The 144,179-nt window shown below is 38.7% G+C and overlaps 7 protein-coding genes and 1 long non-coding RNA gene across 9 annotated transcripts; 1 reads left to right on the top strand and 7 right to left on the bottom strand.

The window, feature by feature from the left end:
* The first annotated feature begins 32,363 nt into the window (after positions 1-32,363).
* LOC138906833 (uncharacterized) lies at positions 32,364-32,942 on the top strand. Its single transcript, XM_070196539.1, has 2 exons — positions 32,364-32,553; positions 32,659-32,942. The coding sequence occupies exons 1-2, from the start codon at positions 32,364-32,366 to the stop codon at positions 32,940-32,942; spliced, it is 474 nt and encodes a 157-aa protein (XP_070052640.1).
* An 8,665-nt stretch (positions 32,943-41,607) lies between these two features.
* On the bottom strand, positions 41,608-73,071 carry LOC104111819 (serine carboxypeptidase 1-like). Of its 2 annotated transcripts, none has more exons than XM_070185018.1 (8): positions 72,280-73,071; positions 43,680-43,787; positions 43,306-43,577; positions 42,974-43,216; positions 42,667-42,779; positions 42,466-42,561; positions 42,251-42,356; positions 41,608-42,059 (listed from the first exon to the last, which is right to left on the bottom strand). In XM_070185018.1, the coding sequence occupies exons 1-8, from the start codon at positions 72,659-72,661 to the stop codon at positions 41,898-41,900; spliced, it is 1,482 nt and encodes a 493-aa protein (XP_070041119.1). In that variant the 5' UTR covers positions 72,662-73,071; the 3' UTR covers positions 41,608-41,897. The 2 variants fall into 2 exon arrangements, with proteins under 2 accessions (XP_070041119.1, XP_018631697.1); XM_018776181.3 differs by lacking the exon at positions 72,280-73,071 and adding an exon at positions 44,265-44,678.
* Positions 61,818-64,826, bottom strand: LOC104121027 (serine carboxypeptidase II-3-like). The gene is made up of 5 exons (XM_009632948.4): positions 64,569-64,826; positions 62,753-62,865; positions 62,567-62,662; positions 62,354-62,459; positions 61,818-62,254 (listed from the first exon to the last, which is right to left on the bottom strand). The coding sequence occupies exons 1-5, from the start codon at positions 64,824-64,826 to the stop codon at positions 62,108-62,110; spliced, it is 720 nt and encodes a 239-aa protein (XP_009631243.1). The 3' UTR covers positions 61,818-62,107.
* Positions 73,072-73,852: 781 nt separating the features above from the next.
* Positions 73,853-84,309, bottom strand: LOC104087519 (serine carboxypeptidase-like 26). The gene is made up of 9 exons (XM_009592022.4): positions 83,600-84,309; positions 82,505-82,612; positions 76,555-76,650; positions 76,055-76,147; positions 75,633-75,721; positions 75,017-75,378; positions 74,469-74,555; positions 74,256-74,364; positions 73,853-74,130 (listed from the first exon to the last, which is right to left on the bottom strand). Exons 1-9 carry the CDS (start codon positions 84,000-84,002, stop codon positions 73,999-74,001), a joined length of 1,479 nt encoding a protein of 492 aa, XP_009590317.1. The 5' UTR covers positions 84,003-84,309; the 3' UTR covers positions 73,853-73,998.
* A 1,511-nt stretch (positions 84,310-85,820) lies between these two features.
* On the bottom strand, positions 85,821-86,177 carry LOC138898901 (uncharacterized). The gene is made up of 2 exons (XR_011410845.1): positions 86,118-86,177; positions 85,821-85,861 (listed from the first exon to the last, which is right to left on the bottom strand). It is a non-coding gene; the product is annotated as an uncharacterized lncRNA (long non-coding RNA).
* Positions 86,178-86,261: 84 nt separating this feature from the next.
* LOC104087504 (polyadenylate-binding protein RBP47) lies at positions 86,262-91,949 on the bottom strand. Its single transcript, XM_009592001.4, has 6 exons — positions 91,438-91,949; positions 89,341-89,818; positions 88,635-88,717; positions 88,392-88,522; positions 86,964-87,060; positions 86,262-86,646 (listed from the first exon to the last, which is right to left on the bottom strand). The coding sequence occupies exons 1-6, from the start codon at positions 91,768-91,770 to the stop codon at positions 86,476-86,478; spliced, it is 1,293 nt and encodes a 430-aa protein (XP_009590296.1). The 5' UTR covers positions 91,771-91,949; the 3' UTR covers positions 86,262-86,475.
* A 3,473-nt stretch (positions 91,950-95,422) lies between these two features.
* Positions 95,423-98,999, bottom strand: LOC104087496 (uncharacterized). The gene is made up of 6 exons (XM_009591991.4): positions 98,644-98,999; positions 97,952-98,187; positions 97,615-97,873; positions 96,135-96,314; positions 95,902-96,057; positions 95,423-95,807 (listed from the first exon to the last, which is right to left on the bottom strand). The coding sequence occupies exons 1-6, from the start codon at positions 98,671-98,673 to the stop codon at positions 95,634-95,636; spliced, it is 1,035 nt and encodes a 344-aa protein (XP_009590286.1). The 5' UTR covers positions 98,674-98,999; the 3' UTR covers positions 95,423-95,633.
* A 460-nt stretch (positions 99,000-99,459) lies between these two features.
* On the bottom strand, positions 99,460-100,017 carry LOC104087539 (uncharacterized). The gene has a single exon (XM_009592050.1). The coding sequence runs from the start codon at positions 100,015-100,017 to the stop codon at positions 99,460-99,462; it is 558 nt and encodes a 185-aa protein (XP_009590345.1).
* Between the last annotated feature and the right edge of the window lie 44,162 nt (positions 100,018-144,179).

Raw genomic sequence — 144,179 nt, 5'->3', positions numbered from 1 at the left:
TCTAATTTTGGAGTGCTTAGTTTTGTTGCGAAATTAGGTACACAAATTGGTCTACATTGCATATGCATGTCTCCATCAATTATAATATATTATTGTCTTACACATTTGCATTTTAGCTAAACTACACTGAGTCTTATCAATAACATTTACTTACTCCATCAATTAAAAGTTTGACGAGTTTGGGTTATGATCCATTATTTTGTTCAAATTGACCAAATCCATCTTCACTCTAACAAAGTTTATGACTCAATTTTTTTTATCAATTTAACTCAGTTTGTTTTTGTTTAAATTTAGTCCAACCCGTTTATTTGATACTCCTAATTATGATATTATATTAAGCCGTCAAAAGATTGGATAATTGTGAAAGGAGTAAAATAATCCTCCTATATGCTATGAACATTGAAGTCACGAATTTCCAACAAATAGAAGAATAAATATAACTCTTAAGTTAGGAAATTACGTACAAAACAAAGCTGAATTGGGGTTTTGATGATCCAACCCTCATCCTTTACAACTTGACTTGCGCCTTAGAAATTTTTTATTCCTACATAATGATCGTATTAAGTAAAGGCACTCCTTTGATGACCTTTATCGCAAAAGTTAACATACATCATAAAATCGTGATTATTTTAATTAATATTTAACTTCTATCTATACGTAGTTTTATTTATAATAACTGGCAAGTGATGATATTAGTCCAGCTGAGGCCACTCTTTTCCTCTTTACTTTGTTAATTAATAGCTTCAACACGTTTACTTCATCAAAAAAATTCTTAAGGTCACAATTCTCGGCTTGATTTTATGATTTTATTTTTGTCACTCTTCAATTTGTTTGACAAATAGAAGTCTTCCTCCAAATTTAAATGATAGATATTTTTTCTTCTTCTCTTTCACCCAAATATTTTCAGAAATTGGCAGCTGATCAAAAGTTAATTAATACTATGTATAATTCGGTGGTTAAACTAAGTATATTCGAGGATTACATATTAATCATAAGCAGTGGTTTACTTATTCTAACCATTGAAATATGGAATGTACACACACACGTAACAGGGAGATTAGGTTCTAAGGAATTATTTATGTTCGTGCTTTGCATGTCAATATCATATGCCCATACATTTAGCACATTTTCTACATGCTAGTCAATTATTCCTTCTATCATTCAATAATTCAATTATACTATATTGTAACGCTATAGTATTATTTTTGTTTCTCAAGGGCCAGATAGTTGCATACTTGCATAGACCAATCTTTTCGGTTTCCTTTTACTCGAATGACTTTTTTTGGCCCTCTAAACTTAGTCTTAATCACTATAGTCAAGACTAGCTGGAATGCATAATCATGAAAAAAACCTATCTATCTTGATCTTTTTCTTTCTTTTGTGTTTCTATATTGTACAGTAGGATTGATATATAGAGGTAAATGAATAAAAAATTTATATTGCAGGTTTTAACTTGTTGAGATTGAGACATAATAGTAGTTGTTATTGTCTCTAAAACTTGTAGTTAAGAACGTACTATGCATTTTAGAAACCTACAAATTTATTACTCCAGACTGTCCAAATTTCAGTGACATAATCCTATTAGATATTTTTTTTAAAGGGTTACTTTATCATACATATAATTATTACTTAGGAGTAGTAGTTAAAGGAAAATACTGCAGTAAAAAATTTCCCCATCCCAAGTTGTTTGACATTGTTTGATACTTTGAGTAGAGTTGAAATTAGAAGTAAGATTTTTACGCATAAACTAAAAAGAAGCAAAGTATTATGACTTTTGTAACGTATTATTGTATACGGTCAAAATTGTGATTGCTCGATTTTGTATGGTTAATCGAGATCGGGATGACAGATCGAGGTTCAATCCCAAGTTATATTGGATGCATGAATAAATATTGCCTAGCTCGTGATTCAGGGATCGATCGAGATCGAGACCAACTAAGGTCAAGACCGAGAAGGATATGGATCTAGCGAGATCGAAGGAAGCCTACTAAGTCGAATAACAGAGAGCCGAAAAATCTGTGACCGGACGAGGATTGTGGAGGAGATCTCGGCATATATCAAATCAAGACCGGTTGATTAACCAATCAGAAGATTTTCTTCTATATTTAGAATTGTACCATATGTAGAACTCCTCTACTATATAAAGGGGATTCCAATTATTTTGTAAGGACATACACGCATAACAAAGCAATATATTACATTTTCTCTCTTAAGCTTTCTTATTCAGTTGTTCAGTTCTTACTTTTCAATAATATACTCAGTTGGTTCGAGGGCAACCTAGCTCGAGGGTCAAAGTTGCGCGTTACATTGGTTTGCTTCATTTTACAGTTAATTTCTAACTTCAATTCTTATATTTCTCAGTTTGTGCCAAGTGAAATCACATATCCTTAAAATCACTTATGAATTTAATTGTTATTCAGTTTTAAGGGTAAACAGTTTGGCACCCACCGTGGGGCTAAGGATAATAGTAATTGCATGGTGCTAATTTTCTTAACACATACTGCTTTACACTTGTTCTTGTTAGCATTTTTGATTCCAGGATCACCATGCCAAACTCTCAAGCAGTACCCACACACATCGACAATGGTCTTGGTCTTCATGGCAAAAACGACAACGTAGCCGCCCCAGGAAACGAAGTGCCTCGAGTTGATCTCGAGGGAGTACCAATTGCAGACCCCATCGACGTCAGTTCCCATGTTGCCCTGAATGCAAATCTGGGCGTCGATCCCGAAAATAGCATCAATACAGACGTTCGATCAGCCGGTCAGAACGCACAGGGCGACGAAGAAGGCGGAATCAGCCTTCGAATAATATTTGAAATGCTAGAGGCTCAACAAGTTGCAATAGCATAACTTCAAAATCAGAACCACGCACCGAGTAGGGTTGAACCCGAGCCATCACAATAGCACAACTGGTGAGGTCAAATGTGAATGAGTCAGGGACCGACCCCGCTATCTTAAAAATGTTCGAGGAGCTGACAAAGTGAATTGAATTGAGGGAGAAGAAGATTGAAGTGAATGACAAAAAAGTGGAAACATATAAATTCCTGAGTTGATCAAATTCCAGGGGCACTACCAATTTTGAAGAGATTGGATTCAAAAAAGTTCGTACAAAAGCCCTTCCCCCCGAGCGCGGCTCCTAAGACCATTCCGAAGAAATTTCGCATGCCAGAAATTCCCAAGTATAATGGAACTACCGACCCCAACGAGCATGTCACTTATTACACATGCGCAATAAAGGGGAACGATCTAGAAGACGATGATATTGAGTCCATACTGCTGAAGAAATTCGGAGAAACTTTATCAAAGGGAGCGATGATATGGTACCATAATTTGCCACCTAACTAACTTCATTGATTCTTTTTCCATGCTCGCAGATTCCTTCGTCAAAGCACACACTGGAGCGATAAAGGTCGAGACTAGAAAGTTATACCTCTTTAAAGTAAAACAGAAAGACAACGAGATTCTCAGAGAGTTCGTATCTCGGTTCCAAATGGAGCGTATGGATATGCTCCCGGTCGCCGACGATTAGGCCGTTCAGGCTTTCACTCAAGGCCTAAATGTACGAAGTTCGGTAGCCTCACAACAGTTAAAGCAGAACTTGATCGAATATCCAACTGTAACCTGGGACGATGTGCATAATCGGTACCAGTCAAAGATTATGGTCGAGGATGACCAGTTGGGGGCTCCTTCCGGGTCCGTTTATCCAAACAGGACCATCGACAGAGTTAAAAGGGATATTGACCAGGAACCACGGTCAAACATAGATCGATATCAGCCATACGGTGGAGATCGGAGAAACAATAGGCCTGGACGTAACCCCGTTTGAATTGATAGAAGAAATGATCAAGGACAAAGCTCTCAAGGGCTCATGAGTAAGAGCGGTTTCGATAGAAATGTCGAACCCAAAGAAGCACCATGACTATCGGAATACAACTTCAACATTGATGCATCAGCTATTGTATCGGCCATTGGGCGCATCAAAGACACCAGGCGGCCCCGACCTCTGTAGACTGATCCGACCCAGAGAAATCCTAATCAAATTTGCAAATATCATGGGACCCATGGTCATAGAACAGAAGATTGCAGACAACTGAGGGAGGAGGTAGCACGTTTGTTCAACAAAGGGCATCTTCGAGAATTCTTAAGCGATCGGGGTAAAAATCACTTTAAGAACAGAGATCCAAACAGACAGAATGATCAAGAAGAGCCGTAGCACATGATTGTTGGAGGGGTCGATATTCCTCAGGGGCCCGTATTCAAATGCACCAAGGTGTCGATCATGAGGGAAAAACGGACTTGAGACTACGTACCGGAAGGGACCTTGTTCTGAAGTTCCCGACATTGGAGGGAGTCAAAACAGTGTACGTGGAGCAACCCGCCGCCAAGGAGATATTTACAGTCGATGAAGTGATGTCGGTATCGACACTCTCATCAACGAAGGGATCGGGTTCGAAGGGAAAGCAAGAGGCCAAATAGCAACCACATACCCCGACCTCGACCCAATTGCAGGAGCAAGGGATTGACGAGGATGACGACTACTGGATCCCTCGATCCTTTATAATTCCTGATGACTCTGACGCTACCAAGTCAACGGTCGAATAGATGGAACAAGTCACATTGTCCAAGCATCAACCCGAACAAAAGGTATACCTGGGCATGGGGCTAACCCCCGAGCTTAGGAAAAAACTTATTCATTTCCTTAGAGCTAACACAGATTGCTTTGCTTGGTCCCACCTCGATATGATAGGGATTCCACCAGAAATTACCATTCACAAACTGAGCTTGGACCCTAAATTCCGTCCGGTGAAACAAAAAAGAAGGCCCAGTTCGAGGTCAAACATGCCTTCATCAAGGACGAGGTTACCAAACTTCTCAAAATAGGATCCATTCGGGAAGTAAAGTACCCCGAATGGTTAGCAAACGTAGTAGTAGTCCCTAAGAAGGGAAACAAACTTATAATGTGTGTAGATTATAAAGACTTAAATAAAGCATGCCCCAAGGATTCTTTTCCTTTGCCTAATATCGATCGTATGATCGATGCCACGGCCGGCCACGAGACTCTCAGTTTTTTCGATGCCTACTTCGGGTACAACCAGATACATATGAACCCGGAGGATCAGGAAATGACCTCGTTTATCACTAAGTACGGTACCTACTATTATAATGTAATGCCATTCGGTCTAAAAAATGCTGGTGCAACTTATCAACGCCTAGTAAATCGAATGTTCGAAGAACAAATAGGAAGATCAATGGAAGTTTATATTGATGACATGTTAGTTAAGTCCCTGCGAGCAGAGGACCATTTAAAGCATTTGCAGGAGACTTTCGATATACCGAGGAAGTACAATATGAAGCTCAACCCCGAAAAGTGTGCATTCGGGATGGGCTCGGGCAAGTTTCTTAGTTTCATGGTGTCCAATCAGGGAATCGAAATCAACCCCGATAAAATCAAAGCTATCGAGGATATCACGGTAGTGGATAATATAAAGGTCGTGTAGAGGCTGACGGGGCGGATAGCCGTCCTAGGACGATTCATTTTGAGATCCTCAGATAGGAGCCACCGATTCTTCTCGCTTCTTAAGAAGAAGAGCAATTTTGCATGGACTCAAGAATATCAACAGGTCTTGGAGGAACTAAAGCGGTATTTATCGAGCCCGCCGCTGCTTCACACCCCGAAAGTGGACGAATAGCTTTACCTATACTTGGCAGTCTCGAAGATAGCGGTAAGTGGAGTCCTGGTCCGAGAAAAACAAGGTACGCAATTCCTTGTCTATTATGTTAGTCGGACCTTAGGTGAGGCCGAAACTAGATATCCACACTTAGAAAAATTAGCACTTGCTTTAATAAGCGCCTATAGGAAACTAAAACCATATTTTTAATGCCATCCAATATGTGTGGTAACAACTTATCCCCTTCGAAATATTTTGCACAAACCCGAGCTTTCGAGTCGATTGGCCAAATAGGCCATAGAAATCAGTGGGTACGATATGGAGTATCGACCCCGAACTGCCATCAAGTCTCAAATCTTGGCGGACTTCGTGGCTGACTTTACGCCGGCCCTCGTACCCGAGGTTGAAAAAGAACTATTGATAAAATCTGGTACATCTTCGAGAGTCTGGACCCTCTTGATGGACGATGCTTCGAACGCGAAGGGGTCCGAATTAGGCATCGTACTAAAATCACCCATAGGTAATGTAGTTAGATAGCCTATCAGAACTACAAAATTGACTAACAATGAGGCCGAATATGAGGCCATAATTGCAGGTCTCGAACTAGCTAGAAGCTTAGGGGCGGAGGTCATAGAGGCTAAGCGTGATTCCCTCCTCGTGGTGAACCAAGTAAATGGGACTTTTGAAGTCTGAGAAGACCGAATGCAGAGGTACTTGGATAAACTACAGGTGAATCTACATCGGTTTAGGGAATGGACCTTGCAACATGTACCTCGAGAACAGAACAGCGAGGCCGACGCTCTTGCAGACTTAGGTTCATCAGTCGAAGATGACGAACTCAACTCGGGGATAGTCGTACAACTCATGAGATCGGTAATCGAAAAAGGTCACGCCGAGATAAACTCCACAAGTTTAACCTGGGGTTAGAGAAATAAGTACATAGAGTACTTAAATAACGGGAAGCTTCCATCAGATCCAAAGGATTCGAGAGCTCTGCGCACAAAGGCAGCACGATTCACTTTGTCTGAAGACGGAACGCTGTTTAGAAAGACGTTTGATGAACCGTTGGCAATATGTTTGGGACCGGGAGATACCGACTACATACTACGAGAAGTTCACGAGGGAACTTATGGAAATCATTCTGATGCCGAATCGCTGGTCCACAAAGTAATCAGAGCAGGGTACTATTGGACCGATATGGGGAAGGATGCAAGGGAGTTCGTTCGAAAATGCGACAAATGCCAAAGGCATGCGCCCATGATTCATCAACCCGGGGAACTACTCCACTCGGTCCTGTCCCCATGGCCCTTCATGAAATGGGGAATGGACATCGTTGGCCCTCTCCCGTCGGTCCCAGGTAAAGTTTAATTTATTTTGTTTATGACTGATTATTTTTCTAAATGGGTTGAAGCACAGGCTTTCGAGAAAGTCAGAGAAAAGGAAGTCATAGACTTCATTTGGGACCACATCATATGTTGATTCGGGATGCCCTCCGAAATTGTATGTGATAATGAAAAATAATTCATCGCCAGCAAAGTAACTAAATTTCTCGAGGATCACAAGATCAAAAGGATCCTATCAACACCTTAACATCCCAGTGGGAACGGACAAGTCGAATCGACCAACAAAACCATCATCTAAAATCTTAAGAAAAGATTGACCGACGCCAAAGGAAAATGGAGAGAAATACTACCCGAGGTTCTACGGGCATACCTCACAACATCGAAATCCAGCACCGGAACAACACCGTTCTCGTTAGTTTATGTCACTGAAGCTCTGATCCCGGTCGAGGTCGGAGAACCTAGCATTAGGTTTCGATATGCAACCGAGGATTCGAATAACGAGACCATGAATATGAGCCTAAAATTGTTAGACGAAAGACGCGAAGCCGCTCTCGTCCGATTGGCCGCTCAAAAATAGCGGATCGAAAGGTACTACAATCGAAGAGCCAATCTTCGACATTTTAACATCGGGGACTTGGTGCTAAGAAAAGTCACACTCAACACCCGAAATCTGAATGAAGGGAAACTGGGTCTGAACTGGGAAGGACCATACCAGGTTCTCGAAATCATCAGAAAAGGATCCTACAAGCTCGGCACGATGAATGGCGAACAACTACCGAGCAATTGGAGCGTATCGCACCTAAAATGATACTACTGCTAAGGTACATCCCCTTCCATTTTCATTGATATTTTAAACTAACCCTTGTAGGTGTTCGACCAGAAACAACGATGGATTCTTCGACATGAAGCCTTTAGGTCTAAAAGCACGCGTTGCACTCTTTTTCCCTTAGATCGGTTTTGTCCCAAATGGGTTTTCCGGTGAGGTTTTTAATGAGGCAACCATTGATCGTGATAACTTATAACAATTCAATAGTATCCGAGGTTTCTTTACAATCAACCTCGAATACTGGGGGCATTGCCCTCGAATGTCAACTTTGATGCGAAGAAATTACTACATGGCAGCAGGGTCTCGAAAGGAAAAAATTGTAAGGGCCAAACGGTCAAACGAACCGTACCCGCGTAGTTTGCTCGAGCCTTGGCACAGAACATGTACGCAAGTATAATCATTTATAAAGAGAAGTATTTTTCTTTGCCGATATCTCATGCCTTAGAAAATTTTTTCTACTTTATAATTTCATACTCTTGATCTATTATGTAAACAAGCTTAAGGGACGACCATAACCAGAGTTCGGATAATTACCCCCACGCTCGGGGACTGCCTTCCAAAAAATAAACGAGATCGAATCATTAAAACTCCGAGATAATAAGACCTTTTAGGCAATCCTCGATTTTTATAGGCCATGACCACCCCACTCGGGGACTGACACTTCGGGCAAGCTAGAAGTAAAATGGGAAAATAAGCCCAAGGGAAAAATTCCGAACTAAAAAGGCTGCGGCCGAATTAACACGGTTCGGAGTCATCCGAATTCCAACAAAACAGGCATTCGAATTCCCTCATAAACCGGTTAAAAGGGCTACCCCGGCAAAATCATAAAAGGCTTCGATAATATCAATCCTTGAAAGCTCTAATGAGTACAAATTGTTCGAACTCCAAAACAGTTCCTTATTGCATGCTAAGGCATTACAAGTTTTGCAAATACAAATGATTAAAAACCTTTTCAAGCCGAAAAAGGGGAGAAAGCCATAAACAATCTTTTTACAAAGGCTATATTGGCCTAATACAAAAGCCTAAGGGCTGTTTTTAATTTGAGTTCGAGAGACCATCCTTTCTCAAATAAAAAACTTAAGAGATACCTTACTTTGAGTTCGAGCAAGCAATCACTCGATCGTAAAGCCTAAGGGCTATATTAGTTTGGGTTCAATCAAATTGTCTAAATCTCGGACCTTAGAATACAACTTCATAATTTTATAAGGCAGAAAGGAAGAAAGATTTATATATATATACACACGTCAAAAATCATTTACAAAGGCAACATGGCCCGATCAAATTTCTCTACAAAAGACCGAAATGGTCTTAAAAGAAACACAAAATATTAAAGGACTTAGTCTTCTCCGGGAGCAGCATCTTCGCTCTCGAGGCCTTCTCCGCTTTCAGATCCGCTCATACTCCCAGAATCATCATCATCATCAGGAAAGGCCAACACTCTGGCTTCATCTTTGAGCTCCTTAGCATTTTCGATCTCAGCTGTAAGATCGAAGCCACGAGCATGGATCTCCTCGAGAGTCTCCCTTTGAGACTGGCATTTATCATGCTCGGCAACCCAGTTTGCTCGAGCCTGAGCAGCTTCAACAACCTCCTTTGCTTGAACCTGAGCAGCTTCAGCGTCGGACCGGTGGACGGTCACCATTGCATTAGCATTAGCCGTGGCCGTTTCGACCTCCGATTTGGACGCTGCAAGTTCTGTGGCCAGCCTCTCTCGATCGGAAGTTGGTGAACCCAACCGAGACTGGAACTCCTAAATTTTCTTGGCTTGTACCAAGGCCTTCTCTTTCAAGCTTCGGAGTTGGGTCTCAACCGAGGCCAATTGAGCTCGGACATCTTCCTTTTCTGAGGCAAGGCAGTCCATGTTCTTATTCTATGCCTCGGCCTCCGCTTTCACTGCGTCCACTTCCTCACGAAGCTGCCCGATCACATCGAGCTTTCGTCGGACCTGTGGGACCGAACTGTTAGCCATCACACACGAGTCGGTGTCATTAACTTTAAAGATTCTTCTTACCTGCTCGGCCAGATCAACTTGTTCTTTCTGAGATGCTTCTACCTCAGCCCGAAGTCCTTTTGCTTATCCTTCTCTCTGCTCACTGAGAAGCGTGAAGGCATCTCTCTCCTCAGTAAGCCCTCGATTTTCAGCTTCGTACCGATTCAGCTCCCTTCGAGATCGGAAGAAAGCCTCGTGATGAAGCACATACACATACAAAAATAGAAAGAAGGAATTATACAAGGGGAGAAAAGTACAAGTATGAAAATTGACAAAGAAAATATGAACTTACCCGGTTCAGGGCCTGTTGGGCTTCGTTGAAAAAACAAGGCACTTCCACCTCGTCCATCTGGGCTTGGTCTTCTTCCGTGACCAAATATCGGAGGTAGCTAGCCACACGTATGTGGGTAGCAAGAACCCAGGCATCCTCCGGGACCGTGATAACGATTGTTCACTTACGCCCGGGATCGACACTAGGGGCCGAAAATGGATTGGTCAGTTTAAAACTCGAGGAAGCCTCGCCCGAGCTTTTCTTCGGAGCCTCCAAGTCACTCAGACCAGTGACATCTTCTACCCCAACAAAATAATCACGAAAAGGATTTTCCTCTCCGTGGGCTCCCTCCCCGTGACAAGTCTCCACGGCCTGAGCGTCGCGTATCATCGACTCGGAAAATCAAGGAAATGAGGGGGAATCCCCGATCTCTATTGCCCAAAGTGTGTCTTTTAGGGCGCTGCCTCCGTCTTGGGGAGCCTCAAGCCAGGTTTCTGCACGGGCATCCACCGCCTCTTCAACGGTCTCTTCGCCCCGAGATAAATCATCTTCGGTTCCTCTCGGCTCGGGGACTTGGGCCGAAGTCTCCTCCTCGACCTCATCAAGCCTAGACAGAGTAGTTTCAACTCCCACCGGTTCCAAAGTTCTCCGAATCTCGGTGCTAGCTCGCGCACGGACCACCAGCCCAGAATTATCTTCTTTCTCTTCTTCTTCTCCTCCTTCTTCTTCTTCTTCCCTTAGTATTTGGACTGACTCCATAGTCAGCGGGATTGTGTTCCCCTTGGGTTTACGGGCTGTTCTCTTCTTAGGTTTTTGACCCTCGGAGCTCGAGGCCCTTTTCCTCTTATTCTCCTTCACCAGTTTTGAGATAGGTGGTGAGACTTCTTTATCACCGGGCGGGGGTCTCATAGTCGCATCCTTTTCGAGACCTACAAAAGAAAAAAGTAAGTAAACTCATGTTTGAAAAGTTGCTTGAATGATAGGCAAATCGGTAAGTCACGAAGAAGGCTTACCATGAGTTCGAGCCTCCCACCGGCCCTTTGACAAATCGCGCCATGCGCGCTCGGCATATGTTGACGTCGAAACCAGGCTCCTAACCCAGTTTTCGAGGTGGGGAACCGCACCCGACATCCAAGCAACGGCTGCCTCGAGAAAAACACTAATAAGAAAGGGTGAAAAAGTAAAAACAAGGAATAGAAATTAAAGACGGAATCATACTTATGCTTCATATTCCATTTCTTAGGATATGACATGCTCTCAGCCGGGATTAGGTCCGTGGTCTTCACCCGAACGAACCGGCCCTTCCAGCCCCGATCTTAGTCTTCTTCTATACTCGAGATGAGCGCCTTGGTGGCCCGACGTTGAAGGTTTATCAGCCCACCTCGATAGAGTCATTGGCTATATAATCTTATGAGGTGGTCAAGGGTGAAGGGAAGCCCGTCGATTTTGCTCACGAAGAAACGGAGCAGTATCACGATCCTCCAGAAAGAGGGGTGAATTTCGCCGAGGGTCACCTGGTATTACTTGCAGAAGTCTAAGATGATCGAATCGAGGGGACCCAGCATGAAAGGATAAGTGTAAACACTCAGGAACCCTTCCACGTGGATGGTGATCGCTTCTTCTGGTGCCGGTATAACAACCTCTTTGTTTCCCCAGTTGTAATCTTTCTTCACCTGGTCCAGGAGGCTTTTGAGTATTGAGCATATATATCTCGATATCGGCTCGCATTGACCATGAATCAATGAGGTTTTCTCAACCTTAAAGTCGGAATCTATGACACACACCCCGAGAATAAGTTCTTCAGGTGTGGCTCCACCACTGGTTTCTTGCCGGCCGGCCGAGATGAGGATGCAACCTCTTTCTGCGGAACAGTTTTAGATGTTTAGACCATTTAGTTTTTGTGGGCAAAGAAGAATGGAGACTGAAATATTTGATATTTTAGAAAGAACAAGCAAAGAAACTTAAAGATCTGAAGATAGGAAGCTTTGAAGAAGGCAAAGAACTATGGATACTGGAATGAAAAAGATTTAAAAGTAAAGTTTGAAATAATGAAGAAAGGAGCTATTTATTGTTTTCACAACGACGGTTCAAAACTGGTAGTGGCCGACCATCGACTAACGCGCATTAAATACCTGGAAAACTGTACCGACGAGATGTTTCTGTCACTTCTACTGCTTATGTCACGACGATTACGTCGTGATCAAAGGCTCAAATCATTTGTTGTCATTACTCTTCAAAAAATGAGGGGACTATCTGTATACGGTCAAAATCGTGCTTGCCCAATTTTGTATGGTTAATCGAGACTGAGGTGGCAGACTGAGGTTCAATCCCAAGTTATATTTGATCGTTACATGAATAAATATTCCCTATCTCGTGATTTAGGAATCAATCGAGATCGAGACCGGCTAAGGTCGAGACCGAGAAGGATAGGAATCTAGCGATATCGAAGGAAGCCTGCTAAGTCAAATAATAGAAAGTCGAAAAATCCATGACCGGGCGAGGATTGTGGCGGAGATCTCGGCATATATCAAGTCAAGACTGGTTGATTAGCCAATCAGAAGATTTTCTTCTGTATTTAGAATTGTACCATATGTAGAACTCCTTTACTATATAATGGGGGTTCCAATCATTTTGTAAGGACATACACGCATAACAAAGCAATATATTACGTTTTCTCTCTTAAGCTCTCTTATTCAATTGTTCAGTTCTTACTTTTTAATAATATACTCAGTTGATTCGAGGGCGACCTAGCTCGAGGGTCAAAGTTGCGCGTTACATTGGTTTGCTTCATTTTACAGTTAATTTCTAACTTCAATTCTCATATATCTAAGTTTGTGCCAAGTAAAATCACATATCCTTAAAATCATTTACAAATCTAATTATTATCCGATTTTAAGGAAAAACAATTATATAATTGGAAGACTCCATATACGATACGCGGGCTGATTAAAAAAGAAAACAGAAAAAGGAAAACAGTGCCTGCATATGGGATTCTCTGTCAACAAAGATATGTCCACATATATTGATATAGCACTTGTTCAAGAATGTTGGGCCAACTAGCGATAATTTATCCACAGTTGAATATCATGTCACAATTGTAAAGTCTCATTTTTGGAGTTATAAGTCAAAATAAATACTATAAAGCTTCCTAGAACGATAGCTAGCTAATTAAGTATATTTCAAGATTGTTAAAATGTTTCGTATTGAATTGGAAGAATGTGTTGTCTTCTTATATAACCTTGAACCAGGAGCGGATGGATAGTTGTATTGCCAGTTTCATCCGAACCTAGTATTTCTGATGCGAAACATAAATTTATGAAAAAATATACAATAAAATTGCAACAAATAGTAGGTATGAACTATAATTTAGAAAATATGAGTTCAATGCTCAGAGTCTTAAAGATTGAACCCTTGTAAATACAACTACAACTTTTATTGTAATTATCAAAATCGAAGAAAAAATATTAGTATAATAAGTTTTACATTTGTTATTGCAATAAAACTTGCTCTTTATTTATTCAATCAATAGTAAACATATGTTATAGTGTGTTGTTTATTTGAGATATTGAGGAGGAAGCGCGCCATTAATGGAGGAGAACATGGTCAAAGCACGAGCAGGTTGATATCCTGGCACAAAATGCCCTGATCCCCTTACTGTCACAAATGTCAAGTTTTCATATTCAATCGCGTAACCACCAACCTGTAGGAAGAGAAAGTAACCAAAAAAAAAAAGATTATAAAATTTCATTAACATAGTATGGTGCGATCTAGAAATATGGTTTGGAACAAAAAAATAAAAAATATTGTTAATTACCTCGCCTTGGAAGTACCAAGGGTACCATGAAGTTTTGATCGGTGTTTTTATTTTGTCTATGGCGCATCTACTCGTTGTCACAGATACTATGTAATCTGTATCTCCGCTGCAGTAACAAAAAAATTTAGAATTTCAATAAGACTAACTCCAGTATTTAGTAGTCGTGGAGAATATATATTAGAGTAGCAGTTCAAGATTATTTAGACTTGTTCAATATTATGCAGTATTTGAATTAACGATTAAATCCAAAATAGTGTAGTATTAAGTACTATGTCAAATATGTTAGCGTTGGAAATCATTCTATACTTTTGTTTCGAGTTTGAGAATGTGCATTGGTCTAATTTAATTTTTTTTAGCAATATCTTGCATAGATGACAGAACTCACCTATAAATCCAAACTCTAATTCCACTTTGCGTAAGCTCTTGATAAATTGGTAAAACTGTGTCAGGTGAATCTTGCCAACTTGCATGTATGGATGAACTGAAACCAATTAAAAAGAAAAAAAGAGTTGGCTTATGAACCAAAATGAATCAGTTACAGTAACAATATTAATTATTATGATTGAAATCTACATTACTATAGTGCTTAAAATGAAAATAATAATACTTGCAAGAAACCCATTCTCGGGGTGTTCCTCTGACATGGAGTGCTTCTTGCACTTCAGCAGTGTTTAAGTAAGAATCCACATAGTCGCTTGTGCATGGGTCATATCCAGATATCTAGTTCCCAAAAAAAAAAAAAAATTGTATATATTTTTATACAAGATAATAAATACATATTGTCATAAAAATCAAAGTTGGTAAAAATTTCGATGTTTACACCAAACCAAACTAGTTTACCATGGTTAAGTCATAAATAAATAATTTGAGGATGAGTATTACTCCATTTAACTATAAATTAGTGAAAAAGTGTGTACGAAGACATGGTGTAAATATTGGGTGCGGGTAAATTTTTATCGTGCATACTATTCCCTCCATTTCAATTTAGATTATATAATTTGACTTGGTACAAAGTTTAAGGGAAAAAAGAATACTTTTTGAAATATGTGGTCCTAGGGGCAAATGCCATTTGTGCGGCTATAAAAACGTCTCATTAAGGATAAAGTAAGTAAAATAAAAGTTTAAAGTTAAATTATTTTCAAATATAGAAATGTATAATTCTTTTTAAAATAGAATAATAAAGAAAGTGTGTCATTTAAATTAAACCGAGAGATTAATAGGAATGAGGGGTTGAGAACTTACAGGGAGAGAAGTATTTTCAGGGGAACCGCACAATGGAGCATATATGTCATAATAGTAAATGTCACCTCGAGAAAAATCTGTTTGTTTTTTGTATTTTAAACAAGTTTCTGATAAACTCTCTGCAGAAAAATTGCAATTTAAGACAATTCCTTCATGTACTTCATCTGATACTATAGCGTGGGACCAATAATAGTCATATGAACCACTATTTTGTGTTTCAATGTCAATGTACGCATTTCCTGAAAAAAAATTAACCATATGCCACAAACGAATCAGACTTTAGATAATATATAAGGTGGAATTATATATGAATCCTGGAAAACAGAGCTTACTGCAATTCCTTGCAAATTAATGACAATATTGGATTCGGTTTTCTTATGGGAAAGGATAAGTTGAGCGAGTTGAGGCACATAATGTCCAGCATAACTCTCTCCGGCAATATAGAAATCTCTGTTTTTATATTCAGGAAATCTTTCCATCCAATTAATTAGGAAATTGTAGCTATCTTCAGAAGTTCGTTTATCTCCAGTTACATAATCTGATGATCGGTTAGAGTAGAAAATCCAACCCCAGCAGGTGATTGAAGAATTATATGTAGAGATGTCATTGTTTATAAATCCCAAAATTGTGACAATTTTTTTTATATGTATAACAGAACCACTTACCGTTATTCCAAGCAAATTCATTGAGCCATAACGTATTTCCGTCGTTGTTTACCCGAAATGGTCCTAATTCGGCCATTCCTCCATTTCCAAATGATGAACAGCCCGGACCTGTCATATTTACACTTATGTAAGAACTCGAACAAGAGAAACTAAGGTAAGTAAATGGCAAATAAGACACGTTAATTACTTGCTATAACATGTTAAAATGTATCGTGAGTGTAAAAGTTCTTTATAAAGCAGTGTATATAAGTTAATTTGTGTGTGTATATATACCTCCATTTAGCCATAAGACAAGAGGCTTGTTAGAAGGGTCCTGTGTTGATTCTGTAAAGTAATAGAATAATGCTCTGCCATGCCAGCATTAGCATCAACAGTAACATATCCTGAATATTGATCGAAATTCACACCACTTGGTTGCCCCGGTAATGCTGATATTTTATCATTTTTCTTGGACCCTTTCTGAGGTATTATCGATCCTAATGCTGAATTAATCCTTTCATTAACATTAGTCATGGGCAATTGTTTAGTCTGTCGTGCCTCGAGGAATTTCAAAAGAACATCTCCTTCCCCTCCGCGACATTGTTGAATTCTAACGAGGCATAGAAGTACAGAAAGACTCAAAATTAAGCTAACCTTCATTTTATTTCTTGTCATGCAATAAAAATGAATAACTGATGATGTTAAGAGTTAACTATAGGATAGTTTTCCTTGCTATTTAATAGAGTTTGAAAACGTTGAGAATATCGTTTGGCCGATTTTCTTGTACTTAAAATAGCATACATTGATTCCATGATAGCTATGTCCTTGTCATTATATCGTTGATTTATACGTCAACACTCAACAATGCGCGGTGGCTTATAAAAACTTGCTTGGAACAGTATTAAATTCGTGTGACAGCAATATCTATTGTTCTTTATGCGTTGATCTATGGGGTCGTTTGCCAGGATACATTAGAAAAAATAATGTATGCATTAACTTTTGATATTACTAATCTCTTATTTGGTACACTTTTTCAACCTATATATTACTAATACAAATATTAGTTATACAACATATTTGGTATTATCCTATGTATAACTTATACATAGCAAGCCATGGTATTAGCAATAACAATGCTATTAATACATGCATTAGCATGGTTAAAGATAAAATTATCCTTAAAGCTAAAGAATATGGAGGGTATTTTTGTAAACAACTAATTTTCTTAAAAATTATGCAATACATTTTAATTTTTAATACACCGCATCAAACAATGGATAAGAAATAACATATGCATAACTAATGCTAGCATTACTAACCCATGCATTGCTAATATACTTTTTTCATCATTATTCTTATACACCCTACCAAACGACCCCTAAATGTCAAATAATGCTGAGTTATTTAATCAAGGGGTTAAATACGTGTTAGGTGTTTGTCCTGATTTTCTTACCATATTTGGTTTTTCTATCTGTCGAAGGAAAGGACAACATATTTACTATAATTGAGTTTTCTTTTTCGTAGAAATAAATTATAAATCTTCCATATTTGGCTAATCTTTTTTCTTGGAGAAAAAAGTTTGAACTTCTCTAAATTGAGTATCCTTCATTCTCATTCAGTAGCATCCACAATGTAGTCATAAGGGGTTTGAGAGTCTTATTTAGGGGGAGAACTTTACGGGACAAGTGTTAGTGTGTCACTTGTGTTTGTCTCTTTGTGAGGTTGTTCTCTCGATATTTTGTGCTCTCTTTTATATAGTGGATCGCTCATCTCCGCCCGTGCATGTAGGTCAATTGGCCGAACCACGTTACATGTTTGTGTCTCTTTTGGTATATTTCTCTTTTGTTGTCTGATTTATCGTCGTTCAAGGTTTGCTTACTAGCTTACGCATGACACCTGATTATTTTGGTTTTAATAATACGCAGAGCAAATATTTTGCCAGTTCTAATATACTTGTAGGTATAGAGAAATCTGAGATGCAATAACAACAACAACAACAACAACAACCCAGTAGAATTTTATCAGTGGGGTCTGGGGAGGGTAGAGTGTACGTAGACCTTACCCCTACCCGGGAGGGGTAGATAGGCTATTTTCGGGAGACGTTCGGCTCAGAGACAATAGATCCATAACAACAACAGAAATCAGAAAAATAATATCAGCAACATGAGAGACAACAAATAAATGAAAAAACAATAACACAAATACTATGCAAAAGTGTGAAACACAACATAAACCGCTAGTAGTCTCAGACACAACACTATCAAACTAGCCGACAGAGAGGAAAAATGCTCGACTACCAAATACTAAATTAATTTCTGCATTAACTTTAACAAGTACATCCACAACGGCGGCGGCATATTCAAGTCAATGAGCAACTTTGGTCTTACAATCCCAAAAGACCATTCTCCTCCGCCGGAAGTCGGCAAGGCTAGCTCACTGCCTAACTCCAGCAGGCTAACCTTCAAGCTAAGGAAGCTTTTTGACTCCTCGGTAATGAACTAATGACCCTCGCAAGTTGAAGCCATAAAAATGGTGGGAATGGGAGGAGAAAGAAGAGGGAGTGAGGGTATTTTTCATGGGGAATCTGAAGATTCTTTAACGATCGGTCAGAATTGTGGAGACTGATGTAATAGGTGTTAGTCCCGCCAATATTGCTGTATTTGTAAATAATAATTCTGGGAAATATAAGTTATCGTAATGAAACAGTAATTAATTCGAGCCCACTGAATTCACAGTATTTCCTTAAGGAATTTAATCCCCTCCTAGTACCCAAGGTTATGGATTATTTTCTCACAGGATAGAACGAATCACACACTGGTGTAGCGGTACTTCAAACCCCAGTGTTTCAGCGAACACAAAGTTCGGTAGCAAATTACACTTACAATTGCTTTGTTTGAAGTTAAAACAATGCAGAACAAAGGAATAGAAACTCAGAAAATCGTATGAAAATGCTGAGAGGAAGGAGTGCAATGTATAGCCAAAGCTGAGCGTTTTCAGTTTTGGTGTTTGTGTGTTGTGTGTCTTTCTTCAACAACTGCTGTACATATTTATAGCAGTCAACTTTGAAGATGAACGACCCTCCACCCTCCATTGTGGAGCATGCACTAGCTTGTTTGTGGAGCAAGCACTTGGCCATGGTGGGAAGAGCATTAGGCGGCTGCTATTGCAGCTGGTGATCAATACACGGATTGAAATATATCCGTTACAAATACGGATAATCTTACATTAATATTTACTATTAACAAATAAATTTGGTCCAAAAAATTAATCAATCAATTGACCAAATCCAAATTCGAATCCGAAGCCGACGCCGAAGCCGAAGCCGAAGCCGAGCCGAGCGAGCGACGACGACGACGGCGCGAGGCTTGCTTTCTTCTTAACTCTTTAAGAGCTACAAGAAGAGTAATTATATATATACCCACTAAAAATCTTTTCCTCTTCCAATATGGGACAATGTCTCATTGTCAAGAGGAGGAAACTTAAAATTTTATTCAAAAATTTTATTTTCCCTCCATTTCCAATTCACTCTCATTTTAAGACTATTTTATCTTAAATAACAAAAACCTCAACAATCCCCCACATGAATGGGGAGTGGCTGTATCATGGAAGTATGCATGGAAAAACTGTGTGATTTGCAAGCAAGGATTAAATCATCTGGATAAGTAGGTTTCCCTTTGAACTTTTCGTAGTGAACTTATGTCGGATATACTCGGTCAATCGGTAGATTTGATATCTTTGAACCGTCGAACTTTGGTGTATACCTAGACAACCATAAGTCACACAACCGACCCTTAACCGTCTTCTACTCTCATTGTTGTGTTCATTTCAGCCATGAACACCGCCTGGTTTCATAAGTGCGTAGAGAACTGGCTTTACAAAGTTCTCCTTGAAGCGGCTAACACTTCACACTTACATAGGTGATTCCTAAACGTGTCATCCTGTAGATACACTATTTGATATACCCTGTATCAAATTTATAAATCATTAAAAAGCCTTAATGCTTTATCCTTGGTACTGAACATTGTCTCATCACGAGAACGGACTAAAATTTTATTTGACAATGTTGATCCGTCATTAATGACTTTGTTTGATCTCCTTGAACCTAGATCTTGGGATCTCCAGTCTTCTAGGTAGAGTTACCGCCACAATGACTTGTTCTCGGCCATAGCCTCATTCCCCTTGATGATTTCTCAACTACCTCTCTAGTTAGGCCTTTTGTAAGTGGATCCGACACATTATCACTTGACTTTACATAGTCAATCATGATAATTCCTCTAGAGAGTAATTGCCTAACGTTGGTGCCAACGGTTTGGGCCAAAATGGAATATCTTTCAAGAAATTCCGGAGCCATTCAGCTTCTTCACTGGCTTTATCTAAGGCTATAAATTCAGCTTCCATTGTAGAGCGGGCAATACATGTTTGTTTGAACGACTTCCAAGATACCTCTCCTCCACCAATAGTGAATACATATCCACACGTGGACTTAGAATCAGTTGAACCAGTGATCCAATTTGCATCACAGTATCCCTCAATCACTGTAGGGAATTTACTGTAGTGCAAGTCAAAGTTCTGGGTATGTTCTAAATATCCCAAAACTCATTTCATTGTCATCCAATGAGATTGGCCTGGATTGCTCGTATATCGACTCAGTTTACTTATAGCACAAGCTATATCTGGTCGTGTACAATTCATGATATACATTAAGCATCCCAATGCACGAGCATAATCCAATTGTGATATGCTTTGGCCTTTATTCTTTGCTAATACAAGATTCACGTCAATTGGAGTCTTTGCAACTTTAAAGCTCAAGTGCTTGAATTTTTCAAGTACTGTCTTAATATAATGAGATTGTGACAATGCCAGACCTTGAGGAGTCTTATGGATCTTAATTCCCAGAATTAAATCAGCAACTCCCAAGTCTTTCATATCAAACTTGCTATTGAGCATACGCTTAGTAGAATTTATGTTGGCAATGTCATTACTCATTATCAGCATATCGTCCACATATAGGCAAACAATGACTATGTGATTTGGAATATTTTTAATGTACACACATTTATCACATTCATTTATCTTAAAACCATTTGACAACATTGTTTGGTCAAATTTCGCATGCCATTGTTTGGGTGCTTGTTTTAGTCCGTAAAGAGACTTAACAAGTCTATATACCTTCTTTTCTTTACCTAGAACCACAAACCCTTCAGGTTGTTCCATGTAAATTTCTTCCTCTAACTCTCCATTTAAGAAGGCCGTCTTAACATCCATTTGATGAATTTCAAGACCATACACTGCAGCTAATGCTACTAACATCCGTATGGACGTAATTCTTGTAACTGGAGAGTATGTATCAAAGTAGTCTAGACCTTCTCGTTGTCTATACCCTTTGACTACGAGTCTTGCCTTGAATTTATCAATAGTGCCATCATCTTTGATTTTTCTCTTAAAAATCTATTTAAAACCCAAAGGTTTATTTCCAGGAGGAAGATCAACCAATTCTCATGTATGGTTGTTCAATATGGATTCTATTTCACTATTGACTGCCTCTTTCCAAAACAATAATTCGGAAGAAGTCATAGCTTCTTTAAATGTTTGAGGCTCATTCTCCAATAAGAAAGTTACAAAATCTGGTCCAAATGAAGTAGACGTTCTTTGACGTTTACTACGTCTTGGATTCTCCTGATTACATGTACTTTCTTTTGTTTCTTCCCGAGGTCGTTTAGATCCTTCACCAAACGACTCACATTCCTTTTTATACGGATATATATTTTCAAAAAACTCAGCATTATCTGATTCTATAACCGTATTATTATGAATGTCGGGATTTTCTGATTTATGAACCAGAAATCGATATGCTTTACTATTTGTCGCATATCCTATGAAAACACAATCAACGGTTTTCGGTCCTATCTTTACCCTTTTGGGTTTAGGAACTTGCACTTTTGCCAAACACCCCCACACTTTAAAATAATTCAAGTTGGGCTTCCTTCCTTTCCATTTTTCATATGGAATGGATTGTGTTTTGCTATGGGGCACTCGATTTAATATTCGATTAGCCGTAAGAATGGCTTCCCCACAAGTTCTGTGGCAAACCAGAACTTATCAACAACGCGTTCATCATCTCCTTTAATGTGCGATTCTTTCTTTCCGCAATCCCATTAGATTGGGGCGTGTAAGGGGCTGTTGTTTGATGAATAATTCCATATTCTAAACATATTTCTTCAAAAGAAGATTCATATTCACCACCCTTATCACTTCTTATCATTTTTACTTTCTTGTTAAGTTGCGTTTCAACTTCATTTTTGTATTGCTTGAATGCGTCTATTGCTTCATCTTTACTATTCAGTAAGTAAACATAGCAATATCGAGTACCATCGTCAATAAAAGTTATGAAATACTTCTTTCCACCGCGAGATGGTATTGATTTCATGTCACAAATATCTGTGTGAATTAAGTCTAAAGGATTTGAATTCCTTTCAACTGACTTATAAGGATGTTTAACATACTTAGATTCCACACATGTTTGACATTTTGATTTTTCACATTCAAACTTAGGCAGTACTTCCAAGTTAATCATTTTCCGCAAGGTTTTATAATTGACATGACCCAAACGTACATGCCATAAATCATTTGACTCAAGTAAGTAAGAAGAAGCTGAAATATTATTATTGTTTTCCACAACCATTACATTTAGATTGAAAAGGCCCTCGGTGAGGTAACCTTTTCCTACAAATATTTCATTCTTACTTATGACAACCTTGTTGGACACAAAAATGCACTTAAAACCGTGCTTAACAAGAAGTCCAGTAGAGACTAAATTCTTTCTCATTTCGGGAACATGAAGGACATTGTTCAAAGTCATGACCTTGCCAGAAGTCATTTTCAGAAATATCTTCCCATATCCTTCAACTTTTGCTGTTGAAGCATTTCCCATATAAACTGTCTCTCCGGGTCCAGCAGGAGCATAAGTAGCAAAAGCTTCTCTAACTGCACAAACATGGCGAGTGGCTCCTGAATCAAACCACCACAGTTTAGGATTTCCCACCAAGTTACATTCAGAAAGCATTGCACACAAGTTATCAACATCATTATGCTTTACTACCATGTTTGCTTGACCCCTTTTCTTGTCTTTCTTCGGAGCACGACACTCCGTAGATTTGTGTCCGATTTTCCCACAGTTGTAGCAGTTTCCACTGAACCGCTTCTTGCTTGGGTTGTATTTCGGAACAGAAGCCTTCTTCCTCTTTTTGTTATCTTCAACAATATTTGCTCCCATTATTGTTGAATTTCCACGGCCTCTCCTTTCAGCAGCTTTATTGTCCTCTTCGATTCTCAACCGAACAATGAGATCTTCAAGGGACATTTCCTTTCGTTTGTGTTTCAAATAATTTTTAAAGTCCTTCCACAACGGAGACAACTTCTCAATCATTGCTGCTACTTGGAATGCTTCATTAATGACAAGATCTTCAGCAAGTAGATCATGAATAATCACTTGCAATTCCTGAACTTGGGTAATAACAGACTTGCTATCTACCATTTTGTAGTCCAAAAATTTTACGGTAACGAATTTCTTCATCCCGGCATCTTCAGTTTTATATTTCTTTTCAAGCGCATTCCACAATTCTTTTGACGTCTCCACGCACTGTATACATTATACAGATTATCATCCAGTCCTCTAAGAATATAATTCTTGCATAAAAAATCAGAATGCTTCCACGCTTCAATCACGACAAAGCGTTCATTCTCTGGAGTTTTATCTGGCAGATCAGGAACATCTTCCTTGATGAACTTCTGTAGACATAACGTAGTTAAGTAGAAGAACATCTTCTGCTGCCAGCGCTTGAAATCAATCCCGAAAAATTTTTCGGGTTTTTCTGCCGGTGCCAACGCCGGTGTTCGGTTTGTCGATGTGTTGGCAGTCACCGTCGGAACAGCTTGGTTTTCGCTTTCAGTCATCATTTTTTTTTCCTATAAAAGAATGACACAAACAAACGTTTAATAAACGTTTTCAAACTGGAGTAAAAATCACGTAGATTTTAATCTCCAACAAAACGCCACGAAGGCTTTACTCTCCAAAACGGGAGTACACAAAACCACAAAGGTTTTAGTTTGCAGAATTATAAGAATAACACAAATACAGAAATAAATATTAAATTTCTTTGGATTTGTTAGTCCCGCCAATATTGCTGTATTTATAAATAATAATTCTAGGAAAGATAAGTTATCGTAATGAAACAGTAATTAATTCGAGCCCACTGAATTTACAGTGTTTCCTTAAGGAATTTAATCCCCTCCTAGTACCCAAGATTATGGATTATTTCCTCCCAGGATAGAACGAATCTCACACTGGTGTAGCGGTACTTCAAACCCCAGTGTTTCAGCGAACACAAAGTTCGGTAGCAAATCACACTTACAGTTGCTTTGTTTGAAGTTAAAACAATGCAGAACAAAGGAGTAGAAACTCAGAAAATCGTATGGAAATACTGAGTGGAAGGAGTGCAATGTATAGCCAAAGTTGAGCGTTTTCAGTTTTGGTATTTGTGTGTTGTATGTCTTTCTTCAACAACTGCTGCACATATTTATAGCAGTCAGCTTTGAAGATGAACGACCCTCCACCCTCCATTTTGGAGCATGCACTAGCTTGTTTGTGGAGCAAGCACTTGGCCATGGTGGGAAGAGCATTAGGCGGCTGCTATTGCAGCTGGTGGTCAATACACGGATTGGAACATATCCGTTACAAATACGGATAATCTTACGTTAATATTTACTATTAACAAATAAATTTGATCCAAAAAATTAATCAATCAATTGACCAAATCCAAATCCAAATCCAAATCCGAATCCGAATCCGAATCCGAAGCCGAAGCCGAAGCCGAGCCGAGCGAGCGACGACGACGGCGGCACGAGTCTTTGCCCTGAATTGGAGTCTTTGCAACTTTAAAGCTCAAGTGCTTGAATTTTTCAAGTACTGTCTTAATATAATGAGATTGTGACAATGCCAGACCTTGAAGAGTCTTATGGATCTTAATTCCCAGAATTAAATCAGCAACTCCCAAGTCTTTCATATCAAACTTGCTATTAAGCATACGCTTAGTAGCATTTATGTTGGCAATGTCATTACTCATTATCAGCATATCATCCACATATAGGCAAACAAGGACTATGTGATTTGGAACATTTTTAATGTACACACATTTATCACATTCATTTATCTTAAAACCATTTGACAACATTGTTTGGTCAAATTTCACATGCCATTGTTTGGGTGCTTATTTTAGTCCGTAAAGAGACTTAACAAGTCTACATACCTTCTTTTCTTTACCTGGAACCACAAACCCTTCAGGTTGTTCCATGTAAATTTCTTCCTCCAACTCTCCATTTAAGAAGGCCGTCTTAACATCCATTTGATGAATTTCAAGACCATACACTGCAGCTAATGCTACTAACATCTGTATGAACGTAATTCTTGTAACTGGAGAGTATATATCAAAGTAGTCTAGACCTTCTCGTTGTCAATACCCTTTGACTACGAGTCTTGCCTTGAATTTATCAATAGTGCCATCAGCTTTGATTTTTCTCTTAAAAATCCATTTAGAACCCAAAGGTTTATTTTCAGGAGGAAGATCAACCAATTCCCATGTATGGTTGTTCAATATGGATTCTATTTCACTATTGACTGTCTCTTTCCAAAATAATGATTCGGAAGAAGTCATAGCTTCTTTAAATGTTTGAGGCTCATTCTCTAATAAGAAAGTCACAAAATCTGGTCCAAATGAAGTAGAAGTTCTTTGACGTTTACTACGTCTTGGATTCTCCTGATTACATGTACTTTCTTTTGTTTCTTCCCGAGGTCGTTTAGATCCTTCACCAAACGACTCACATTCCTTTTTATATGGATATATATTTTCAAAGAACTCAGCATTATCTGATTCTATAACCGTATTATTATGAATGTCGGGATTTTCTGATTTATGAACCAGACATCGATATGCTTTACTATTTGTCGCATATCCTATGAAAACACAATCAACGGTTTTCGGTCCTATCTTTACCCTTTTGGGTTTAGGAACTTGCACTTTTGCCAAATACCCCCACACTTTAAAATAATTCAAGTTGGACTTCCTTCCTTTCTATTTTTCATATGGAATGGATTGTGTTTTGCTATGGGGCACTCGATTTAATATTCGATTAGCCGTAAGAATGGCTTCCCCCACAAGTTCTGTGGCAAACCAGAACTTATCAACAACGCATTCATCATCTCCTTTAATGTGCGATTCTTTCTTTCCGCAATCCCATTAGATTGGGGCGTGTAAGGGGCTGTTGTTTGATGAATAATTCCATATTCTAAACATATTTCTTCAAAAGGAGATTCATATTCACCACCCCTATCACTTCTTATCATTTTTACTTTCTTGTTAAGTTGCGTTTCAACTTCATTTTTGTATTGCCTGAATGCGTCTATTGCTTCATCTTTACTATTCAGTAAGTAAACATAGCAATATCGAGTACCATCATCAATAAAAGTTATGAAATACTTCTTTCCACCGCGAGATGGTATTGACTTCATGTCACAAATATCTGTGTGAATTAAGTCTAAAGGATTTGAATTCCTTTCAACTGACTTATAAGGATGTTTAACATATTTAGATTCAACACATGTTTGATATTTTGATTATTCGCATTCAAACTTAGGCAGTACTTCCAAATTAATTATTTTTCGCAAGGTTTTATAATTGACATGACCCAAACATACATGCCATAAATTATTTAACTCAAGTAAGTAAGAAGAAGCTGAAATATTATTATTGTTTTCCACAACCATTATATTTAGATTGAAAAGGCTCTCGGTGAGGTAACCTTTTCCTACAAATATTTCATTCTTACTTATGACAACCTTGTTGGACACAAAAATGCACTTAAAACCGTGCTTAACAAGAAGTCCAGTAGAGACTAAATTCTTTCTCATTTCGGGAACATGAAGGACATTGTTCAAAGTCATGACCTTGCCAGAAGTCATTTTCAGAAATATCTTCCCATATCATTCAACTTTTGTTTTTGAAGCATTTCCCATATAAACTGTCTCTCCGAGTCCAGCAGGAGCATAAGTAGCAAAAGCTTCTCTAACTACACAAACATGGCGAGTGGCTCCAGAATCAAACCACCACTGTTTAGGATTTCCCACCAAGTTATATTCAGAAAGTATTGCACACAAGTTATCAACATCATCATGCTTTACTACCATGTTTTCTTGACCCCTTTTCTTGTCTTTCTTCGGAGCACGACACTCCGTAGATTTGTGTCCGATTTTCCCATAGTTGTAGCAGTTTCCACTGAACCGCTTCTTGCTTGGGTTATATTTCGGAACAGAAGCCTTCTTCCTCTTTTTGTTATCTTCAACAATATTTGCTCCCATTATTGTTGAATTTCCACGGCCTCTCCTTTCAGCAGCTTTATTATCCTCTTCGATTCTCAACCGAACAATGAGATCTTCAAGGGACATTTCCTTTCGTTTGTGTTTCAAATAATTTTTGAAGTCCTTCCACAACGGAGACAACTTCTCAATCATTGCTGCTACTTGGAATGCTTCATTGATGACAAGTCCTTCAGCAAGTAGATCATGAATAATCACTTGCAATTCCTGAACTTGGGTAATAACAGACTTGCTATCTACCATTTTGTAGTCCAAAAATTTTGCGGCAACGAATTTCTTCATCCCGACATATTCAGTTTTATATTTCTTTTCAAGCGCTTTCCACAATTCTTTTGACGTCTCCACGCCACTGTATACATTATACAGATTATCATCCAGTCCGCTAAGAATATAATTCTTGCATAAAAAATCAGAATGCTTCCACGCTTCAATCACGACAAAGCGTTCATTCTCTGGAGTTTTATCTGGCAGACCAGGAACATCTTCATTGATGAACTTATGTAGACATAACATAGTTAAGTAGAAGAACATCTTCTGCTGCCAGCGCTTGAAATCAATCCCGGAAAATTTTTCAGGTTTTTTTGCCGGTGCCAACGCCGGTGTTCGGCTTGTCGATGCGTTGGCAGTCACCGTCTGAACAGCTTGGTTTTCGCTTTCAGTCGTCATTTTTTTTTTCCTGTAAAGAATGACACAAACAAACGTTTTCAAACTGGAGTAAAAATCACGTAGATTTTAATCTCCAACAAAACGCCACGAAGGCTTTACTCTCCAAAACGGGAGTACACAAAACCACAAAGGTTTTAGTTTGCAGAATAATAAGAATAACACAAATACAAAAATAAATATTAAATTCGTTTGGATTTGTTAGTCCCGCCAATATTGTTGTATTTGTAAATAATAATTATGGGAAATATAAGTTATCGTAATGAAACAGTAATTAATTCGAGCCCACTGAATTCACAGTGTTTCCTTAAGGAATTTAATCCCCTCCTAGTACCCAAGGTTATGGATTATTTCCTCCCAGGATAGAACGAATTACACACTAGTGTAGCGGTACTTCAAACCCTAGTGTTTTAGCGAACACAAAGTTCGGTAGCAAATCACACTTACAGTTGCTTTGTTTGAAGTTAAAACAATGCAGAACAAAGGAGTAGAAATTCAGAAAATCGTATGGAAATGCTGAGAGGAAGGAGTGCAATGTATAGCCAAAGTTGAGTGTTTTCAATTTTGGTGTTTGTGTGTCTTTCTTCAACAGCTGCTGCACATATTTATAGCAGTCAGCTTTGAAGATGAACGACCCTCCACCCTCCATTGTGGAGCATGCACTAGCTTGTTTATGGAGCAAGCATTTGGCCATGATGGGAAGAGCATTAGGCGGCTGCTATTGCAGCTGGTGGTCAATACACGGATTGGAACATATCCGTTACAAATGCGGATAATCTTACGTTAATATTTACTATTAACAAATAAATTTGGTCCAAAAAATTAATCAATCAATCATTTGACCAAATCCGAATCCGAATCCGAATCCGAATCCGAAGCCGAATTATTTGACCGTAATTTTTTTATATGCATTTCAAATATTTTAATAATTTATTAGTGATTTATAGTAATTTTTTTTATGTAGTTTCAAATATATAAATTTTATTTTGAAAAACATAAAATACTCAATGTCCAAATGCACATTCAAAATTAAGAAGTCTGAATCTCGTTAAGCAAAATGTATCAAATAAATTGGGACATAGGCAATATTAATTACTTTAAAATCTAAACACCAAAATCGATTGGTTAACTAACTTGAATCCCGAAATGTGTAAAGGTCTTTCATATGACTTAAACATGTGTTGTGTATCGTAGAGTCCATGTTGCGTATAGATTTGTTTTTTTTTTCATCGGTAGGTTTTTGCCTAATTGCCTTTGTTTATTGCCATCATGAATTCATATAAAATTAAGCTTCTCTTTGCCTAATGATGTGTAGCTATAATTTCATAGTTTCGTACACTATGTGCCTTGCATTTTACATGCTTTAATGATAAATTACACTTTATTTGTGCATAATGGAGTCTATTTTATGTGTAGGTAAATTGGAGATGAAAGTAGAGCAAAATGGATACTTAAACGTTGAAAGTGTGCTCGAGAACAGTGAAAAGGAGAGACCTGGTGAGGCCAGCCAAAGGCCAGGCTGGACCAGGCTTTAGCCCAGGCTGGACCAGGCTTTAGCCTGGCGAGGCCAGCCTAAGGCCAGGCTGAACTAGCAGCCACATTTTTGGGCAGCCACGTTTTTGGGCAGCTAGAGGCAAGAAGAGCTGGTGGAATCACCCCTTGGAGTTAGAATTATTATTTCTACATCTTTTCATCTTTACTCTCTATTTTAATTATGCAAAATATTTGAAATATTGTTACTATGAGTATGAGTAGCTAACTTCCTAATCTAGGGTTTTGATGGAACCTATTGAAGGATGATTTTCTTGTTACGTTAATATAGATTTGCCGTAGTATTTTCTCTATTTGTTCAACTATATTATTCTTGTGGTTGATTGAAGGGCCTTTCAATCAGCTGTGCCTATTTAGTATGTATTACTCGGGAGAGAGTGCATATTTAGGTAGTTGTTGAACAACATCACTCCTAAACGTATATGGGGGATCAATACGGAGGTTTAAAGGTAGGATTAGGGATAACGAAACCTTGGTGCGATATGAGTGAGCTGTACTTAATGCCAGCTAGCGTAATTCGGGAGAATATATCTAGTAAATTATGGTGATTACTCGGGAGAGAGTTACGACAGTTAGAGTGCTCATGATCGGTAGAGAAGACTTAGGCAAATTTATAGGAAACGTAGCGGAAAGGATTCCGACAATAGGGGAAATCACAACCTTAGATCATTCCAATTCTTGTTTACAAGCTGTTCGTAGTTAGTTGTTAATTATTACATTTTTATTACGTAATAATTAGTTAATAAAACCCAATATGTTACTTAAATATTTCTGAAGATTGATTGTGTGAATTTGTGCGAGTTTAGTAGCTGTGTTTGATAGGTTAATTCCTTGTGGGATTCGACTCCGGACTTATTAGCCGGAATATATTTGCAACGATCGCTTAGTCCTTTTTAGAAGGCATAGTTGAGCGTTATCAAATTTTGGCGCCGTTGCCGAGGAGTTAACGGTATTAATTACAGCTAAAAGAAGTGCTAGAATTTTTAGTGTAGTCAATTTTCCCATTTTAAACCAAAGACATTGAAATTTTAACGTTTGTAGTCTTGGGCGTTATAGGTGCATGCCTAGGAATTCCTCAAGAACTAGTGAATTGCTTGAAGCGATATCAGATCCTGAGAAAGTTTTCAAGGCACTAAATCATGCAAACAAGAGAAGCAAACAACAACAAAACTCGAGAGAACAAATCGAACCAAACATGGCGGACGGAATAGAAAATCCAATAAACAACAGAAACAATGAGAATGAACCAAACATTCGGGGTGTGGTGCCTCTTGTACCAGAAACAACATTATATAATTGGGCACAACCCACTGCCTACAATCTAGCAACCGCAATTGCAGTCCCTCAGATACAAGCAGAATCATTCCAAATCACAAATAACATGCTACATTTGTTGCAGAACAAGGGACTGTTCTCAGGGTCACACATTGAAGATCCTCAGCAGCACTTGAAGAATTTCATGTCAATATGTTTAACGCAAAGGCAACCTAACGTAACACCGAATGCAATAAAGCTTTTGTTGTTCCTATTCTCGCTGACAGGAGAAGCTCAGACTTGGCTTAATTCACTCCCCATAAATTCCATCACTACTTGGGAGGAATTAGTCAAGCAATTTTTGAACAAATTCTACCCACCAAATAAAATTGCCCAATAGATTGATGATATATTAAGCTACAGGCATAGATCAACAGAATCACTACAAGAAACATGGGAAAGGTTCAAGGGCATGCTGGTTAAGTGTCCACATCATGGTATTCCAGATCAGATGTTGGGGCAGAGATTCTACATGGGACTGACAGACAGCTTAAAGGCCAATGTTGATGCTTCAGCAGGTGGAGCATTTCTAAGTAAAACATTCCCAGAATGCAAGATCCTACTTGATAAGATGGCACAAAACTCAGGATGGATGACTAGAGCATCCACGATCACTCCGGTAGTTCACTCAGTGGCGTTGGACCCAAACAATTCCATAGCTGAGAATGTGGCCACTCTAATGACACAAATGAGTATCCTCACCAAAAAGATTGATGAATCAGGCCAGAGGCAACAGGTTCACATAGTTGAAACAACTAATGGGGCCTTATGTACAACATGCATTAACCAACCATATGTTTGCTTGTGGAGTGCGGAAGGTGACAACCAGCAATATCATGCAGATATGAACTATGTAGCCAACTATGGGGGACAGAGGCAAGGTGGTCTGAATTAGGGTCAACATAATCAATAATATTGACCAGCGCAACAGTAGTACAATAACAACAACAATCTTGGAGCTATGCGACCAATGGGTCAAGTTGCGCCTTACCAAAGGCAACAGAGCTACATCCAGCAAAATCAACCACTGACTTATCAACAACCTCAACAACAACAGATTATGAGACCAGAGGATGGGTTTACTAAACTTGAGGTAATGTTACAACAATTGATTGGGTCCACAGGAAAAATGCAACAGAGGGTAGACTCGCATGAATCAGCGATAAAGGGTATTGAGATTCAATTAGGACAGATTTCTATGGGCCTAAACAATCGTCCCCAAGGGGCGTTACCTGAAAATACACAAGTCAATCCAAAAGAACAGGGATCGAAACAGCTTATGGCAGTGAGTCTACGAAATGGTAGAGACCTAGATCTGGAGCAAGAGATGGCTCGTGAAAGCCGGCCTACTGAAACACTTGTGCCTATACCCATCGAGATAGATGACTCAACAGGGTTAACAGAGGTGACGGTACAACATGCGCCAGCCGAAACAAGCAAAGAAAAAGAAGTCGCGAAGGAAACTGAGTCAGAGCAAGAGAAGGCAATAGAAACAGTGCCAGAGTAGGTTCAAAATCAAACCACATTAAAGAAGCGGCCTCCAACACCCTTCCCCCAAAGATTGGCCAAATATAAAAAAGATGAGCAATATAAGAAATTCTTGGAGATGTTGAAGCAAATTCAGGTAAACATTCCATTGATTGATGCCTTAAAGGAGATGCCTGGTTATGCAAAAATGATGAAGGACTTGATGTCTAGTAAGTTCGACTTTCAAGACTTGGCCACGGTTACACTGACTCAGACATGTAGTGCTATTGTGACAAGACCCATAGCTGAGAAGTTATCTGATCCACGGAGTTTCACAATCCCATGCACAATAGGCAACTATGCGTTTGCTAAGGCACTTTGTGATTTGGGGGCAAACATAAACTTGATGCCCTTGACTATCTACAAAAGGTTAGGCATTGGAAGAGCTAGACCCACATCTATGTTGTTACAGCTGGCCGACCGAACAGTGAAGAGGCCCTATGGTATCCTTGATGACGTATTAGTACAGGTGGGGAAGTTTGTTTTCCCAGCAGATTTTATCATTTTAGACTGCCGGGTTGACGAGGAGATTCCCATAATTTTGGGAAGGCCATTCTTGGCCACTAGTAGAGCCCTAATTGATTGTGAAACTGGAGAGCTAAAGATGAGATTGAACGATGAAGAGATAACGTTTAATGTGCAGAAATATATGCGGTAACCTAGTGAGTTTGCTAACTGCTCTCTGATAGAAGCTGTGGATATGATCTTGGAGGAGGAAGATGAGACTCTGAATGCAAAAGACCCTCTAGCAGCGTGCCTCATGAACTTAGAAGAAATGAATGGTGAAAACTTGGCAGAGTGGGTTTTGGCCCTTGAAGGGCGAGGGTACTGGAAAAGAGAGCTCGAATTTGAGCCCTTACACTTAGAAGAAAGAAAAACACCTCCAGCTAAGCCGTCAATTGACGAGCCACCACAGTTGGAACTAAAACTGTTACCTCCTCACCCCAGGTATACTTTCTTGGGACCTAAATCCACTTTACCTGTTATTATCTCATCCAGCTTGTTAGATGTGCAGGCAAAACAACTTTTGCAGGTGTTAATGGAATGCAAGACTGCAATTGGCTGGACCATTGCAGATATTAGGGGGATCATCCCGACATTTTGTATTCATAATATTCTATTGGAAGATGGGCACAAACCTTCCAGAGAACATCAAAGAAGGCTAAACCTCAACATGAAAGAAGTGGTGAAGAAAGAAGTGATCAAGTGGTTAGATGCGGGAATCATCTTCCCAATCTCTGACAGTAACTGGGTTAGCCCAGTTGAGTGTGTGCCAAAGAAGGGTGGAATGACTGTAGTGCCCAATGACAATAATGAGTTGATCTCAACTCGTATAGTTACAGGTTGGCGAATTTGTATGGATTATAGAAAACTGAACACAGCACCCGGAAAGACCATTTTCCTTTACCATTCATTGACCAAATGTTGGATAGACTGGCAGGGAGGTCTCACTTCTTCTTTTTGGATGGATATTCGGGGTACAATCAGATTTGCATAGCCCCTAAGGATAGAGAGAAGACATCATTCACTTGCCCGTATAGCATCTTTGCCTTTCGGAGAATGCCGTTTGGCCTATGCAATGCACTTGCCACCTTTCAGAGGTGTATGTTAGCCATATTCACTGACATGGTTGAAGATATTATGGAAGTCTTTATGGATGATTTCTCTATGGTGGGGGATTCGTTTGAAGACTGTCTGCACAATTTAAAAAGAGTGTTAAAAAGGTGTGTGGAGACAAATTTAGTGTTGAACTGGGAGAAGTGCCATTTTATGGTACAAAAAGGTATAGTGCTGGGGCATCGAGTGTCCAGTAAGGGTATTGAAGTTGACCATGCTAAGGCTGAGGTGATTGAGAAGTTGCCACCGCCCACTTTAGTTAAGGCAGTAAGAAGTTTCCTTGGGCACGCCGGGTTCTACAGGCGATTTATAGAGGATTTCTCTAAAATTGCTAACCCCTTATGTAAATTCCTTGAAAAGGATCATTCTTTTGTGTTTTCTGATGACTGCAGGTTAGCCTTTGAGGAGCTGTAAAGGAGACTGGTGACTGCACCAATTATCATTGCACCCAGCTGGGAACAACCATTTGAGCTCATGTGTGATGCGAGTGACTATGCTATAGGAGAAGTCATAGGGCAGCGGAAGGACAAACTGGTTCACCCAATTTACTATGCAAGCAGAACGCTAAGCAGTGCACAACTCAATTATACCGTGACTGAGAAAGAGATGTTGGCTGTGGTATTTGCATTCGACAAATTCAGGTCTTATTTGATTGGTTTAAAAGTGATTTTTTATACTGACCATGCAGCACTTAGGTACCTAATAGCAAAGAAGGAGTCCAAGCCACGCTTGATCCGTTGGGTTCTTTTGCTACAAGAATTTGATTTGGAGATACGCGATAGAAAAGGGGCAGAAAACCAAGTGGCAGACCACCTTTCAAGGTTGGAGGGAGCTGAAAAGAAAGTCGAGGTAGAAGATATAACTGAGACATTCCCAGATGAACAATTGCTAGCAGTGATATTGGAGGAAGCGCCATGGTATGCAGACATTGCAAACTACCTGGCAATCGGTATTATTCCCTATGACCTTTCCTCTGTTCAAAAGAAAAAGTTCTTTCGTGACTGTCACATGTATTATTGGGATGAGCCTTACCTGTTCAGAATTTGTGTTGATAACATGTTCCGGAGATGTATCCCCGAGATAGACCAATCTTCTATTTTACAGGCTTGTCATGCATCACCATATGGTGGCCACTTCGGAGGAGTAAGGACCGCCGCGAAAGTGCTGGAATCGGGCTTCTATTGGCTGACAATGTTCAAGGATGCACACTTATGGGTGAAAGGTTGTGACGAATGCCAACGAACTGGGAATATTTACCGCCGACATGAAATGCCTATGAACCCAATTCAAGAGGTAGAAGTGTTTGACGTGTGGAGAATCAATTTCATGGGCCCTTTCGTCAGCTCATATAGGAACAAATACATACTCGTAGCTGTGGACTACGTGTCGAAATGGGTGGAGGCTACATCGCTCCCGACAAATGATACTAAGGGAGTAATTGTTTTTTTGAGAAAGAATATATTCACCCGATTTGGCACTCCAAGGGCGATAATCAGTGATAGAGGATCTCACTTTTGTAATTGAGTCTTCGCAAAGCTGTTAGAAAAGTATGGTGTACGTCACAAAGTTGCCACCCCATATCATCCACAAACGAGTGGGCAAGTAGAAGTGTCGAACAGAGAGATAAAGAGTGTTTTGACAAAGACTGTGAATGCTACAAGAACGGATTGGACAAGAAAGTTAGATGATGCACTTTGGGCCTATCGTACCGCTTTTAAAACTCTAATTGGTATGACGCCATATAAATTGGTATTTGGGAAGGCATGTCACCTACCAGTGGAGTTGGAGCATAGAGCTTTATGGGCACTGCGACAGTTGAATCTTGATATAGAAGCTGCGGGCACAAGTAGAGTCACAGAGCTGCACGAGCTTGATGAATTTCGTTACCACGCTTTTGAGAGCACAAGATTATACAAGGAGAGAATGAAAATAATGCATGATAAAAATATTCTTGAGCGGAGTTTTAAACCCGGAGATAAGGTATTGCCATACAACTCGAGGCTGAGGTTATTCCCGGGCAAGTTAAAATCACAATGGTCGGGACCATTTAGTGTGGTGGAGATTCACCCCATCGGAGCCATAGAGATTGCTGCATCAAATGACTCTCACACGTTTAGAGTCAATGGGCACAGGTTAAAACATTATTTGGGCATGGAAGATGCGAAGGTAGTGTTGGTGACTCATTTGCTCGAGCCACCAAAGTTAAGCGAGCCTTAAGTGCAATTATCTGCATTGTGCCACGACATTAAATCAGGCGCTCGTTGGGAGGCAACCCAATTCGTAGTTGATTTTTTTTAGTGTAGCTAGAATTCTTCCTTTTTTTTGTTTTGTTTTTAGGTACTAACAAGTTTGCAGGCGAGCTGGGCAAGTCGAACAGGGTTTCAGCATCACCTTACGGACACCAGGCGCTGGAGCTGGAGACACCTGGCTAACGCCAGGGTCTTCCTGGCCTTAGGCTGGCGACGCCTGGCTAACGCCAGGGTCTTCCTGGCCTTAGGCTGGCGACGTCGGGCTAACGCCAGGTACTGGGCCAAGCGACGCCAGGTAAGTTATTTCGGCCAAGTTTACGTTATTTTAACCGAACCTCCTCACATTACACGCCCTAAACACTGAACACAATACATATAACCCTAACCTCACTTAAACCAAAAACACATCAAGATTTAGAAAAGAAATTCACAAGCACACACATCTTCTCATCAACGTTGCTCTCAACCAAAAACACTGCATGAATTGCCCTCACCCACAAACACTCAACAACACATTGCCACAGTGGTCTCCCACATCCCCATTGAAGTCAAGTTTAGTCTTGCTATTGTTTCACACTAATCAGAAATTCTCAGGCAGCTTCTTCCTCTCAAAAGCTTCAAAGGTATGATTTAATCTCTTTACTTTGTAATTTCGAGAGAGGTACAGGTAATTACACACAAAAAATTGGTGGTTGTTCTTCATTGTGGTTTTGAGTTTGTGTGCCCCAACCCCATGAAACCCCATAGGAATGGTGCTGCGATTATGAAAACATGTGGTAGTGCGGAACCCCCAAGCCAATTTGGGAGGATGAGGCAATCCCTCGTGTCCATAAGAAATCCCATGGCACTAATGCATGTTAAGTGTTTGATATAATGCCTCAATGGCATTCCTTGTCCCCATTGGAGCCCGAGTCTCCGGGATTAATACACTAGTGTTATGAAGTCATACACCACGATAAAATCTCAAGTGTGGGGTGGCTCGCGGGCAGCCCATGTATTCTTCTTTGATTCTTATATTAAGAAAAGATGAGGTGAAGTCTGAGTAACCTCGAAAAGTCGGGAAAATTTTTGTGTGTAATGTGTAATGCAGTTTTATCTAACTACTGCTTATTTGTGTAGGAACAACGATGCCTCCCAGAAAAGACACTGGCCAAGCCAAGGCTACTTTCACTGCGCCGGCTAAATTAAAGGCGACCTCAGCACCTCCCCCAAAGAAGAGAAAAGGGGGGAAACTACCTCCAATCTAAGTAGAGTACAAGCTGTGGCAGCTATAACAGCTATGCGTCAACAACCACAAGGCCAACGGGAGTTTGGCATCAACAGTATACCACCACACACTAAGGATTGGTACAGGCATTGTAGGCCTAAACATGTACACCCAGAAGCAGCTATCAATGAACGCATCTTGAAAGCGAAGTATCCGGCAATTTGGAGGGGCATTCAGGATATGGGGTTGAGCTATGTATTTAAGAACACAGGGAACATTAATCTCAACTTAGTACGAGAATTCTATGCAGGGTTTGATCCGCAGAGTACTGAATAGCTGGTGCCGATTCGTAGACGATTGATAGATTTTTCACCTACGGCCATATGTAACTTCTTAGGTGCTCCGGCTGTTCCTGTGGAGCCATTGGACCACTTCATTCGCCGGCCTACATACAGAGAGTTGAGACACATGCTTTGTGGTGACAATTCTATGGCAGCATGGGTCCGGAATAAGATAACTAATCGGCACAAGAGGTTTCCCAAGAAGAAGATGAGGGCGGAGGCTCAAGTGTGGCTTAAATTGATAAATGCACAGCTCCTACCGTGTAATCATGACACACTAATTAGCCGTGAGAGGACCTGTGTACTCTACTTCCTCATGACGGGTCAAAGGGTAAATGTGGGTCATCTGATCCGCTACTAGATGTCTGTAGTCAGAACGAGTAAAAAGATTGATCGAATGCCATTTGCCAATTTTCTAACTCAGTACTTAAGACACGAGGAGGTTGAGGAGGAGACAGAGTTTGACCACACCATTGATCAGCCCCTACGACAAACGGACATCACTAGCCACCGAATGAAAGAAGAGACTGCCATGACATCGTTGACAAGTACCGAGCGCAACGCTCGGGATGATAGTTTTATGGCCCATCTCTATGGGATGATGGATTTGCAGCTAAGGATAGGAGGTCGACAGGCCACATCTGAGGAGAGGACTAAATTGGAGCACAGGTACCCGCTCAATGCTCTTGCCCAACAGCTGGCTGGGTTAGGAGATGGATAAAGACTCCCCAATGATGAAGATGTCAACACACTGGAGCAGTCTGAAGCTGAGCCAGAGCAGTCATATGGTGAGAGAGATGATGATGATGAGGAGGAGGACGAACATGATGAGGAGTGGAGAGCGTCAGAGGATGAAGACGTTGCTTGATCAGGGAGTTTCTTCACACCCTACTCATTTTTCGTGTTTTGTCATTTTGTGCATGCACTGAGGACAATGCATGATCTAAGTGTGGGGTGGGGACTTGTACATGGTTAATTTTAGTCATTTAGTTATTTAGTGTTAAATGTTTTAGTATGTGTTTTAGTACTTTAGTAATTGATTTGGTTATTAAAAAAAAAATAAAAATTGGACTCATCCCGACGATGGATCTCCCACACAGTTTTCTTGAGGGAAGTAAGTCAAAAGAAAATACCAAAAAGATTTTTTTTTATGTGTGCAGGTAGTGTAGTAATTCCCCCTTGGTTTTTCTTTGGGCCGCGGTTCTTTTCCAGGGGCTTTTAGTTGAACCGGGCGTAGTTAGTTTTAATTTTTAGGAGTAGGAACCACGAAGCTATGCATTTAATTGTAGCAATATCTCTTAGCTTTGTTATGCCTTGAGAATAGTTAGTATTATGGTTGTAACGCTTAGGCTCGGTTTTTGACTCTTGCATAAGTATCTTAAATTGTAGATTCCTAATTTTGCTTAACTGCTTTGACTGGAGTGTCACAATGAAACCAATCCTGAGTGAGTTATGTGCCATGCATGTGTGAGTTTTGTATGTATTCTGTGCATTGCATTTGATGTCTAGAACTTGCCCTGTGTGTGTGCAAAGCGAAATAGTAGTCTTGTTCAGTCTGAGAAGTGATATAGGCGTTTCTTTGTTAAGGCAGATATATATATAGTTTACCCACCTAAAAGTTATGTAACGTAGTTAACCCCTTTGAGCCTGTAATCCTGTTTCTTTGGCAACCACACTACAAGATTTGAACCTTTTCACCTCTAATGAGCACTCGAATTGTTATGAACTTTGTAAAAGTTAAAGTGTGGGGTGATTGATTTGGTTTTTGAGTGGAACTAATGACATAAGGAGAAAGGTAAACTGTTTTTAAAAAGTAAGAGCCGCTTGAATCGGAAAAAAAAAATATAGTTGCATTGCTGGGAAAAAGAATATTCTTTGAAAAGTGGCGACTCTTAATGTAATTATGCTTAAAGAAATATGGGGAATATAAATTGAAATGAAGGTAGAAAGTTATGGTTTGACATAAGTATGGGATGTGTGTTAAAGTATATGTATTAAAGTGCTTAAGGGAGGTGTAGTCACTCATATCCAAATATATCCTACCCGACTCGCAGCCTACATTACAACCAATAAAAGTCCTACTTGATCTTAGTCTGAATGAACTCGATTAGTAGAGTATTACACTACGGGCAAGCCTATGGTGCATCCTTTGTAGCATATGAATGTTATTTCTGAGAGCGAGTGAATTCTTCCTATCTTGAGTTCCTACGGTCTTAAAATTTATTGTGTGTGGAACTAATCTCTTTTGTTGTGTGAGGACACGTGATTCATAAAGGAAAGGTAATGTTGTTGACATCCATGTTAGAGTAAGTAAGTGAATTGTGAATAAGGCATGGCATTTGTGAGTCGAATCTTGAGGCGAGGATATCACACTTGTGTGCTTAAACTATTTTAAAAATTCTTACTGTAATGAGTTAGGAGAATTGCTTTAAAAGGTCGTATTTATAAGTGTAGTTTGATTGCTCGAGGACGAGCAATGTTTAAGTGTGGGGTATTGATGTGTGGCTATAATTCCATAGTTTCGTACATTATGTGCCTTGCATTTTAAATGTTTTAATAATAAATTACACTTTATTTATGCATAATGGAGTCTATTTTATGTGTAGGTGAATTGGAGATGAAAGTAGAGCAAAATGGATACTTAAAAGCTGAAAGTGTGCTCGAGAACAGTGAAAAGGAGAGACCTGGCGAGGCCAACCTAAGGCCAGGCTAGACCAGGCTTTAGCCTGGCGAGGCCAGCCTAAGGCCAGGCTGAACCAGGCTTTAGCTTGGCGAGGCCAGCCAAATTCCAGGCCTTAGGCTGGCGACGCCAGGCCTGAGGCCAAGTCCAATCCGAATTTTGAAGACTTAATTCATTCCGGGTTTGAGTAAGACTCGGCCCACACGTTTAGGGTTTCTTCTACACATATAAATAGACCTAAAAACATCACTTGGAGTGGGGTTCTTTCAGCAGCCACGTTTTTGGGCAGCTAGAGGCAAGAAGAGCTGGTGGAATCACCCATTGGAGTTAGAATCATTGTTTCTACATCTTTTCATCTTTACTCTCTATTTTAATTATGTAAAATATTTGGGATATTGTTACTATGAGTATGAGTAGCTAACTTCCTAATCTAGGGTTTTGGTGGAACCTATTGAAGGATGATTTTCTTGTTACGTTAATATAGATTTGCCGTAGTATTTTCTCTATTTGTTCAACTATATTATTCTTGTGGTTGATTGAAGGGCCCTTCAATCAGCTGTGCCTATTTAGTATATATTACTCGGGAGAGAGTGCATATTTAGGTAGTTGTTGAACAACATCACTCCTAAACGTATATGATGGATCAATACGGAGGTTTAAAGGTGGGATTAGGGATAACGAAACCTTGGTGCGATCTGAGTGAGCTGTACTTAATGCCAGCTAGCATAATTCGGGAGAATATGTCTAGTAAATTGTGGTGATTACTCGGGAGAGAGTTACGACAATTAGAGTGCTCATGATCGGTAGAAAAGACTTAGGCAAATTTATAGGAAACGTAGCGGAAAGAATTCCGACAATAGTAAAATCACAACCTTAGATCATTCCAATTCTTGTTTACAACCTATTCGTAGTTAGTTGTTAATTATTACATTTTTATTACGTAATATTTAGTTAATAAAACCCAATATGTTACTTAAATATTTCTTAAGATTGATTGTGTGAATTTGTACGAGTTTAGTAGCTGTGTTTGATAGGTTAATTCCTTGTGGGATTCGACTCCGGACTTATTAGCCGGAATATATTTGCAACAACCGCTTAGTCCTTTTTAGAAGGTATAGTTGGGCGTTATCACCTAATATTGGAATCCATATCGTTCGAGGGAAATCGACATATTCTTACCTTATTTTCGTTCTTCTCATTCACAGTACAAGTGACCACGAGGAAACCTCTGACCCAAATGCCAATTTTCCTTCATTTAGTTCTCTACGCATCAATTCAAGATTTTAAAGCTTTTAGAGATGAAACTAGACATCTGAAACGACATTTAATTTAGTGAGATTTTTCTAACCAATGAGAAACAACACATCGTCAATACTAGATTGTGTATGTCTTATTTTGAATTTGGAATATCAGATCAAGAATATAATTGGGTAGTAGATTTCTACAAAATTATTCCATGTGAAACCAACTTTCCTTCTTTTTTTTTCCCCTTCTCAATAATCGTTTATCTTCTGTTTAATTAGTGGAGACCAGGAAAGTCTAGATCAGGAGGGAGTGTGCCATTGATAAAAGATGAGAACATGGTCAATGCACGACCGGGTTGATAGCTTGGAACAAAATGTCCTGCTCCTCTTACCGTCACAAATGTCAAGTTCTGGTATTCTACTGCATAACCACCAACCTTCAAAAAAAAGGTGCATGAAATAATTAATTCATACAGAAAAGACAGTTCAGTGCACGAAATATTATGATTTTTAGAAGGCGCACTCCAAGGGGGTGTGTTTAATTAATCCATATACCTACATGATAATCCGGAAATTAAGAGAGATTGTAGATTTGAAGATTAGTAATTAATAATGAAACATTTTTTACCTCGCCTTGGAAGAACCAAGGATACCATGGCGTTTTGACTGGTGTTTTGATTTTGTTTATAGCGTATCTGCTTGTCGTTACAGACACAATATGATCTACGTCTCCGCTGAAATTGTTAAGTCAGGAAAGAAAAGGCTTGATCAGAAAATGTTATTGTTTCGAAATTTTGAATTATTTTTATGAGGACTGCTTAGTTCCTTGCTTGATTTGCTAACCTATAAATCCAAACCCTAATGCCACTTTGCATGAGCTCTTGAAAGATTGGTAGAACAGTATCTGGGGAATCTTGCCAAGAGCCGTGTATGTAATCACTGCAAAAGAGGGAATTGAAACAAGTGAAATTAAAAAAAAAAAAAGAACCTATTCGACTTGATTAACGAATTATTTTAAAAATAATCACAGTATATATGTATTACTTGCAAGAACCCCAGGACTGGGGTATGTCTCTGACATTAAGTGCCTTTTGTACTTCAACAGTGTTTAGGTAATTGTCTACATAATCAGCTGAGCATGGATCAAATCCAGATATCTGTTATAGCCAATAGAAAAAAGGTTAGGTTATAAATTTAATAAAGGGATCTAAAATGTACAGTTTTTAAAAAAATTTCTCACCTTAATTTGCGACAGTGAAATTAAATTATTTAAATCGGTTTAAATACTGGGTGCAAATAAAAAAAAATTCTCAAGAATGAAATGAGCAGTTAATTAGCTAGTGGAACTTACAGGAAGGGAAAAATAGGCAGAGGAGTTGCACAGTTGGGAATATATGTTATAAGTGTATATATTGCCTTGAGATGAATCTGCTTGGTCTGTGTACTCATCACAAGCTTGTGTGGTAAATTCTGCTGAGAAGTTGCAATTAGAGACAATTCCTTCATGGATTTCATCTGATATTAGTGCATGTGTCCAATAAAAGTCGTATGAACCACTACTCATTGTTTCATCGTCAATGAAGGCATTTCCTGTCTAAAAACCATGTCATATATAGATAAATTAGTGACTTAATAATCTAGAGAAGGATTTTGATGATCATTTGAAGCTTATAATTAGCTTACGGCTATTCCTTGCAAGTTAATTACGAGGTTGGGTTCTGATTTCTTGTGGGATAAGATCAGCTGAGCAAGTTGAGGTACATAGTGCCCAGCATAACTCTCTCCAATAATGTAGAAGTCGCGGTGTTTAAATTCTGGGAATCTTTCCATCCAATTTATGAGAAAGGTGAAACTGTCTTGTCTAGTCTTTTCGTCTCCAGTAACATAATCTGATGAAGTATTAGAATAAGAGAATCCAACACCAGCAGGTGATTCTAAAAAGAGCACGTTTGCCACTGCATCAAAGTCACAAAATTGTTCATTGTTATTACGGTTTACTGATTACTCTCAATTGTGATGACAAATTTTGCAGAAGATCTAGAGAGATAATTAAGTACCATTGTTCCAGGCAAATGGGTTAAGCCACAAGGTTTTTCCATCTTTATTGACGCGGAATGGTCCAAGTTCCGTCATTCCTCCATTCCCAAACGAAGAGCAACCAGGTCCTATCAAGTTCATACAAAAACAACAAATTAATTAAGCTGGAAACATGATACTCAAACAATAAAGGGAAGTAAATGACATTGTAGAAGAATTTTAATATTATGAGGTCACCTAATTAATAATAAACTGTCGATAAAAAGTGAGATCAGTACGGAAAATGGAAATAATTAAGACAGGTAATGAACGTGCTACAACATGTTAAAATATAAGCTGATTGTACTTTCAAAGCTTATACACACATACAGAGGCGGAACTAGGATTTAAAGCTTGTGAATTCGGTATTCTACTTCGCTTATGTTATTGGGTTCTAAATTAACAATTTATACATATTCAATGAATTATTAAGACAAATACATAGTTTGGACCAAAGTTAGTGGGTTCGGCCGAACAGGCAAGCCATATGCTAGCTCCGCCCCTTCACATATATAAACACACACTAACTTTGCCCATAAACGTGTGTGTGGTGCATGTGTATTTACCTCCATTTAGCCACAAGACAAGAGGCCTGGAAGAAGGGTCTTGAGTTGATTCAGTGAAGTGATAGAACAAGGCTCTACCAGCATTAGCATCAACTGTAACATATCCTGAATATTGATCAAAATTCACCCCACTTGGTTGCCCTGGCAGTGCTAAAATCTTGTCATTTTCCTTTGATCCTACCTGTGGCACTCTGAATTTTGACGATGATCGTCTTTGTTTCTCGGCAGCCGCGTTGCCGTGGTTAATACTAGTCGTTGCCCGTCGAGCCTTGAGAAATTGCCGTAGAACATCTGCTTCCCCTGCGTAACATTGTTGGACACTTAGGTAGCATAGAATTAGAAAAAGACTTAAAACAGAGGAAACTTTCATTTTCTTCCTTCTCATGCAAGAAACAAGAAATGGTGATTGATAAGTCAGCGATAACTCTTCTTTATTTTATAGAGTATGCAAAACGTTGAGAATGTCGTCAGATCTTTTTTCTTGTACTCAAAATCGGACTGACATATCTTTGTCCTTTGTGCTCTTTGGTTAAAACGTCATACGAATTTAACAGCTATAGATGACTTGTTCGAAATAAGTTGTTCCTGTGAAAGATTGAGAGATAGATGATGCAGAAACTTTTCTCCGTATATTTTATTCATACACAGCCTATTTATACATGTAAAATTGATGTAAAGAGAAAATGCAGAAATAAATCTACTTACAATTACCGATCCATATGTGCAACTAACCAGAGACGGATCCATGATTTAAATCCTATGGGTTCAATTTTAAAATTTTTAACATTGAACCCATTATATTTTTAAAGTTATGGGTTCATATCTACTATTTTTATAATTTTAATAAATTTTTACTCCGCGTCGAAAGTTATGGGTTCAGTTGAACCCGTAGCCAGTAAGCTACATCCGCCTCTACAACTAACTTAGATTCTTTTATTCCCTACTATATATAAACATGTGCAATTCACGTGTAGGAAGCTTTCTACTTATTTTGTATATTCAAATCAACGACTCTTGATCAACTTTTCTGATGGTTGTGATGCTCACACGTGTCAATGCCAAATGGTAAGATTAAAACATACAAGTGAGGACATTGACGCCGTATAATCCGAAGAACCTAGGGCTTTTGTCTGAAACCTTTCTTCCCCTTCTTCAATTTTTCATCAACAAATAAATCTTCTTCTGCTAAATTATCATGGGGCTTCTTCTTCTCATCATCCCCCCTCAAGTTGGAGGGGAGGGAAAGAACCCCAACTTGTTCAAAATAGTTTTGTGAGAAGCTCTAGAAAGAGGCTAGGCTTGGTGAAGAGATCGGCGAGTTGCTGCTCCGATGGAACAAAAGAGAGTGTAATTAAGCCGGAGAGGAATTGTTGCCTGATAAAATGACAATCAAGCTCCACGTGCTTGGTATGCTCATGGAACACGGGATTCCGGACGATGTGAATTGTTGCCTGACTGTCGGAGTGAATAGGAACTGGCAAAGTCGGAGTGACAGAGAGGTCAGAGAGAAGGCGAACTAACCAAGTAACTTCAGCAGTTACTCGCCGCATCGACCTGTACTCTACTTCAGCAGAGGAGATGGAAATGGAAATCTGCTTCTTGGATTTTCATGAGATTGGAGCTCCACCAAGCGTGATGAAAAAACTACTCACAGAATGACGAGAATCTCTACAAGCCGCCTAGTCGGCGTCACAAAAGGCGAGTAAATCAAAAGAGGGAGCTGCGGAGTGGAAAATTAAGGATCAGTACGTAGACACGCAGAGCTGCTGAGTAATGGGAAATGCAAAGGCGTTGCATGTACTGACTTAAACAAAGGACTGCAAAGCAGAGATCCGACCCGGTATTAGTCAAATAATTGAGCTTTCCAACTAGATGACGATAAACAGTAGGATCGTACAAAGATTCTCCTACATCAACTTGTAATTTAGAGTATGAATCGAGTGGTTAAGACACTGTTGGACCTGTGCAATCAAATTCTGTCAAAAGATCCAAAGTAAATTGCCTTTGTCCTATGATAAATCCTTGCTTTTCTCTACGGATTTCTATTCCTAAAAAATAATGAATGTCTCCAAGATGTTTAACTTTGAATTCTGTGTTTAAAAAGGTTGTGATATATGTAATTTATGCTGCATCATTGCATGTGAGTAGTATGTCATCAACGTAAACATATAAGATAGAAATGAGATCACTTGATTGCTTGTAGAATAGGGAATAATCATTGAGAGAACTAGAATAACCTTTGTAGATTAGAGCCCCAGCTAACCTAGCATATCATTGCCTTGATACTTGCTTTAGACCTAGAGTGACTTCCTTAAGAGACAAACATGGTTAGGTTTAGGAGGAGATATACCTGCAGGGAACTTCATATAGACTTCTTCTTGTAAATCCCCATGCAAGAAGGCATTATTTACATCCAATTGTGATATTCTCCGGTCCTTCTTAATAGCTACAGCCAAGAGACACTTGATGGTTGTCATTTTCACCATAGGTGAAAAGGTTTCTGAATAATCTATCCCTTCCCTTTGTATGTCCCTCCCTCACCACCAATCTAGCCTTGAGCCTTTCAATTGTACCATCTAAGTTGTGTTTAACCTTATACACTCACTTACAAGGTAAAGCTCTCTTTCCTTGTGGTAGGGGTATAACATCTCAAGTGTGGTTTAGTTCAAGTGCTGAAATTTCAACATCCATGGCCTTCTTCCACCCAGGATGTATAGAAGCCGGTAGATAACTGGTTGGTTCAGAAATAGAAGAAATAAAAGTGAGAAGGTGTTGATTATTCATAGAAAGTGCTCCAAAGGAGAATGCAGTAGGCTTGAGAGGCTTAGATAAACAAGAACTGAGGTCAGATAGGAAAATGTTGTTGCAGATGTAGTCATCTAAGTAAGGTGGTTTCTGAGTTACCCTGTCAGATTTTCTGACTGGGGGAGGAGGAACTGGAATAGGTGTTCTGGTAGTGATTGATGAGGGAGAAAATGTCTTGGTGGGTGAGTAAGAAGGATATGAAACAAGAGTGGATTTAAAAGGGTGTAAGAGTGATATTGATTGGAGTAGGGGAAGTAGGACACTTAGATGTGCTGCTGGGTGATGAAGAGGAAGGGTGAGTTGGAGATAATATGGGAAAAGGGTGATGGTGAGATAGGTCTAGAAGAGGATTCTGCTGGGGCATGAGGGAAAGTGTCTGATGGAATTGTAGTTGGTGGAAATAAGGGAAAATTAGATGTCAAAGGCGTGTGAGCAAAAGGGAAGTGATGTTCACGAAACCTGACATCTCTAGAAACAAACACCCTTTTAGTGTCAAGGTCTAGAACTTTGTATCCTTTCTGATTCTGGGCATACCCTAGGAACACACAACCCTTTGCTCTAGGCTCAAACTTACCCCTGTTGTGAGACAAAGTTGATATATAATACAGGCATCCAAAACTCTTGAGTGAACCATAGTTGGGTTGTTTACCAAGCAGAATCTCATATGGTGTTAGACCCTTCAGAACCTTAGAAGGGATTATGTTGATTAAATAGGTTGTTGTCAGCACACATTCTCCCCAATATGGAAGAGGCGCTTTAGAGTGAAAGAATAATTCTCTTGCTGCTTCTAAAAGATGTCTATGTTTCCTCTCAACCACTCCATTCTATTGAGGAGTTGTAACACAAGATGTCTCATGTATTATCCCTTGAGAGTCAAGAAAACTTGCCTTTTGTGATCCTGTTCCTAGTTCCATGGCATTATCAGATCTGATTTTCTTCACTTTCAAGTTAAATTGTCTGTCTACCATACATAGAAATGATTTCAAGACTAAAAAAGCATTGCTCTTAGTAATCAAAAGAAAAGTCCAAGTTGCCCTACTATAATCATCTACAATAGTTAAGAAATATTTGTATCCATTGTAAGTGATAGTCTTGAAGGGCCCCCAAGTGTCAATGTGAATTAAATCAAAGTTAGCAGAACTCGTAGTTTGACTTAAAGGAAAAGGCAGTCTGGTATGCCTAGCTTGAGGACAAATGTTACACACATGATCAAAACTAGAAGGAAAATTAATGAAACTCAAATTTTTCATTACTGAAAAGGGCAAATTCCCTAGCCTGGCATGCCATTGGATTACATTAGATGTAGCATTAGCAACTAAAGGTACCGGAAAAGAAACAAAAGTAGAAACAACACTGGGATTTCTCCCTTTTGGAATAGAAACTACATTTTATCTAAATGAAGAAACATACTCTATTCTAGGTGGCTGGAACAGGTACAATCCATCTCTAACTTCACCAAAAACTTGTCCCTTGCTCATTAAAGGGACCTGCAATAGACATCCACTCGAGGTTAGGTTTAAAGTACAACTGAATTGAACACATAACTTATGAACATATAATAAATTATACTTAAAAGAAGGGACAATAAGTACTCTATGAAGAATCATATCAGGCTGAATAGACACACTACTTATGTGTGTAACACATAATTGAAATGAATTAGGTAAACTAATATTTAGAGGTACATGCAGAGGGGTCAAATTTATGAAGGAACTAGCATCAAAACACATATGTTCAGAAGCTAATGAGTCAATAATCTATGTTTTAGTGTTAAAAACAGCAAGACAAGTTCATGTGTATTTGAGACTGGTACCAGCCACAACATTTGTATTGATTTCTGATGTTGTGTTTCCTGCATTTCCAATATGTACTTGCTTGATGATGTTCACCAATTTAGACATTTGTTCCTTACTGAAAAATTTGTTATGATTGCTTATGTTTCCTTCAATGCAAGTATTGGGTTTCTCTTCGTTTTCCTGTCCTGCCACCACTGCATTCCCTTTTATTGGAGATTGATAATTTGTTAATCTTGTAAATTGAAAATTATCAGGAAAACCTATTAGTCTGTAGCAATCTGCCCTGACATGCCCTGTTCTCATACAATGAGTACAACTCACATTGGGATTGTACTTTGTCTTCTTCTTAAATTTTTGTTGCATATTCTGATTGTTCCCTGTTTTTGAGGAGTTCTTCAGGTCTTCTGATTGTTGTTTCTTTGATTGAACTTCCCTGGAGTTCCAACCATGAAAGATTCCCCATCTGATAGATATTGTGGGCTAACATATATTTTTCTTTGACTTTCATCTTGCAGAAGAAAAGAGTAGGCATGATCCATGTTTGGAAGTGGGCTCATCATCATGAGGATGTTTTCTCTTGCATGTGCATACACATCATTCAATCCCATAAGGAATTGAATGACTCTCTGATCCTCTAGAAACTTGTCCATCTTCTTCTTCGCTTCACACGCACAAGTACAGGTGCACCCCAGATGTGAGTTCAAAGAATCTAACTCATCCCACAACCTCTTCAAAGTTGTAAAATATCCTACAATACTTCTATTTTCCTGAACTGTTTTGGCTATTTTCTTTTGCAGATGATAGAGTTTGGCTCCATTAGACTATCCAAACCTATGCTCAAGACTATTCCAAATCTCTCTTGCAGACTTGGAATAAATGACATTGTCTCCTATCTCCTTAGTTAGAGAGTTTAGCAGCCACGAGGTGACCATGTCATTGCACCTACTTCGTTGTGCATGATCCTTTGAACCCAAAGTAGGCTCATCACAAACCCTATTGATGAATCCCAGTTTGTTTTTAGCTGACAGTGCAATCAGAATGGATCTTCTCCATCCTGAAAATCCTCTTCCATCAAAGGGTGAGATGACAAGAGTCATCCTAGGTGTATCTGAAGAGTGAAGAAAGTAAGGATGATTGACATCATGATTCACAACTTGACTGGTTGAACCAGAAAGAAAAAGAGTAGGTGAGGAATCTATTCCAGTAATGATTGTAGATTAAACTGAGCAAGGGAAAAGAGAAAGATTAGATGATGAAATTTAAGGATCGAGCAGAGAATTGCTCTGGTACTATGAAAGATTGAGAGATAGATGATGCAGAAACTTTTCTCTGTATATTTTATTCATTGTGTACAGCCTATTTATACATGTAAAATTGATGTAAAGAGAAAATGCAGAAATAAATCTACTCTAGTCATCCGTACAATTACCAATCCCTATGTGTAACTAACTTAGATTCTTTTATTCCCTACTATGTATAAAATTCACGTGTAGGAAGATTCCTACTTATTTCCTGTATATTCAAATCAACGACTCTTGATCAACTTTTTTGATGGTTGTGATGCTCACACGTGTCAATGCCAAATGATAAGATTAAAACATACAAGTGAGGACATTGACGTCGTATAATCCGAAGAACCTAGAGCTTTTGTCTGAAACATTTCTTCCCCTTCTTCAATTCTTCGTCAACAAATAAATCTTCTTATGCTAAATTATTATGGGGCTTCTTCTTCTCATCATCCTGTAGTACGGAGTATATATTAAGGAGATAGTTACCTTTCATTTTCACGTCGTCGTTCTCGAGCAGACAGAAAAGGCTGATCGAGAAGGAGATAAAATGAAGATTTATTTTGGATTTTATTGGTTTTTAATATTTTTAATACCCTTAGTTCACACACGTAGCGTTTAATTACCTTGAGAGGAAGAGTACTACTCCATTTCTTATAGGCGACTTTCAAAGTAAGAATTTTCTATCTTTGATGATACATTTTGAAGTAATTTGGTTTATCGCAAGATAAAAAATAATTACTTAGAATTCTACATAAATTATAAGAGGTCCCTAATTAATACTTAAAATATTTGGTTGATTATATAGGATTATATATAGATGTTTGTAACACGCAGCGGAAGACAATAACAATCCTAAGAAGATCTTTTCGTGTTTAAAATTTTATTCACATGTCAAAAATCGGATCTAAGACGTACCTGGTGAAGAGAGTCTCGTTTCAAAAAAATTTCGATAGTACGAAGATTCTATGCGTATCCACACCGAGACTGATCCTTGCTATCAACCCTTTGATCAATGAAATTCGCGAATAAATTGATGAATACTTTGCTGAAATTTTCTCAAAAACTCGAAGCAATAGTAATAAGACAAGAAAACAATTTTTCTCGACTGTGCGGCACACCTCATGAATTGATCCCTTGGCCACGTTATATGGATGATATATATAGCCAATCATCAATTCTTTCCCAAGTCAATAAAGGAAAACTAAAGGAAAGTCTAGTTCTAAATTGAACTTTTCCATAACTTACTATAAATACAAGGGATCTTTATACAAATAGAATGTCATATTTATTGTTTACTTTTTCTAGTCATATACATAAATTACATATTGAATATATATAATTATATACATATAATACATAAATTATACATATATTATACATCCACCGGCCATTTTTAGTTTAAACAATTGGATAGACGGCTATTTGGGTTAATTCCTTCTAAATACAAATCCCATTCACAATGGGACTTAGTGGCCGACGAGTCCTTTTTGGACTAATACGTGAACCCAACTTTAAGTTGGATTGATTTATGACCCTTCCATTAATATTATATATTATATACATAACTTTATATATATATATATATATATATATATATATATATATATATATATATATATATATACGCCTTCACTGTAATAAATATAATTTAATATTATTTCCACCGTCAATTATGTCATTTAGAGTTTTAGCGGAATGTATAATGTATAGACCACAGAGATGCCTGATAGACAGTTTATGGATAGCATATAATAAAAAAGATACTAAATATTTTCACTCATAATATATGTGTGTGTGTGTATATATATATATATATATATATATATATATATATATATTTCAATCAAGAGATATATATATATATTTCAATCAAGAGATATAATTTATTCTATTCAAAATAAAAAACTTCAATTTATTCACAATATTAATTATATTTCTTGTGCTAGCAAAGAGTATAATAATATTTCATTTGGACTAGTAACTTTATTTATTTGACTAATTAAATTTTTTAATTCAATTGTCAAATAATAAGTTAGTTAATCCTTTAGCAAAGATCAGAACACTCGTTAGTGTGTGACCCCATAGGTTCAATACTAAACCGGTAGTAAATTAATCATATCAATATACTAATCAAGGGTGGCATCTAGCAACACTCCTTAACGACCGGATATATAAAGTATACAATTTACTCTCAAGAACCAGTAGAAGAATAAAGTAATATTTTCTCTTGTCCTTATAGCTCTGAGTCACCCTAGGATATGGTTCAACTATCAAATCCTAATAGGCGACCAACTATGTGTTCATGTCATATATAATCGATCATTGAATGACCTAAGAAACTCTTTTCTTCTTTCATTCAATCTCCCTGGCCAAGGTCTTAGTTTGGTCGTTTATAATTCATGACAACATGGAGCTTAAACTCATTACCAAGAGTCGACAGATTCCATCTTGATCAATCATTAATTCTACAAGTATTTAATCGTACCCAATATTCTTTCAACTATCGCCCTAGGGCTATATGTGTCTAGTATCAAAGCACAATAAATAACTTGTCAACTACTCTGACGATCTCCGGTCAAATGAAACTCTTAAATCACAATCTTTAAGAGAATATCCTATTGACAGTTTATGGTAATTCTAACCATTAGGAATTATCCAATGAGTCGGTTCATGATCATATCTCCATATGCATCATCTATCTATGTGATTTAGTTAATGAGATCAACTAATCTTTATCCCATAAAGAAGATCACATAAATATTGATCTAACTGGATTACAAATGTCCAAATTAATAATCCTATGATCAAGAACAAATTTAAATTAAATTGTAAGAGGCTTAACTTTCATTATCATGATTTCTATCACGATAACAAGTCTCAAAATTTAATCAAGGACCTTATTAAATTAATCAAGCAATTAATAATAACTATGATAAAAGAATATCGTCAAATGCCATATATATTTTATATGAAATAACGTTCACAAAAATATGTTCAAATCATCAAATATGATAATGGATCTAGGACATATCTACTATATCCCTAACAGATTTTATAAGCAAAGATATTAATCCCTCCATAACTTAATATAGCTTTTGATCGGTCTTATTAACGAATTGGCTAATACTTGTTAAATTAAAATTATGCGAGAATCTGTGTGTTATTTTATGAAGAAAAAAAGGAGTAACAGTCTATATTAAAGAAATCTTTACAAAAATAGTTGACCGGATTCACGGTTTACTTCGGATATATACGTAGATTATACATTGATTATATATAGTTAAACACATATTATATGTGAATTAAATATTTATTATACATTCGCCAGTTATTTTTAGTTTAAACAGTTGGACAGACTGCTATTTTAGTTAATTCTTCAATATCCTTTAAAGACAAAAAAGCTCTTAAAATAAGCAATCTCAACATAACAATTCATATGTTATCATTCATTGCATAAACAATTTATGCATTGTAATTTTTGCATAATTAATTAATCTATAAACCAAACACACAACTACATATAAGTGAAAGGAACACTTAAGTATATGCATATAATGGGGCAATTTTGCCCGTCTGGTCGAAAAAATGGGTGAAGAAGTTTTTGACTAACCTTTTTTTTTTTCAAGTTTTATAAAATTGTGCTTGTTTGATAATTTTTCAGATTAAAGCCACGTGTCTCTTTTCATCATGTTTCCTTATGACAGATATTGCGTTGGAACAGACTACGTATCAAATTCTACATGATCATGGTTTTATGTTTTGCTATATCCGGTTTCAAATTACAGTACAAGAAATTGGGCCTATCGCAACAGGTAGGATGTAAACCTTTATGTAACCGTTGCAGTAGATAATTTTGTTGCAATGGTTTTGTCCGCTGCATATAGAATTTTGACCTCTTGCAACGATCTCGGCAGTATTGAAACTTTGAAAGTACTCTTACATTAGAATTTCGATGTATATAATGCACGAAATTATCACAGCCATTGAATAAGTTCTTGTATTGCAAAAGTTATTTCAGTAAGATATTTTATAGTAACGTTTCATTAGTTTTGAATTTTCCTAAGTTCCCCCTTTCCATTATAATTTCTTTCAGCTTTTCCCCAAAATAAAACGCGCGACTCTACATCTTTTGCGGGAAAAGAATTTACTCCACCATATACAATCAATCCCTCTGAAATGTTTTGCTCGGATTTGGCTACGAGGGATTAATCTTCTGGTCAGTCTCTTTTCCTATTCAAGTTTCTATAATTTTCCTATTTTGTGGTTGTAAATTGCTAGGTTACAAAAGGATAACCAATTTATCAGCCGATTGCTTAAATACTTCCTCGTGATTTAGAAATTATCATTTCTGTTGGCACTTATGAAATTCAGCCTCCAAAATCTTCTCTTTTTTTATTTTTATTTTATGGCTTCTATGAAATTCAGGTTTATGTTAGTACTAGATATGTATCTGAGTTTCAGTCGGGTCAACCCTCAGCTTCTTTAGTTACGAGGTTTAAGGTCTCATTTTCAGCCGTAGTACCTTTTCCGCTTTATTTTCCAATTTCTTCGTATGTGCGGGATGATGAAGCCAGCGGAAACAAAATTGTGTGTTTTTTTCTTTCTTTTTGGATTGAGAAAGTTGTGTTTAATTTTGATCCATTTTTGTTGAGGCAAGGGTTAGGGTTTGCGAATGTTTTTTAGGTTACGGTTTTATAAAATTTATGAAATTATGTTTCTTCAGGGGTAGGTCAGTATGCTAATGCAATAATTCAAAACGAAGAATGTAGTTTCCTTCAACTATCTAGTGACTAGTGTTACTTTTTAATGCAAGTTTCTACATCGCCAGGATGAACTCATCATCAAATTCATTGCTTAGTGTTTCTAGTGGCTGCTTTCTTTACATTATAAGATTTAGAACATAGTCCTTGCAATGCTGGTAAATATGGAATTAGGTTCTCTTTATCTTGTGCTTGTTTCTCGTTCTTACTGTCAAAATCTTCAAATCTTTGATTGAAACCTTTATCATTACCAATACCAAATATTTGTTCTCTATTGATGAGACAATGTTAACCTCAGACCAGATGACTTGTTCGATACAAAATCAAGCACAGTAGTCTTTTCATCATTGTTTTTTACATAAGATAGTTTTCATAGTACAATAAAGTTGAATCCTTGAACATTTCTCTAGCTGTTCCCGCATTCATTCAATCACCTGCCTTGGGCATCGCTTCCAGAGGTCTCAAGAATATTTCACAAGTTCTCAATTCTTTACAACCTAACTCAAGGATTTTCTAAGTCTCCTTCAGGTTTCAAATTTCTGGATCACTGCTTGAGCTGAAGATCATTTCATTCGAAGGGGTAAAAGCAGAGGGAACAACTTTTCGGATGTGATGGTCATATTCTGTTGTATTTCTTCTAGTATGTGATATCTATTCAGGGTTTCTACTTCTAGTCTTTTCTTGTTCTTTGTTACTGATGTGTGTTTGGGTTTTGGGGGGGGGGGGGGGGGGGTTATCTTTTATACTGAGAATCGAAGAAAACGGAAGCATCCACACACTACCGACATAACAAGTTTTGCTATAGTCCGTAATGATTTGGTGAGTCATTTAAACCTTCAGTTGGAAAATTCTGATGGCAGAGTTAGTTGAGTTAATACTCCATTGAACAGATCCTCTAAAAACTTGTTCTGCTGCTGTTGCAATCTGATTGTCTTCTATTTGGTCACCCTGTTTATTCTGAATCTTATAAATACCTAATTGTTACTATTCACCTTTATAAATCTGTGAAACAACTTGGTGTTCCCCTCTCCTTTATCTAACCAACTTATATTGTCCTTTTGTATGGGATATAAATTTCTCGCATTTTCCTAATCCCGAAAGTTCAGCTTATGAAGAGAAGAAGTTTCTGTTCTAAGAAAATGGAATAGTACTATTTTCTGACAGCATAAATGATAATATGGTTTTGCTCCATATAAGGCTGGTTATGATTCTAATCATTGACACTTTATTGATATTGCTATGACTATTTTATGTAGTTTAGACAGGATGTTTGCATTTTATGTAGAACGAATACAAGCCTGGTTATGACTCTAATCCTTTTTTTGCAATGCCCACTTGGATTTCTTTTGTTGCTAGGGTGTTGTTCTGTTTTTATTTGTATTCTATTTTTAAGTTTCTTTCCACGATGAAATGGAGAAAAATTGAATCACAACAAGTGGAGATGACATTGAATCTGTAGATGCATTTGCATCTATAATGGGACCTGAACATCCAGGATGGCTGAGATTGTTGGACGAGGTTGTAATATGGCCAATTTTTCATGACATTTGTCATGACATAATATCCATTATAACAAATTTGTGGATCATGACATTTGCCATGACATAATATCCATTATTAGGCCAATGATTTCTTGTTATAAATAGAGGAGTTTCTCCTCATTTGCAAACACACCAATTCAAGAGCTTTTCACTCTTGTCTTTCTTTCTCCTCCTTTATTTCATTATAGAGTATTTTATAAGAGAGTGAGTGTTGGAAAACACTTGTGTGAACCTTTTCTTTGGAGTGATCTTGTGAGGTTATTCTCTTGGGGTATTTGGGATTAATTAGAGTATTTACTCTAATTTTGTACTCTCTTTTGTACTCTTGTTGGTATAGTGAAATTGCTCATCTCCGCTTGTAGACGTAGGTCACCTTGACCGAACCACGTTAAATTTGTGTCTTCTTTATATTCTTTAATTGCCGTTATTATCAACTCCCATTGTCTTTGTTATTGTCATTATACCGTTGTTTGGCTAAACTCCGCACTACCCTGATTCACGATCCGAACAAATTGGTATCAGAGCCAGATCTAACCGGCCAAAATGACTCTAACAAAGTCTTATGTTGAGAAATTTGACCGAAGTGCAAACTTTAGAATGTGGCAATTAAAGATGGAAGCTATCCTAATTCAGGATGGCTTAGATTTGGCACTGCAAGGAAAGGAGAAGATGCCGGATAAAATGACGGACGAGGAGTTTGCCGTCATAGACAAAAAGGCAAAAGCAGGTATTATTTTAAATCTTTCAAATGAGGTTTTGCTTGAAGTTGCAGCAGAAAGCTCAGCCAAAGGCATATGGGAAAAGCTTAAAACCCTATATATGAAAAGAACAGTAGAAAACAGACTTTACCTAAAGCAAAAACTCTACACTTTTTGTATGGCTGAAGGTACCTCTATACTTACTCATCTTGACACTTTTGATTCTCTTCTTATGGATTTAAGTAACATAGTTGCTGAAATCAAAGATGAGGATCAAGCTGTGTTATTACTTGTTTCCTTACCATAGTCGTTTAAACATATAAGAGATACTATGCTTTATGGAAAGGATAATATCTCTTATAAAGATATCAAATCTATTTTGAAATCAAAAGAACAAATAGATAGAGATATTACTGGGGAAACTAGTGGGAACCAAGGGGAAGGCTTATTCATAAGAGGTAGATCCAATAAGAAAGATTCAAGTAGTGAGAAACCTAAATCAAGGTCAAAATCCAGATACAGAAATGTCATGTGCAAATATTGTCATAAGAAAGGTCACATTATTTCTGAATGCTTTAAATTGAAAAACAAAGAAAAGCATACAGAAAAGAAAAATGAGCACAAAAATACTGACACTGCCGAAGCAAGTGTAGTTGCTGATGAGACTGAGGGAACTATTTTTTTAGCAACTAATAATAGTTTCAAATCTAACAATGAGTGGATTTTAGATTCGGGTTGTTCTTATCATATGTGTCCAAGTCGGGATTTATTTACCACATATGAATCTATTGGAGGTGGAGTTGTCTTGATGGGCAACAATGCTGCCTGCAAAGTTATTGGAAAAGGTACAGTCCGAATCAAAATGCACGATGGTGTGGTGAGAACTCTCACCGATGTTAGACATGTTCCTGACTTGAAGAAAAATCTCATCTCTTTGGGCACTCTAGAATCTCTTGGGTGCAAGTACACAGGTGAAGGTGGAGTTCTGAAAATTTCTCATGGTGCTCTTGTGATCATGAAAGCACGCAGATCTGGTACGTTGTATACTCTTTTGGGATCTACTGTTACATGTGTTGCTGCAGTTTCAATATCAGATAAATCAGATTCTGACATCACCAAATTGTGGCATATGCGATTGGGGCATATGAGTGAAAAAGGTCTTTCCATCCTCAGTAAAAGAGGTCTCTTATGTGGCCAAAGTACCAGAAATATGGAGTTCTGTGAACATTTTGTGTTCGGGAAGCAGAAAAGAGTCAGCTTCAAATCTCCAGCGATTCATAGAACAAAAGGTACTTTGGATTACATTCATTCAGATCTTTGGGGTCCTTCACGTACCCCATCAAAAGGTGGTGCCGGGTATATGTTAACTTTCATTGATGATTATTCAAGGAAAGTTTGGGTTTATTTCCTGAAAAATAAAAGTGATGTTTTCTTAAATTTCAAACAATGGAAAGTTTTGATTGAGAAGCAAACAGGAAAACAGGTTAAGCGGCTTAGAACAGATAATGGCTTGGAATTTTGTAATGATGAATTCAACGAATTTTGCAAGAATGAAGGAATTGCTCGACATCGTACTGTGAGAATGACACCTCAGCAAAATGGTGTGGCAGAAAGGATGAATAGAACTCTTTTGGAAAGGGCTCGTTGCATGATTTTAAATGCTGGGTTGACAAACGCCTTTTGGGCAGAAGCTATCTCTACAGCTTGTTATATTGTCAACCGAGCTCCTTCTGCACCTTTGAACTTTAAGACTCCAGAGAAAATGTGGTCAGGTACTCCTGCTAATTATTCTGATTTAAAGATATTTGGTTGCCCTGCATACATGCATGTAAATGATGGAAAATTAGAGCCAAGGGCTAAAAAGTGCATTTTCCTTGAGTATGCATCTGGGGTGAAAGGATACCGACTATGATATCCTGATCCCACGGCACCAAAATTTATAATTAGCAGAGATGTAACCTTTGATGAATCCTCTATGTTACATTCTAGAAAAGAGTCTTCTAGTTCTTGTAATACAGATAAAGGAAAGAGTACACAGAACCAAGTGGAGATTGAGATTGGCATTCCTTCTGAGCCAAGCTCATCAACTTTGGAGCAAAATACAGTTGAAACTCCTGAAGTTGAGACAGAAGCTGAAATTCCTAAAGTTGAGACTCCTGAAGTTGAACCAGAAGAAGAGGAGTATTCTGTAGCCAAACATAGACCAAGAAGAGAAGGTAAACAACTATTAAGGTTTGGAGATTATGTTGCATTTGCTTTTTCAGTTGCACAGGATACTGAAGAAATTGGAGAACCATCAAAATATTTAGAAGCAGTTTCTGGTGCTGATTCAGCCAAGTGGCTGATTGCAATGAATGAAGAAATTGAGTCTCTCCACAAGAATGGTACTTGGTCTCTTGTGAAGCTGCCATCAGGAAAAAGAATTGTTGGTTGCAAATGGGTCTTCAAGAAAAAGGATGGCATTCCAGGGGTTGAAGATGCGAGGTATAAGGCACGATTAGTTGCAAAGGGCTATAGTCAGGTACAAGGAGTTTATTTTAATGATATTTTCTCACCTGTTGTTAAATATAGCTCTATTCGTGTCTTGCTTGCCTTCGTTGCCATGTATGATTTGGAATTAGAACAACTTGATGTTAAGACATCTTTCTTACATGGCGAACTTGAGGAACAAATATACATGCATCAACCCGAAGGATTTGAAATTGAAGGAAAAGAAGATCATGTTTGCTTGTCGAAGAAATTCTTGTACGGATTAAAGCAGTTTCCAAGGCAATGGTATAAAAGGTTTGATTCCTTTATGTTGGGTCATGGTTATTCGAGGAGCATGTATGATAGTTGTGTTTACTTCCGGAAGTTAAATGATGGTTCATTTGTGTACCTATTATTATATGTTGATGACATGCTCATTGCTGCTAAGGATTTAACAGAAATTCACAATTTGAAAAGTTAGCTGAAAAGTGAATTTGAGATGAAAGATTTGGGAGCAGCTAAGAAAATCCTTGGCATGGAGATCAAAAGAGATCGAAAAGCCAACAGGCTATTTCTGACCCAGAAGAAGTACTTGGAGAAAGTCTTGGAGAGGTTTGGCATGAAAGATGCTAAACCAGTTAGTACCCCTCTTGCTGCTCATTTTAAGTTATCAGCTGCTCAGTTCCCGCAGTCAGAGGAAGAAGAGAGGTACATGGCACAGGTTCCTTATTCCAGTGCAGTCGGCAGTATTATGTATGCAATGGTTTGTACACGTCCAGACATTTCACAAGCAGTGAGCGTGGTAAGCCGGTATATGGCTTGCCCTGGTAAAGCACATTGGCATGCTGTGAAATGGATTCTCAGATACTTGCGAGGTACTTCAAACATATGTTTGGAGTTTGGGAGAAATACTAACACTTTGGTTGGTTTTGTAGACTCAGATTATGCAGGTGATCTTGACAAAAGAAGATCACTGACAGGCTATGTATTTTGCATCGGGGGTTACGCTATTAGTTGAAAAGCTACATTACAACATGTAGTAGCTTTATCTACTACCGAAGCAGAATGTATGGCAGTGACCGAGGCGATCAAAGAAGCTTTATGGTTGAAGGGTCTATTTGCGGAACTCAGTTTACAACAAGGTGGTATTATCATTTTCTGTGATAGTCAAAGTGCCATTCACTTGACTAAAGATCAAATGTATCATGAGAGGACGAAGCACATTGATATAAAGTATCATTTCATCCGAGAAACCATTGCTGAAAGAAAAGTCTCTGTTCAGAAGATCAACACTAGAGACAATCCTGCTGACATGTTCATAAAACCTCTTCCAGTATCCAAGTTCAAGCTTTGCCTGAACTTGATTGGCATTTATGAAGAATAATTTTGCCCATTGGGGTTTTTGCGGAGAAGGTGGAGCAAATTTACTATAAGCCGAAATTAGACCAAGGTGGAGATTTGTAATATAGCCAAATTTTTATGACATTTGCCATGACATAATATCCATTATAACAAATTTGTGGTTAATGACATTTGCCATGACATAATATCCTTTATAACAAATTTGTGGATCATGACATTTGCCATGACATAATATCCATTATTAGGCCAAGGATTTCTTGCTATAAATAGAGGAGTTTCTCCTCATTTGCAAACACACCAATTCAAGAGCTTTTCACTCTTGTGTTTCTTTCTCCTCCTTTATTTCATTATAGAGTATTTTATAAGAGAGTGAGTGTTGGGAAACACTTGTGTAAACCCTTTCTTTGGAGTGATCTTGTGAGGTTATTCTCTTGGGGTATTTGGGATTAATTAGAGTATTTACTCTAATTTTATACTCTCTTTTGTACTCTTGTTGGTATAGTGAAATTGCTCATCTCCGCTTGTGGACGTAGGTCACCTTGACCGAACCACGTTAAATTTGTGTCTTCTTTATATTCTTTAATTGCCGTTATTATCAACTTTCATTGTCTTTGTTATTGTCATTATACCGTTATTTGGCTAAACTCCGCACTACCCGGATTCACGATCCTAACAGGGGTTATGGAATAACTTTTTTTAGCGGAATACAATTTGAACCCTCTTTTAGTGTTCTGATGATCTCATGCAAAAACTAGAAGAGAGGATGCATCAAAAGCTAGAGGAAGAAAAATCAACTATGTGGCAAGAGATCGTGAGTTGCACAACGTTAACTATGCGACAAGAGAAAATTGACAAACTCATGCATTCTTTGTGTTTTTGTTTTCAGAGTACAAGTGACGAGAGGTACAGGGCAGAATAGGAAGAAACTCGGAAAGGAAAGAGGAGCTCCGGCTGGAAATTTAACCATTTCTGATAAAGCTCTCCAAGATGCAACTAGACATTTGGAATGATATCTAGTGAAGTGAGACTTTTTCTTACTAATCAGAAACACACATAGTCAGAGAGGCCATAATTTATACGTCTCTTTGTTAAGGGAATATCACAATATTCATTTGTTTTCTGCTTAGTGGAGATGAGGAGGGAGTGTTCCATTGATGAAGGATGAGAACATGGTCAATGCACGGCCAGGTTGATAGCTTGGAACAAAATGTCCTGCTCCTCTTACAGTCACGAATGTCAAGTTCTGGTATTCTACTGCATAACCACCAACCTTGAAAGAAAAAGGATTATATGAAATAATTAATTCATATGCATATATGAGATTCTAGAAAGAGATTGTAGGGATAAAGAATAATGACTACTTCGTTACCTCGCCCTGGAAGAACCAAGGATACCATGGTGTTTTGACTGGTGTTTTGATTTTGTCTATAGCATATCTACTTGTCGTCACAGGCAAAATATGATCTACATCTCCACTGAAATTGTAACAAAAAAAAAGGCTTGAGAAAATGTTATTGTTTCGAAATAGCTAAAATTTCAGAATTGCTTTTGTGGTGACTGCTCCATTGCTTGATTTACTTACCTATAAATCCAAACCCTAATGCCATTTTGCATGAGCTCTTGAAAGATTGGTAGCATAGTATGCGGGGAGTCCTGCCAAGATCCTTGTATGTAACCACTGCACAAGTGAAATTAAACCAAAACTAAGAAAATCAGCCTTCTTGATATGAAGAAGGAAAATGTTTTGAAAAATCACATTATGTATTACTTGCAAGAATCCCAGGAATGGGGTATATCTCTGACATTAAGCGCCTTTTGTACTTCGACAGTGTTTAGGTAATTGTCTATGTAATCAGCTGAGCATGGATCAAATCCATCTATCTGTTATAAACAAAAAGAAATAGTTATGGTATAAATGTAATAAAGGTATGTAAAATCTACTGGGAAGAGCACTGCTTATCATTGGGGTGCAGAATGTGCTGTTACGCATGGTCTTTTTCCCCCTTCTTTCTCACCATGCTCTGGTTAGGAGGTGTGAGCAGTTGGCTCTGGCATGTACGAGAAGAGGTAGAGGGTGGCCTAAGAAGTATTGGGGCAAGGTGATCAGGCAAGACATGGCGCGGCTTCAGATTTTCGAGGACATGGCTCTTGATAGGAAGGTGTGGAGGTCAAGCATTAGGGTTGTAGATTAGGGGTAGCGAGCGTGTATCCTCGTTGGGCAGGCTAGGCTGATAGTGTTTTGTCTAGGAGTGCTAGCAGTTTTGTTGTGTTTCACATTTTTGATGTCTTTCACATTTTGGCCTTTCTATTTGTTTACTGTCTTTTACGATGCTGATTTTATTTTTCAGGTTTATGTTGTTGTTACAGATCTACTATCTTTGAGCCGAGGGTCTCCCGAAAACAGCCTCTCTATCCCTCCGTGGCAGGGGTAAGGTCTGCATACACTCTACCTTCCCCATACCCCACTTGTGGGATCCTACTGGGTTGTTGTTGTTGTTGTTGTTGTTACTTATTAAAATTGGTATAAGTACTGGGTACTGGGTGCAAATATCTTCTTTCCGGTTATGATGGGGTTGCATCAGGGGTCGGCACTTAGTCCTTTTTTGTTTGCTCTGGTATGGACGTACTGACGCGCCACATCCAGGGGGAGGTGCCGTGGTGCATGCTTTTTGCAGATGATATTGTATTGATTGACGAGACGCGAGACGGTGTGAACGCGCAATTAGAAGTATGGAGGCAGACCCTGGAATCTAAAGGTTTTAAGTTAAGCAGGACCAAGACATAATACCTGGAGTGTAAGTTCAGTGGCGAGACTACAGAGGGGGAAGGGGAGGTGAGGCTGGACTCGCAGGTCATCCCTAGGAGAGGGAATTTTAAGTACCTTGGGTCTATTATTCAGGGGATGGGGAGATTGATGAAGATGTCACACATCGTATTGGGGCCGGATGGATGAAATGGAAACTCGCTTCCGGTGTTATATGTGACAAGAAGGTGCCACCGAAACTTAAGGGTAAGTTCTACAGAGTGGTGGTAAGACCAACGTTGTTGTATGGGGCTGAGTGTTGGCCAGTCAAGATCGCCCATGTCCAGAAGATAAAGGTAGCAGAGATGAGGATGTTGAGATGGATGTGTGGGCACACCAGGTTAGATAGGATCGGAAATGAGGTCATTAACGACAAGGTGGATGTGGCTCCTATTGAGGACAAGATGCGGGAAGCGCGACTTAGGTGGTTTGGTCATGTGAGGAGGAGCACAGATGCCCCGGTGAGGAGGCGTGAGAGGTTGACATTGGAGGGTTACGGAGAGGTAGAGGTAGGCCAAAGAAAAGGTGAGGAGAGGTGATTAGGAAAGACATGGCGCAGCTTCAGCTAACCGAGGACATGACCCTTGATAGGAAGGTATGGAGGTCGAGGGTTAGGGTAGTAAAGTAGGTAGTCTAGAGCGTTCATAACAGTAGTATTGGCACACAGTCTCACCTTAATTTGCGACAGTAAAATTAAATTATTTGAATCGGTATAAATACTGGGTGCAAATTAAAAAAATCTCAAGAATGAACGAGCAGTTAATTAGCGAGTGGAACTTACAGGAAGGGAAAAATAGGCAGAGGAGTTGCACAGTTGGGAATATATGTTATAAGTGTATATGTTGCCTTGAGATGAATCTGCTTGGCCTGTGTACTCAGTACAAGCTTCTGTGGTAGAGGTTTCTGCCGAGAAGTTGCAATTCGAGACAATTCCTTCATGGATTTCATCTGATATTAGTGCATGTGTCCAATAGAAGTCATAGGAACCACTAGTCGCTGTTTCATCATCGATAATGCCATTTCCAGTCTGAAAACCCATGTCATGTGCGAGTAATTAGTATGTAGACACTATATAATTTAGTGACTTTATCAGGAGAAAAAGAATTTGGTGATCTTTTGAAGCACTACAACAAATTTGATTATTAGTGATGAATTATTTTGTCGCCTAAAATTCATATTTCGTCGCAAAAGACTTTTTGTGACAGAATTTTTTTTGTCAATCTTTTGTCTCTAAAACACCGTCACTAATAATATATAAAGACGACTTTGCGTTTCGTTGCAAAATAAAGTTACATTAACTACAATTTTTTTCGTCCTCAAATATGTATAATTTATGACGAACTTGTTTGTCATAAGAAGTGTAAATATTTTGTAGTTAAAAATTTTGAATCGTCGCTAAAAGGGTCTTCAATACTGACGAATCTATTTTGTCACTAACTATAATTTTGATTAGTGACGATGTCGATTGTCTTTAAAGATATACATAATTTGTAGTTAAAAGAATGTGATTACGTCGCTAAATGGTTATGCTTTTATGTACAAAAAAACTTTCGTCTCTAAATATATAAATTAGTAACAAATTTGTTAGTCCAAAAAGGACAACAATTTCGTAGTTGAAACTATTTCTGTGTCTCGACAAATGGTGCTATTAGTGCTAATACTAATTTGTCGCTATATGTTGTCTTAATTAGTGACAATTTCAATTGTCGTCAAGCATTAAGTTAATTTATAGATAAAAATATAATTATGTTATAATATAAAGACCATTTCTGGACAAATTATTTCTTGTCACTAAATGTAATCAATCTGTGACGAATGAAAATGTAGCAATATGACTTACTTTCTATAGATGAAGGGGACATTTTTTGTGACGAAAATGTAGTGATCCTAAAATATATAGATATTTAAATATTTTTTATGACAAATTATATACTATATAACATTTAAAATTATAGTTAAATGGTTTGTTATTAATTACATGTATATTTTAATTTTTTAAAATTAGCTTATGTATATCAAAAACATCACGAAAAATGTAATGCCAAAATTCATACTAAACATATATTAATTACATCTACAATGAGATAACATCTTAGTACAAACTCACCGAGTAAATAAAGTGAAAACACTCAAACATAAAAAGTTTAATTGAAATACATGAATAATAGTAAACGAAAAAAAAAGTATGTTGCTTCCGGATCATGTGCCAATGCAGCGTCCCTTATCTTATAACTTCATTGACGCTTTTTGCACCTTCATATACCTGTATTAAAAGGAAAAAAATGAATATATACTTTTTGATTTCATGATTTAAACAAAATATATTTTCAAACTTAAATGATAAAACTAACATTAATTAGTGAAGAAAATAGTAGTAATAAAATCAGAAATATATAGTAACTTCTTTGCAAAATCATTAACTAGTAGATTATCACGATCAACTCGACATATATAGAAACTCATCTCCTCATCAAAAGAATGTTAAGAAATACTTCATTAAGGGATGAATCAAGGCCCTCAATTTATAGCAAAAGACAATTTTCACAACAAAATATTGTGGAATTGCTCTTGTGCTAGTCAACTCATGCATAGAGACTAATAGAGTATTGATAAAAATGTTGTTACGAACTTTTACTAGATAGAGATATTAAGTAAATCAAAACCACATGAGAGATAGGTGTTGATTTACCTGGTAATAAAAAGCTATTCATAGAAAAAGAAGAATAGGCAGAAAATACAAGCAAGATGTTTTCTTTTTTTTTTGGAGTCTGTAGTTGTATTTGAGTTGGATACTTAAGTTTATCTTTGTGGGAGGCTAATCGTGGGTTACAGGGTTTACATGGAGGGAATGAGTGAAAGAGAATTTTACACGAAAATATTAGAGGGAAGTTAAAATAATTGAAAATTAACTTTTGTTATTTTATTTCCCCCCCCCCCCCAACCCCCAACATTTTCATGTATATTTCCATGCTTAGCACTTCCATCCTTTTAATGACTCTCCATTAAAATTATTAAGATTATATTTTTATCTTTATAATTTTGTATATGAATATGATTTCAACACTTTTTTGATTGAGGGGTTTTATTTGGAAAAAATGTTACGATTGATATTATGTATACACAAGATCAAGCTTATAGGGACGTGCGTCATGATCCATAGATGCATCTATCATGCCGAGGCGTTCGTCCCGCTCCACAAGAAAGGAGACATTTTCTTATGTACCTCCGGAATGAGAGTATATTTATTATATGATAAATTCAGGAGGAAGACCAATTTCTCTTAACAATTAATTAATTTAAACAGAAAATCAAGTATATGAGATTTTCATCCTTTAATATTTTTATCTAACAATTCAGAATATATATATATCAAATAATATTAATTAAATAAAGAATACAATTTACACAAGTAATTCATGCTTTGACTCCTAAACTACCCGGACTTTAGCATTAATAGTAGCTACGTACGGACTCTCGTCATCTCGTGCGTACGAAGCCCCCACAATTAGCAATAATTATTTTATTTTAATCACCTATGAGGTAATTTTTCCCCTCACAAGATTAGACAAGAGACTTACCTCGTCTTGCTCCAATTTAATCCACTAGTAGACCCTTTCCTCGATTATCCACTATGTCTTGCTCGAATCTAGTTAAAATAATTCGATACAATCATTAAAATTTATAGGAATCAATTCTATAAGAAAATACTACATTTTTAATAAAATCCCGAAATTAATTAAAAGTTCGTCCATGGGGAACACGTCTCGAAATCCGACGATAGTTTCAAAATACGACAACCTATTCAATTACGAGTCCATCCATACCAGTTTCACTCAAATACGACTCTGAATCGATACCGAAATCTCGAAAATTCGTTTCTATGAGATTTCAAAAAAATTCCCAAATTTTAATCTCAAAACACAAATTAAATGGTGAAATCAATGATATATTTGTGTATATAGACTAAATCCGAGTTAAAATCACTTACCCCAATGTCTTTCCTTGAAACTCTATCCAAAATCGTCTTTGATCAAGCTCCAATTTGTTAAAAATGGCAAATGGGATGAATGTCCTCTTTTTATAAAATTGTCGAGACAGCCTTCGGAATTGGGCCTCGATCGTGGCTTCGATCATGGCCCTCGAGCCTAGGCCTCGATCGCGACTTCGATCATAAGCTCGAGCCTGGACCTTGGTCATGTCCTCGATTATGGCATCGAGCCTGCTCCTTTGATCATAGCCTTGATTATGGCATCGAGCCCGAGCCTTCGATTGTGACCCTCGATCTTGGGTCTCGATCCTGGCCCTCGAGCATTGCCTTCAATCATGACCCTCGAGCATTGCCTTTGATCATGTCCCTCTAGCTGGACCTTCGATCTTGGATTTGATATTGAGCCTCGTCCCTGGCTTCGCCTCAGGCCGTCGACCTTGGGCTCGATCTTGGGATCGATCACAACCCAAAAATATCCAACAGAAGAAAAAATTGCAGCAGCATTTTAAATCAAAATTTTGATCCGTTAACCATCCAAAACTCACCCGAGGCCCTCGGGACCTCAACCAAATATACCAACAAGTCATAAAATATCATACGGACTTATTTGAAATCTCAAATCACATAAAACGACGCTAAAATCACGAATCATGCTCCAATTCAAGCTTAATGAAACTTAGAATTTCCAACTTCTACATTCGATGTCGAAACATATCAAATCAACTCTGATTGACCTCAAATTTTGCACACAAGTCATAAATGACAAAACGGAGCTATGAAAATTTTCAGAACTGGATTCCGACTCCGATATCAAAAATTCAACTCCCCGGTCAAACTTCCAAACTTAAATTCTCATTTTAGCCATTTGAAGCCTAATTTAACTACAGACTTCCAAATAAAATTCCGAACACGCTCCTAAGTCTAAAATCACCATACGGAGCTATTGGAATCGTTAGAATCCTATTAAGAGGTCGTTTTCTCAAAATATTGACCGAAGTCAAACTTGGCCTTTTAAAACCAACTTAAGGAACCAAGTGTTCCGATTTCAACCCAGATGCTTTCAAATCCTGAACCAACCATTCCCGCAAGTTATAAATCATAAAACGCACATACGGAAAGTTTTATTTTAGGGAACGGGGTTCTAAAAGTTAAAATGACTGATTGGGTCATTACATTCTCCACCTCTTAAACAAACGTTCGTCCTCGAACGAGTTTAGAATTATACCTGGAGTGATGAATAAGTGTGGATATCTACTCCGCATGTTTTCCTCGGCCTCTCAAGTCGCTTCCTCGACTGGTTGGCCCCTTCACTGGACTTTTACTGCAGAAATCTTCTTGGACCTCAACCAGCGAACCTGTTTATCAACAATGGCAACTGGCTCCTCTTCATAACCCAAGCTATTATCTAGATGAACTGTGCTGAAGTCTAACACATGTGATAGGTCCGCATGATACTTCCAGAGCATAGATACATGGAAAACCGGATGAACTCCCGATAGGCTGGGAGGCAATGCAAGCTCATAAGTAACCTCCCAACTCGTCTCAACACCTTAAATGGGCCTATAAACCTTGGGCTCAATTTTCCTTTTTTCCCAAATCTCATGATTCCCTTCATCGGCGAAACTTTCAAGAGAACTTTTTTACCTACCATAAATGATAAATCACGCATTTTCTGATCTACGTAACTCTTATGTCTGGACTGCGCTGTACGAACTCTCTCCTGAATCAACTTTACCTTTTCCAAGGCATCCTTCACTAAATCAGTACCATATAACTTACCTCACCGGGCTCAAACCACCCGATGGGCGAACGACATCGTCGATCATATAAAGCCTCAAATGGAGCCATCTCGATGCTGGATTGGTAACTGTTATTATAAGCAAACTAGGCCAAGGGCAAGAAACGATCCCACTGAGCTCCAAAGTCAATCACACATGCCCTGAACATATCCTCCAAAATTTGAAGTGTCCGCTCTAACTGCCCGTCGGTCTGCGGATGAAAGGTTGTGCTGAGCTCTACACGGGTCCCCAATTCACTCTGTACTGCTCTCCAGAAATGTAAAGTAAACTGAGGGCCTCTATCTGATATGATGGAAATTGGCACGTCATGCAACCGAACTATCTCCTGAATATATATCTGGACCAACCTCTCTGAAGTATACGTAGTCACAATAGGAATAAAGTGTGCCGAGTTGGTCAACCTGTCGACAATGACCCAAACTGCATCAAACTTCTGCAAGGTCCGCGGCAACCCAACTACAAAGTCTATAGTGATGCGTTCCCATTTCCACTCTGGTATAGTCATCTGCTGAAGTAGGCCGTCTGGCCTCTGGTACTCATATTTAACTTGCTGACAATTTGGACACCTAGCTACATACTCAAGTATGTCCTTTTTCATTCGTCTCCACCAATAATGCTGCCTCAAATCACGATACAACTTCGTAGCACCTGTATGAATAGAATACCAGGAACTATGTGCTTCCTCTAGGATCTTTTTCCTCAGTACATCCACATTAGGAACACATAGACGATCCTGGAGTCGCAGAACACTATCCGCGCCAATAGTAACTTCCTTGGCACCACCCCGTAGTATCGTTTCTCGAAGAACCATTAAGTGTGGATCATCATACCGGCAAGCCTTGATCTGTTCAAATAGTGAAGACTGAGCTACAACACATGCAAGAACTCGGCTAGGCTTTGAAATATCCAGCCGCACAAGTCTGTTGGTCAAGGACTGAATATCTGAAGCCAATGGCCTCTTCTCTGCTGAAATGAAAGCCAAACTACCCATACTCTCCGCCTTTCTACGTCTGCAACCACATTTGCCTTGCTCGGATGATATAGGATAGTAATATCAAAATCTTTCAGTAACTCAAGCCATCTGCACTGTCTCAAATTTAAGTCCTTCTGCTTGAACAAATGCTGCAAGCTGCGATGATCAGTGTAAATTCACAAGATAATCCATACAGATAATGCCTCCAAATCTTTAGGGCGTGAACAATCGCAGCTAACTTCAAATCATGTACCGGATAATTCTTCTCGTGGGGTTTCACCTGACGCGTGAAGCGTCACAATATCAAATACCTAGAGTGCATAAATCTCTACATCTCTTAACCATGGAATTAGTTCATCTAACTAACACTATTTACCAACAATTTATAACTTCCAATCATCACATGTGTGACCATTCATCCACACCCAACCAACAAAATTACATCAATTAATTACCTTTCAATCTCTACAATGGTTATACATTTAAATTGGGAACTTATGTCTTCTAATCACCATACCATAAGTTCAAATACCTAGTTCATACTCATATTCCTATAATATATCCATACATGTAATTATAAGGGTGTATAGTTACCTTTTGGAAGAAATCTTGCAAAACCCTTTTTTGAATTCTTGAAGAAATTTCTTGAAGATCTAAGGATTTCATGGCAGATTGAGTTAGTTCTAGAGTGGAATTGATGGAATGAAACACCAAATTAGTAGGGATTACTCACCTTGAAGATGGGGGGAGTTGGAGGTCTTGAGAGAGTGGAGGAAAATCCCAAAGCTCGGCCAAGAAAAATGGGGTAAAGTGAACCCCGAATGAGTATATAGCGTTTCGGGCACCACAGGTGGCGTCGGGGGGCTCCGAATGAGTATATAGCGTTTCGGGCGCCACAAGTTGCACCGGGGGGCTACCTGTGGCGCTGGTTCCAGTACCTAATAGAAATCCCAACGACAGGGATAGCGCCCCATGCTTCCCTGGGCGCTGGCGACGGGAAATTATTTTTTCTGACACGGAAACGGGCATAACTCTCTCATACGATGTCCGAATTCGATGATTCTTTTTGCTATGGTTCCGTAATTTCAATACGGATCTAATACTTCAATCAAAACTGAATTTGGAGCTCGTTTTCTTAATATGATACCACATATACTCGAAGAAGTGACGTCGAAATATCCTAGGTTCGATGCCGAAACATAGCAAATCAAGTTTGATTGACCTCAAATTTTGCACACAAGTCATAATACATCATATGAAGCTATTCAAGACTTCAAATAGTAGAAAAAAGAGTAATTACTCAAAACGATAAGTCGGATCGTTACACTTAGCATCAAATTTATGGCATAAATAATTTTGTAAAGAACCAAATTAAGTGGTTCGTCTCCGACACGAAAATAAATAAACTTAATACTTTTCAATAAGAAAGTGAATTGTGCTCAAAGCTAAGTAGAAAGAAAAATATTCCTAAAATTTCTAATATAAGTGAAAATGAGATTTTAGTTTCTCGAGCTCGATAGTTTTTTCAAAAGATGGTTGTTTTAATCACAAGTTCAATTAGTCTAAAAGTAAGTATGTTTATCTTGCATGAACAAAACTACAGATTCATATACCAGAATGAATGGCACAAGTAAAGGGAAGAAAATGATAATATGCATGAAATTAGTGTTAGAAAAACAATCGTACTCTTGGCAATTGGGGTAACGGGGGAATGGGGTGTGTGTGTACTTACCTCCATTTAGCCATAAAACAAGGGGCTTGGTAGAAGGATCTTGAGTTGATTCAGTGAAGTAATAGAACAAGGCTCTACCAGCATCAGCGTCAATAGTCACATATCCTGAATACTGATCGAAATTAACCCCACTTGGTTGCCCCGGCAATGCCGAGATCTTGTCATCTTCCTTTGATCCTACCTGTGGCACTATGAATCCTGACACTGATCTCTGTTTCTCATCAGCCGCTAGGCTATTGGTAATTCTTGTTGTGTGCAAGCGATTTGCTCGTCGAGCCTTAAGAAATTTGCTTAGAACATCAGCTTCTCCTGCATTATATTGTTGGGCACTTAAGTAGCACAAAATAATTAGAGAAAGATTTAAAACAGAATGAACTTTCATTTTCTTCCTTCCCGTGCAAGAAACAAGAAATGGTGAATGATAACTCAACGATAAATGTTCTTCATTATATATAAAGAGTATGCAAAAAGTTGAGAATGTCGTCCTATCTTTATTTTTTTGGTACTTGGTATGAGATTGACGCTGTTGTAGTGATATGTTTGTACTTTGTGCTCATTGGTTAAAACGTCGCACGACACTTAACAGCTTTGAATTGTTTCTTAAGTTGTTTCAAAGGGGAGAAAACGAAGGATATATATTAAGGAGTTTGTCGGCTTCCATATTTTTACATCGTTGTTCGATCAGACAGGACGGCTGATAGAGAAATGAGATAAAGTGAAGATTTATTTAATAAAATAGATTTTTGAGTCTTTCTCAGAAGAAAATTCAGTGATGATGAATTAGGTTATTTGGCGAGACGATTCTGAGGACAGAGAAATTAGAAAGAAAAAAAAAAGAAAAAAAAAAGAAGGTGTGCAAAGATTTAAATGGTTCCTCCTTGAATAAAAAGAAATATCAAATTGGTCTCACAAGAAAAAAACGAATCAATATTAGATCCTTAGATATTCTTTTTATGTATTTAAGTAGCTCGGATCTAGTATTTCAAAATAATAGAGAAATGATGTTTACTCTTTTCTCTCAAGCTTGATCCCTAGGGGGTTTGATCTAGTCCTATGCTCTTCGTATTTTGCTTTTCTATTTAATAAAAATCAGTGTGGTTGTATAAAATAAAATGAAGATTTATCAAAGATTACTTTGTTTTGTTTCATTTATACTAGTTTACACACTTAACAACACACCATTTAACCTTTGTGAGAAACAGTATTACTCCATCTGTTTTAGTCTGATTAACTTTAAGAATGCGTCTTTTAAAAAGTTATGACGTTCAAACATAATACTTTACTATGTCTTATATACCCAATGAACTATAAGAGAAACCAAAAACTTATTATTATACAACATTAATGCTAGACAACATTCGTCTCTACGTACAATTGGAAATATTCATGTTCGTAAGTCAAAGAGTTGAACATCAAAAGCAATAATATCGGCCGGCTATTGCACCTAAAAAGTAAAGCTAGAATTGCCTCTTCCATTGTTCGGCAAAGAAGATAGAAACATATTTAATAGTACTTAATTAAGAAGAAAATTTATTGTTAAGGCTTTTCAAGTATAATCAAGAGAGGTTATAGATTGCTAGAATTTGTGTTTTATTTCCTCTCAGAGTCACGGAAAAGAAGAGACATATTTCTTAATGAGAATAAGAATTTGATTAATAAAATATGTCCAATTATTCGGATGAGTGGGAAATGAACTTCCAACGTGATCAATCCCAAATGCTAAGAATGATTGGCAAAGAACATATTCAACAAAGCAAAAGCTCGACGTGGTTGAAATTGTGGAACTTGGTGCCCTGCTCCCCTAACTGTTGCGAAAGCTAATCCATCATAAACCACCATATATCCAGCTACCTGCAGAAATTATACAAACCACCTTTAAATTAAAAAAAAAAAAAAACAAAGAACGAAACAATAAGATTTATTTCTCACCACAAATATATAAAATTATCATTAAAAAATATATTCGAAGAACGTACTTCTTGTGTGTCATCAAGCCAAGGACGCCAAGGTTTGATCACCTTAAGGTTCATAGCACTAAGGCTATAGCGAGTTGAAGTAACTGAAACTACTGCATCAACATCTCCACTGTTTCCAAACAATACAAATCCACTTGTTCTTTATTCGAACAATTAAAAATATTGTATCATGAACATAAACCAAAGTCTAAGATAAGCCCATAATAAAGTTACCTGTAAAGAAGTATACGTAGACCAGATGCAATAAGTCTCTTGTATATCGGAAACATGGTTGCTGGAGTATCCTTCCAATCCAAATTGCTACCATACCAAATGAAAAAAAATAAAAAATCATCGTATCATATCATATACACTATGTTTTATATGAGTTCAATTACCTTCTACATATTAAAAGTGACACACACTATCAACTAATCTAAAAGATGACTAAACTAACATAAAGAGTGAGATTTTGTAATCTTGAAAATAAGACATGTCATTGCCGCTACAGATTTAAATACACATGGATATGTACATTGGATGATATAAAAGAGTTTCTGTCAGGTGTCTTAAAAGATAAGTAGAAGTTATTATCTATAAAAAGTAGAATTTAATTTATAAATAGAAAAATAACGTAAATTATTTGTTACAACACATTTTACACTAACAGTGTATATATATAAATCAATACATATACAACGACAGTGTAAAAATTCTTTATACTATCGGTATATATAAGTTAAATCGATATGCTATACATAATATTTACTTAGTTGGATTACCTGCATGGGTTCCAAAGATAAGGAAGGTTAGTGAGGTTAGCATGCAAGGCCTTCTGCACATGAGGAAGATTGAGATAATTCTGAACGTATTGTTGTTCGCAAGGATCATATCCATTCTTCAGTTTCGGAGAAGAAGATCTGCTCTTTGAATTAATGGAACATTGGGGACCATATATGTTGTAAGGATCGACGTTTCCCAACTCAGCCTCTGCTATGTTCTGAAAATGTTGGCATGTTTCGGTCTCCGTTTTGCAGTGTTGTAGGAGACCTCGATGAGTCTCGTCTGAGATTAGTGCATGACTCCATAAATAATCCAATGTCCCTTTCTCGTCTGTTTCATCATTCATTATACCATTCCCTATCTGCAATATAAAGAAATAATTTATGTCATGACATAGAGTAGACTTTTGGGCTGTGTAAAGGAAATTCAAAACATAATATATAAAGGTAAATATCAGACTTTTTCTTATATATACCATGTAATTTTTCGGCGAAGGGATTCGGGTGAACACCCTTGCACCCCTAAATCCGCCCCTCATCACTAGGTATACAAGTAAGATTTGATAACAGAGAGATCAAACAAATTAAAAGGTCAACAAATTAAATGATATAATACCATGATTCCTTTGAATTGGATGTAGAAGTTTGTGGTAGGCAACATGTTCATCTTGACAATGATGTCTGCTAGCTCTGGTACGTAGAATCCTGTGATGAGCAGTCACAGCAATAATAGCTGTCATGTCAATATTAGACTTTAGATACAGACTACTTATATAAGATTGTATTACAAATATAGCCAAAATTTTCAATCAGAATGCTCATTTCGGCTTTGAGCTGAGACTGTACAGGAGGACATTTCTGTGAATGGTCAGAAATATGCACAAGCTGTCTCTGATACAGTGGTCCTTAATTCTTACAAATTTTATTGGACAGAACTCAATAATGAGGGCTCTCACTACTAGAAAGATAAGTCAAGAATATCAAAAGTTTTTGTTTTGTATTTTTTCGTTTGTTAATTACTGATACTGTACTAGATACCTGCATAGCTTTCTCCCATGATGTAGAAATCCCTGCCTTTGTAATGTGGAAACCTCTTGAACCAATTCACTAGAAACCTATATGCATCTTCAGCTGTCACCCAATAAAAAAGAATATAGTTTAAGGAAAAGAAATAAATATATAACTGAATTAATGATAAATAAAAAAATGAAAAATCTCGTTTGATAAGAAAAGACACCACCTCTGCCTCACTTTAAGTGACCAAAAGATTTGACCATGTTTTTAACGATACTCAAGTGTAGTCTTTAAAAAAAATTAAAAAATAGTTACAGACTACAAACGATAATAATATAACTGTTTGCACAATGTTTGATTGGAGTTGAGTGTTGACGAATAGAGCATGTGAAGTTGAAATTGAAGTTGAGGAGTTAAATGAAAGAGTAAAATTTCATCATTTTGACTGTTAAAATTGTTTTAAAAAAATAATAATGAAACTGACAATTATTACTATTGTATTAACGAGATTTTTCGGTGTGTACCAGTCCTCTTATCGCCTGACTTTGAATAGTCCGAGGTAGTGTTGGAATAGGAGAACCCAACCCCTGCCGGCGACTCCAGAAACATCACATTCGCAACTGTATACCATCATTACATATGTAAATAAATAAAAGAAAGAAAAAACATACAATAACTATAAGTAGTTATAGTTATTGTACAATGCATTTGGCAGCGAAATGTATTTTTCTAATACCCGTACAATTCCATTCCGGGCAAGGTACATAGTACGAGAATCAAAGTTCTTAATACCCGTTTGATCGTAGATTTTGCCAAAATAAATTTGGATATTTGTGATTGATAATCAAAGTTTTTACGAGAATCAAAGTTTTTTAATGAATGTTATTGATAATGGTACTGTTGGGTATTTGTGATAGTTTTTAGAACTTGTGGGTATAAATCATATTTCATGTTTTTCCAAAATAAATTTGGGAAATATGTTTTGAAAACTGATGTCCAAACGCATTTTCATCTCCAAACCAAACTTCACCCAAATCAGATTTTTTAGAACAAATTTGGGAATCTATGGCCAAACGCTAGCTTACTTTACACCGTAAATTTAGATACAAATTCATTTTTTTACATAAAAAGTACTATAATTCATAAAAAAATTATAATTCAAAATATTTATAAAACATTTAAGAAAACACATGATAAAGAAGAACCTCTTTGGCTCCCCAAATAGTAATGTGTCAAACATCTGTCATGGATGCTTCTAGATTAAGCTAAGAGAGATCGCAACTTAGAGAGGAAAAGAGAAGATGAGAAAATTATTTTCACTATTGTATTGAATAACCGTCTATACTCATACATATAAAGTGTAATCCAACTGACTCTAACTAACTTCTAATTGTATAATTAGCAACTAATCTAACACTCTTTACCAGCTAAGTGTCATCTGGCTTCCTACTCATGTGACACCTTTAACACTCCCCCTCAAGCTATGTAATATGAACAAATTGAACATTCCTAGCTTGGATAATAGGAAGTCATGTTGCGCCTTTCCTAAACCTTTAGTTAGAATATCTGCCAGCTGCAAACTTGTGGACACATGTTCTGTGTGTATAATGCCCTCATGTATCTTCTCCCTAATGAAGTGACGGTCGATTTCTATGTGCTTCGTTCGTTCATGATAGATAGGATTAGCAGCAATTTGAAGTGCTCCCTTGCTATCACAATATAGTTTAACAGGCAACTCCAGCTTCACCTTCAGTTCCTCACACAGTCTAATGAGCCAAACTATTTCTGCAATTGCATTGGCCATACTTCTGTATTATGCCTCTGCTGAACTTCTTGACACTGTACTTTGCTTCTTTGATTTTCAAGAAATCAAGGAGTCTCCCAGCTTGACTATGAAGCCACTAACTAACCTTCTTGTCATGGGACAATTGGCCTAGTCTGCATCACGGTAGACTGTAAGTTGTGAGGATGGCTTAGAAGGTAACAAGATGCCCAAACCAGGTGCATTCTTTAAGTACTTCACCACCCTTAGAGCCCCTTCCACGTGTGATCTCTTTGGTTTATGCATAAATTGACTCAGGTTCTGCACTGTGTATCTTATATCTGGTCGAGTCATTGTTAGGTATAGCAGCTTCCCTACTAGTTTCTGATAGCCAGTAGGATCGGACAACAACTCATCAGTATTGCCCTCAGTCTTATAGTTGTGATCAAATTATTCACTAGTGAACCTTTGATTGACCTCCGTAGGTATGCTAGTAGGCTTAGAAGCAGCCACTCATAAGTCTGCAATAAGGAGCTAGTGCAAACTTTCTTTAACATACTAGTATTCCATTGTGCTCTTTGCAATTTCAATACCAAGAAAGTATCTCATCTCCCCCAGATCCTTGATCTTGAAATGCTGATGGAGCATGAGTTAGCTGCATGAATGAGAGAAGGAGAAGAACATGTGATGAGGAGGTTATCCACATAAACTAGGATGAGGAACAGGTCATTCCCTAATCTTTGAGTGAAGAGGGACTAGTCATGATGACTTAGAATAAAGCCTGAGGAGAGAAGTGCCTCACAAAGCTTAAGATTTCACTGTCGAGAGGCTTGTTTCAAGCCACACATAGACTTATGTAGCTTGCATACTCTCCTACATCCCCCCCCCCCCCCCATGTCCTAGAAGACCAGGAGGTGGAACCATGTAAACATCCTCTACAAGATCACCCTGGAGGAATGCATTGAGTATATCCATTTGATGCAACCTTCAACCATGCATTGCAGCCAAGGATAAGATAGTCCTCACAGTGACCATCTTAACCACAGGAGAAAAAGTCTCTTAGTAATCCAACCCCTCCTGCTGAGTATATCCCTTAGCTACCAAACAAACTTTGTATCTATCCACCTCACCTTTAGCATTGTATTTGACTTTGAATACTCATTTACAACCAATGACTCTCTTTTCAGGAGGTATATTAACCAGCTGTCAAGTGTGATTGTCTTGAAAGGCTTGCAGTTCTTGTTGCATAGCTGCTACCCACTGTGGATCATAAAGAGCTTCTTCATGAGTATCAGGCTCCCTCACAGATGAGATGCTACAAATGACCTTGTAATAGGGGTCTGAAAGTGAAGGATATGACATATATACTGATAAAGGATAACTTGTGCCCATTACAGCATGTGATAGAGGCTTGGACCCCTTATGAACATAGTCACTAAGCCAACTAGGAGTCTTGGAGGTTCTGCATGACTTTCTTGTGACTGTAAGCTCTCAAGAATCTGGAGCAACAGTAACATCTGCTACATTATCATAAGGAGCCTTACTAAGAATGGGAGAATCAGTACTAGCAGCAGGGACTGATACAGTAGTAGCATTCTTAGAGACACCAGCTGTAGGGTCTCCTAAATTCAAAGAAGTAGGAATAGAAGGACTAGAGGGGACAAAGACTGGCTCAACTATAGATGAAGTCTCCAATGGAGCTGCATCAATAGTAGTTTCAAGAACAAAGGGATCATGGCGACCATTCCAATACTCCACAAGATTAGGTGGTCTAAGTTGATAGTAGGAGGACTTGAAGGGAAATATATCTTCTCTAAATGAAACATCCCTGCTGACAAAGATCAGTTTATTGGCTGTGTTATACAACCTATAGCCTTTCTGAGTGGTAGAGTATCCCATATGCACTGTTGGGATTGCTTTTGCTCCAAATTTGTCACTTTTGGCACCCACACTTATGGCATAACATAAGCACCCCTTAGGTGTTGTAGGTTAGGACTCCTCCTATAGAATGCCTCAAATGGTGACTTTCTTGCCACAGTAGTGGATGGAATCCTGTTAATCAGATACGCAGCATTCTGAACACATAATCCCCAGAAAGTTAGAGGAATGCAACCCTGAAACCTCTTCCTACCTCAAAAGGTTGTATGTGCTTTCGTTCAACAACTTCATTCTGCTGTGGAGTATGAACACATGAGTTTTGATGTACAATTCATGCACCACTGAACAAATCTATACAATGTGAGTTAAATAACTCTGTACCATTATCACTTCTGAAAACCTTGATTGAACTATAAAACTGTGTCTTTATTAGTGACATAAAATCTTTTAATACAAATGAGACATCACTCTTCAACCTTAACAAGAACCAGACCATCCTGCTACAATCGTCTACAAGTGTAAGAAAGAATCTATGACCACCATATGTACATTGTATGGACCCCATACATCACCATGAACTAGCTCAAACAGTGTAGTAGTTCCACTAGTACTTTGAGGAAAAGAAAGCCTAGTTTGCTTAGCTAAAGGACATATAGAACAAGTTCTGCCAGTATCTGTCTTGATATCTTTAAAAAAGTTCATTTGTTGTAGTATTCTATGATGAACATGCCCCAACCTCTTATGCCACAATGCTGCAGATTGAGTCAAAGTAGTAGCCAATGATTGTGGTATCTTATTCTTTATATTATTTCTCCAATAGTACAAGTCATTGTGCATTCTATCAGTCCCTTTCACCTTCCCAATGTGAAGGTCCTGCATCAGAAAAAAATCAAGATAGAAAGACATGAAACACTGCATTCTCTAGTTAGTTTAGCCACTGACAACAAGTTAAACTTGAAGTCTGGTACACACAACACATCCCTGATGTCCCCTTGTGCCAATCTACATTTACCAACATGACTAATAGGCAACTTTTTCCATCAGGTAAATGCAACAGTGAGCCTTGCTTAGCATAGTCATTCAAATCAAATAACATTTAAGGAGTAGATACCATATGATCTGTTGCTCCTATGTCCATTATCTAATTGTGCCCGGTTTTACTAGCCAGAAAAGAACAAATAGTACCTGCCATATTAGCTGATGTTTCTGGAACATAATCTTTGTTGAGCATTTGTAAGATTTGACTATACTGTTCCGGAGTAAATATAACAGTGACACCACCTGTATATCCCTAAGATTGTCCCTGAGATTGAGCATCTTCCATGTGTACAGGATTATGAGTCCCTTACCTTTGCACCTGCATATGTTGTTGTCCCCATATGATATGCCTGCATAAAGATTCCCAAAATCTACAGTCATACATGTTTCCCTTGCATTGCATCTTCCTCAATTGTTCCTTGGTGACCAATAGGTGCTCATTGGTAACCAGTAGGTGCTCCTTGTTTTCTTCTGCCTTTAAAGTCTGTCGGATAACTAATGAGCTGGTACCAATTTTCTTTACTATGTCCTTTCATCTTGCAATGTTCACAAAATATACTGTAATTCCTTTTGTTCTTCTTGATTGAACCTCATTTTACTGCTGAGCTCCACAATGTTGTAATATCATTTTCCTCGGCTATTGAGTTCAGCCCAATGTGTGATAAAGTTCCCGATGTACTCATTTGACTTCCGTCTTCAACAATTGGAGCATAAGGCCGATTCAAAGTAGGTTCTACTGATTTCATTAGAATCTGTCTTCTAGCTTGAGCATAGGAATCATTCAGTCCACTAAGAAATTGTAATAGCCTCTGCCGCTGAAGATGATCAGCATACTACTTCGAATTTGTTGAGGGTACCATTGCATCATACTCAGCCAGAGCTCCCAATTTTATAAAATACATGGACACTGAATCTGTTCGTTGGAAAATTGTAGCAATTTCTCTATGAAATTGAAAGATCCTCATCGTATTCACCTTATCAAACATCTCCTTTAGATCTTCTCATACTAGGTGAGCATTAAAAGCATACACAATTCCACTAAGTACGTAAATCTGGAGATACTGTGTTCATAATCCACGAGAGCACAATCGCATTACATGTCTCCCAGTCTTCATGTAGCTCTGACCTAAACTGATCCTTAGTGGGTGTGCCATTGACGAACCCTAACTTTCGTTTTGCCTAAGTGCAATTTTCATCGATCTCCGCCATAATTCGTAATTCTCAGATCCAGTGAGTTGGACTGGAATCAACATGAAACTTGGAGTATCTGAGGGATGCACAAACAGAGGATGAATGTGGTCAATTTTTTCCGTCGTCATCGTCGATTCGATGTTCTCGAGGGAAGGAGATGAAGACGAACGAGTTGAAGTTTCGTTCACATGAACTCAGAGGAGAATTAGACGAGAGCAATGATCGCACAAAGCTCTGATACCATGCCAAACATCTGTCGTGGATGCTTCTAGATTGAGCTAAGAGAGATCGCAGCTTAGAGAGGAAAAGAGAAGATGAGAAAATTACTGTTGTATTGAATAACCGTCTATACACATACATATACAATGTAATCCAACGGATTCTAACTAATTTCTAATTGTATAATTAGCAACTAATCTAACAGACTCTTTGCCTACTAAGTGTCAGCTGGCTTCCTACTCACGTGACACCTTTAACATAATGTTGTCACATAAATTGAAAAAGATAGAGTATACGTTATTACAAAAAATAGTTGTCTTATTTCTTGAGAAATTAGTTTCATTAATTATAAGTAGGTCTATATTAGTTTAGCAAATGAAATGTACCTTTGTTCCATGCAAATCTTCTGGAATAAAGGGTTTTACCATCAGGGTTTACACCAAAAGGCCCAAGCTCTAGCATGGCCCCGAATCCTAATGATGAACATCCTGGACCTGTACCCAATTGTGCTTTTATTCGTCATTCAATAGCCGAAGAAAATGACAGCTCTTATCTTCATATACACCAACAATTTTTTAAACTTCCTTTTTTTCTCTTCTACTTTAGTAAAGAAGTAAAGAAAGAAAAAGAGCGAACAAAACGAATAAAGTGACCAATAATTCTCTGTTGCGCGTCCCCACTTAATAACTCCATTTGTCTATGAACCACTTTCTTGCAAATGAGCGAAAATTAGATGTTCCTCGGACCATTTATACCTTTTGGGAAATCAAAATTTCAAATAATAAAGAGTTACTCTTCTAGTCCCTAATAAGTGACCATTTTATAGTTGGCACATCCATTAAAGAAATACGAACTCTTAGAGAAAAAAAATATATTCACTAAATTAACCTTAATTAATTATTTCCTTGACACGTTGGAATATGTAAATAAGGGTAAATTTTAGAAAAATAAAATTAATTCCTTATTGATTAGGTAAATGGATACTTATTTTTGACCAAAATAAAAAAGTAAAATAGTCACTTATTGTGGACCGGGGAGAGTAATGAGTATCACTATTAAGAAAAATTACAAACATAAAACGAAAGTTATTGCTCCCTCTGCTTTATTTTATACATTAACATTTGACTTGATTTAGGAAGAAAAAAGACTTCAAAAATATCTCATAGATATTTGAACGGCTACAAGAATATACTATTAAGGGTAAATTGAAATGTCTAAAGTTAAAAAAGTATTCAAATATATAAAATGTGTAAAATAGATTGGAAAAAAAAAATGTTAAGTATATAATGTGGAACACGTGGAGTAATATTCAACTTAATTTGATGCAGAATATATGTGCATAAAGGGTAAGTTAGATTAAATCGAAACAAAACAAATGAGTACTTAATCAAATTAGGTGCATGACAAAAGAATTAAGAGAAGATGAGTAATTAGTAAGACAAAATTAAGTTGAGAAAGAATCATCAACACATATAATTTACCTCCATTTAGCCAAAGAACAAGAGGTTTTGAAGAAGCATTTCCAGAAGAAGCTTCAGCAAAGTAATAGAAAAGGCTTCTTCCATTCTTTACATCAACATTAACATATCCTGCATATTGCTTAAACATCACATTTGAAGGCTGCGCTGGAAGACCATCTTTAATAAGATCATCCTCCATATTTCCGACATGTTTTTCATCGGAAAATACTAAGTTTTCTGTCTCATCCTCATTAGTAGCATAAGTAGTTGTCTGAGCATGCATTTTAGAACGACGCCAAGACATTAATGTACGTGCCTGATCCATTTGGAAGCCATGGCTAAGGCCATGGAAAGTACTTAATGTAACAAGAAAAAACAACTTCAACTTTGTGAGAAACAAAGAGTATTTGTGTTCCTTCTCCATTATTTGAGTTGATGTTATGGAGTGCGCACTTTGGGTTTTGTTGGCTGGGGGATGTTATATATAGAAAGTTTTCAGACAGGTATGACTAATTTGAATTGTCTTTTTTGAGGTATATAATAATCATACCTTATCTTTAACTCAATTATTCAAGATTCTCTTTTTTGCAACCTCATACTAGATCTATACGATTATAAACACTTACTGTTGCAATTCAGAAAACGACTCAGCTGCTTCATCATCATGCCAACTCAGCATCCTACGTTAGTATCATCAAACTTACAGCTCCATCTCATGATGAGGCATATTGCCGTCCCTGCGGTCATTGCAGTGTAAAATTAAATTATCTAAAAGATAATTACACGTATTCGTTCATAAAAAATAAAATAATCTCCTTTTTTACTATATCTAGAAGTTTTTCTAGACACAGTTACAAACAAAAGAAATTCAATCAAACCTCCTCCTTTTATATTGCTGAAATGTGAGAAATATCAATACCATTTTGGTCTTTCCTTGTTTTGTCCCTTTTTTCTTGGGGCGGCGTGACTAATTAAAATTCCAGGATGTTGTGGAAATTTTGATCTTGGAGAGAGACTGATTACTGAGTGCCGTGGAGATATATTATAGAGTTACATCGCTAACGATGAAAGTCGTAAAATAATAAATAAAATAACTATTTCTTCAGAAATTGTTCATTTGTTTCTGTCTATATGAGAAATAATCGATGAAAAAAACCCCATATCTTTTTGCACACTGTGGTTCGAATATTGAAAAGAAAAAAGCATGATGGCGGGTAAAAAAGTAAAAAATAAAAGTCGATCAGTTGTCTAAATGCATGTTTTCTATGTGATTAAATGCGACATACGAGTGTGATTTTCTACATCAACTTTTTAGCTTTTCCGATATATTTAAAAGAATAGCCCAATGTTTCACGAATTTGTAATTATTTATAATGATGCGTCTATTAATCCAATTTTGACCCATGACAGAAGATAGTGGACTAGTCAGCCGTACTTGGCTAATGATGGACATTTTAGCAATTATTGCTCAACCCCTCAACCAAATGAATAGCGGAACTCTTGCATCTGCACAGAATGTTATGTGCATACAAACTTTTAACTATTAAACATGAATTAATTAATATGTATTTTTATTCTATTAAAACACCTAAATATAATATGATTTGACGTAAACACCAGAATAAAGACTTTTATCAAATAAGTTACTGTGGCATTCTACTTTTTAACTCTCTCGAAACACAAGCAAAAAAAAAAATCTCTTGAAACGCAATACCCGAGCAAGCTTTTTCATGCACAGATGCTGTCTCTCTCTACTCTACTTATCAAAGGCAAGATATCACACAGAATCCAAATATTTTTCGAGTATTCCAACGATAATTACGTAATATTTCATATTTCAATATTAATTTAAGCAAGTGCCATGGACCTTAGAAGTCACTTCGGCAATTTTGCGCTTTAAATAACAAGGAAAGAAGGTCGATGCAAGGATAAAAATTTGAACACATTGATTTCGGCGAAAGAATGGAAAAGGCAGATCAGAGAAAGAACTTAATTCCCTACTCTCGTTTCTCATTTTTCCAATTAGTCTCTATCGACAAACAAAAGAACAAATGGAAAAACGATATGCTTGATGAATATTACGTAGTCATAGTTATAGTCTCATTTTTCCAATTAACCCCCAAAGACTAAAGATCAGAAAATAATTTGATGAATATACAGTCATCTTTTTGACGCTTCTATCTTTGCATATTTTCGCTCTGGATACAAGAATCTTTTGCTTCTAAGAAGATGCTGAACAATGACATAAAGAGAAATCGATTACGAAGCCATTTCTAGTATTATCTCCGTTCCAATTTATGTGAACCTATTTGACTAGGCACGGAGTTTAAAAAAAAATGATGACTTTTGAAATTTGTAATCCTAAACAAATCAAAAAGGAGCCCAAAGTATTTGCGTGGTTATAAAAGTTTCTCATTAAGGGTAGAATTGTAAGTTTAAACTAAATTGTTTTCAAATTTAGAAAGGGGTCATTCTTTTTGGAACGAACCAAAAAGGAAATAGGTTCACATAAATTAGAACGGGGATTAACTAGTAAGACAGGCAGATCAAACAGGATTGATAAAATGGAGAACTTATGGCGTATGTGGTTCAGCATGAATGTTTCCTCATTTCTTGAACCTAGCCAGTTGGTTTTGTGAAGTCTATCAAAAAAACAAAAAATAGATGCAGACACAGAGACAGATGGAAAAAAGCAGTAGAAAAATCGAAGTTCACCAATCATTCTAAGTTTAGGTTTAACATTTCTTGGACTCACTAAGCATAAAATAAATCCAGCTACAAAATTCTCATCAAACACTATGCTTTAAGCTTATAAGTCATATATAAATCTGATCCCCCAAAGTGGAAGAAGAGAGAGCTTTGGCAATCTCTCATTTAGCGGCAGAGTCCACTAGAGATCAGCTAACAGGCTGCTGGTGATTCCCGTAGCCATTAGAGGATGCTCCATAAGCTGCTCCAGTAGCATACATGCCAGAATCCTGATTTTGCGATGCGCCATATCCATATCCTCCATAATTTTGCCTTCCATTATAACCCCCATTCCATTGACTACCAGAATCAGCTCTCATCTGCAAAATTAGAGAACAAAAAGACGGGTTGTAGAAGACATTGTACCACAAGAACAAATAAAAGGTGAAAGCTTTTGTAGAACATTAGAGATCATTCCGTGAACGAGGTTGATTTTAGGAAGAATGCATTGTAGGACATTTGACCATTTTGGAAAAGAGTCAGACTTTAAAAAGGTCACAGACTGATCAGATCACCGGCCTTGTCATTTAACTGTTCTATTGGGAAAGCAGGCTGATTTCTCTTTTCCCTGTTTTAAAAATTTCTTTTTTGATCAAGAGTTGATATTTTACATTAAGAATATTCCTGTGGGAGTTACCTGCTTGTTTGCTGGACTTCGTCCCCAGGAAAGACGAACTGCCTGCTTGCCAATTATTGCTCCACTTAATTTCTGTATCGCTTCCTGCGCAGAGCTCCTACGGAACATAAAAACCCAGAAGGTAGTCAAGCATGCTTCCTTTTTTTAAATTATTACAAGAAAGATCAATTTCACTAATTGCACCAACAAGGTACAGGTATGTACAGCAAAAAGATCTTTTAATCAGTTAAACATGTAGGAATTGGAAAAGTCAACAAAAAATATTTACATCTTGATTGTACTGCAAATTGCACAAAGAAAATATCATATTCTGCATTTAAAGGCTTCAGCATAAGACTACTCTATTTTATAAATTAGCAATAACCTAAAAACTTCGTGTCTTTTCCCCGTTTAACTGCCTAGGTTTACTATGGTACTCTGGCAGTATGTTCAGTTTTATTTGTTCATAAGATTTGGTTTTTACCACCAGTTGTATTCCCTTTCAAGCAAGTTACACACGACACTTAGGGCAGCTCAAAATTCATGTCCTAACCAAAAAAGGAAAGAGATCTCATATTCAGAAAAGTTTTTCTTCTACTTACATACAAATTTCTACTTTCACTCAGAATCCAAAAGGAAGTTTACCATCTAGCAGCGAACCTTGTGGCTGGACAGATAAAGTGAGAGCCCCAATAATTTTCATATTTGATAAGAAATTCAAAGGCCAGTTGCTAATAGTCTATTGTTGCTCGCACACTAATGTTAGCAGCAGAAGATGGTGGTGATGAGATTTGCTGTGTTAAAGTTACTTTGAAAGAAAGAACATAATAGAATCTTGCAGAAGGAGCTTAGTGAGATAGAAGAAAGGAAAGAAATATATGTGCAAACATAAGATATAAAGAACAAAAATGAAGCTGAGTTGATAACTGTCAAAAGCAAGGAGAACCAACACAATATTGGATGGTTCAGGAAAAAATAAACAAAAAAAGGGTAGATAAAGCAACCAGCTTTACAAATAATAAGTTGGCAGAATGTAAGGTTAAAATGATGGACCAATAGGAAACAGAGTTTAAACTTCACAATCTTATCAAATATAAAAAAATGAGACTCATATTTCGCCAATAAACAGCAATTGCACACAATTTACACAACATTTTATCCTCACAACGTATTTGTGTTCAGTCCTAGGCAACTTTTCAAGAATCAAAAACCAAACCACTCATCTTTTTAACTCAATATCTAGGATTAATCCATTTATTTAAATGGTACACGATCAAATGAGATTAAATGCTGAAAGATACTGAATATATCTACCAATCAATCTCCGTGCCTCAATACTCGTAACATCAGTTCTGTCACTCTCAATGTTTCAGACAATGATACACTAATAAAAAGTTCACAGGCTACTTAACCACCTTGAATTTCATGTCAAGCAATATAGCTAATTACCTGTCAGAAAATTGTACAAAACCACATCCCTTTCCAGCAGGTATTTTCACAGAGACCACTTCTCCAAACTGATTAAAGGATTGCCTAAGTTCCTCGTCAGTGACATCAGAATCAAGTCCTCCAACAAAAATCTACCATAAATAGAAGTTAGAAGAAACCAACTATTTTTCTATAAGTATTAGTTGATTAAAGAGTCGAGCAAATAACATATGACCAACTTCCACAAGAAAAAGAAGCACTTACTGTAGTGTTTGATGCATCACCATCAGACTGGGATCCATGGGTTGCAGCACCATTTGATGCATATCCACCAGATAATATCACAGCTGAATAATTAGAATAAGAAGTTCCAGCCTCAATATAAAAGTTGAACATGACATTTAACATATGATGAAACTGCTAGCACGTAGGTAAGAAATAACTGGTCACAATAAACTACAAGAAGAAAATCAAGCTCAATAAATCTAGCAAAACTTGGTGCATCCAGGCTTTCTCAATGTTTCGACCATCAATGTATGCATGTTTTGCTACCAATAACTTGTTCAGCCAGGTTACCTATCAAAAAAATACTTGTGCAGCCAGGTTAAAAAAAATTTACTGCCTTGCTCTAAACAACATATCACATTATGTTTTTCAAGCATCAATTGGACTAACTTCTGGATTGAAATGGAAAATGATCTGATTCAGATTTTTTATTATTAGTAGTTTTTTCGATTTTTTAGAAACAATAAAATTCGAACATTTAAGAAGTTAAAAAAAAGATTCCACAAGATGCAACAATGCTAAAGAATCTTTAAAACGCTTTGGTGAAAAATCTGTCCATTTGAATCTTGAAAGCAGAAGTCATTTAATATGGATGACAAGATTAGAAACAGCATACATTGATGGTCATCTGAGGCCCGGTATATTTAGTTTGCTAAATGGCTTGCCAGGGAACAATATCACGTACCTTGTGAAGAATATTGTTGCTGTGCTGATGGTTTCTTTGGGGTAGCAACACCAATACGCATGGCCCTGCTGGAACAATATACACCATTCATCTCAGTCATGGCCCGAGACCTCTCGCTTTCATCACCAAACCTTACAAAGCCATAGCCTTTTGAGTGGCCTGTGTTTGCATCTACTACTACTTTTGCACCTTTAAGAGATGGATATCTACTAGCAAATGTGTCACGCAACATTGTATCAGTAACATCAGAAGCCAAATCTCCTACAAAAATCGAGAAATCAGAACCAGTTTCTGCACGCTTTTCACCAGTACTAAAGCCTGCCCAGTTTAAACGGAAGGGTTGCTCTGCGTTTGGCATCATAGTGCCATTGTAGCTCTGTAGCACTTTCTCCGCTGCTGCGTGAGTATTGAACTCAACAAATCCATAACGCTCTGATTGACCAGTCTGCTTGTTTCGAATAATTTTCACAGAAATAACCTGCATGATATATGACCCATAGTCAGGTACTATTACAGAGTGCACGCTTAAATTGCAAACTAATAATCAACTATTGCACTCTATATGAGTAGTGATGTATAAGCTTGAACAAGATATGCTTGAGATAATTTTATTTCAACCACAAAATAAAAGGTTCCCACAAGATTTAAATGCAGCTGGTCCAATTTCACGTCCATCTCTAATCTCTGTTTTGAGAAAGGAAAAGCTTTTTGGCATCCGCATTTACTCCATTCTCTAGTGTTTTACCATTGAACAAGCTAAGATCAAAGCTTCTTGCTTCAAGTTTAGTAGCTATAACAATATCACCAACCTCTGTCACAAATAATCTTAAAACAAGAACAACTAAAACTAATACATCAGCGGAGATATTCCCGAAAATTCAAAAACTAAGATATTCTCTCTTCACCGCTTCTCATTCTCTTTCTTCTTTCCTTCTCTTCTTCTCCTTTTTTTCTATTTTCCCAGGGCTTCATCCTTCCTCGCCATCATGTACCTCCTTGACTTCTTCTTTAAAACATTCTGGCCTTCTTATTCTTCTAAGTTCCCTCTAACAATATACTATACATAATACTACCTGAAACAGCTTCCTCTTTCTTTCTGTTTCATTCTTCGCCTTCTTGCTTCTCCTAGAGACTTGCCATTTTGGGCTTCTTAGCCGTTTCCTGGTAATAAGAATTCTCACAAAGCTAACAATACTTATGTCTCAATCTAGTTAAATTTATCTTTTTACTGACTCAAATCCCCAAATTCGAACCCAAGGTGAATTTCTACGACAAACTGGATGCCGAGTTAACTACTTGATGATGTCCTTTTAGAATGTAACAGTGAGAAATTAAGGCACGAAAACTGCCCTTTTCTGTATATTCAAATGCATTTAGAATTCTTCTTATCCCCAACATTTTTGTGTGGGGAGATATTTCTAGCTTCACAAACTAGAATACAATATTTGACTCGAAGTTCTCCACAGTCCACACTTTCCAAAAGGAAAAATACCCTAAGGAAAATAGAGGTGACAGGATCCGGAGGATTCTTCTTTGAATCTCAGACCGCTGCATTGACTTGGATCTCAGTAAAGGTCAAATCTTGTTCGCAAATAACAGCAAGTTAAATAGGGTTAGTTTCTTCACCTTAACCATGATACAAGATTTAACACTTCACATTACTTTTAACTGACTAAAGTCAATAAAGAAATTAATCATGAAAATCAAATACTCCATACAGCTAACGAACTAGAATTCGATATTTGACCTGGAATCTTCCCTTTTAGATGACCAACAGAGGAAACCCCTAATAAAAATAGAGGCGACACAAGATCCCAAGAATTCTCCTTTGAATCTCAGACCTCTGAAATGACTGAGATCTCCGTAAGGTGAAATCATGTTCGCAACAAATTGCAAGTTAAATAGGGTGAGTGAGTTCTTCTTAACTACAATACAGGATTTGGCACTTCACATTACTTATAATTGACTAAAATTTATAAAGCAATGAAATCACGACAATCAGTACTCAAAACCAGCTGAACAGATATTTAACGAATATACAAGCAGGGAATGCTAGGAAACTTGAATGATAGAGATAAATGGGAGAAAAAGGCGAACCTCGCCAGCTTGAGAAAAGCAAGAATGAAGATAACTTTCATCCATCCACTGCTGAAGATCACCAATCCAGATCGTTTTATTATCTTCAGATGAGCTCTGAATCTGAGTAGGGGACTGCTGCATCTTCTGCTGCTGTTGTTGATGTTGCTGATAGTAAGGCATGTATTGCTGACCATACATCATCTGTTGCTGCATCGCCATTGCTGCTGCTGGATACTGCATCGCCATCCATTGCTGTTGATACTGCTGCATCGCCATCCACTGTTGTTGTTGTTGCTGCTGTTGTTGTTGCTGCTGCTGTTGCTGTTGCTGATTCATATCTCCTCCGTTCATTTTCCCACCAATTTCACTTATCAATTTTACCACCTCTTCCTCTCTCTCTCTCTGTCTCTCTCTCTAGTTACTTCACGCTTTTTATAAGGAAGTTTTAGAGAGAGAGAGAATGAGCAATGGGTATCTGGGTCACGAGAGAGAGGAAGAAGAAAAGAGGGAGACTAAAAGAGAGTCGGCTTACTATATAACGAAGAAAGATACTAATAGAGATCTAGGGTCTCTCTCTCGTGCGTAACGACGTTCAATTTTGACCGTCCAATTGAGAAGCGAGGGTTTGAGGGTGGCCGTTGATGAACAAGTTTAGAGACAAGTTGGTTGTAGGACCAACTGATACGCGGTGGCAAACGTGGGTCCCTTTCCTCATCGTAGCTTTTCTTTGAAGTCAAACATTTATCGGCGGTTCGTGACGGCAACCGTCCAATTCGTACATGATATTTTGAGCTAACGTTAAACTGTTGACAGGAGAAATTTAATCATACTTGTTGTTTACTATTAGCTACGTAATTCAATCAATACATTAAATTTGTTCTCGAAAGCGCTGTTATTACTTAACTACAGTTAGTTAACACTTATTTTTACTTTAATTTATTACTCTCTGATCCATAATAAGTAATTATTTTATCTTTTTATTTTAATTCAAAATAAATATTTATTTATATAATTAAGAAGGAATTAATTTTATTTTTTTAAAAAATTTATCCTTATTTATATATTATAATGTATCAAGATAATAATTAATTAATATTAATTTAATTAATATATTTTTTTTTTTAGAAACTCGTATTTCTTTAATGGGGTGTCAAACGTAAAATGATAACGTACATGAGAAAGTGATACTATTCGGTGAAAGCATGGATCGAGAAAGTTTTTACCGTTGAGTGGTTGTTTGTATGTGTTCATGGCCAGCATGTCGTCCCGCGTAAGGCACATGCTGGTCATCTGTCCATGTTGACGTGTGAAGATGTCGCTAGATTTTACAACTCCGTTCCGTTGTTTTCACGGTGTGGCTTTTATGCTCAAAACGGAGTTCAGAATAATTAAGTCTCTTGTTGAAATACTTCTATCAATTATAGTACTAGATCTTCTGAATTATTATTGCAACTTGGAAATATAAACTCTATCGATTTTGTCCTCGAAAAGAACTGCACAGTCAAAGACATCATCTCATTGTTGTATATTGGATCTAATGGGGGTTTACATTTTCTTCTCAAAAATAATAGTATATATATATTCGTCATAAGATAAGGTAACATTTTAGCAACTTATTAGTATTCTGATTGTATGTAGTAAGAAAATTATCTTTCTAAAATCATTGATTCCTTTATGGTTGGTACAAAGAATAATTACAAGATCGTTGGTTCCTTATTACCAGTTTAAAGCTTATGAGACTCGTATATTTCATTTATGAAGATAAATAAACCTTAGGAAACCAAAGGAGATGATTCTTTTAATTATCTTGTTTAATAAGAGGGAAAAAATGTAACAACCCAATTAAATTAAGCTTGAGACTTCTAATAAACACCTTTTCAAAATAATTCATGTTTAACCTAGGATTGTCTAAGGGGAAGGTAATGAGTTCTTAAGGGTTAAGGGTACACGGAGGATACCGGTAAAGGGAGGGTTCCTTAAAGGTACTTTTGTTAAGGAAATTTGAAGGTACGGGATAAGGGTAATTTTACTGGTATCCTACCAGTACCCTTACCGGTCATAAGGGTGAGGTACCAACACTTAGGGGTAATTTTAAATTAAAAATTTTTAAAAATTATATTTAAATACAAACAAACTTTAATGGATGAAAAAAATTCAATACTTTTATTTTAATACTTATAAAAATAAAATTACATATTTTTTACAATTTACAGAATTTTTCAATAATTTCTATTGGTTCTTCGCTTGAAATCGATAGCACTTGTTCTTCTGCGTCCCCATTGTCTCCGGCATATCGTATTTCACTATAGGCATCATCGTCTTCTTGAATTATTTATGGAAGGCCAAGATTATATTTTTCTTGTATGTAATACCTAAACCCGGACTGGTTAGGAATTGTTTCAAAACGAGGACCCCCTTTCTTAGCACTACCCTTAGTAGATCTATTACAATTTTTTTTACCAGTTTAGGAGCTATTTTTAATAATAAATAATTAAAATTACAATAAATAGCAACACATGTATAGCAAAAATAAATGTAAAAATTAATATGAGTGCTAGAACGTTAATCGCAATTTATATATATATATATATATATATATATATATATATATATATATATATATATATATATATATATATATAGAGAGAGAGAGAGAGAGAGAGAGAGAGAGAGAGAGAGAGAGAGAGAGAGAGAGAGAGAGAGAATTAGAGATATATGAGAGTTTTGTGTGAAAATTGAAAGAATGAAATGGGGTATTTATAGTTTTAGAATAAGATCGAAGTGTATTTGAACAAATTTAGGGGGTTAAAAACATAAATTAGGGGGTATGGGGTGTGAAGGGCTAGAGGGGCAAAAATAGTCGTTATTGGCCATTGGCTAACGGTACAAAAACAATTACATTTTAAAAAAAAAAACGTAAGGGTACAGGTTCGGTACCGATCCGGTACCGCTATGGTACCTTAAGGGTACCAACCAGACCGGTACTAAGGGTATTTTTTTCGGTATCCTCCCATTACCCTTACTCTTTACCCAAATCCCTCACCCTTATCCCCAATTCAGACCGATAGTGCGGTATCGGTACAAGTACGGACTGATACGGGTACGGGTAATACCCTCCCCTTAGACAACCCTAGTTTAACCCATTTTATAATCATGAGTAGAGTTAACAACACTGCATTTGTAATAATATATATACATTTCTTCTAGCTCAAGCTGTATATACTTGAAAAAAGTAAGAGAATAATATGTGCAAAGTAAATTACAATCACTTAAAATTCACGTACTCAAAATTCTGAATTGCGTCTCCACTTTTAATATGAGGTGATTTTTTTTTCTTCTTTTGGAGACTTAACCTAATTGGTACGTGGAGTAATAAAGCCACATTACAAACTAGACCACTGATGATTTTGGGCCAACCAAAGAGCAGTCAATTTCATCAACTAAGTACTCAAGTACAGAAGAGTGACCACTATGTCCATACCAAGTACATAAAACGAGATGCTAATGTACAAGCGCATATGCTTGCCATTGACTTTATATTTTGGTTCAAATGCACATTAGCATAATAACTGTAACCGGACATTATTTAACGTAACAAACCATTAACTTTCTTGTTTACAAACAGATTTAAAAAACCTTAAATCGTTTGACTTCTCTTCTTCCATTTTACGCCATACTTGGTTGGTGGATACTGGATACAAACAATTTAATGATTAAGCTTGTATGATCAAAGCTCTAGGTACTAGCATCAAATGAAGGCAATGAATGCTAAACATTTGGTTGTTTTGGTCTATTGTTTTTTCCAGGTATATTTTCACCAACTTTACTCATTCTCGTGGTGACCAATTAAGTCTCACAGTTCTCTAATTCGGCTATGAGAACTAGGAGTAAATGGTATTGAAATCGTAATGGACTATGTCACATGTGTGATTTACCTACAGTGGAAAATGCAATGCCACATTGAATTAATATCATAATTCCAAAATGATGGGAGAAGAAAAGGTTCGAGATCAAAATTGCTAATTTCATTCAGTCAGCTTAGAAAACCTATTTAACATGAAGAGTCAAATACATACCCAAAATTGGGAACTCGAAGACAGCCTGCTGCAACCAAAATCTTAACCAGAAGTTCCCCTTTTAGCTTCTGCTTACACATAAATAATGAAAGAATAAAGTCAAACAACACGAGCTACATATACACAAGGACTGCACATTTATATTTTGTAATCTGCATGTAGGAAGCTTTCATAAGATGTTCCCTCGAGCGTCTTTTCAACATCGCTCCAATTTTCAACTTGTGAAGACAATGGCCCCTTGTGTATCTTCACTTGACGACTATGGAGGTCCATTCTTGGAACTTTCAGGAAATCTTTCACATCATTCAGTATCTGTGACAAAACGATAGGAAGTAGGCATATAAAACGAACTTCCTCACAAGAGAACCAAAACATCAGGGATACAGTAGAATATGCAATATCTTACAGTCCGATTTTTTATTATGTCCTCATAGAACAAGATTATATGCCGCGTGCTCTTAAAGTACTCCAAAGCGTTAGCAGCCATATCCTGTACTTGTTTTAGGTTAGCGATCAACGTGGTTGTGTTTATCGTAGGCTTGTAACTTGCGAGTATCTCAGCCTGCAAAACATGATTGCATAGGACAGCATGAAGACATAAGCATGTATCTCTACATCATAGGGATTTATTAGACTGACCTCCACAGGAGAATGCACATGAGACTTATGGGTTCCGTTTAACATCTTAGCATTCTGATCATAGGAATTTGCTAGTATCGAAACCATTCTGCGCAAAAGATTTCTTCTGAAGAGAAAAATTGCAGAAACTCCTCTCCTTTTGAAGTACTCAACAATTTCCTCATGATGCTGTAATAGACCCTGTAATAACATAGAAATGCCCATGCAGTCCATCATGATCCATAACCATGACATGAGGAACCAAGCCACCAAAGCGTAAGGTAATTTCAGTGTTTACATGATCTAGTTCTTCACAAGGTGATGTATCGTGTAGACCAATTTTTACATGATGTAGTTATTCATAAGGCGATGTATCACGGAGACCAATTTTCACAATTTTTTTCTACCTAGTTTCCATTGTACATGGGTAGATCAGTGGTGACATCGGATATGGCTTTCCGCAAAAAACTACTCCTATATGTATCCACGAGATCGAGTATGAAATTATGTTTATCACTTTAAATTGAGTATCTATTTCCCTTTCTTGCTAGGATTGGAAATCTGTATCTTACATATCCATAGGATTGAGTCCCTTTCTAGCCAATTATTTTTGAATTTTAATACATCTTACTTTTCAAACGAAACAGGTTGGTTTTTTTTCTTCTTTTTTTTTTTGGGGGGGGGGGGGGGGGGAGCCAAGCATGTTGTATCTGGGAACTTTTTTGTATTTTTCTACTAAAATACACATCACATACTTTTTTTTCCTGAAATCACAATGCTTGTAGTACTTCAAGGATTGGTATTTTAGCATGGTACAAAATATCAACATTAAATATTCCATATGATTTTCCACATGATCTAGTTTCGTTCGAGCAAAGGACTCCGAGTCCCTATCTTACTCATTATTCCGGTACTACTGTTCCATCTACTATTTACCATATTAAAGCGGCAGACAAGTGATAAGAAACCATCATAACTTAACTAATTATGCAAGTCCAGAATTGAGACGTGATAACCACATATTCAAACACATACATACAGTTTAGTGAGTATAAGTAAAAGACATCGGCCCAAATTCTGAAAACAAAGCTAGCATGTTTCACATATGAACCAACATATGAAGAAGAAGAAAAGAAACGTTTCAAGACGAGCTAACACAGCTAGGTACTGAATACTCCATTGTGAAATTCCACCAACAATCTTCCCCTTTTTAAATTCCTTAATCAAAATTATGTGTTTATACAACCGAAATGACAGCTTAATGAAAAGAGCAAATTCAGATGATAGACAAACATGCCAACTTCACGTTTGAAAACTCAAGAAGCAACCTCATATATCCACTATATAAATCACTGACGACTAGCACACAATGTTGATAAAATGAATCGAGTTTACAGAAGGTTTTCTATAAATCACAGCTACGTTCTCTACGTAGTTATGTTCTCGTGATCACATATTTAGGAACAGACATGACAAATAGAATTTTAAAAATGGCACCCACCTGATTAAGCATCCACTTCAGACCAACTGCAGCTGTGCATTCATTCTTGGAAGCGCTGGTCAAAAAGTCTAGGTTATAGAGTTTGTCCAATGTTTCCAAAATCGTTGATGCATTACTTTTCCGGGCTTTAACAGAAAAAATCTCCCCATTAGAGCTTATATTCATATGGCTGTTCAACAATGTTTCAAACCATCCACTACCAGATCTCTGAGTGGACAAAATTGCGAAAAACCTTACAGGATTACAAGCACACTCAGCCCTGATACAGCAGGATTTAGTCAGTAATTTTATCCACAATGAGATACTAAAACATACTAACAGATTGTCAATATCTCACCGGCTAAAAGTTTTTGGCTTGGGGAAGTGCAGATAAGGTTTTTCTGAAGGTTCAATATTTGTCGCCTCACATGGCCTTTCAACCACATGAATACTGGTGACCGGTCCACTGGAACGCGAACCAATTTGTTTCAGACAAATTGAACATATATAAATTCCACATATCATTGCAAAAAATAAGACCACCATTCTCAGCAGCAATGGAGATTTCTTTGGTGGCTTTATTATGAAAGTATCCTGGAATTAAATCAAAAGTTAAAATGCTTGAGATTTTAAATTTCGTGTTGCTACATCAAATTTTCCTTCAGTGTTTCAACAAAATAAATTTGTGTCCTAAATTAAACAAGCAAAACAAAAGGCAAGGGAATCTAGGTGGGCTTTCATCAAATTAGAATTCAAGATACAAAATAATCAAAAATTATTGTCACACTCTACAGATGAGAAAAGATACAAGAAATAGAAACAAATGCTATGACATAAGAAATGAAAGCTCAAATTTGAGGAAACACTTGAGATTGAGAAGAAACCCAGATCAACACAGCTAGAGTTGTCATAACATTACATACAGTTGTCGATAAAAGGCAAATGAAGAAACTTTCCACTGTTGTGTATATCATTTCAGATAAAATATAAAAACGAAATGATATATATAGAAAGAAGCAAGAATGTTAAACAAACAAAACAAGACATTACCTTGGTGAAGAAACAGAAATCGTCAGCCATAGTTTAGTGCTCAAAAAGGAAGATAATGAAAAGGCATTTGGGGATACCCAGATTCAAAAAAAAATCCCCTTTTTCCTTCTAGCTTTATTCATCTTATTCCTCCACTCCTTCTCAATACATGCAGAAACATTTATTTATGTAAACAGTATATATATATGTAGAAAAAGAGAGCTGGGGTAAGCTTTTTCTCGTGAAGAACACTATAATGAGAGTGTTCTTTAGTGAGCCTTTTGTTCAATTTTCACGCTCCTCCTTTTTGCTTTCTTTTTCTCTTTTTTGTATTTTTGAGCTTTCCTTCTGATTTACACCTCTTCTTCCTGACTTCCTCTTTGCAAATTATGTGGAATCCCAGGTCTGGTACGATCCGAATCCGAATGACAGGAAAAACAGAAAATGATATGATAACGGCGTCGTTTTAATCGGGCTTTGATTTAGTCAAGGAAATTTAATCATTACTTGCAATTTCACCGCTATTCATCCTTAAAAAATTTACACGTTTTACCGTTTAGTTTATCTACCTCAGCTCATGTATCCACTTGAAAAAGGATTAACATACTCCGGATTTCGTCTAATCCTAATTTCTACTTCTTTCTAAAACTTTCTGACATTCTTCTAGTATAAACTATTTGAAATTTCAATTTATTAATTTTTTGGTAACTAGTTAGATTTTTATTATCAAAATTGGAGTACAACATACAAACCCTGAATGTTGGACATCAAGTCCCAACCTTCAGTCTAAGCTTAGAAACTAAAATAGCAAAAAGATCATCTCAATACCAAAAGTATTTAGGCCGGGTAGTAGTTTAAGCTCTCAAGCCACTTTGCAATCTTCACCTTCATTGAATCTCTAAAATGGATTTCTTGAACTATAGGTCTTGCCACTACCTCAATACTCTGCTGCTTGCCTTGAAACACTCTATAATTCCTTTCCATCCACACATGATAAACAGCAACCGCTAGTAGCATTCTGTATACCTCAGCTCTTGAACTGCTCCCACTAGCATGTTGCATCCCCCACTGTAGTTCATCTTCCCAGACCATTGGATTTCTAGTGACACCTATCCAGTTGAGCAGCTTCTTCCAGAGTTGTGCAGTGGTCTCACAGGTAAAGAACAAATGGGCCAAGCTTTCATGGTCTTGCCCGCATAAGAGACAAAATTGATCTTGAGTCACACCCCACTTGAATAATCTATCTTTTGTATACAATCTCCCAAGTGCAGCCAATCTCAATATGAAAATCCATTTGGGTAAACCTTGATTGTTACACATAAGTTTTCTCCATGCTACTTTCTGGAATGTACCCCTTAACTTCAAGTAAAATTGCTTTGTAGAGAACTTCTTCATACTTTATACCTCATTCAATATATAGCCTGCTTCATTAAAGTACTTTGTGGCTTTCAAAATCTTCCGAACAATCCAAGATGCTTGCTTCGGGACATCTTCAAACATATTCTTGTTCCTCCCATAGTAACATTGAATCCACCTCACCCAAAGTTTATCTTTTTTCCTACAAATATTCCATAACATTTTACTAATTGCCGCTTTATTCCAAACTGCAATGTCTAGAATATTTAAACCACTTGCAGACCTTGGATAACAGACTCTATCCCAAGCTAACAAAACTTTTTTTGACAACTCAGTACCACTAGACCAAAGAAAATTCCTACAAGTAGCTTCAATAACTTTACAACTTTCTTAGGTAAGATGAAGATCTGAGCCCAGAAGACTTGTATAGAGAACAACACTGACTTTATCAATTGGGATCTGCCATCATAGGATAAGAATCTAGTAGTCCAAGATTTAATCCTTCCCAACATTTTATCCAAAAGAGGCTGGCATTGAACGACAAAAACTCTTTTGGTGCTTAGAGGGACCTCTAAGTATCTAATAGAGAGTTCCCCTTGCTGAATCCCAAGAGATTCTGAATATCATTTTGAACCTCATGTGTAACACCTCCATAGTAAACAGAGCTTTTACTCAAGTTTGCAACCAAACCAGAGGCCATAGAAAAACTTTGAAACCTATCAAATAGCATATGAACAGACATAACATCCCCTCTACAAAATAAGAGTAAGTCATCTATAAATCTCAACTGGATCAGATTCATTTTAGCACATTTAGGATGAAAATTGAAATCAGGAAGTTTTCCTAATTGCTTGAGAAGCCTACTAAGATATTCCATTGCCAGGACAAATAAGAAAGGAAAAAGGGGGTCTCCTTGCTTCAATCCCTTCCTAGCCTTAAAGGGTTTAGTAGGCTTTTCATTAATGAGTACAGAATAAGAAACAGTTCTAACACACCCCATAATTCATTTTACAAAAATATTAGGGAAATTTAGACTAACTAGAATTTGCTCCAGAAAAATCCACTCAACTGAGTCATAAGCTTTCTGCATATCAATTTTTAGCATGCATCTAAAAAATTTTATTAAAAGGTGAGTGCTAAAGGAAATATGACCTATTTTGTGGGACATTTTCATTGATATCACTAGTATACTATAAATCTTGAAGGTGTGAACTGTTTTTATTGAACTTAGAAAAGAAAAATCAAGCAAAGATGATTTTAACGAAAAAGAAAAGAAATTGTGGCTCTTACAATTTCCATTAACTTATGTCTTTGTCATGAGATAGAAATATGTTTAATATTCACAAACAAGCAACTAACATAGGTGAAAACAAAAAGATTCGGACGAGAATAACAACCTCAATGTCTCCACCTCAGGAAAGGGAAATTTGTAGTGCAAGTAATTTACCCCAAAAAAAATAAAAATAAATGTAGTATAAGTTCTCGACCAGACTCTTTATGATAAGCAATGGGAGTACTGACATTGGAATTTCAACGAGTATTTCTGTGTATTGGGACGCACATTCCGCTGATGCTCTCGGCCTCTAGTCCACTGCTTGACCCGTGCTTTAGTGCGGTGTGTTCAAAAAGCTTTTTTCGAATTGAGAGGAAAGGTATAACAACACCAAAAAACTGCATGTTGGACAGAAGCAATGGGCGGATGGAGTTGCCTTAAGTTCATCTGAACTTATAATTTTTTTTATATGGTGTATATATATTAGATTTGAATATATAAATTATAATTTATTTATATTTATATTTCTATATCTATCTATCTATCTATTTATCTATCTATATCTATATTTGTCATGACCCAAAATCTCACATGCCGTGATGACGCCTATTCTCAATACTAGGCAAGCCGATAACATCAATAACCCACGATTTCCTTTAAGTTTGAAAATATAATATTTAAATACAATATAAAAATCTCGCAAATACCGATACAAACACTCCTAAAATCTGGTGTCACTGAATACATGAGCATCTATACATTATAAATCTTGAAAACACGGTCTATAATAGTTTGAGACCAAATACAGTAAACAAGGAGATAGGGAAGGAGAGACAAGGTCTGCAAAACACAACAGCTACCTCTGAATCTCCGGAAAAAAAATCAATTATGCGAAAGAATCAACACCCACTGTGTCCGGGATCACCTGGATCTTCACATGAAGTGCAGGGTGTAGTATGAGTACAATCAACTCAGTAAGTAACAATAATAAATAAGAATTGAAGGTAGTGACGAGCTTCACAACTAAGTCCAAATACAGTAATTTTCAACATAAAAGGGTAGGCATGCTCTCAAGTTCAACATTTAAAATTCCACAATAATTTCATATCAACTTCAACTGAAACAGAAGATAATGTCTTTTAGAAAATTTCCAAACCGGTGGCATATATATGACAACTGAAATGCAGCAATAATGAAATCAATGCATCCTCTCAGAGTAATAATTATCCAGTCCTCCCATTCACTCCAACCTCACAGTCACTATTTCCTCAGTTCACTCTTTCTTCACAATTACTCAACACTCGGCACTCGTACTCAGTAGGTACCTGCGCTCACTGGGGGTGTGTACAGACTCCGGAGGGGCTCCTTCAGCCCAAGCGCTATAACAAGCCAATCATGGTATAAATCAATGAAATATGCTGCGGCGTGCAGCCCGATCCCATAAATATTCTCACAGTTAGGCCCTCGGCCTCACTCAGTCATCAACCTCTCCAGTCTTCCGGGCTTTCAGAAATCATAATAAGCAGCCCAAACATCAATGATATGATGCATCAATAATGAACAATAGAGACTGGGATGAAATGTGCAAATAAAACTGTGACTGAGTGCAAAAAAGCAATTTAGCAAATAATTCTACAAGTACACGACCTCTTTAGGTCCCAACAGTGTAAACACATGGTTTAAACACGATTTATAGTTCGATTTCTCTAAAACGTGAAAAATATACGGATATCAACAGATTATTCAACTACACAGTTCTATGGAATTAATCAAGTCACAATTTCTACAGTGCACGCCCACACGCCCGTCACCTAGCATGTGCGTCACCTCAAAACCAATCGCATAACACATAATCCGGGGTTTTGTACCCTCAAGACCAAATTTAGAACTGTTACTTACCTCAAATCGTGTAATTTCTTATTCCGCTATGCCTTTGCCTCGTGAATTGGTCTCCAAACACCTCGAATCTAGCAACAAATAATTCGATTCAATCAATAAAAATTATAGGAATTAATTCCATATGAAAATATAAATTTTTCATAAAAATCTGAAATTCTACCCAAAAATCGCCCGTGGGGCCCACGTCTCGGAACCCGACAAGAGTTATAAAATTTGGAAACTCATTCAACTACGAGTCTACCCATACCAATTTTACCAAATTCCGATATCAATTCGACCCTCAAATCTTCAAATTAAACCAAGAGGAGTTTCTAAATCTTCCAACTTAATTCACTAATTAAATGTGAAAAACAACCATGGTTTCGGGTATTTTAACCAATATTAAGTTAGAAATACTTGCCCCGTTATTTTTCTTGAAAATCTCCCGAAAATCCTCTCTCCGAGCTCCAAATTGGTAAAAATGGAGTCCCATTTTCAGAACTTAAACTCTCTGCCCAGTCATTTGCTCTATGCGATCACGACCAACCACACGCGATCGCGAAGCACAAATTTCCACTGCCCAGATTTAACCCTACGCGATCGCGGATTCCTTCACTCGACTGCGAAGCACATAGTCCTCAGCTCTATGCGATCACGGACAACCACACGCGATCGCATAGAGCGAATGCGTGGCCCAACTTCCTCTCCAATTTCCCCTATGCGAACGCGGCATTTCCCACGTGTTCGCGTAGCACAACCTGGCCAAACCTACGTGATCGCGGATGCCTTTGCGCGATCGCATAACACAAAATCTCACTGCTCCAACTTAGCCTACGCAATCGCGGGTGCCTTCACGCGATCGCATAGCACAAAATCTCACTGCTCCAACTTAGCCTACGCGATCACGGACATTCTCATGCGATGTCATAGAAGGAAACCAGTGACAGAAAACCAGCATTCTTCAGCTGGAATACCAAGTCCAAAATTGATCTGTTAGCCGTCTGAAACTCACCCGAGACCCTCGATACCTCAACCAAATATACCAACAAGTCCTAAAACATGATACGAACTTAGTCGAAACCTCAAATCACATCCAACAATGCTAAAACCACGAATTATACCCCAATTCAAGCCTAATGAACTTTGAAATTTCCAATTTTTACAAATGATGCCAGAACCTACCAAATCACGCCCGATTGACCTTAAGTTTTACACACAAGTCATAAATAACATAACAGACATATTAAAATTTCCAGAATCGGATTCCGACTTTGATATCAACAAGTCAACCCCCCGGTCAAACTTCCCAAAAATTCAACTTTCGCCATTTCAAGCCTAATTCCATTACGGACCTCCAAATAATTTTTTGGACATGCTCCTAAGTCCAAAATCACCATACGGAGCTATTAGAATCATCATAATTCAAATTCGAGGTCGTTTACTCATAAGTCAACATCCGGTCAACTTTTTTAACTTAAGTTTTCAATAATTAGACTAAGTATTTCATTTCACTCCGAAATCCTTCCGGACCCGAACCAACTAACCCACTAAGTCATAAAACAACTGTAAAGCATAACTTGAGTAGTAAATAGGGGGACAGAGTTATATTACTCAAAATGACCGGCCGGGTCGTTACATTCTCTCCCTCTTAGACAAACGTTCGTCCTCGAACGGGTCTAGAATCATACCTAGAGTCTCAAATAGGTGTGGATATTTGCTCGCATCTCCTGCTCAATATCCCAAGTAGCTTTTCCGATTGGCTGGCCTCTCCACTGTACCTTCCTTGATTCTATGTTCTTTGACCTCAGCTTTCGAACCTGTCGGTCTAAAATAGCCACCGGCTTCACATCATAAGTCAAATTACTGTCCAACTACACTGTATTGAAATCCAAAATATGAGATGGATCCTCAATAAACTTTTGGATCATGGATACATGGAACACTGGATGAACACCTGATAGACTAGGTGGAAAAGCGAGTTCATAAGCCACTTCTCCAATCTTTTTAAGTATCTCAAAAGGCCCAATATATCGAGGGCTCAACTTGACCTTCTTCCCGAACCTCAACACGCCCTTCATGGGTGAAATTTTGAGCAGAACCTTCTCCCCAACCATGTAAGCAACATCACGGACCTTCCTGTCGGTATAACTCTTCTGTCTAGACTGTGCCGCGTGAAGCCGCTCCTGAATCAATTTAACCTTCTCTAAAGCATCCTGAACCAAGTCAGTACCCAATAGCCTAGCCTCACCCGGCTCAAACCAACCCACCGGAGATCGACACCATCTCCCATATAAAGCCTCATACGGAGCCATCTGAATGCTCGACTGACAGCTGTTATTGTAAGCAAACTCCGCGAGTGGCAGAAACTGATCCCAAGAACCCCCAAAATCAATGACACAAGCGCGTAGCATATCTTCCAATATCTAAATAGTGCGCTCGGACTGTCCGTCCGTCTAAGGGTGAAATGTTGTACTCAACTGAACTTGTGTGCCCAATTCCCGCTGCACTGCTCTCCAAAACTGTGATGTAAACTGTGTGCCCCGATCTGAAATGATAGATACTGGCACATCGTGTAGGCGAACAATCTCGCGAATATAAATCTCAGCCAACCGCTACGAAGAATAATTAGTACCAACTGGAATGAAATGCATAGATTTGGTCAATCGATCTACAATCACCCAACCAACATCAAACTTCCTCAAAGTCCGTGGGAGCCCAACTACGAAATCCATGGTAATACGCTCTCATTTCCACTCCGGAATTTTAAGTCTCTGAAGCAATCCTCGCGGTCTCTGATGCTCGTACTTCACCTGCTGAGAATTTAAACATCAAGTCACAAATCCAACTATATCTTTCCTCATTCGCCTCCACTAATAGTGCTGCCTCAAATCCTAATACATCTTCGCGGCACCTAGATAAATAGACTACCGCAAACTGTGAGCTTCCTGGAGAATCAACTCATGCAAACCATCTACATTAGACACACATAGTCTGCCCTGTATCCGCAATACACCGTCATCCCCAATAGTGACTTCCTTGGCATCATTGTGTTGAACTGTGTCCTTAAGGACAAACAGATGGGGGTCATCATACTGACATTCTCTGATACGATAAAAAAGAGAAGACTGAGAAACCACACAATCCAAAACTCGGTTCGGTTCCGAAATATCCAATCTAACGAACCGGTTGGCCAAGGGCTGAACGTCCAAGGCTAAAGGCCTCTCTGCTATCGGTAAATATGCTAAGCTGCCTAAACTCTCCGCCTTACAACTCAAGGCATCGGCCACCACATTGGCCTTTCCGGGATGATAGAGAATTGTGATATCATAATCCTTAAGTAACTCCAACCACCTTCGCTGCCTAAAATTAAAATCCTTCTGTTTAAACAGATACTATAGACTGGTGATCGGTATAAACCTTACAATGAACACCGTACAAATAATGCCGCCAAATTTTCAAGGCATGAACAATAGTTGCTAACTCAAGGTCGTGGACCGGATAATTCTTCTCATGTACCTTCAACTGTCTAGACGCATAGGCAATCACCCTACCGTCTTGCATCAACACTACACCGAGACCAATACGCGACGCGTCACAATACACAGTATAAGACCCTAAACCTGTAGGCAACACCAATACTAGAGATGTAGTCAAAGCTATCTTGAGCTTCTGAAAGCTCTTTTCATACTCATCTGACCATCTGAACGGAGCACCTTCTTGGGTCAATTTGGTCAAAGACGATGCAATAGATGAGAAACCCTCCACAAAGCGATGATAATAACCGGTCAAGCCGAGAAAACTCCGAATCTAAGTAGCTGAAGAATGCCTACGCCAAATCTGAACTGCCTCTATTTTCTTCGGATCCACCTTAATTTCTTCACTGGACACTATGTGTCCCGAGAATGCCACCGAACTAAGCCATAATTCACACTTAGAGCATTTGGCATATAGTTTCTCCTCTCTCAGCCTCTGCAATACAATACACAAGTGTTGTGCATGCTCCTCCTAGCTACGTGAGTACACCAGGATATCATCAATAAATACCCCGACAAATAAATCAAGATATGGCTGGAATACACTATTCATCAAGTGCATAAATGCTGCTGGGGCATTGGTTAACCCAAATGACATCACAAAAAATTCATAGTGGCCATAACGAGTCCTGAATACTGTCTTTTGAATATCTAAATCCCGAATTTTTAACTGGTGATACCCCGATCTCAAATCAATTTTAGAGAATACCCTCGCTCCCTAAAGTTGGTCAAATAAATCATCAATACATGGCAAAGGGTATTTGTTCTTGATTGTACTTTTGTTCAGTTGTCTGTAATCAATGCACATCCGTATAGTACCATCTTTCTTTTTCACAAACAGAACTATTGCACCCCAAGGTGACACACTAGGCCTAATAAACCCCTTATCAAGGAGTTCCTGAAGTTTCTCTTTCAATTCTTTCAACTCAGCTTGTGCCATACGATATGGAGAAATAAAAATGGGCTGAGTGCCCGACACCAAGTCAATATTGAAATCAATATCCCTATCGGGTGGCATAGTGCGTCCCAAGGTGACGTATAATAAATATGAGACTTGTTAATTATGATTTAAATAGGTTTAAAGTCATAATATGACTATACATGATATTTGGATAGAAAATATAAAGTTTGGAAAAAGTCGGATTTAAGTTGCGGAAAAATCGACTAAGGATTTGCCTTGTAACAGAGCTTTTTGAGCAATAAATTTGTGTGCTACATGGGGTCTCTTTTGGGACATATTATATACAAAATTGAAGACATTGGAATGTATTTTTCAATTCTCTTAACCGTTTATTCATACGACATCCGGATAAAAAGATATAAGCGTCGGAAGATGGGCGAATGAGAGGGTGCCAAGCTAGCACCTCTTTGACTTTTCCAAACTTGATATATATAGGTCTTAGGCCGTGTTTATCTTCATTTTTCCATATAACACGACCTGATAACATCCACAAACATATACTTAAGCTCCCTTCTAGGGTTTGAAAGAAGATTAACATCCCGAGTACGAAATCAAGAAGTGATAACATTAGAACGATCCCTACGGCATAAGTGTCGCTATATCGCCTCTCTTTTTCTTTGTAGTTTGAGTTTTGGAAGGTACTTCATAGTTAGGAAAATGTATACTTTCTGTATTTAAACCTTTATATATCAAAGAAGGTTGATAAATTCATTTTCTAATAGTTTGAACTCACGGGACGGTGATCGGAAGCCATGAGTTTGATTTATTTCACTTTTAGTGGACTGTTTTGTAGTCCACTCATGTTCGCCTATTTTGCTGCATATTTATGGAGTTTGTAAGGATGAAGGGTGTGGATAAATGCCACATATGGTAGGGTAGTAGGCTGGTCGCGCGTCATTGCAATTTCAGGTTAATTGATAACTTATTGATTGGGTGTGTTATGGTATATTTGGGGGCTTTTGTTGTATTGAAGGTCCCGAATTGTAGTTGGGTTGTTTTGAGCTGCTGATTGTATTATGTTTGTATCTTGCCTATAGTAGGATTGAGGGAGTAGTGAAATCAGAGGAAATGCTATCCGTTTTATTTTAGAATCGAATTATCATTTGAGATACGTGATATACCACCGACATCTAAGTTGTACACATATTTCTTTGTTATAGGGTTGGCGCGCTAGTTATCATAAGCTTGTTGTTGAGTTGCATTGATGACTTGGGGGTATGTTAAGGCTATACCTTCTTTCCTTTTGGCATGATCCATGTGATACAAATGAAACGAGTAAGCACACAACTTTCATAAATGATTATATTCTTAGAAGTACTAGGGTTGGCTATGTTCTGGATTCTCCATATGTCCTACTTTCATATTGTCTATTCATGGGTATCATGACATTCCGAGAGATATTATTGACTTACTTCATTATGCATTGCATCCATTTATACATGTATATTGACCCATGACCAGATGGCGTTATATACGCACATAGTATTGTATATGAGGTATGTGAAAAGGTTATGGCGTTATATATGCACTACCACCTGATCAGCTGGTATACGTTGATGATTTCGCCCACAGTGGATGAGATAATATGATGGGATACCCTTAGAGGCTTGATGATGTTATGTACGTATATACCTATGCATGGTATGACATTTATACGTACATGCATGACATTATAATTTTCTTATGATTCACAGAGCTATTCAGAATTACAGGTTGATTTCTTTACTCCATGTTCCGTTCACGTCTTTTATATACTACTTTCATGCCTTACATACTCGGTACCTTATTTGTACTGACGTCCTTTTTGCATGGGGACGTTGCGTTTCATGCCCGAAGGTCCTGATAGACAGGTTGAGAGTTCTCCTAGTAGGCTATCAGCTCAGCAGAAGATGTTTGTGCACTTCACTTTCTCTGAAGTTGCCTATTTGGTCAGTATGATTTGAATATGTATTGATTGGTATGGCGGGGCCCTGTTCCGTCTTTTATGACATTTATGTACTCTTAGAGGCTTGTAGACATATGACATCTATATGGATACTTGTATGGCCTTATTGGCCTATGTTTTGAGTATACAAATGATCATGTCAGCCTTATAGGTCCGTATGTCACATGTATAAGTTTCTGTATCATGTTGGGTCGTCCTATGTCTAGTATTCCCTTATGTTTTATTCCCGTTATCTCATGACGGCCCTTCTGGCCCACTTACCCATGACGGTATGATAAGAAAGATATGTTATGTTGGTACTCGGTTGTGTAAGGCACCGGGTGCCCGTCGCGACCCTGCGGTTTGGGCCGTGACAAAAGTGGTATCAGAGCAGTTCTGTCCTAAAGAGTCTACAAGCCGTGTCTAGTAGAGTCTTGTTTATGGGTGTGTTGTGCGCCACACTTATAAGCATGAGGCTACAGGGCATTTAGGACTGTCACTCTTTCTTCTTACTCTAGATCGTGTGGTAGAGCTCAGTTGTAAGAATTCAAACTCCTAAATTTTATTTTATTCATTATACAATGATACCTACATCCAGAAAGACAATTGATAAGAGATTGAATATGGCCGTGGAAGAGTTGAGTAAGAGGAACTCGATTTTGCATCATGCTTATGATGAGTAAATGTAAGGACTTCAACAGATCATGCGTGTACTAAGATGTGCAAGCTTCTTGATAAGAAACCCTAAGGCATGAATATCTATCCACCCATATGGTAAAAACAAATAAGAGAATCAAAAGGTAGATACAAGTTTCAACAAGTAAAAGAACCAAGGTGAAGAAGGATACGAGGTACCCAGTTAGTGAAGATTATCTGTATTTACAATTCAGACAGAGAAATATAAGCATTATGAGTTACTTTCAACAGTAACATAGATATATTCACTTGACAACACCCATTTCAATTATGCCCTATGAAATCTAACAAATATAATTTAAGAGAAATATGGGATATCAGCATCCAGCTGGGGTTAGAGTAACCCAAAATTATGGATGGATTGTTATCATTAGCTCACATTTCCGAAGGATATTGCAAACGTGATAATAGTTCTCCTTGTGAGACACTTAGATGGTGCACTCTAGAATATTACAGTCAGATATGAATACTAGAATGTTCAGAAATTTCAGAAGATTGGCATTGGAATCCTAGAAGGGATAAATATTTACCTTTGTATGGCTCCCGTCCCTAGTAAAGAGAGAGTATTTGGCGACCCAAAGAGCCAGTGAGGTGAATCAAGGGGGCTAACAGTGAAAGAATATTTTGTTGAAGTTTTCAGAATAAAGTGATAGACAGAAATATTAGCGGGAGAATAGGAAGAGAGTAAATGAAGTATTATAGTAAGATGTGATAAATGGATGATAACGGTAAATCAAAATATGACAAAATGACAGAGTCTATAGTCAAGTGAAGGAAAAGACAAGAGGAGACATGCCTTGAGTCAATAAAAGAGTATAAGCCATAAAGTCATGTCTCCATTTTGAGAAATGAGTTGGTGACTCGTACGTGATTACTAGAAGGAAAAGTTAGACCCCCGGAGAAATAGAAATCAGTATGGGCTAGTGAGAAAGATAAACTGAACATGAATTAGGGATCGAAAGATTTGATAATAGTCGGCATCGTGAGAATTTTAGAGATCGTGTTCCGACAATAATAAAATGGACAACAGAAGAATAACTTTTAAAGGTCATTCAGGAAGACGCTTCCCTAAAACAAGCGATGTGAGCAGAGTTAAGCTTAAGGGACTAAGTGTGCCAATTACACCAAGTGTCGCCTTCGTGCGTAAGAAATTAAATTATCCCTGGTATAGAAAGGTTACCGCAAGGTAAGTAAGAGTCCGTGAAGATGTGAAAAGACGCCAAATATGAAGAGGTGAAACATTTATAGGTAAATATTTATAGTAGTAAATGTTAGTATTCCCCTAAAGGGGGAAGATGGTGTGATATGTTATTAAGTCGGAGTTATATGGTTCAGGTAACTATGGAATAGTAAAGGAAGAATGTGGTAGAAAGGCAAAAGGAATGAGATTGCATTTATTCAGATCCTACGGATATGATACGACTCCAGAATATTATGTAAGTATGACGACGGGGAGAGGCATTAAGGGTTCCATCACTAGATGTTATTGATATATAAGTGCAAATGAACACTTGATACATAAGGAGCCAGTATGCGGGGTAAGTTAAGACAAAGGATATAATCCAAGAGAGATTACGCAGAATATAGATATGAGAATGGACTAACGAGTAGTTAGTAGTTGATTCAGGAAGAGCCTAGTTATGGCTAGACAAGAGGATACAGACAAATCAATAGATTGTGCAAGATAAACGTAGTGAACCCCAACATAGTGAATTCAGTCTTGCAGATATGATGTCGTAACCCTTGAGAAATATTCAAATAGGAGTTAGGGTAATTATAGGTACCGTATAAGTATTATGGAAATAAAAGAAAGTGCCACTGGGAAAACAGTCAAAAATTTCAGTTCAAAAGCAACCCTACGAGCACAAGGGCGCAGAGGTAAGTAAGTAACGATAATTATAGGCGAGTAAGAACATCAAAAATTATTTCGGGTATACGATGTAATAAGCTCGCAGCTTTACATGAGTCAAAGAGTCTCTCTTAAGTACTACAAAGAAAGACTAGCTGAGGAAATAAGGAAGAAGGCTTCAACTTAAGCATAGTAATATAAAGAAGAAATTGTCTTGTAACAACAGTCTCACAACAACATTGTATGCAATCCATAAGAAAGTAGCACCTATCGTGGCTAATGAACGGGAAGAAAAAAAAATCAAAAGATGATAGTTGAGATCATATGAGTTACAGTAAGTTCCAGTATTCGTGGGCAATGAGATAAGTCATGTATTCATGCAACAAATGGCAGAACGACCAGGAAAAATAATTGCTTATGTTTAAAGGAATCTAAGAAAGCACAAGAAGAATTACCCGACCCACGATTTAGAGTTAGCCACGGTGATTCATGCACTAAAGATGTGAAGGAACTATTTGTATGGCATTCATGTTGATATCTATACGGATCATAAGCGCCTTCAATATATCTTCAAGCAAAAGGAATTGAATTTATGCCAAAGAAGATGATTGGAGCTACTGAAAGACTATGACATTGATATTTTATACAATCCGGGGAAGGCGAATGTAGTAGCCGACACCCTTAGTCGTAGATCTATGGGTAGCCTGTCATATTTACATCTAGAGAAGAGTGGGATAGCCCATGAGATTCATCAGCTAGCAAGTCTTGGAGTTTGATTACTGGATCAGGTGATACCGGAGTTACTATTCAGGACATGGCAACATCCTCTTTAGTAACTGAAGTGAAGGAACGTCAGTATGAGGATTTTGTGCTATCTCATTACAGAGATACATCCCCTCAAAAGGAGAATACACCAATTGAGATTATATGAGATGGAGTCCTCAGATATTGAGGTCGATTATGTGTTCCTAATGTGGTAGGGTTGCGCTAGCATGTTATGGGAGAAGCTCACTATTCTCGTTATTCTATTCATCCAGGAGCGACAAAGATGTATCATGATATCGGAGAAATATACTGGTGGGACGGAATCAAGAAGGATATAGCAGAGTTTGTTGCTCAGTGCCCTAATTGTTAGCAGGTTAAGATTGAGCATCAGAAACCCGGTGGATTATTGCAGGCTATAAAGATTCCGACTTGGAAATGGGAAGTGATTAATATAGATTTCATCATAGGCTTACCTCGTACCCAGCGTAAGTTCGATTCTATATGGGTTAGTATTGATAGACTTACAAAATCAACCTATTTTCTGCCTGTCAGGACTACGTATTTAGCAGAGGATTATGCAAGGCTTTACATTAAGGAGATAATACGACTTCATGGTGTCCCTATATCTATTATCTCAGATAAAGGTGCTTAGTTTACAGCTAATTTCTAGAGATCCTTCCAAAAAGGATTGGGGACTCAAGTAAGTCTTAGTACAACATTTCATCCCAGAGAGATAGTCAGGCAGAGCGTACTATTCAGACATTGGAAGATATGCTACGGGCTTGTGTGATGGACTTCAGGGGTAGCTGGGATGATCATCTTCCACTTATTGAGTTCGCATATAATAATAGCTATCATTCAGGCATCCAGATGGCTCCATATGAAGCTCTTTACGGACAGAAGTATAGGTCTCCTATCATATGGTTCGAGGTTGGGGAAACTAAGTTAGTAGGACCAGAGTTGGTACAATAGGCAGTTGAGAAGATTAAGCTTATACGGGAAAGGCTATTAGCAGCTCAGAGTCGTCAGAAGTCCTATGCAGATAATCAACGACGAGACTTGGAGTTTCAGGTAGATTCCTTGGTATTCCTAAAGGTATCATCGATAAAAGGCATTATGAGATTCAGTAAGAAAGGAAATCTTAGCCCTCGGTACATTGAACCTTATGAGATCATACGCAAAGTAGGCCAGGTAGCATATGAGTTAAACTTGCCTTCCAAATTGGAGTCGGTACATCCAGTTTTTCACGTGTCTATGCTCCATAAGTGTATTGGAGATCCTTCTAGAGTCATTCTAGTTGACGATGTTCAGGTCATAGAGCAGTTATCATATGAGGCAACTCCCATTTCTATACCAGATAGACAAGTTCGGAGATTGAGAACTAAGGACGTAGCTTCAGTTAAAGTACTTTGAAGGAACAAGAATGTGGAGGAGATGACTTGGGAAGCTGAAGAAGACATGAAGTCTAGGTATCCTCACTTGTTTCCGCTTCCGGAGGAGGATCGGACTGAGACATCACAACCTTTAGGTACGTATATGGTACTTGATTCTTATGTTAGTTATTGTCATTGGTCGTGTCAGGCCATTGGTGTTATTGATGATTGTGGCCCTATGTTGCTTTGTGTTGTTGGGTTTTCTGTCTGACAGGTTGGTAGTAGTACCATTATAGAGGAGACTCTGCCAAAAATTCTATAGAACTCTAGGAGTTTAACATTTGAGGACGAATGTTTCTAAGGGGGGAGATTGTTACACCCCGTACGTCCCAAAGTGACGTATAACGCATATGAGACTTGTTAATCATGGTTTAAATAGGTTTAAAGTCATAATGTGACTATATATGATATTTGGATAGAAAATATAATGTTTCTATACATTGATGATTTCACCCACAGTGGCCGAGATGATATGATGGGATGCCCTCAGAGGTTTGATGATGTTGTGTATGCATATACCTATGCATGGTATGACATTTATACGTACATGCATGACATTATAATTTTTTTTATGATTTACAGAGTTATTCAGAATTACAGGTTGATTTCTTTACTCCATGTTTCGTTCATGTTTTTTATATACTACTTTCATGCCTTACATACTCGGTACCTTATTTGTACTGACATTTCTTTTGCCCGGGGACACTGCATTTCATGCCCGTAGGTACCGATAGATAGGTTGAGAGTTCTCCTAGTAGGCTATCAGTTCAGTGGAAGGTGTTTGTGCACTCCACTTGCTTTGGAGTTACCTATTTGGTCAGTATGATTTGAATATGTATTGATTGGTATAGCGGGGCCCTGTCCCGACCATTATGACATTTATGTACTTTTAGAGGCTTGTAGATAGATGACATGTATATGGATACTTGTATGGCCTTATCGGCCTATGTTTTGAGTATACAAATGATCATGTCGGCCTTATAGGCCCGTATGTCACATGCATAAGTTTTTATATCATGTTGGGTCGTCCTATGTCTAGTATTCCCTTATGTTTTATTCACGTTATCTCATGACCGCCCTTCTGGCCCATTTACCCATGATGATATGATAAGAAAGATATGTTACATTGGTACTCGGTTGTGTAAGGCACCGGGTGCCCGTCGTGGCCCTGCGATTTGGGTCGTGACAGCAGGTCTGCAGGAAATACATCCGGAAAGTCTCACGCTACCGGTACTGAATCAATATGAGGAGTACTGACATCAACATCTCTCACAAAGGCCAAGTATGACAAACATACCTTCCCAACCATACCTTGGACCTTCAAATAAGAAATTACCCTACTAGGAACATAATCTAGAGAACCTCTCCATTCAACCTTTGGCAACCCCGACATCGTCAACGTCAAGGGTTTTGCGTGACAGTCCAGAATAGAATGACATAGAGACAACCAATCCATACCCAGGATTACATCAAAATCATCCATACTGAGCAATAAAAGATTAACTCTAGTATCCAGTTCCCCAATAGTTACTACATTCGACCGATACACACGGTCCACAATAATAGTATCGCCCACCGGTGTAGATACATGAATAGGTGAAACTAAGGACTCACGGTTTATATCCTGATAATAAGCAAAGTATGATGATACATACGAATAAGTGGAACCATGGTCAAATAATATAGAAGCCTCCCTGTGGCACACTGAAATAATACATGTGATCACTGCATCTGAAGCAACATCATCTGGTCTGGCAGGAAAAGGATAGAATCGGGCCTAACCGCCACCTAATTGGCCTCCCCCTCTTGGGTGACCCCTAGCTGATTGAGCCCCACCCCGAGCTGACTGGGCAGGTGGCAAAGTAACTGGTGCTGAAGTCGTAGTCTGACTCCTCTACTACACTGGACCTCCCGAGCGGCGAGGACATTGTCTCCACATATGCCCAAATTCCGCACACTTAAAGTAGTTCCCCGGGACTGGTGGTGGTACAGACTGAATCGGGCCCCGAGAAAAAGAATAACTACTAGAAGCACCCGATGCAATTGAACCCTAAACTGAAGTGGCACGTGACGAACTCTGGGCTGGAAGGGCACCGAGAGATGGCTGACCTTGATGAGAACTATATGAACCATGGTTGGATGATGCACCACGGTGAACTGGACGACCCGTCTGAGCGTGTATGTAAGAACGACCCCTACCGCGGTAAACCTGACCCCATGAAGGAACACTGCTGAAACCACCTGGTCCATGAGGCCTCTTGACCTCCCTCTCTCCATGCTCCTGGCTACGGACCATCTCTATTTGCCGAGCAATGTCAATTACCTCGTCAAAAGTAGCACCAGATACCCTCTCCCTAGTCATAAGTAACCGCAGCTGATATGTGAGGCCATCAATGAACCTCCTAATCCTCTCCCTATCAGTGGGAACCAACCAAATTGTGTGACGTGCCAACTCAGAAAATGTCATCTCGTACTGCGTCACAGACATGCCATCCTGATGTAACTGCTCAAATTGTCTACGCAGCTCCTCTCTGCGAGACTGCAGCACAAACTTCTTCAAAAAATGAATGGATAATTCGTGCCATGTAAGTAGTGTTGCACCGATTGGCATGCGCCTCTCATAAGCCTCACACCATCTGAAGGCATCCCTAGAAAACTAAAAAGTATTGAACGAGACCCCACTGGTCTCCAGAATACCCGCTGTCCGAAGCATCCGCTGGCACTTATCCAAAAAGTCCTGATCATCCTCTGACTCAGCACCGCTAAATGATGGAGGTCGAAGCTTCATAAATCTCTCAAGTCTCTTCTGCTCATCATCTACCATAACGAGGACTACCGGGGCCTGAGCAACTGCAACTGGCTGGGCTGGTAGTGCCCCCGATATTTGAAGTCCCTGCACTACGTGATCTGGAGTATGGGCAACATGGGTGTGAGTACCTCCTCCGGCCTGAGAAGTAGCAGGTACAGCGTGAGCCAAAACCACCTGAGAAAGACCAGTGCAAACTATTAATATGTATGCGAGAGCCTCCTAATGGCCTGGAATCACAATAGGTGCAGCTGGTGCCTGAGCTGGTCCTGTTGGCTCAGTTATATCTGGAGTCTGCTCTTGAGCTGGAGCAACTGGTGGTGCTATAGGTGTTGTTCCAACTGCTGTACGAGCTGCACCTCGACCTCTACCTCAGCCCTGGCCTTTACCACGACCCCGGCCTCTCACGGCCCTAACCGGTGGCACTGGTGGCTGACTGTCCGATCCCGTAGTACGTGTCCTCACTATCTGTGATAGAATAGAATAACAGAGATTTAGTTTTCGGAATCAACAAATTCACACGACAGAATACAAGGTGAAATTTTCATAAGGGTTTGGCAGCCTCTCGAAGATAAGTACAGACGTCTCCATACCGATCCGCAAGACTCTACTAAACTTGCTCATGACTTGTGAGACCTATGTAATCTAGGCTTTGATACCAACTTGTCACGACCCAAAATCTCACCTGTCATGATGGCGCCTATCTCAATACTAGGCAAGCCGATAACATCAATAACCCACAATTTCCTTTACGTTTGAAAACATAATATTTAAATACAATACATAAATCTCGCAAATACCGATACAAACACTCCCAAAACATGTGTCACTGAGTACATGAGCATCTATACATTACAAATATGGGAAACACGGTCTATAATAGTCTGAGACCAAATACAGTAAACAAGGAGATAGGGAAGGAGAGACAAGGCCTGCGAAACACATCAGCTACCTCTGAATCTCTAGAAAAAAAATAAACTATACGAAAGAATCAACACCCACTGTGTCCGGGATCACCTGGATCTACACACGAAGTACAGTGTGTAGTATGAGTACAACTAACTCAGTAAGAAACAATAATAAATAAGAACTGAAGGTAGTGACGAGCTTCACAGCTAAGTCCAAATACAGTAATTTTCAACATAAAAGGGTAGGAATGCTCTCAAGTTCAACATTTAAAATTCCACAGCTCAGTTATATCAACTTCAATTGAAATAGAATATGATGTCTTTTAGAAATTTTCCAAACCAGTGATATATATATGACAGCTGAAATACAACAATAATGAAATCAATGCATCCTCTCAGAGTAACAGTCACTCAGTCCTCCCATTCACTCCAACCTCACAGTCACTCTTTCTTCACAGTCACTCATTCCTCACAATCACTCAACAATCAGCACTAGGTACTCGGCACTCGCACTTGTACTTGTACTTAGTAGGCACCTGCACGCACTGGGGGTGTGTACAGACTCCGGAGGGGCTCCTTCAGCCCAAGCGCTATAACAAGACAATCATGGCATAAATCAATTAAACATGCTACGACGTGCAGCCCGATCCCATAAATATCCTCACAATCAGGCCCTCGGCCCCACTCACTCATCAACCTCTCCAGTCTCTCGGGCTCTTAGAAATCATGATAAGCAGCCCGAACAATAATGATATGATGCATCAATAATGAACAATAGAGACTGAGATGAAATGTGCAAATAAAACAGTGACTGAGTGCAAAACATCAATTTAGCAGATAATTCCACAAGTACACGACCTCTGTAGGTCCCAACAGTGTAAACACATGGTTTAAACATGATTTATAGTTTGATTTTTCTAAAACGTGGAAAATGTACGAATATCAACAGATTATTCAACTACACCGTAATATGGAATTGACCAAGTCACAATTCCTACGGTGCACGCCCACACGCCCGTCACCTAGCATGTGTGTCACCTCAAAACCAATAACCTAACACATAATCCGGGGTTTCGTACCCTCAGGACCAAATTTAGAATTGTTACTTACCTCAAATCGTATAATTTCTTAATCCGCTATGCCTTTGCCTCATGAATTGGCCTCCAAACGCCTCAAATCGAGCCACAAATAATTCGATTTAGTCAATAAAAATTATAGGAATTAATTTCATATGAAAATACAATTTTTCCATAAAAATCCGAAATTTCATCCAAAAATCGCTCGTGGGGCCCATGTCTCGGAACCCGACAAAAGTTACAAAATCCGGAAACCCATTCAACCACGAGTCTACCCATATCAATTTTACCAAATTCTGACTTCAACTCGACCCTCAAATCTTCAAATTAAACCAAGAGGGTTTTCTAAATTTTCCAACTTAATTCACTAATTAAATGTCAAAAAGAAACATGGATTCATGTAATTTAACCAATATCGAGTTATAAACACTTACCCCGTTGTTTTGCTTGAAAATCTCCCGAAAGTCCTCTCTCTCCTAGCTCCAAATCGGTAAAAATGGAGTCCCATTTTCAGAACTTAAACTCTCTGCTCAGTCATTTGCTCTATGCGATCGCGGACAACCACACACGATCACGAAACACAAATTTCCACTGCCCAGATTTAACCCTACGCGATCGCGGATTCCTTCACGCGATCGCGAAGCATAAAGTCCTCAGCTCTATGTGATCGCGGACAACCACACGCGATTGCATAGAGCGAACGCGTGGCCTAGCTTCCTCACCAATTTCCCCTATGCGAACGCGGCATTTCCCACGCGTTTGCGTTGCACAGCCTGGCCAAACCTACGCAATCGCGGATGCCTTCACGCGATCGCATAGCACAAAATCTCACTGCTCCAACTTAGCCTGCGCGATCACGTATGCCTTCGCGCGATCACATAGCACAAAATCTCACTGCTCCAACTTAGCCTACGCGATCGCGGACATTTTCATGCCATCGCGTAGAAGGAAACCAATGATAGAAAACCAGCATTCTTCAACTAGAATGCCAAGTCCAAAATTGATCCGTTAGCCGTCCGAAACTCACCCGAGGCCCCCGAGACATCAACCAAATATACCAACAAGTCCTAAAACATGATACAAACTTAGTCAAAACCTCAAATCACATCCAACAACGCTAAAACCACGAATCATACCCCAATTCAAGCCTAATGAACTTTGAAAATTTCAATTTCTACAAACGACGTCGGAACCTATCAAATCACGTCTGATTGACCTCAAATTTTACACATAAGTCATAAATGACATAACAGACCTATTAGAATTTCCAGAATCGGATTTTGACCCCGATATTAAAAAGTCACCCCCGGTCAAACTTTCCAAAAATTCAACTTTTGCCATTTCAAGCCTAATTCCACTACGGAGCTCCAAATAATTTTTCGGACACGCTCCTAAGTCCAAAACCGCCATATGGAGCTATTGGAATCATCAGAATTCAAATCCGAGGTCGATTACTCACAAGTCAACATCCGGTCAACTTTTCTAATTTAAGTTTTCAATTATGAGACTAAGTATCTCATTTCACTCCGAAATCCTCCCGGACCTGAACCAACTAACCCGGTAAGTCATAAAACAACTGTAAAGCATAATTTGAGCAGTAAATGGGGGAACGGGGTTATAATACTCAAAACGACCGGCCGGGTCGTTACAATATTATTATAAAAGCATGAATACAATGTCAGTTTACAAAAATAACCTTATAATATTAAGCATAATAACTCATAATAAAAGGACCTAACCAGAATTCTAGATATTAGACTTATAATCCTATTTGGTTTAGGACATAATACTACACGTTAGGAATCTTACATGATTACCTTTAGGAATCCTATTAGTATAATTACTTTCGTGCTGTCTAATTCATATAAAATTGAGCAAGTAAATATCTTTAGTCATGTAATCCTATTACTAATTTAATTTGAAAACGTATTATAATGTCCTATTACTTATTTAATTTGAGAATGTATTATATTGTCCAAATCCATTTAGAAAAAAGAGAGCATATATTATTATAAAGCATAAATACAATATTAATATACCAAAGTAGCCCTAAAATATTAAACGGAAGAACTCATAGGGAAAGGACATAACTGCAATAACCTATTTTTTGGACTACAATACCTTCTATGCTAATTTTTAATATTTAAGATTTTAAAATTAATAAAATTTGGTCTAATAAATTCTTATTAAAAATATGTTGGAATGTTTAATAAAATTAATTTCATAAGAATCCTCCATATTGGCAATACATTACCACTCCATAATGTCCAATACCAAGAAAAAAATAAAAGTTATATTAAATAGACTGCATAAAGAGTTGAAATTGAGGGGGAAAATACCCCCACGATAATATATTTTTATATTTGTCAGGACCGTGATGGCGTCTAACATTTCACTTGCTAGGCAAGCCGATGTTAGAGAATTTTTAAGCCAATCCTTATTCAATTCAGTAAATAACAACAAATAAGCTAAAATAAATTTCAGCGAGTGCAGAATGATATGAAAACTTCATTAATTACTACCCCCTGGATCTGGAGTCAAAACTCACGAGCTACTATGATTTACTACAAACAGAGTCTGAAAAGGAAAAATACATTGTTTTGAAGTAAGGAAACAGTAAATGATAAAACTAGGAAGAGACTCCAGGGTCTGCGGACACCAGCAGATCTACCTTGGGTCTCCTGACAGCAAATCCAAGCTGCTAAGCCTCACGATCAGCTAGGACCGGTATCAAAATCTACACAAGAAGTGCAGAGTGCAATATCAGTATAACCGACCCCATGTACTGGTAAGTGTCGAGCCTAACCTCGACGAAGTAGTGACGAGACTTTGACAAGACACCTACATAACAACCTTGTGCAATTTAACAGAATATGTACAAATAACAGCAAGAAAAAATTGACATGTAATATCGGGATGAGGAACATGCCGAGGGGAATACGAGATAGAGAACTACAGCAAAATAATAACTTGAACAACCAAAATACTATGAACCAATAAGAACAAGTAAACACAGTAAAGGAAAAATGCACGGCATCACCCTTCGTGCTTTTACTCTCAACCTCACCATAAAATCAGTAGAAACGACAGGACATCACCCTTCGTGCATTAACTCTCATAACATGGCACGTCATTACCCTTAGTGCATTAACACTCACAATATGGCACGACATCACCCTTTGTACATTAACACTCACAATATGGCACGACATCACCCTTCATGCATTAACACTCTCCCTTACCATAATGCAATAAACAAATAACAACATGGAGGTATAATAACAAGTACAAGCCTTACTTCAACATTTGGTTCCACAATATCAACCTCAACTTTGGAATCAATACTCAATGATCATCAGAAGATCCGTAAACATGATAAGAACGATCAATTTAACAATACTAGGCCCCACCCGCATGCTTTAACCCGACTACAATGCATAAGTACTCATCACCTCACATATACGTTGCTCCCCAACATTTTAAATATATAGCAAATAGACAAACAAGTCATATTCCCTCAAGTCAAGGTTAACCACGACACTTACCTAGCTCCAAAGGCCACTCAATGCTCAATTACCGCTTTTCCCCTAGAATCCACATCCAAACCACTCGAATCTACCCATAAATGACTCAATAATATCAAATATTGCTACAGAATTAAATTACAATACATAAATTTAGATTCCCCAAACTTTCCCCTCAAAAGTCAAAAACCGACCCCGGGCCCGCTTGGTCAAAACTTGAGGTTCGAACCAAAATCCATTCACCTATTCACCCCGAGCCCGATTATGTAATTTGTTTCGAAATCTGACCTCAATTCAAGGTCTAAATTCCAAATATACAAAAATCCCTAATTCTACACAAACCCCCAATTTCCACCATGAAAATCCTAGATTTTAGGTTGAAAACTCATGAAATGTAATGGGTAATTGAAAGAAAGTAGGTTAGAATCACTTACCAACAAAATGGGGAAGGAAATCTTTTAGGAAAATCGCCTCTAGGTCTTCTAGTTTTGAATTTTTGAAGGAATGTCAAAAATCCCGTAATTGGGACTGTTTTAACATTGGGCGTCAGTGTTCCACGCGTTCGCGTTAACACTGACGCGTTCGTGAAGAGCAGTGCCAGTTAGGCTTATGCGATCGTGAGAGGCTACACGCGTTTGCGAAGGTATAGCCCCTCTGACCTCCGCGTTCGCGAGACAAGACCCGTGTTCGCGTAGTGTAACCTCAAGTCTCCTGCCCAGCCTAGCTAACACTAGGCGTTCGCATATGATGGGTTGCGTTCACATAGAGCAACCCCCCATTGCTTCGTGTTCACAACCATAGTCTCACGTTCACGTAGTGTAAAATCCTCCCCCAACCCAGATCCCCTTTGCGATCGCGAGAATTGGTTCGCGATCGCGAAGCACAACACACCAGAAAACCAGCTGCAGCAAAAACATCAGATTTTTCTAAGTCCAATTCACACCGTAGCTTATCCGAAACTCACCCGAACCCTCGGGATTCCAAACCAAACATGCACACAAGTCCTAAAACTTCATACGAACTCGCTCGCGAGATCAAAACACCAAAATAACGCCTAGAACTATGAATCAGACACCAAATCAAATGAAATTTTCAAGAAAACTTTAAAACTTCTATTTTCACAACCGAACGTTCGAATCACGTCAAATCAACTCCGTTTCTCACCAAATTCGACAGATAAGTCATAAATATTATAGTGGACCTGTACCAGACTCCGGAACCAAAATACGGACCCGGTATCAGTAAATCCAAACATCAGTTGATCCTTAAAAACCATAAAACTTTCAAACTTTCAATTTTTCAACAAAAATCAATAACTCGAGCTAGGGACCAACAAAAATCATACGCCCAGGTCCCAAATTACGATACGGACCCACAGGGACCTTCAAAATACGAATCCGGGTCTGTTTGTCCAAAACGTTGACCAAAGTCAACTCAAATGGTTTTCAAAGCAAAATTTCATACTTTTCATAGCTTTTAACATAAAAGCTTTTTGAAACACATCCGGACTGTGCACGCAAATCGAGGGGGTAAAATATGAGCTTTTAAAGGCTTCAGATCACAGAATTAGGTTTTCAAACATAAGATGGCCTATCGGGCCATCACAATATTATATTTGAACTATTTTCCTACCCAAATAATATATTTTTTATTATTTTTTGTGTAATATTAAAAAATACCCAATTATTAAACAACAACTAAGAAAATATTTAAGAATGTAAATGTGTACGAAAGAGAAAAAAAATGGTTGGTAAGAGTCAATACCACTAATGATTCTACAGACATAAAGATCTAAAAGTTAAATGTCATATCAATCTTTTACTCTATGAAAATAAAATTTATAGTGGATAAAATTATAATTAAAATTAAAAATTCAAAATAAGATATGAACTATTATTAAGATCTAAATCAATATAGAATAAATTATTTTTTATGTTAAAACCAAATAATTAAATATTTTAATTAATTATTTAGCACGAGAATCCAATTCAATTATCTTTTAAATTCATCATATGAGTGAAGTTGTTATTCAAGTTATTAAAACATCTTAGTGTACATATATTTATTCCATAAATAGAGCGTTAGAACACAAAGTAAAAATTTTAGTATATTATTAAGAATCAACATGCTATACAAGTGTTTGCAAAGGCACAATCAAAGACAATTCCTAAAAAATAACAAGCTTTCAAGACTAAATTTGTAACGACCCGACCGGTCGTTTTGAGTTCTAGCACGTCGTTCAACAGGTTGAGGCCCTGAGCAGCTTCACTTCAGGTATTATGACTTGTACGCATGGTCGAAATTTAATTTCGAGAAGTTCGGAGTTGATTTGGAAAGAAAATTCTCATTTCGGAAGCTTTAAGTTGGAAAGATTGACTAAGGTGTGATTTTTGAGTAAACGACCTTGGAATCAGGATTTGAAGGTTCCAACAGGTTCGTATGATAATTTTGGACTTGGGCGTATATCCGGATCGGGTTTTGGATGAACCGGGAGCGTTTCGGTGCCATTATGGAAGTTGGCATTTTTGGAAGAATTTCCTAAATTTGGGTTGAAGTGCATTTCAATGTTATTGATGTCCGTTTGAGATTTCGAGTCTGGGAATAGCCCCGTAAGGCGATTCTAGTATTGGGAGCGAGTCCGGATGTGGATTTGGGGGGTCCGTAGGTCATTTTGGGGTCATTTGGCGAAAGTTAGAAATTTGAAGGTTTTTGAGAAGTTTGACCAGGAGTGGACTTTTTGATATCAGGGTCGAATTCCGATTTCGGAAGTTGGAGTAGGTTAGTCATGTCGAATGTGACTTGCGTACAAAATATGAGGTCAATCGGACGTGATTTGTTAGGTTTAGGCATCGAATAAAGAAGTTTGAAGTTCTAAAGTTCATTAAGCTTGAATTGGGGTGCGATTCATGATTTCGATGTTGTTTGATATGATTTGGGGCGTCAAGCAGGTCCGTGTTATGTTATTAGATTAGTTGGTGGGATTGGAAGGGGTCCCAGGGGCCTCGAGTGTGTTTCGGGGCAGTTTCAGACCAAAACGAAATGATTTGTTGTTGTTGTTGTTGTTGTTGTTGTTGTTGTTGTTGTTGTTGTTGTTGTTCTTGTTGTTGTTGCTGGTATCTGGTTTCCTTCTTGGCGAATGCGAAGGGAGTCCCATGATCGCGAAGAGGAACTTTGAGGCTGCTGGGATTTGGCCTTCGCGAACACGAGGCAATGGACGCGAACACGAGGCATTAGCTGGGCAAGCCTTCGCGAACACGGCCAAGGAAACGCGAACGCGAAGAAGAAAGGGGGAGATGGGCCTAAGGCCATTTGGCCTATGCGAACGCGTAGTAGGGAACGCGAATGCGAGGGGTCTGGGCAGCTGGCCTTCACGAACGCGACCAAGATGTCACAAACGCGAAGAGGAAATTTGGAGGCAGTGTTTCTTTGGCCTTCGCGATCGCGATGGTCTTTCCGCTATCGCGAAGAAGGGCGGATTTGGGCAGTGAAGTTTTAAAGACGGGATTTGGCCATTTTCCTCCATATTTCATTTTGGTTGGGCGATTCTTGGATCTTTTGAAGAGGAGATTTCATCATCTATTATGAGGTAAGTAATTCCTGCACATTGTGAGTTAAATACATGGGTTGTATATGGATTTATACTTGAAAATTTGTGGAAATTTGGGATTTTGAAGAAAAACCTAGAAATTTATATTTATGGATTTTGACCACGAAATTGGATATGGAATTTGGAATAAATTATATATTTGGGTTCGTGATGCTATGGGTAATGTTTATCTTCGAACATTTTCCGAATCCGGGCACGTGGGCCCGCAAGTTGCTTTATTAATTTTTTGAACGGAGTTGGAAATTGTTATAAATTGATTAATTATGAGTATTAGATTACATTTTGATTGGGTTGCATCTTAATTGACTATTTTGGAGCGACGAGCATCAGTTTGAGGTGTTAGAGAGGCTTTGGAGCCTGTTATGGAATTTCGGAGCGAAGTAAGTCTCTTGTCTAACTCTGTGGGGGAGGGGGGGGGAGTAAATTACCCCTAGGTGATATGTTTGATGTGTGCTACTTGTTGTGGGGACTACGTACGCGCGAGGTGACGAGAGCCCGTACGTAGCTACATTCATGTTATTGTCCGGGTAGACTTAGGTTCACATCATGCTATAGGTGTACCATTTGAGTAGTCTATCGCTTATTGATTCTCCTATTTTATATTCTATTTGAGACTAGACTTGCTATTGTAGAGACTTCACGGGTTCATGATTAGCCATTAGATAATATTCCTCATCTTACGGCATGGCTCCGGTATGAGTGGGGTCCAGAACTCATCAAAATCTTCTTATTCTAATGGGATCGGACCGTTCGCCTTGGCAGGATTATGTATTTCACTTTTTATGGGATCATGTCATTCGCCTCGACAGGATTTATGTACCACACTCTCATGGGAGCGGTTCGTTCGCCTCGGCAGTTTAATAGATGCATCTATGATTTGAGCCGTTCGACCCTCGGTAGTGCACAATTTAAATATCTATGTTGGATCGGGCCATACGCCTCGGCATTTCCTATATCATATCTCCATGAAATCGTGCGTAAGACTTGGCAAGAAGCCAGTGTATTTGTGAATTCCCGAATTTGAATTATGGTAAGCTACTTGATGAGATTCACTATATCTATATATATGCTCCGGTTAAGGAGGGAATTTCTAATGAAGAGCTTGAGTTCCTCGGAAATAGGGGGATTTGTATCACGTGTTTTGTACTTGTTTATTTCATTTATTTACTCTGCCTCATACTTGCTACCTCTTTACTGTACCTTATGTTGTTGGACCACCAGTGAGTGTCGATGTCGACCCCTCGTCACTACTTTCTCTAGGGTTAGGTTAGTTTTTTACTAGGTACACGTTGCTTACGTACTCATGCTACTCATGTTGTTCATTTTTGTGCAGGTACATATATGACTAGTGGCCTTGTGAGAGCAGAGGCGTGTATGCATGCAGGGACTTAGGTGAGCTGCATTTCATAGTACGACCCGCAACCAGCAGAGTCTCCCTCAGAGTATTTATATTTTTTTTCCTGTCCAATTTGTATTCCGGACAGAAGCTGTATTTTATTTTATATTCCTAGTTGATGCTCATGCACTTGTGACACCGGGTTTTGGGGTGATTATGGGTTGCACTGTATGGAAATTGTTGTAAAATATTATCATTTACTCTGTAAATTCCATCTTCTACTATTTAATGGAAGGAAAAATATGATTTTTAAAATATTAAAACGAGAACCAAATTGAGTATCTATTGTTGGCTTTCCTGACAGCGATGTCTGACGCCATCACGACCTTTAATGGATTTTGGGTCGTGACAATATGGTATCAGAGCACTAGGTTCACTTAGGTCTCAGGAGTCATGAGCGAGTCTAGTAGAGTCTTGCGGATCAGTACTGAGACGTTTGTATTTATCTTCGAGAGGATACAAGGCTGTTAGGAGCACTTCCCTTCTTGATTCCTTATCATGCGATTTGATTTCCTTTTAGGCTTGTTCCTTCATTTCCTTCCTATTCAATCTTACATTGCGTGAAATGCTTGTTATAAATTGAAATCGAGGAATTTAAATGATACTACAGATGTGGTGCAAGATGTTTCTCCCTGCGTATTTGCTTTTTGCTATTGTCGTCGCCTTGTGGAATGCCGCTCTGTCGTTTCAGCTCAGTATCAGTATTACCTAAGGTTTTAAGATTTGGCACTGATTGTTATGACGAATTCATGCATTGCTGTCACGCAGTGTATGTGTAATGGTAGGGTGTTTGCCTATGCGTCAAAGTAGTGAATGACTTGGAAGGAGGTTCACTCAGTGCATGATTCAGAGATTCATTATTTTATTTTCGGCGGAGGAAAGGTAATCGTACTATGAATGTTCAGGTTTGGGGTTGATGAAGTAATGGGGCTTGATATTTTCGAGCGTGGTAGAGTTCTCAATTGTGATGTGGTGTCATCGCCTTGTTAAATGCATTAAGGTTCGCCGGTGTTATGGTTTTCTTCAATTTTCCTTCGGGGCAGGGTGTTTTAAAATGTTCCCTGAGATGCGGTTGTTAGAGATAACAAAGTGTAGCGATTTCGCAATCGAACTGGTACTTCTAGTATTGATGGCTCGAGAAAGATGATCTTCTAAGAGGTTTAGAGTTGGTGGCGACTCATGTGATCGAATGTTATAGAAATGGATTCGGGTTTGGAGCAATAATTGTGCAGCGTAGGACGAGGAAGGATATGTGGGAAGTGTCTTGCGGTGGTTGAATTGTTAGGAGGTCAAGTGTGAAAAGTAGAAGTCGAGCAGTTGCTTATAGGAGAGGGTTTGACCAAAGTGGGAGAGTGGCAGAGTAGCATATGGGTTATGTGGTAGGATAGCCATACGCCTTGAGGGAAGCTTACAGCAATTTGGGTACCATGATGGGCAGTGACTAGGACCATGGATTTTATTTGGATGCAACATGACTTCGAGTTTAGAATACGTTGTTAGACTTTTAGCTGATGTCTATGGGGAAGGAGGAAACTTGGCGGGTCCAAGGGTTATGTAATTGTAGCTTCAAGCTAAGTGGGAGAGCCCCATCGTCTATGATTAGATTGCGTAGTTGTCAACTTGTGCGATTTCTGGTTATCGGTGTATTGATGGGTTATTACGACTAAGGAAAGAAAACATCAGTGGTAACTTGAGCAAAGGATTTGAGGAATGTGTGCTATCTTTTGCCTTATCGGTTCATGTTCAGGTCTTGGGTAGACTCAGAGTCTATGCTTCATATGGATGTGATGTATAAGGAAAGGAATTCAACCGGTTGCTTCTTTGAGGGGGTGTTCATGTGCTCGCAGAGCCTTGGAGTTTGATTATATTCGGGGTCAAGTCAGAGTGGGCGACTATCAACAATGGTTCTAGTGGATTCAAAGATTCAAAGTGCGGTGCCTAGGAATTTCGAGCCAGCAGTTTGGTTAAGTATTGAGCTTTTGCAGTGGATTATGAAAAATGGCTTGGAATGTTCTACGTTTTCTTCAGTCAGCGGTGTGGCATTGGAGGAATGGGAGAAAATAACTTCGGATTCATAGGGGGATTTTCAGGATGGGTGTACCAGTTGAAGATGCGAATATGCACATAAGGAGGGTATGAGATGGTTCATGGGTTTTGGAGACAACGTGGTCTCGTGAAATAGGGTCACTCAGGATGAGTGCAGATTTGGGTTCATGATATTTTGAATGGAGATATTATTATTTCTAGGGAAAGTCCCGAGTAAATTAGAAGAAGTGGCTCGGTTGGTAATGGTTGAATCAACACAGTTATGGCAGCGACCAGTTTCTCCAGCGTGAAGTTATACATGTAGTTTGTGGTTGTACACTTGGGCTTGAGCACCACCACAACTTGGTTGATTTGGGAGGCATTCGATTCATATGGATTTGTTGTGTAAAGGGATTTCCGGAAGAGTTATGGCAGTTTAGATTACGACATGAGGATGTATTTTCTACGGTTTGGGAATTTAGTTGCATGCTGCATTGGTTCTTCTGAAATGAGCTAAGTAAAAGGTTTCTATATGATGAAGTGTTTATCTTCTTAGGGGATTAGGGGTTATTATGGAATTCTGGTACTCTTACGTATTGTCATGTTAGGTGCAATGAGCGGCATGGGGAATTGGAAGCTGATGATCAAGGTTGCGGTTTGGTGTTGACAAGTATGTCACGAGCTCGGATGATCAGGGAAGAATTCAGATGGTTAGAAACAGTTGGTATTATCTTTAGCGTCACTTGAGATCGGTGTCCTGTGTAAGAGGCTTTGTGTACTGATTTGCGGCTTCTTGATTTGCTTTACAGTATTAGTGTGGCTGGTGGTATGGATGTGCAAACTTGTTACCTGGTGCGGAAGGTCGTGGGAGCGTACCCCATGGGAAGATTGCATAAGTGTGACATGTAGTCACCTGATTGATTAAAGGTTGGAACTAAGTATGGAGATTTGGTACTATCGCTAATGTGTAGTCACCTGATTGATTAAAGGTTGGAACTAAGTATGGAGATTTGGTACTATCGCTAATGTGAGAATTTATGCCCGAAGGGCGCTCGGTTCATTTGGTTGTGGAATGTGAAACTTTGTTCTGGATTTGACGGTTGTTATTATGTGTCGTGAATAGGTCATTGTGGGTCCTTGAGAGGTTAGTTAGCCAAGCATGGTATGATCAGAATTGGTTTGAGGTTCGTGGATAGATCTAAATGTGAATGCGGGCTCTATATCAGGCCGGATGTGCTCATCTCTGCATAGCATTATTTTCGAAAGGGTCTTCAGGCATTGGATGTTATTTATGTCGTCAACTATTCCATGTAATCTATGTTATACCAGGTGGGTTGTGAGGTGGTTTGATTATTCGCACTCGTATTGAGATCCCGCATGGTTTGTGGTATTATATGAGCAGGATGGCTTTCGAGATGTAGATCATATATCGTACCTTAGTTGTGCTTGAGTTTTGTAGCGCGTGATGCTACCCGTCTCCCCAGGAATTGTATTATGCATTTGGCGTGCTTATGGTTGATATACGGGCATTTCGTGAGTATAAGCGTTACGGCTCGATGTGTGTATTCTTAAGATTATTATGTGTGGATCGGGTGGCACGCCGCCACGGGTATATGGTTAGATCGGGTGGTACGCCACCACAGATATGTTGATTGGATCGGGTGGCATGCTGCCACAGGTATCATGGTTGGATCGGGTTGCATGCCGCAACAGTATCATGTGAGGATCAGGTTGCATGCCGCAACAGTATGTTATTGAGTACAGTTTCCCACATCTATTATTGTGTGTTTTGCTTCCCATTTCCTGGGGAAGGTTCATAACATCTTTTCGGTTGTTTTAATTAGTTACATAGGTTGAGTAGTTCCTTCTAGAATTCGTTTTTCCTTATGTATCACATTCTAGTTTGTAGCTTGCTGGCACATTGTGGCATCATAAGAGACTTTTGGCAGTGTCTGAGGTGGCTTATTACCTGAGCAACTTGTACTGGGTGAGACGAGATTATTGGACCTGGGATCAGTGCGATCAGATTTATATGAGGCATACTAAAGAGCAAATATTATTATTCAGTCCAGAATGAGGTAATGGTTCTTGTCGGGAGAAAAGACTCCATAAATTGTGATTCGGCAGGTGGTTGTGAGTTCTACATATCTTCTCTGTCGTGGAAGTATTGCGAGAGTTAAAGCAAGGCTTAATTAGTCATGAGGTACACTATGGGCTTCAGTCAGTGGAAATTTTAGTTGTTGTGCTTTGGTAAGATTGCCTTGGGCAAATGAGTTACGTGGTGCATGGTAAGAATTCAGTAAGACTATACAATCATGTATTAGTACATTATGTAGTGACTGATACGGTGTTCATATGTTGGGAACATACCTGGTAGAGAATTTCAGATGTTGGAATTTGGCTCTAAGGCAAATTTGACTAAATAAAAGGGAGAATCTTCAGATTTGCTTGAGCTAATGTGCTCAATTGAGTTGTGCTAGCATGGGTAGGTGCACGAGGTGTTAAACAATGGTTTCGGACAACTCCAGAGCAGTTCTTAGCACGTTGGAGGACGAACATATGTTAAGTGGGAGAATGTAACGACCCGACCGGTCATTTTGAGCTCTAGCACGCCGTTCAGTGGGTCGAGGCCCTGAGTAGCTTCATTTCAGGTATTATGACTTGTACATGTGGTTAGAATTTAATTTCGAGAAGTTCGGAGTTGATTTGAAAAGAAAATTCTCATTTCGGAAGCTTTAAGTTAGAAAGATTGACTAAGGTGTGATTTTTGAGTAAACGACCTCGGAATCAGGATTTGAAGGTTCCAACAGGTTTGTATGATGATTTTGGACTTGAGGGTATGTCCGGATCGGGTTTTGGATGACTCGGGAGCGTTTCAGCGCCTATTATGGAAGTTGGCATTTTTGGAAGAAAGTCCTAAATTTGGGTTGAAGTGCATTTCAATGTTATTGATGTCCATTTGGGATTCCGAATCTGGGAATAGCTCCGTAAGGCGATTCTGGTATTGGGAGCCTGCCCGGATGTGGATTTGGAGGTCCGTAGGTCATTTTGGGGACATTTGGCGAAAGTTAGAAATTTGATGGTTTTTGAGAAGTTTGATCGGGAGTGGACTTTTTTATATCGGGGACGGATTCAGATTCTGGAAGTTAGAGTAGGTCAGTAATGTCAAATTTGACTTGTGTGAAAAATTTGAGGTCAATTGGACGTGATTTGTTAGGTTTCGGCATCAAATATAGAGGTTTGAAGTTCTAAAGTTCATTAAGCTTGCATTGGGGTGCGATTCATGATTTCGATATTGTTTGACGTGATTTGAGGCCTCGAGAAGGTCCGTGTTATGTTATTGGACTGGTTGGTGGGATTGGACGGGGTTCCGAGTGCCTCGGGTGTGTTTCGGGGTGGTTTCAGACCAAAATAGAATGGTTTGTTGTTGCTGTTGCTGGTATCTGGTTTCTTTCTTCGCGAACGCAAAGGGAGTCCCGCGATCGCGGAGAGGAACTTTGATGCTTCTGGGATTTGGCCTTCGCGAACGCGAGGCAGTGGACACGAACGCGAGGCAGTAGCTAGGCAAGCCTTCACGAACGCGGCCAAGGCAACGCGAACATGAAGAAGAAAGGGGGAGATGGGCCTAAGCCCATTTGGCCTACGCGAACGCGTAGAAGGGAACTGTCACGACCCTAAATTCCCACCAGTGGGACTGTAATGGCGCGTAACATTTCAATTGCTAGGCAAGCCAACGTTAGAGAATCATTAAACCAAATCCTTATTTCCATTCAGTATATAACAATAATTAGGTAAGATGAAATATAATAAGTGCGGAAGAATATAAAATCTGTATTTAATTACTACCACCCGGATCTGGAGTCACAATTCACGAGCATTCTAGAATTTACTGCAAGTAATAGTCTGAAAGAAATACAACTGTTTGAATGAAAGAAACAGTAAAACAGAAGGATAGACGGGGACTTCAAGGTCTGTGAACGCCGACACATCTACCTTGAGTCTCCGAATAGTGGGTCCATAGCTAAAATCACGATCAACCCGAGCCGGTACCAAAATCTGCACAGATAGTGGAGAGTGCAGTATCAGTACAACCGACCCCATGTACTGATAAGTGTCGAGCCTAACCTCGATGAAGTAGTGACGAGGCTAAGACAAGGCACCTACAAATCAACCTGTACAATTTAACAGTGTATATACAAATAACAGTTATGAAGAGCTAGAAAAGAATTATCGGGAGGGGGAAACATGCTGAGGGAAATATGAAATAAAGAGCTACAACAGAATGAGAACTGGAACAACCAATATACTATGAATCAACAGGAGCACGAATACAGTAAAGGAAAAATGTACGGCATCACCCTTCGTGCTTTTACTCTCAATCTCACCATAAAATCAATAGAAATGGCACGGCATCACCCTTCATACATTAACTCTCATATCATGGCACAACATCACCCTTCGTGCTTTTACATTCACAATATGGCAAGGCATCACCATTCGTGCATTAACACTCACAATATGGCACGGCATTATCCTTCGTGCTTTTACACTCACAATATGGCACGGCATCACCCTTCGTGCATTAACACTCTCCCTTACCATAATGCAATGCATAAATAACAACAGGGAGATAGAATAACAAGTACAAGCCTTACTTCAACATTTGGTCCCACAATATAATTCTCAACTTTGAAATAAATACTCAATTATCACCAGAGAATCCGTAAACATGATAAGAACGATCAATTTAACAACATTAGTCTAAACACGTAACATTTAGGCATAGGAAAGAGACAATATAAGAAAAATGAGAGAAAACAGGAAAAACAGGTAAATTGGCGGCGCATAAGTACTCGTCACCTCACATATACGCCGCTCACATGAATTTCACATAGCAAATAATCTGAGGTTCCTAATTCCCGATTAGACACAATATTTACCTCGCTTCGAAGGCAACTTAATACTCAATCACAACTTTTCCTCTAGAATTCACCTCCAAACCACTCGTATCTATTCAAAAACGACTCAATAATATCAAATATTGCTAAAGGAATCAATTACATTGCATAAATTTAGATTTCCCAAATTTTCCTCCAAAAAGTCAAAAATCGACCCCTGGCCCGCTTGGTCAAAACCCGAGGTTCGGACCAAAATCCATTTACCCATTCACCCCCAAGCCCGGATATATAATTGATTTTGGAATCCGACCACAAATTGAGGTCTAAATCCCCAAATTTTCGAAATCCCTAGTTTCTACCCAAACCCCTAATTCTACCATGAAAACTCTAGATTTTAGGTTGAAACTTTATAAAATGAAATGGGTAATTGAAAGAAAATGGTTTAGAATCACTTACCAACACTTTGGGGAAGAAATTATCTCTTGAAAATCGCCTCTAGCTCGTTTGTTTTATTAAAAAGTTGGAAAAATGGCTTAATCCCATGTTTGATTCTGTTTCACGAAGAGTATAGGCTGCCAAGCCTTCGCGTTCGTGAGTCCTTGCCTGCGTTCGCGATGGTTGCTCCCCCTGGCCTTCGCGTTCGCGAGACATTGCTAGCGTTCGCGAGGAAGGAAAGACCGACCCTCCCCCAGGTCCCAAATGCTTCGCGTTCACGATGAGCCGGTTGCGTTCGCGAAGGGTAAATCCCCCATCACTTCGCGTTCGCGAAGAGTAAAATCAGCCATCCCAGTTTCTACTTCGCGAACGTGAAGAAGGAAACCAGAAGGCACCAGAATTTGCTGAAAACCAGATTTTCCAATGTCCAAACATCCCGTGGCCTATCCGGAACTCACCCGAGCCCTCGGGGCTCCAAACCAAACATGCACACCAGTCTAAACATCATACGAACTTGCTCGCGCGATCAAATCGCCAAAATAACACCTAGAACTATAAATTTAGCACCAAATCAAATTAAATTCTCAAGAACACTTTAAAATTTTTATCTTCACCACCAGATGTCCGAATCACGTCAAACCAACTCCGTTTCTCACCAAATTTTACAGATAAGTCATGAATATTATATTGGACCTATACCGGGCTCCGGAACAAAAATACGGACCCGGTATCAACAAGGCCAAACATCAACCAATTCTTAAAAATAATTAATTTTTAGACTTTTAATTTTCATTAAAAATTCATAACTCGAGCTAGGGACCTCCGAATTCGATTCCAGGCATATGCCTAGGTCCCATAATTTAATTTGGACCCACCGGGACCGTCAAAACATGGATCCGGGCCCGTTTACCAAAAATGTTGATTGAAGTCAACTAAAATCAACTTTTAAGGCAAAATTCTTATTTTCCTCAATTTTCAATATAAAAGTTTTCCGAAAATACGCCTGGACTGCGCACACAAATCGATGAGAGTAAAAATGAGATTTTTAGGGCTTAAGAGCGTACAATCCAGTTCTAAAACATAAGATGACCTTTTGGGTCATCACATTCTCCACCTCTAAAATAATCGTTCGTCCTCGAACGGATATAGAAAAGTACCTGGGCTGGTGAAAAGGTGGGGATATCTACTCCGCATATCGGACTCGGACTCCCAAGTGGCTGCCTTAACAAACTGACCTCTCCACTGCACTCGAACTGAAGGGTAACTCTTTGATCACAACTGGCAAACTTGCTGGGCTAGAATAGCCACTGGCTCCTCCTCGTAAGTCAAATCCTTGTCCAACTGGACAGAGCTGAAATCTAACATATGGGACGGATCGCCGTGATACTTTCGAAGCATGGACACATGTAATACCGGATGAAAAACTGTTAAACTAGGAGGAAACGCAATCCTATAAGCCACCTCTCCTACCCTCTCTAGAATCTCAATATGTCCGATATACCTAGGGCTCAACTTGCCCTTCTTTCCGAACCTTATTACACCCTTCATGGGTGATACCCGAAGCAACACTCTCTCTCCGACCATGAATACAACATCACGAACTCTGCGGTCGGCATGACTTTTCTGCCTGGACTGAGCTGTGCGAAGTCGATCCTGAATAATCTTGACCTTATCCAAGGCATCCTGTACTAAGTCTGTGCCCAACAACCGAGCTTCCCCGGCTCGAACCACCCAACTGTCGACCGGCACCGCCTACCATATAATGCCTCATAGGTAGCCATCTGAATGCTTGACTGGTATTTGTTGTTGTAGGCAAACTCTACAAGGGGCAAGAACTGATCCCATGATCCTCCAAAGTCAATAACACATGTGTGGAGCATATCCTCCAAGATCTAAATAGTGCGCTCGGACTGCCTGTCCGTCTGAGTATGAAATGCCGTGCTTAACTCAACCAGCGTACCCAACTCATGCTGTACTGCCCTCCAGAATTGTGAGGTGAACTGCGTACCTCGATCAGAAATGATAGACACGGGCACACCGTGAAGACGGGCGATCTCACGAATGTAAATCTTTGCCAACTACTCCGAAGAATAGGTAACTGCCACAGGAATGAAGTGCGCTGACTTAGTCAACCTGTCCACAATGACCCAAACTGCATCGAACTTCCTCTAAGTCCGTGGGAGTCCAACAAAAAAGTTCATAGTGATATGCTCCCACTTCCACTCAGGAATCTCTAACCTCTGAAGTAAACCACCAGGTCTCTAATGCTCACACTTTACCTGCTGGCAATTTAGGCACCAAGCTACATATGCAACTATGTCTTTCTTCATCCTCCTCCACCAATAATGCTGCTGCAAGTCCTGATACATCTTGGCGGTGCCCGGATGAATAGAATACCGTGAACTGTGGGCCTCCTCAAGAATCAACTCACGAAGTCCATCCACATTAGGCACAAATACGACCCTGCATCCACAAAACTTTGCCATCTCCAATAGTAACCTACTTGGCACCACCGTGCTGCACTGTGTCTCTAGTTGGCCAGGGCCTGAACATCCAATGCAAACGGTCTCTCACCATCTGGAATATAAGCAAGGCTACACATACTAGCTGACTTTCTATCCAAAGCATTAGCCACCACATTGGCCTTCCCGGGATGATGCAATATGGTGATATCATAGTCTTTCAATAGCTCCAACCACCTCCTCTGCCTCAAATTGAGTTCCTTCTGCTTGAACAAATACTGCAACTCCGATGATCCATGAATACCTCACATGGCATGCCGTAAAGATAGTGCCTCCAAATCTTCAGCGCGTGAACAATGGCTGCTAGCTCTAGATCAGGAACAGGGTAATTCTTCTTGTGAACCTTCAGCTGCCATGAAGCATATGCAATAACCTTGCCACCCTACATCAATACCGCACCCAGACCAATACGAGATGCATCATAATATACTGTATAAGATCCTGAACTTGTGGGTAACACCAATAACGGTGCCGTAGTCAAAGCTGTCTTGAGCTTCTGGAAGCTTACCTCATATTCGTCTGACCAGCTGAACGGGGCACCCTTCTGGGTCAACCTGGTCAATGGGGCTCCTATGGATGAAAACCCCCCCACGAATGACTGTAATAACCTGCCAATCCCAAGAAACTACAGATCTCTGTAGCTGGTGTGGGTCTAGGCTAGTTCTAAACTGCCTCAATCTTCTTAGGATCTACCTGAATACCCTATATTGATACAACGTGACCCAAGAAAGCAACTGAACTCAACCAAAACTCGCATTTTGAGAACTTAGCATATAACTGGCTGGCTCTTATAGTCTGAAGAACGATTCGAAGGTGCTGCTCATGCTCTTCTCGGTTGTGGGAGTAGATCAAGATATCATCAATAAACACAATCATAAATGAATCTAAGTAGGGCTTGAACACCCGATTTATCAAATCCATGAATGTTGTTGGGCATTTGTCAGCCCAAATAACATCACTAGAAACTCATAATGCCCAAACCGAGTCTGAAAAGCTGTCTTAAGGACATCAGATGCCCCAATCCTCAGCTGATGGTAGCTAGATCTAAGATCAATCTTTGAAAACACCTGGGCACCCTGAATCTGATCAAATAAATCATCAATCCTCGGCAATGGGTACTTGTTCTTGATGGTGACTTTGTTCAACTGCCGATATTCTATACATATCCTCATCGATCTATCTTTCTTCTTCACAAACAATACAGTTGCACTCCAAGGCGAGACACTAGGTCTAATGAAGCCCTTATCAAGAAAATCTTGCAACTATTCCTTCAATCCTTTCAACTCTGGCGGAGCCATGCGGTATGGCGGAATGGAAATGGGTTGAGTGCCCGGAGCCAAATCAATGCAGAAATCAATATCCTTGTCGGGTGGCATCCCCGACAGGTCTCCTGGAAACACCTCTAGAAACTCACGAACCACCGGCACTGAATCCATAGAAGGAACCTCTGTACTAGAATCGCGGACATAAGCCAAATAAGCTAGACACCCCTTCTCGACCATATGCCGAGCCTTCACATAAGAGATAACCCTGCTGGTAGAATGGCCAAGAGTCCCTCTCCACTCTAATCGAGGCAACCCCGGCAAGGCTAAGGTCACCTTTTTGGCGTGATAATCTAATATAGCATGATAAGGTGACAGTCAATCCATACCCAGTATGACATCAAAATCAACCATATCGAGAAGTAGAAGGTCTACATGAGTCCTAAGACTCCCTATGGTGACCACACACGAACGATAAACACGATCTACAATAATAGCATCCCCCACTGGCGTGGACACATACATAGAAGCACTCAAAGAATCACGGGGCACAGCCAAATATGAAGCAAAAAAGGATGACACACGGGAGTAGGTAGACCCCGGATCAAATAGAACTGAAGCATCTCTACTACAAAATGAAACAGTACCGGTGATAACAGTGTTAGATGACTCAGCCTCAGGACTGGCTGGGAAAAACACCGGGGATGGGCCCCACCACCCTAAACTACGTCCTTGGGACGACCTCTAACTTGCGGGTCTCCACCTCTAACGGCCTAACCTCTACCTCTAACAGTCTGGCCTCTACCTCTAGCTGACTGACCCTTGCCTCTAGCTGGCTGAGCAGGTGGTGCAGCAACTGGTGCCGGAACCATGGCACGAGAACTCTGATGCTGTGAGCTGCCTATTGCCGAAGGGCAAAATCTAGCAATGTGCCTCGGATCACCACAAGTATAACATAACCTAGGATACTGTGACTGCTGACCCTGAAACTGACCCTGTCGACCTGAGTAACCACCCTGATAACTCTGGAGTGGAGGTGCACTTATAGGAGCTGGTGGTGCACTCTAGGCTAGCTGGTCGGAATAATGCATCTGAGGGTCACGACCACCTGAGGCACCGTGGGATGCCTGGAGTGCTGAATGAAACGGCATGGGAGGATAGACTCTACCAAAAGTACCCCTGCCTCTAGATGAGGCATCACTGAACTCACCAGAATAACGAGGTCTCTTGTCAGACCTCTGACCTCCCTGACAAAGAACCATCTCGACTCGTCTGACGATATTAGTAGCCGCCTGAAAAGAAATCTCACTTCCAGTCTCCTCTGCCATCTGCAATCTGATAGGATGAGCAAGTCCATAAATAAACCTCCTCACCCTCTCTCTCTCGGTGGGAAGCAGAAGAATATCATGACGGGCCAAATCCACAAAACAGGTCTCATACTGAGTAATAGTCATACTGCCCTACTGGAGACGCTCAAACTGACGGTGAAGCTCCTATGTCAGTGTGATAGGCAGAAACTTCTCTAGGAAGAGCTGAGAGAACTGGTCCCAAGTAAGAGCAGGCGACCCAGCTGGCCTGGTCAACAAATAATCTCTCCACCATTTCTTGGTGGAACCAGTCATCTAAAATGCAGGTCAACCCCATTAGTCTCCAATATACCCATGTTCCGCAGCACCTCATGACAACTGTCAAGATACTCCTGGGGATCCTCTGAAGTAGCACCACTGAAGTAAACTGGGAATAGCTTGGTAAACCTGTCCAGTCTCCACAAAGCCTCAGAAGACATAGCTGGCCCATCTCCGGCCTGTACCGCAATAACTGACTGAACTACTTTGACTGAATGAGCTGCTGGAGCCTGATGCTGGGGAGCTATCTTCTCCAGAGCGGGAGTAGTCAGAGTCTGGGCTCCTCATCCAGCCTGAGAGACGGCTAGTGCCATGGGAAATACGCCAGTCTGGGCCACACTCTCCATAAGGCCCACCAAACGGACCAAAGCATCCTGAAGTACTGGGGTGGCAATGAACCCCTCCGGAACCTGAGCTGGTCCGACATGAACAGTCTGGGCTGGAACCTCCTTGTCAAGCTCTATCTGAGGCTCCACTACTATGGCTGCTGCTCGGGTCTTTAGACTGAGCCTTGCCCCTACCTCAGCCTCTGGCACGACCTCGGCCCCGACCTCTGCCCCGCGTAGGTGCTTCCACTGGAGGCTCTGGTTGCTGCTCAGCTGAGGAAGCGGTACGTATTCTCACTATCTGTGAGAGAATAAGAGTAGATGAGTTCAATCAGTATTGAGAAGATAGCACAGACGTCTCCGTATCGTTCCTCCCGACTCTACTAAGATTTCTCGTGAATCGTGAGACCTAGGCAACCTAGTGCTCTGATACCAACTTGTCACGACCCAGAATTCCCACCGTCGGGACCGTGATGGCACCTAATATTTCACTTGCTAGGAAAGCCAACGTTAGAGAGTCATTAAACCAAATCCTTATTTCCATTCAGTAAATAACAATAATTAGCTAAAATGAAATATAATAAGTGCGGAATAATTAGCTAGAACTAAATCCTTTTGAGCTCTAAATTTAATTAGTTGTACATGTGGTCAGAATTTAATTTCGGGAAGTTCGGAGTTGATTTGAAAAGAAAATTCTCATTTCGGAAGCTTTAAGTTGGAAAGATTGACTAAGGTGTGATTTTTGAGTAAACGACCTCGGAATTAGGATTTGAAGGTTCCAACAGGTTTGTATGATGATTTTGGACTTGAGGGTACGTCCGGATCGGGTTTTGGATGACTTGGGAGCGTTTCAACGCCTATTATGGAAGTTGGTATTTTTGGAAGAAAGTCCTAAATTTGGGTTGAAGTGCATTTCAATGTTATTGATGTCCATTTGGGATTCTGAGTCTTGTAATAGCTCCGTAAGGTGATTCTGGTATTAGGAGCGCGTCCGGATGTGGATTTGGAGGTCCGTAGGTCATTTTGGGAACATTTGGCGAAAGTTAGAAATTTGATGATTTTTGAGAAGTTTGATCGGGAGTGGACTTTTTTTATATCGGGGTCGGATTCCGATTCTGGAAGTTGAAGTAGGTCAGTAATGTCAAATTTGACTTGTGTGAAAAATTTGAGGTCAATTGGACGTGATTTGTTAGGTTTCGGCATCAAATATAGAGGTTTGAAGTTCTAAAGTTCATTAAGCTTGAATTGGGGTACGATTCATGATTTCGATGTTGTTTGACGTGATTTGAGGCCTCGAGCAGGTCCGTGATATGTTATTGGACTGGTTGGTGGGATTGGACGGGGTCCCGAGGGCCTCGGGTGTGTTTCGGGGTGGTTTCAGACCAAAACAGAATGGTTTGTTGTTGGTATCTGGTTTCCTTCTTCACGAACGCGAAGGGAGTCCCGCGATCGCGAAGAGGAACTTTGAGACTTCTGGGATTTGGCCTTCGCGAACGCGAGGTAGTGGACGCGAACACGAACGCGAGGCAGTAGCTGGGAAAAGCCTTCGCGAATGCGGCCAAGGCAACGCGAACGCGAACGCGAAGAAGAAAGAGGGAGATGGGCCTAAGCCCATTTGGCCTACGCGAACGTGTAGAAGGGAACTGTCACGACCGGGAATTCCCACCATTGGGACTGTGATGGCGCGTAACATTTCACTTGCTAGGCAAGCCAATGCTAGAGAATCATTAAACCAAATCCTTATTTGCATTCAGTAAATAACAATAATTAGATAAGATGAAATATAATAAGTGCAGAATAATATAAAAACTGTATTTAATTACTATCACCCGGATCTGGAGTCACAATTCACGAGCATTCTAGAATTTACTGCAAGTAATAGTCTGAAAGAAATACAACTGTTTGAATGAAAGGAACATTAAAACAGAAGGATAGACGGGGACTTCAAGGTTTGTGAACGCCGACAGATCTACCTTGAATCTCCGGATAGCGGGTCCAACAGCTAAAATCACGATCAACCCGAGCCGGTACCAAAATCTGCACAGAAAGTGGAGAGTGCAGTATCAGTACAACCGACCCCATGTACTGGTAAGTGTCGAGCCTAACCTCGACGAAGTAGTGACGAGGCTAAGGCAAGGCACCTACAAAACAACCTGTATAATTTAACAGTGTATATACAAATAACAGTAATGGAGAGCTAGACAAGAATTATCGGGAGGGGGAAACATGCTGGGGGAAATATGAAATAAAGAGCTACAACAAAATGAGAACTAGAACAACCAATATACTATGAATCAACAGGAGCACGAATACAGTAAAGAAAAATTGTACGGCATCACCCTTCGTGCTTTTACTCTCAATCTCACCATAAAATCAATAGAAACGGCACGACATCACCCTTCATGCATTAACTCTCATATCATGGCACGACATCACCCTTCGTGATTTTATACTCACAATATGGCACGGCATCACCCTTCGTGCATTAACACTCACAATATGGCACGGCATCACCCTTCGTGCTTTTACACTCACAATATGGCACGACATCACCCTTCGTGTATTAACACTCTCCCTTACCATAATGCAATGCATAAATAACAATAGGGAGATAGAATAACAAGTATAAGCCTTACTTCAACATTTGGTCCCACAATATCAATCTCAACTTTGAAATAAATACTCAATTATCACCAGAGAATCCATAAACATGATAAGAACGATCAATTTAACAAAACTAGTCTAAACACGTAACAATTAGGCATAGGAAAGAGACAATATAAGAAAAATGAGAGAAAACAGGGAAAGCAGGTAAATTGGCGGCGCATAAGTACTCGTCACCTCACATATACGCCGCTCACATGAATTTTACATAGCAAATAATCTGAGGTTCCTAATTCCCTCAAGTCAGGGTTAGGCATAACACTTACCTCGCTCTGAAGGCCACTTAATACTCAATCACAGCTTTTCCTCTTGAATTCATCTCCAAACCACTCGTATCTATTAAAAAACGACTCAATAATATCAAATATTTCTAAAGGAATCAATTACATTGCATAAATTTAGATTTTCCAAATTTTCCTCCAAAAAGTCGAAAATCGACCCTAGTCCCGCTTGGTCAAAACCCGAGGTTCGGACCAAAATCTATTTACCCATTCACCCTCGAGCCCGGATATATAATTGGTTTTGGAATCCGACCTCAAATTGAGGTCTAAATCCCCAAATTTTTGATATCCCTAGTTTCTACCCAAACCCCTAATTCTACCATGAAAACTCTAGATTTTAGGTTGAAAGTTTATGAAATGAAATGGGTAATTGAAAGAAAATGGTTTAGAATCACTTACTAACACTTTGGGGAAGAAATTATCTCTTGCAAATCGCCTCTAGCCTGTTTGTTTTATCAAAAAGTTGGAAAAATGGCTTAATCCCGTGTTTGATTCTGTTTTAAGTGCTGGGCAATAGTGTTCACCGCGTTCGTG

Source organism: Nicotiana tomentosiformis, chromosome 1 (assembly GCF_000390325.3).
Source record: "Nicotiana tomentosiformis chromosome 1, ASM39032v3, whole genome shotgun sequence".
NCBI lineage: Eukaryota > Viridiplantae > Streptophyta > Magnoliopsida > Solanales > Solanaceae > Nicotiana > Nicotiana tomentosiformis.
This window is presented reverse-complemented; position numbering and strand designations above follow the sequence as displayed.

Bases quoted from the DNA above. Each gene is read 5' to 3' on its own strand.
- LOC104121027 (XM_009632948.4), bottom strand. From the start codon at position 64,826: ATGGGTTTTCAGACTGGAAATGGCATTATCGATGATGAAACAGCGACT. The intron at 62,663-62,752 runs GTAATACATAAT...TCACTTGTGCAG, and splicing joins CATTCCTGGGATTCTTGCAA to TGGTTACATACAAGGATCTT. The intron at 62,255-62,353 runs GTAACGAAGTAG...TTTTCTTTCAAG, and splicing joins CTTGGTTCTTCCAGGGCGAG to GTTGGTGGTTATGCAGTAGA.
- LOC104087539 (XM_009592050.1), bottom strand. From the start codon at position 100,017: ATGAAGAAGTTCTCTACAAAGCAATTTTACTTGAAGTTAAGGGGTACA.
- LOC104087496 (XM_009591991.4), bottom strand. From the start codon at position 98,673: ATGGCTGACGATTTCTGTTTCTTCACCAAG. The intron at 96,315-97,614 runs GTGGGTGCCATT...ATGTTATTACAG, and splicing joins TGAAGTGGATGCTTAATCAG to GGTCTATTACAGCATCATGA. The intron at 96,058-96,134 runs GTCAGTCTAATA...CATGTTTTGCAG, and splicing joins ATGTGCATTCTCCTGTGGAG to GCTGAGATACTCGCAAGTTA.
- LOC104111819 (XM_018776181.3), bottom strand. From the start codon at position 44,649: ATGAGAAGGAAGAAAATGAAAGTTTCCTCTGTTTTAAGTCTTTTTCTA. The intron at 42,562-42,666 runs GTAATACATATA...CCTCTTTTGCAG, and splicing joins CAGTCCTGGGGTTCTTGCAA to TGATTACATACACGGCTCTT. The intron at 42,357-42,465 runs GTTAGCAAATCA...TAACAATTTCAG, and splicing joins ATTAGGGTTTGGATTTATAG to CGGAGACGTAGATCATATTG.
- LOC104087504 (XM_009592001.4), bottom strand. From the start codon at position 91,770: ATGAACGGAGGAGATATGAATCAGCAACAGCAACAGCAGCAGCAACAA. The intron at 89,819-91,437 runs GTTCGCCTTTTT...TATATCATGCAG, and splicing joins GCTTTTCTCAAGCTGGCGAG to GTTATTTCTGTGAAAATTAT. The intron at 87,061-88,391 runs GTAATTAGCTAT...TATGTTCCGTAG, and splicing joins TTTGTACAATTTTCTGACAG to GAGCTCTGCGCAGGAAGCGA.
- LOC104087519 (XM_009592022.4), bottom strand. From the start codon at position 84,002: ATGGAGAAGGAACACAAATACTCTTTGTTTCTCACAAAGTTGAAGTTG. The intron at 74,365-74,468 runs GTAACTTTATTA...GTTTGGAAACAG, and splicing joins CTACGTATACTTCTTTACAG to TGGAGATGTTGATGCAGTAG. The intron at 74,131-74,255 runs GTACGTTCTTCG...TAATTTCTGCAG, and splicing joins GGCTTGATGACACACAAGAA to GTAGCTGGATATATGGTGGT.
- LOC138906833 (XM_070196539.1), top strand. From the start codon at position 32,364: ATGTTGAAGCAAATTCAGGTAAACATTCCATTGATTGATGCCTTAAAG. The intron at 32,554-32,658 runs GTTTCACAATCC...ACAAAAGGTTAG, and splicing joins GAAGTTATCTGATCCACGGA to GCATTGGAAGAGCTAGACCC.